The sequence below is a fragment of the Tamandua tetradactyla genome, chromosome 7 (genome assembly GCF_023851605.1).
Source record: "Tamandua tetradactyla isolate mTamTet1 chromosome 7, mTamTet1.pri, whole genome shotgun sequence".
NCBI lineage: Eukaryota > Metazoa > Chordata > Mammalia > Pilosa > Myrmecophagidae > Tamandua > Tamandua tetradactyla.
This window is the reverse complement of record NC_135333.1, coordinates 121205168-121312603: the sequence shown is the minus strand read 5'-3', so window position 1 is coordinate 121312603 and position 107436 is coordinate 121205168. Positions and strand designations below refer to the sequence as shown.

Genomic DNA, 107436 nt, shown 5'->3' with positions numbered 1-107436 from the left:
AGCACTGAGACTGCCACACTTTTATTTCAAGTGACCATTTCCTGTGCATTAGACTTAATGCCCAGATGGAATCTTCTAAATCATCACAGGAGATAATCACTAGCATGAGGGTGACAAGAAGTACCACTAAGGCTAATTCAAAACAAAATATTTCTGTAGTCTGGTCTCTGTGTGAGAGAGCTGAAGGACAGGGCCAAAGTCACATACAAGGTGATCAATGATATTCTCATTACAGAAATCCATGACAACTCTGGAAAGACTTCCAGAAATGGAGACAACCAAGAAAGAAAGACCAACATGGAGCAGACTCTGCTGTTCATGATGGTTGTATAACGCAGGGGTTTCCAGGTGATGTCATAGTGATCATAGGACATGGCTGATAATAAGAAAAACTGCTGCTCCAAATAAAATGTACAGAAATAATTGAACTTCAAAACCATTATAGGTAATTGTATTGTCCTTTGTTGTGATGGTGATGAGGAATTTATGAATACAAGTTGATGTCATTGAAATTTCTAAAAGGGAAAAACTCCTTAGAAAAAAAGTACATGGTTGTTTTAAGGTGGGAATCAGAGAGAGTGAGTGTGAAGATCATCAAGTTTCCTATGATGCTAGAAATATAGGCTGTAAATAGAAAAATAAACAGCGCAACTTGCCAGTCTGGATTACCTGTACACTGTTGGCCTTGCATAGTTTTCCATGGCTTCTACTTTTGTAAGATCTAGAAACAAAAGAATAAGAAAAGTCACCCTAAATCAGAAGTTTTACTGGACTATTTTAAAAGTGTATTTGAAAGACCATATGAGCAAGTAAAAACTGCTTTACAATAGGCCCTAAATGCAACACCTAACATTCTTTTCTTATAGATTCAATCTATAAATAGCCTCACATTAATTCTCAAATACTGTCATGTGAATACATACGGCTAAACAGTGAAAAAGATATGCCATGATACATCTGGTTTCAATCTGCATGTTCATTTCCTATATTCTTAAAACTATAATTTTCCGCAGTTAGCATATAAAGAGTTGCATTCTTCTTGAATATCTATGTAGCCCACATTTTCCAAGCATCTCATTTTCAAATATTCTGAGCAGTTGCCTCACACTATGCATTGGATTGATGAAACCACTGTTTTCAGAAAAATGTGGTATTGCTTATTCTTGGTCTCAATATTCTATGGTTGCTCTTATCAAACAGAACACCTGGGGTTTGGGATATACCTTCACTTAATTCAGACATAGTTGTGCAAGAGGTTTAAGCATGAAAACAACTTGAAAACATATATATAGGTCATACACCATTTGTTTTAAGCCAATATTAAACTCTATTAAAGAAAAACATACCATATATTTTATGTAAAATATGTAAACTAGTTTTTAATAAGCTTATTTATTTTCATGTTCTTATTCTGTAAATGAGAAAATTATTATTTAGAGTTAATACATATCGCAGCTTTCTTTGGTACTCAATGCAGATAACATATAATATTTTAAATTGAAAATGACTTTCAAGTGACTAACTTTAATTTTATGTGCTATATTTCATCTCAAAATTGTCTAGCTCATGGAAAACAATGAATACATGGTGTGGATTCTCAATTAATTTTGACTTTTGTGATATAAGCAGGTTTTCTAGTTATAAGAATTATATGTATTCACATGACAGTATTTGAGAATTAATGTGAGGCTATTTATAGACTGAATCTATAAGAAAAGAATGTTAGGTGTTGCATTTTCGATTCTGCTGCAGTATTAAACAAATATCAAATGAATTATCAAAATTATTGCAGGATTTAATTGCCACAATTCTGTAATAATTTTTTGTTCTTGAATTTGAAAAATATAACTAAAATTTTAAGTCACTTCGACAAATGATGGAGAAATCTATTGTTTTTATTGTTTAATTGTTTCTTATTTAGAAAGGCAGATTCATTAACATGGTGAATGATAAACATACAGTGACATTGTAAAAAGCCTTACTTATATTTAAAACCCATTTTACTCAGGCAACTACAATGAAAAGAAGAATAACAACTGAGGTAGGCTGACATGGCAGAGCTTCTTTGTGGTGCTAATTGAGACCCCTGCCTCTCTGGGAAAGCAAGTCTGCTTGTCTTCACCAGATAGGCAGTGGCCAGGGATACTTTAGAGGGAGGGAGTCTTGGGGAAGTGTGTCCCCTTTATTTCATACTCGCTGCCTCTGTTGCATTCTGCGGACCTGTGCTTGTGCGTTTTTATATTGCCTCCATAACATAGCTAAAAAAAAAAACAAAAAACCCAAGACCCTTTCCCCGCCATTCCACAATGGAGAACATGGATGCCAGCTTTAAAATCCTTTAAAGCCATCCCCTGTGGGGTGGGATTCACATGATCCCTAGCCTCTGGAGCAGACAACTGCAACTATAGGAAACCACAAGCTTGTGGAGAGCCACATTCCTTTTATTCAGCTTCCTCAGGGTACCAGGTCCACTCATCACTTATCCTTCCGACTCTGCCAAATGTCAGGTCCAGGACAAGGAGGGGTCATTCAGTCCAGTAGCGAACTGAAAGAAAGCACTTGGAACAGCTGGTAGAGTGGTCCTCTTTAATCATTCCCTGTGCTCGGCTCTGACGTTTACAGAGCAGTAGTCCCTTATATACTAAATTATACAACAGTGGAATTTTTTCAACAAATGACTTCACTCATGGGTTACATGATTAGATACATGCATATTACATCATTGGTTACAACAGCTATGCTATATCATGTTCCCCTGGAACGTTTGAAGGCCATCTTAGCAGGCTGTTCATAGTAATGTTTCCAGACCCCACAGTAAGAAACTCTAAACTGTCTGCCAAAATTTTTATGCCAGCTACTTTGCAACCAGGAATGGATGAGTTTCTGTTAGCTCCCTCTTCTCACCAGCATTTGGTATGGTTCTTGTTTGTGTTTTGCTTTGTTTTTTTCAACCATTCTAGTAAGTGTGTATTGTTGATTAACTTTGTTGTTTTAATTTGAAATTCTCTAAAAGCAAATTATGAAAGGTATCTTTTCACGTGTTATTTTTTTTTTTTTTGAGATTGTATATCAACTTTGTGAGATATCTGTATAGTATTTTGCTTCATTTTACAGTTAGGTTGCTTATTTTTTGGCTTCTGATTATCTAGGTTCTTTGTTTATTTTAAATTTAAGTAGTTTGACTGATAAATATTTTGGAAGTATCTTCATCTTTCCTTTCATTCACTTAGCTGTGTCTTTTGCAGAGATAACATTATTGATATTAATCAAGTATAACTGGCCAATAATTTTCTTTCATATTTCATGCTTCTGGTGTTGTATCAAAATCTCATTTATCAAATGCAAAGTTACATAGGTTTTCTCCTAAAGATTTCATAGTTTTTGTATCTTATATTTAGGTATATGATATATTTTGAGATAATTTTTTGAAAGATGTAAGGCCTGTATCCAGTTTTTCTTTTTCCACACAGATGATTAATCCTCTATTGGCTGAAAGGACTATTCTTTTCCCATTGAAATTCATTTACTTCATTGACAAAGATACTTTGATGACAACTGTTTGGGTTAATTACGTGTTTTTTATTCTAATGGGTATTTTTGACAACACCAGGCTTTCTTAAACTTAAGCTTTAAGTAAGTCTTAAAATCATTTAGTGTGAGTAGTCCTAGCTTTAAATTCTCCAGAATCGTATTCAACGTTCTAGGTATTTTCCTCTCCATATAAACTTTAGAATTGGTTTATCAATACCTTCAAAAGAGTTTGCTGAAATTTTACTTTCAATTGCCTTGATGTTATGGATCAAGTTAATGGTAACTAACATCTTAATACTACGGTATCTTCCAGTTCCTTTATATGGAATGTCTCCCCACTAATTTATATCTTATTTGATTTATAACATATGTGCAGTTTCTGAATATAGATTCTGTGCATATTTCATTACATTTATACCTAAGTATGCTGCTGTTAGAGATTTGTGTTCAGTGTTTACTTCGATAGCCTCTTAGAATCACTCTACTTTCACCTTTGAAGAAGCACACCTTAACTGGCATGATATATTAAATTATTTTATGTACCCTAACAAAGATATGTTATAAATCTTAATCTGGATTTCTGTAGAGGTGGACCATTGTAAATAGGATCTTTTGAAGATATTGTTTTAAATTAACTTATGAAGCATCTGAACCATAGTCCACAATCTATATTACTACATCACAGTATAAGTAGAAGAAATTCAGATATAATAAGTTAGAGAAGGCGATGCAGCAAGAAGCTGATGTCAGTGGAAACCGGAAGAGCATATACAAGAAGGGATTGTCATGTGAGTGGAGGCAGAGATAAAGGTCAATGAATCCCAAGGACTGTAAACCAGTAACCAAATATTACAGATTTAGGGAGAAAGCATAATCTTGCAGATGCTTTGATTTGTACATGAAAACATAAGCCAACAAATTCCCATTGCTTAAATCATCCATTGGGTGGTATTTGTCATAGCACGCTGACAAACTAAGACATCTTATTACTCATTTAGTTTCTAAACAGTCATAGACTGTTGTAGGTTACTGACAAAAGAACCACCCTTCTCAGTGCCATTACAGTGGCAATCTATGGCCCTACACTGGAAACAAAGGAATTCACATGTATAAAAACAGTTACCCTCTCTTTAGCTTCTTGGAAGCATAGTATAACATAGCCACTGATGTCTCCTTTCTATAGGATATAGACAAATCTCAGCTTTTTAGATTATCACAGATTATCACCTGTTAGAGGTGGTGCCCTGACCTAGTACTCAGTCACTTTCAAGATGCCATGGTGTTATAGGAAGTTACCTTAATTCCCATTTTGTAACCAAGTGAACACTTAGGAATCAACTGAATCAACAACAAAGATTTGGAAAGTTAATGAATGATACTGCCACTATGACATGTGTATTAGTTAGGGTTCTCTGGAGAAATAGAATCAGCAGGGAGCAATCACAAATAAAAAACTTATAAAAGTGTCTCACGTGACCATAGGAATACAGAGTCCCAAATCCACAAGGCAGGCTGTGAAGCCGACGACTCCGATGGAGGGTCTGGACGAACTCCACAGGAGAGTCTCACTAGCCAAAACAGGAAGAGCCTGTCTCTCCTGAATCCTCATTAAAAGGCTTCCAGTGATCAGATTAAGCATTACTCATTGCAGAAGACACTGCCCTTTGGCTGATTACAAATGGAATCAGCTGTGAATGTAGCTGACATGATTGTGATTTAATTCTATGAAATGTCCTCATCGCAACAGACAGGCCAGCACTTACCCAAACAAACAAACATGTACCACCACTTAGCCAAGTTGACACATGAAGCTGACCATGACAGTCCACCCCTTATCAACTTGGCAGCTATACATACCACCTTAAACCATACCTAATTTCTAAATAAAAACCAATAAAACATACATTTTTTCTTTCACCTAACAATACTCAGCTGTCCTGAATATAACTGTAAGCACATTAAATCTCCCCAGAATAGGGTGCAAATCCTTGAGTAATATTCATTCTGAAACTTGATATCTTACAACTTAACTAGTATAACATGAACAAAACAGCATTACAGTCCTCGTTTCTATAACTGATCATGTGGTCGAAGTTCATATTTATCACTACCTTCTTCCACCACCCATTCCATGTTCCCTTTACCCTCAGCACGCACTTCAGCTGGCTGTTGTCCTTTGCCTGGTGGGGTACCCAAATCTTCATTCCTGAAGCTTCAGAGCCATTGATAGTCCTGCCTGGATTGGGTTGTTGCAGTTTTCTATTGATTTTAATCACAGAGCATGGTAGTACTAAAAGATGCCCTCAGGGATCTATACTCCAAGAAAACTCTTCTTTACCTCCTTTATGTAGTTGCAGTTCTACTTCCCCCTGATAGTCAGGGTCAATCACCCCAGACAATAATGTAATCCCCTTCTTGGCCTGTTGATCCAGTGGCATAAGCAACCCAAAGAGACCAGGTGTCAATCTTATATTTCAGTTCAATGGAATCATTGTTGTTTCTCCTAGTGGAAACACTTCCCATTTTGGAACTAAAACCTGTAGACCAGCAGAGTTCAGGGTAACAAGGACAGGAAGAAAAAATTTTCCTAGCGGATCATTAGGGGTACTACTTAGTGGTATCACTCCCATTTCCATCCCTTGGTTCCTGGACCTATGGATTCTGGCTATAGGAATAATAGCACCATATAGTGGATGATGATTCAGAGAATATACAGCTTCCTGGAGAACATTACACCAAACTTTCAGGGTATTGCCACCTAGTTGGCACCGTAATTGAGTTTTCAAAAGGCTATTCCACTGCTCTATCGATCCAGCTGCTTCTGGATCATGGGGAACATGGTAAGACCAGAGAATTCCATGAGCATGTGCCCATTCCTGCTCTTCATTTGCTGTAAAGTGTGTTCCTTGATCAGAAGCAATGCTATGAGGAATACCATGATGATGGACACAGCATTCTGTAAAGCCCACGGATAATAGTTTTGGTAGAATCATTGCGTGCAGGGAAAGCAAACCCATATCCAGAGTATGTGTCTATTCCAGTTAGAACAAAGCACTGTCCAATGTAATGAAGGGAGTGGTCCAATGTAATCAACCTGCCACCATGTAGCTGCCTGGTTATCTCAGGGAATGGTGCCATATCAGGGGCTGAGTGTAGGTCTCTGCTGCTGGCAGATTGGGCACTCAGCAGTGGCTGTAGCCAAGTCAGCCTTGGTGAGTGGAAGTCCATGTTGCTGAGCCCATGTATAACCTCCATCCCTACCTCCATGACCACTTTGTTCATGAGCCCATTGGGCAATGAAAGGAGTTGATGGGGAAAGATGCTGACTGGTATCCACAGAACGATCATCTTATTCACTTGATTATTAAAACCTTCCTCTGCTGAAGTTACCCTTGGTGTGCATTCATGTGGGACACAAATATGTTTATGTTTGTAGCCCACTCAGAAAGGTCTATCCACATACTTCTCCCCAGACCTGTTTGTCACCAATATTCCAATTATGGCCTTTCCAAGTCCCTGACCATCCAGCCAAACCATTAACAACAGCCCATGAGTCAGTAAACAAATGCACCTCTGGCCAGTTTTCCTTTCAAGCAGAATGAACAACCAGGTGCACTGCTCGATGTTCTGCCCACTGAGAGAATTTCCTCTCATCACTGGCTTTCAAGGACACTCTAGAAAGGGATTGTAATGCTGGAGCTGTCCATATTTGAGTGGTACCTGCATATCGTGCTGAAGCATCTGTAAACCAGGCCCGGGTTTTCTCTTCCTCAGTCAATTCACTGTGAGGAACTCCCCAAGAAGCCATAGCTCTGGTCTGAGAAAGAGAAGGCAATGTGGCAGGAGAGGAGACCATGGACATTTGGGCTACTTCTTCATATAACTTACTTGTGCCTTCAGGACCTGCTCTGGCCCTATCTTATATATACCATTTCCATTTTACAATAGAGTGCTGCTGTGCATGCCCAACTTTATGGCTTGGTGGGTCAGACAACACCCAGCTCATGATAGACAACTCAAGTCTCATGGTAACTTGGTGTCCCATGGTTAAGCATTCAGTCTCTACTAAGGCCCAGTAGCATGCCAAAAGCTGTTTCTCAAAAGGAGAGTAGTCATCTGCAGCATATGGTAAGACTTTACTCCAAAATCCTAAGGGTCTGTGTGATGATTCTCCTATAGGGGCCTGCCAAAGGCTCCAGACAGCATCTCTATTTGCCACTGACACTTCCAGCACCATTGGATTTGCTGGATCATATGGCCCAAGTGGCAGAGCAGCTTGTACAGCAGCCTGGACCTGTCACAGAGCCTCCTCTTGTTCAGGTCCTTACTCAAAATTAGCAGCTTTTCTCATCACTCAATAAATGGGCCAGAGTAGCACACCTAAATGAGGAATATGTTGTCACCAAAATCCAAAAAGACCAATAAGGTGTTGTGCCTCTTTTTTGGTCATAGGAAGGGCCATATGCAGCAACTTATCCTTCACCTTAGAAGGGATATCTCGACATGCCCCACACCACTGGACACCTAGACATTTCACTAAGATGGAAGGCCTCTGTATTTTTGTTGGATTTATCTCCCATCCTCTGATATGCAAATACCTTATCAATAAGTCCAGAGTGGTTGCTACCTCTTGCTTACTAGGCCCAGTCAAAATGATATCATCAGTATATGGACCAGTATGATGTCTCGTGGGATGAAGAAATGATCAAGGTCCCTGCAGAGAAGATTATGACATAGTGCTGAAAAGTTGATATAGCCCTGAGGTAGGACAGTGGAAGTACACTACTGACCCTGCCAGCTGAAAGCAAACTGCTTTTGGTGGTCCTTACTAATAGCTATCAAGAAAAAAGCCTTTGCCAGATCAATAGCTGCATACCAGGTACCAAGGGATGTATTGATTTGCTCAAGCAATGATACCACATCTGGAACAGCAGCTTCAATTGGAGTTTCCACCTGGTTGAGCTTATGATAATCCACTGTCATCCTCCAAGACCTGTCTGTTTTCTGCACAGGCCAAATGGAGAGTTGAATGCGGATGTGGTGGGAATGACCATCCCTGCATCCTTCAAGTCCTAAGAGTGGCAGTAATCTCTGCAATCTCTCCAGGAATCTGGGATTGCTTCTGATACTATTTTGCTCTGTAGGGGCAGTTCTAGTGGCTTCCACTTGGCCTTTCCCGCCATAATAGCCCTCACTTCATGAGTCAGAGAGCCAATGTGGGGATTCTGCCAGTTGCTCAGTATGTCTATTTCAATTACACATTCTGGAACTGGGGAAATAACTACAGAATGGGTCTGGGGGCCCACTGGACCCACTGTGAGATGGCTCTGAGCTAAGACTCCATAGACCACCTGGTCTCCATAAGCCCCCACTCTGACTGGTGGACCAGAGTGACGTTTTGGGTTCTCTGGAATTAATGTCACTTCTGAACCAGTGTCTAATAATCCCCAAAATATCTGATCATTTCCTTTTCCCCAATGCACAGTTACCCTGTAAAAGGCCGTCGGTCTCCTTGGGGAAGGCTTGGAGGGAGATTAACAGCATAAATTTGTGGCAGTGTAACAGGGTTCTCCACCAAAGGGACATGGCCTCCCCTTCATTCAAGGGGCTTTGTGTCTGTAAACTGTTTCAAGTCTGGAAATTGATTAAGGGGCTGTTACTCTGTGTTTTTGTAATTCAGGTTAGACTTCTGTTCATTTGACCTAGAACTCTTTTGTTTATACAGCTCGAACAGGAATTTAGTACACTGCCTTTCTATTGTATTTCTAGGTATCCCATGATTGACTAGCTAATGCCACAAATCTCTGCAAGTCATATAATTTTGACACCTGCTTTGAGTTTGCTATCTATAATAATAGCCACGTCTACCCATTCTTTGGTGATTAAGTGCTGCCACTTGGCTTCTGCCAACTCGGGATCCTGTCATCCCCTGTGTTTAAGAATTCTAGCTCAGTGACAGCAGTTCCTACAGTACTATCTGACCTACAGAGAATTGCAATCACAGAACTCTTCAGGGATGATGATGCTAGTCTCACAAATTTATTTCTCATTGTTCTGGTGAAACGTGCATCCTCCGGACATTTGTGGGGTGTAAGAGCAGGATTTTCATGATAAATCCACTCTAACATTCCAAACTCTCTAAGCCTCTGGATCCCCTCATCTACATTATACCAGGGCAGTTCTGGCATTTCAACCTCAGGTGATGTCAGCCATCTTTTGACCCATGTTTCAACCAACCATCCAAATAAACTCTTAATACCTTTTCTAACCCCTCGAGCTATAACACTGAATGTGGAATCTCTGTTTAGTGGGCCTATATCAATAAATTCATCCAGATCCACCCTTATATTCCTCCCACCATTATCCCACACCCTTAAAATCCATTGCCACACATATTCCCCTGATTTCTGTCTATATAAATTGGAAAACTCACACAGCTCTTTTGGAGTATGACGTACCTCCTCATGTGTGATACTTTGTACCTCACCTCTAGGGGCCTGTTGGGACTTTAGTCTAGTTATAGGTCTGGAAGAAATGAGGGGTGGTGGGGGTGGGTCATGAAAAGAATTAGAAATATTTTCCATGCCATTTGCCTCAGAGTCTTCATTTGCAGTTTCATTGTTGAAACAGGATTAATCACTCTAGGGCTAATCCTTCAGGAGGAGGTTGGGTGACCAACTCCTCAAGGCAGGGTAGAGGTGGGGCAGTTATGTCCTCAGGGCAAACTATTTTACATGGTTATCTATAGAAGACTCAGTATGACCTAGGGTTTCGACCTCACCCCCGACATCATTATCAATCCATATGTCACCATCCCATTTTTCAGGGTCCCACTCCTTTCCAATCAATGCCCTCACTTTAATGGCAGACACCATGCAAGATTCAGACTTCAGTTTACATTGTAAAGCTGCTACTCTAACAATAAGATTCTGAGTCTAATCTTCAAAGATGTCAAGTCTACAGCTACAAGAAATAAGATTTTCCTTCAGGATACTCATAGAAACGTCTACATTTGTCAGATAGCACTTAAGCTTCTCATTTGAAGCCTTAAGCCCATCCTTTCACTCCTTAATGTAGCCACTGTATTTAACAGCAACCAAGCAACATCACTATACCTCTCATTTCTACAAAACTCTGTAAAGGTGTCAAAGACATTATCTCCCAGAGCCTGGCTTCGTACAAGTGATGCTTTAGGAGAATCAAATGGTGATATTTTGACATCTCTTTTGCCAACTCATTCCATGGAGTGGGAATGTCATTCTGACTATGGGAATCAGAGTCCTTAGTGCCTTTTAGTCCAGTCAGAGTAGAAAACCATTCATAAAAAAAAATTTTAAGATTCTCTTTCTTAAGAACTACTCCTCATACCAAGATGTATTAGTTGCTGTTCTCTAGAGAAACAGAATCAAGAGGGAACACTTGCAAATATAATATTTATAAAAGTGTCTCATGTGATCATGGGAATGCAGGGTCCAAAATTTGCAGGGCAGGCTGTGAAGCTGTTGATTCCAAAAGAGGGTTGGATGAACTCCACAGGAGAGGCTCACCAGCCAACATAGGAACAGCCTTTCTCTTCTGAATCCTCCTTAAAAGGCTTCCAGTGATCAGATTAAGCATTGCTCATTGCAGAAGACACTCCCCTCTGGCTGATTACAAATGGAATCAGCTGTGGGTGTAGCTGACATGATCATGATTTAATTCTATGAAATGTCTGCATTGCAACAGACAGGCCAGCACTTACCCAAACAGACAAACAGGTACCACCACTTGGCCAAGTTGACACATGAACCCAACCAAGACAACATATCATAGAGCCCAGTGGATAGTTACTGCTCTTCATCCTTTAGACAGGATGTCCCTGATAAAAGATAGGACACAAAGGTCAGATTAATTTATTGAACTTCAGAAAGTTAAAAAACAGTGCCTTGGACAAAACTTGGCCCTGTCTGCACATTTTTATAGACTCTTGGACCATTGCCAATGGTTTGGCCATCTCGTCTGGTCAATGGCACCAGTGACAATTCCTTCATGAGTATAAAGAAGTCTTGGAATCACGTGCTTCACAGACACCCAAAATATATATCAAAATCATACATATATCTACACTTACACTATTCACTATACACTACTGTTTAGTGAAACAATATTCACTAAAAGGGGAGGGGAAAATGGGTGCTGATCTAATAAATTTGGGCAATCCCCAAGCCGAGGCCCTGTGCACACACCTAACCAAATCCCACCCTCCCCAGAACCATGCATATGAGCACTGGCACCCTGTACCACTATGGCCCTTGCCCTGCCCCTTCATACACTGTGCACCTGTGCCATGCTAAACCTTGCCCCTGCATACCAGTATCCAGATCTCACAAATGCGTACTCTCCCCACCCCATGCAACCACACTCTGCCCTGTGATTCCTGCACTTCCTTCCTCCAAACCCTGCATCCCACACACCCATGAACCCCTACTTTGCACAATGCAACACATACCCTGCCCCTCAGGCTCCACACACCCATACCTGCACCCACTGAACTTGTGTCATGCACAGGGGTACACTCATACCCTATTGCCCCCCTGCAACCATGTCTTGTTTACCCAATACCTTATGCATCATGCCCCACCCCCACCCCCTATGATGCATGCAAGCATGTAGTCACACCAACCCACATAACCCCTCACCCACACACCTATGCCATACCCTCCCTTTCACTATATTCTGGCCCACCATGTCCTGCTTACCCCACCACTCCCACAATCTGGCTCCTGCAACGCCCTCCCTCTGCACCCACCGTGCTTTTCCCTAGTCTCATGAACCACACTCACACCCCTGGTCCGCTATGCAGCACCGTGTGCCCCATCACCACATTTCCACGACTGACCATGTGCCCAGAATCCTGCTGTACCTATCCTGCATGCCACCACACACCCCCAACCTATCCCCATGCCCTACACCTCATCCTGTGCCCCATCTTACAACTCCCTTGCCTCAAACCCTGCACCCCCACACCCTGTGACCTGTGCCACATTCTGTGTAACAACCCATGCCCCTGCACCCTGATCTGCACACTACATAACTCTTAACTTTCCTCCATACCATATCTATCTGGCAGGTCTTTCCAGATTGGCTGTGGATAGGAGAACCTGATATAACTGGTCCCACAGTCCTCAGTCATTCCAAGTGGGAACCTGGGGGCCACAAGCTTTACTAGGCCCACAAACAGAAACTCTGCTGAGGGGACCACTGCCCATCCCCTGCTCCATGGTTGGTGGCTTTCAGTATTCAACAGGACCAGCGGACCTGGCTAGAATTTCATGGGGTCTCCATATAGCTTATCTGGCTGCCATGGTTGGGAGAGTCACCCTAAGTGGAAGAGGTAGTTCAACAGTGCTATTTGCTGGGAATCAACAGAAAGGGCAATCTCTAAACGGTCTATCTGCCTAGCTTTAAAAAGATCCTCAAGTAGAGTTATATTCCCTGCATGAAGCTTGGGCCTCAGTATGACAGGGAATTACTGACAAACTAATTACAAAAGGATACATTCAATGCAAGTACAAGAAAATACAGAACCTTAGATAACTGAGAGAAACCAACTCAAAGGAACAAGTAAACCTCTCAAGATAAGTAAATGCGTTGAAGTCAACAGAAGTTCACAAAGCATATGAAGATGCAGGCAGGTAAACCCCAACCAAATGACCAAATTAAAACCCCAAAGCGAGACTCTGATTTTGGAACAATTAATCAAAGATTTTCATACAATTCTCCTAATGAATTCATTGGGTTGGCTAATGACATAAAAAAAAATCAAGAAAACACTAGAAAAGCTTAATGAAGAATTTGAAAGAATAAGTAGAAAAATAGCAGATATCCCAGAAATGAAAGATACTGTTAAAAACATTAAAAATGTCTGTGTGACACCTAAGGCTCAGCGTAGGAATTCTTCCAGTCTGAAAGTCAACATTGACACATGCAATATCTGTTAAATAAAAAAAAAGAGATCTGATTTCAGTTACAGGTAAGAATGTAACTGATTATGTAGAGACTAAGTTAAATCAATATGGGGTAAGGAAGACATTGTCTCCATTTCAGAACTTCACCTACTGTATGAGACTGAGAGAAGAGAGGTGTGTTTTATCCAAACCCTATCTCCACTTGTCCGGATAGATCACTTAAACAACCAGACACCTGGGACACAGAATAGGAATGAGAACTTCTAATTCTGTATAGCTTAATATAATGCCCAGAAACATCCTAGAATATGTTGAGCAGATAATTAAAAAGTATTGACAAAATCCTTGAGGGGTTAGAGAAAAAGAATATGGAACTATTAAGATTTAGACCAGGGAAAGCCCTAGCAATACTTCAAAGATTAGGAATTCCCAAGTCAAGAGCCCAAGCCCTTGATTTTGAGGCTTGCTCATATAAAGCTTATTTATGCAGCAGAAAGCTAAATCTATCGATAGTTAGGTCTCAGATTTACTTCCTGAGGACCTATTTTGTTTCTCAGGTGTGGCCTCACTCTCTCTCTACCCCCAACTATGCAAGGAAAATCATTACCCTTCCCCTCTACATGGGACAATTTATCCAGGGGTGAAAGTTTCCCTGGCAATGTGGGATACGAATCCCAGGGAAGAGGCTGGCCCTTGCACTGTGGGACTAACAACGCCTTCCTGAACAAAGAGGGAAAAGGAAATATAACAAAATAAGATAGCAATAGCTGAGAAAATTCAAATTGAGTACTAGGCTATTCTGGAGGCTTTTTTTGCAAGCTTCAGCTAGATATTGCTATTTACCACGGTTTGCCAAACCTAAGCAAAACCATTCCTGTCAACCCTAAAGAACACCCAGGAGTCTTTTTGAGATTGTACAAAAGGTTTATGTACTGTTGTTACTTTCTAGAAACCTACAGCCTCCACATGGCTTCCTAGGCCAGATAAAACCTGAAATGCAGAGGGGCCAGCGTCTCCAAGAACATCATCTAGTTCCATACCTCTATCCCATATTATTGACAACCCATTCCAACCTGGAAAATTTAGAACGGGCATAGCCCAAATACCTCTAAAGATGAGGAGAGGGATCAAAGAAGATGGAACTCTAATAGAGGAGATAGAATTTAACAAATGAGGATGACTGCTAAATCATTATATTGATGTTTCTTTTAGTCTCTAGTGTCTTGGAACAACTAGAAGGAAAAACCTAAATGTTGGAACTATAACCCATACCAAACAAAATCTGTTCTATCACAATGTACTTTAAAATTTATTGTTTTTGTTCTACATATGCTATACTATTTCACAATAAAAAATGTTTAAAAATTGTTTAAAGTAAGGAAAATGATTGTCAACTCATAATCATTATGTTATTGTGGCAGTGTAAATGCAGAATATATTTTCTTTACAGAATAAAAACATGCAAAGAAATGGGTTTATAAACTAATATGTTAACAGCATATATGGTAGGGTTTTTAAGAGTACTTAACATTGATATACAACAAATTATATATATGACCAATGAATATGTTTTCACAAATAAAGCTTAATTAAGTGAAGGTGTTTTTTTTTCCCTCCAGGTTTGTGGTTTGATAAAAGCAACCATAGAATATTGAGCACCAAAAATAAGCAAAATTACGATTTTTCTGAATGAACAGTAGTTTTCATCCACCCAGTAAAAACATTATGAGACACTTGCTCAGAATATTTGAAAATGAGATGCTTGGAAAATCTGGGAAACATAGATATCCAAGAATAGGGCAACTCTTTGTATGATAACTACAGAGAATTATAGTAACAAAGAGTAGTATAAAACAGTAACTGAACATGTGATTTGAAATCAAATAGGAAAGATGTATAATGAAATCTATTGCACTGTTAAGCCTGTGCATATTATTTTCAAAGCAATTTTGTACTTTATGTACAAAATGAATGAATTTTGATTCATTTGGCCTTTCAGATACACTTTCAAAATAGTCTGTTAAAAACTTCCTGAAAGAGAGGAGAGAAATGAGACGAATAAAGAGTCAGTGGCTGAGAGATTTCAAACACTCCTGAGGTTATCCTGGAGGTTATTCTTACACATTATATAGATATCACCATTTTAGTTTAAGGTGTATTAAAGAGGCTAGAGGGAAGTGCCTGAAACTGTAGAGCTGTGTTCCAGTCACCATGTTTCTTGAAGATGAATGTATAATCATATAGCTTTCACAATGTGACTATATGATTGTGAAAACCTTGTGTCTGATGCTCCTTTTATCTATAGTACGGATTATATGGATTAAAAATAAATAAATAGTAGGGGGAACAAATGGTAAAACTAATTGAGTAGTTTGAAATACTGGTAACCAATGAAAGGGAGTCATAATATGGTTATAGAAAAAAATAGGGGGAACAAAGTTTAAAATATATTGGGTAAATGGAAATACTAGTAGTCAATGAGAGGGAGGGTAAGGAGTATGATATGTATGACATTTTTCCTTTTTCTTTTTCTGGAGTGATGCAAATGTTCTAAGAAATGATCATGGTGATGAATATACTATGTGATTGATATTGTAAGCCATTGATTGTACACCATCTTTGCAATGCTTGCATGTTAAGAATGTTTGTGTGTGTATTTTTTTTGATTTGTCAATTAAAAAAATAAATTAAAAATAAAATAAAATAAAAAACTTATGGCTTGGGATGACTTTTGATTTTCTTTCTAGATCTTATAAACTTACGGATACATCCATGATAAAATATACAAAGCAAAACAGCGTACATTCTGCTGGTTGGGGTTGACAAATAATTCAAACTGATAATTTCTGTTCTTACTTTTTAAATTTATGACCCATGCATTTACTATCTTAGGAAACCTATCACCCTCACTTCCCTCGATTCCCAACTTAACTACCCATGTATTTTTCTCTGAAAACATTTCCCTTTGAGATATCTCAGTGATATCAACTTGTATTCCTAATTTCACCAGGACAGTACCTTTACCTAAAATGGTTTTGAAGTTCAATTATTTCCATACATTTTATTTGGGCAGCATAGTTTTTCTTATTAACAGCCATGCCCTATGACTACTATTGTATCCATCTGCAAACCCCTGCATTATACAACCATGATAAGCAGCAGAGTCTGCACCAAGTTGGACTTTCTTCCTTGATTGGCTCCAGTTCTGGAAGTTCTTCCAGGTGTCATCATAGATTTCTGTAATGACAACATCAGTGATCATTTTGTGTGTGACTATGGCCCTGTCCTTTGGTTCTCTCACACAGGTTCCAGGCACAGAGAAATATGCGGCTGTAGTTTAGCCTCAGTGATACTTCTGCAATCCTCTACTGTTTCATGTCTTTCTAACTTAAGAAAGTAAATTTAAGTGTCCAGAGTTGCTTCTTATACATCACTTAACTTCAGTAAATAGAATGTTTGGCCTATTCTTAATTATTATAATTGACTGTACTCTATTTGCCATTTCACCACATAGTGTCTAATTTATTCTTTATAAATTTTCCATGAGGTAGATATTTTAATCTCTGTATTTTATGCATGAAACAACTGATGTGGAGAAGAATTAAGGAATGTGTCCAATGTCAAAGATATACTAAGGCAAAGTATGTATTCAAATAAATATAATCTGAATACAAAGCACATGTGTTTAATTACTCTGCCTTCGGCTAATAGATGCAATTTACTGACCACTGTATGACACATTTACATTTTCATAGTAATGTACTACCTTAGAAATTTTTCAGTATCAATATATAGCTTTTTTTTTATGTCATCTGATTTATCTTGACAATAAGCCTGCGTTTAAATGCAAAATGATACTCATAGCATTCTCAGGGAATGAAGAGAATATATTCTATATTTGAAATTCACTAAAGAACTTATTGTAGGTCTACAGTATCTTATAATTCCATTTATGTGCTTTCTCTCATCAAATTGGGAAAGGAGAGAAAGAGGCTATGAAACTCCATGATGCCATTCATGACATATTTCTCTGTATAAACCAGGGTCTTTTTTCACTTCACAATTATCTGGTTGAGTGCTTCTTTTCAAAAGTTTTAGATAACTATGGCAATGGTTTATTGGTGATTAGTGACTTGCTAGAAAAATATCACCAATGTTATTTGGCCTTTGAAAAGGACATCAAGGAACAAATAGACCTCTATGGGTAAGGGATAGGTCCTTTTTTCCTACCTACAGATAAAATAAGGTGTATACTAAGAAAGATGATAATAATTCTGAGATATTGTGCACTTTGTTTTGAACTTACCAGGTCTTCAGATGTAGAGGGACATCAATTATACATAGTCCACGCAGTTGATAAAGGAGAGCACAACTGCAGATCAGTAAGCTCTCCGCTTTCAAATGGGCAATATTCTTCTGTAAACCATGGCTATTTATAAGTTTTAGTTGGAACCTGATGTATAGTCTTGAAAAATCTCCCTCAGGAACAATATAGTTGAAGTTAATTGCTCTTATGGGATGAATGCTTTGTGCCATTTTCTTACAGTTCCAAAAATGTTACTTCCGAAGTCCAGGAAACAAAAAATAATTGCCGTGACCAGTGCAGCCAATGCAGCTCAGTGTCTGGACTGAAGGGAGGTTACGGGAAATTGAGAAAGAAAGGCAAGAGACAAAGATATAGTTAAAGCTGGGACCATGTGAGACTCTGAGCCCAGATGGAGACTAAAAACCCCAAGTGGTTCAGCAGGGTTTATATTATAGGGCTAGGAGGTAAAGAAAGTTAAAAATGTAACTTGGAATGGGGGAGGAGGAATAATGAGCCAAACCATCTGCTTCCTTGGGAATGGATGAGTCAAAAAGTTACACATTTCTCAAGGCCAGACTCAAGCAGCTTTGTAACACTTTAGACTTTTCAGGACATCAAGTGCCTTTTCCCACAGAGACAGCTTTGCTATGTCTCTGCAGTGAACATGTGACCTTTGTCTCATCCGCGCCCAAAAAATAGTATTTTAGACTTCACCAATATACTCTTGGAATTCACTAAAAATTTTGCCCACCAAATTTGAAATTCACAACCAACCGCAAAGGTAAATATTAACATTTATATGTTACATACGTTTAAATTGATACTCCAAAAGCAACTGGCTCATGATGTCATAGTTTGCAAAAAAAATATGGAACCTCAGATTTTAAAAGCCATGAATCCAAACAGTAGACAAGTGTGAAGTGGTAAAATTCTACAGCAAATTCCTAAATAATGTCTTCATTTTGATAATAAGCCCACCAATATGTATCTTCTTCCCATCATATTCCTAGTTATTGTTATAATTCGAATTTTATTTTGCCTCATTTTCCCCACACTTACAACCATCTTCCTTATATATATTTCAAGAATGACACTTTTCTAATGTGAAATACTATGTTTCTTCAAATAACGTGGTCAACCTGGACTGTCATTGAAATCATCTGCCACACTTTTCAAATTCTGGATTTGAACCAGTTCATTTTCTTCCCAAAACTTTTGTTAACTCAGTCTTGTGAACCCATCTTCTAGATCGGCCTGTCTATTGCTCCAAAGTATTTCCAGTAGCACAGATTCTTGAAGACAATTGTGTAAAGATGTAATGTTTACAATTTGACTGTGTGATTGTGAAAAACTTGTGTCTGATGCTCCTAATATCCAAGGTATGAACAGATGAGCAAAAATATGTATAATAAATAAATAAATAATGGGAGAATAAAGTGTGAATTGGGTAGATGGAAATACGGGTGGTCAATGAGAGATAATAAGATACTCATTATTCTTTCTTTTTATTTATTTTTTCTAGAGTGATGCAAATGTATTAAAAAATGATCATGGCAGGCAGTGCAACAGTGGCTCAGTGGCAGAATTCTCTTCTGCCATGATGGAGACCCGGGTTCGATATTCCGGTGCCTGACCATGCTAAAAAAAAAAAGAAAGAAAGAAAGAAAGAAAAGATCATTGTGATAAATAAAATATATAACTATGTGCTGATACTTTGAGCCATTGATTGTACACCATGTATAGAATGTATATGTATGAAGATTTCTTAATAAAAATATATAAAAAGGAAAGTAACAGCAGAAAAACTATTTGTTGAAGGCCATAAAATTTTTCACTGACCAAAAATAAACAATGTATTCAAATCCAAACAATGGATTTCCATTTATAATAAAGGCTTATGTGCAACGCATAACCTGCAAAATATATTTGTTGACATTTACCATTTGCCATGTAGCATAGTGATATCACTGATAAAATCTCATCAAAAATCATCATGTCTGTCCCCAAAAGGTAATGTTTATTGTATTAAAATCTATGCGTATTTCAATTAAAGATAATTAGAATTGAAGTATCATTCCATTTCCCCTGAGTTTACCACATCTCTGAGCAGCTATAAAAAGTACATTTTCAATGAAATGACTATGTTCCACAGAGAAGAGTGAATACCAGGCATCATCAGTCAAGTTATAATCTATAAAATGAGTCTGCATAGGCATTATACTTTTATTAAATTTTAAATTATAAGATCATTAATTTTTTCAGTCCATGCTAAAACTTGCATATAAATTTCCTCAATAAAATTTACTGGTTTACAATCACCTAAAATGGTGGCAATCCATATATCTCTCAATAGAGGAATAAATTGCTAACAAACAAAAAATAAATCTGTGGAGCAACAATGGAATACTATATAGTAATTAAAAATTTAAGCTCTCAGGTGGGCCACAGTGGTTCAGCAGGCAGAGTTCTCACCTGCCGTATTGGAGACCCAGTTTGATTTCCAGTGCTTACCCATGCAAAATAAATAAATAAATAAAATAAGCTCTCATCCAACCATACTGTAGAGTAATCCTGCATGCATATTTCTAGATAAAAGAAGGCCTGGAGTCCTACTTACACTAACATCCTGGGAAATGCAAAATTATAAAGACATTAAAAAGACCAGCAGTTGTCAGTGGTTTGGGAATGAGGAGTAACTGAATTGATGAAAAATGTTGTGTGTGATGCTGTATTTGTGAATACATGAACTATGTATCGGTCAAGATTCATAGAACTTTACCATACAAACGACAACCTTTAATACAAACAAACTTTAAATGTCATTTAAATGATTGGGAGGTCAAAGTGGAATGCAGACTGTTAAAAAAATCCTATGAATGTATTACTATACTGTAGTACAACCCATATGAAAAGGATAGGGCAAAAAGTGGCTGACATAAATAATATTGGAAATGATTGTGGATTGTAAGAGCAAGGACAAAAAGAACATTACTGGAATACTGTATTCTAAGTGGTAAAGTTGATTCCCACAGAGCTATAGGATAGCATTTCTAAAACCAGTCATGGTTAGGTTCATGTGACAACTTTGCCACTGGTAGTACCTGTTTGGTTGGGCAAGTGCTGGCCTGTCTGTTACGATGAGGACATTTCATAGAATTAAATCATGATCATGTCAGCTATATCTACAGCTGATTATACTTGTAATCAGACAAAGGGGCATGTCTTCTGTAATGAGTAATGCTTAATTTCATCACTGGAAGCCTTTTAAGGAGGATTCAGAAGAGACAGGCTCTTCCTGTCTTGGCTGGTGAGCCTCTCCTATGGAGTTCATCCAGACCCTCCATCGGAATCGTCAGCTTCACAACCTGCCCTGGGGATTTTGGACTCTGCATTCACGTGGTCACGTGAGACCCTTTTATAAATTTTATATTTGTGAGTGTTCCCTGTTGATTTTGTTTCTCTAGAGAATCCTAACTAATACAACCACTATCCATGCGTGCTACAATAAAAAGAAAAAGAAAAGATGCTGGTGTGGAAGTCAGGTTCCTCACTCCTGGATTTGGAGGTTAGTGAACAAAATGTGGAGAAAGCTTAAAATGAACTAGGTGGAATGGAATGAGAGTTGGAGACATCTTTTGATCTGGCTTCAAGCTCCCTGTTTCTTCCTTGGCAGTAGTTAGTCTGCTAACATGCCCTGTGCAAATGTTAGTAGACTAAGTATACTGTTTCTTAATCACTGTTCCTATGAAATTTTTGCTTATTTCTAGCATTTCCATTTTAGTCTTTCTTTACAGTTTTCAGCTCTCTGCTGAAATTATAATTATAAACTGTGCATACTATCTACCTCCTCTACTAGTCTTTTACATATTAATCAAGGTTTTTTTTCAATTTAAATTTCCCTGCCTGATACGTTCAAAATGTTTTGTCATACCAGATTCCAGTTCTGATGATTGCTTGGTTTATTTGGACTGGTATGTCTCTACTTTAATTATGTCTTATTAGTTCTTGTTGAAAGAATTTCAAATTCTTTCAACAGTGAGCTAATTTTATTTTATTATGCTCAAGTTTGAAAATGCCTTTCCTTCTGGTAGAACTTTAGTGTGGATTTTTTTTTTTTTTTAAGGGGGGGGGGGGCCTGAGGTGCACACTGGCCGGCAGGGTGGCCCTGGGCTTTTCGTGTGGATTTTTGCTTTAACCTCACCAGGTATTGTGTTGTGCTTCAATTTTGTTGTGAAAGGAGCCAAAATCCCTGTCTCTAGACCCCTAGAAGTTTCACACTCTCCTGATTGCCCACATTCACCATTTATCAATTCATTAAAATCTCTGACTGAATTCTGAATCTTTTTACAGATTTATAAAGTATTGAAGGTGCTTTTTTTGCTACAGATAAGCAACAATGTGATTTCTGTGTCTCCCTGCTGGCACCTGTTTTCTTCTCAATTTAACTGTTAGTCATCGTCAATGCAATCTTAATTGCAGTATGCTTTTAAGAAAAGCCGTTAATGTGCAGTCTGTCCAGTTTTTTAAATTCTTGTATGAGAAAGGGAGTGATATGTCTCCCAGCTCTCTATTCCATAGACTCAGAGTCCCTTGAGGTTTTGGTTGCTGTTCTTAGTCATCTCAGTATTCTCCCAAGGCTATCTAATTAACAATATTTCATTTTAAGTGTGATGTTCATTCCTTAGTGTTTTCTAGCTTTGGGGATTTTGTTTTCCTGTTCTTACCCTGGGAGAAAAATCCCCATACTTCTTCATTCACATGAAATACATGTGCTTGAACTATTCAATAAAGCTTCGTCCCAGACAAATAAAACAATAATTCAAAAGTATATTCTATGTATAACCTCCTGCTTATTACAACAGTAATATATAGAGAACCAAGCTAGTAAATTGTTTATTAAATCTCACTATATACCTGATTCCATTTCTTGATTGATATATTTATTTTCACCTATCAGTTATAAATTATCAGATCACTCCCTTTCGTTTGGTTATGTAGATATATATATACGATATATGTTATACACATGTCTGAGCAAATTCATTACATTGCATCCTGAAAATGGGGATGTTTTGCTTTAATTTGTATCTCATTTCAAACTATGACTATACTTAGAAATGGGAAAGAGGCATTTCAATCATTTCATAAGTGGTTTGGTCCATAACAAATATAGTAAGAACATGATATCTTATATTTTTTCTTTTAGAAGTCATACAGTATTTTCTTTACATTTATGTTCAACACTACATTCTCAGATCCTAACACGCTAGCCTATACTAATAGTAAACATTTTTTCAATGAATAAATACATCACTCAGTTCTATGCTGAAGCTAAGTTAGAAGACTGTCCCTGGATAAATACTGTGTTAGTGGAGGTTCACCTGTGGAGAGTGTGGATTTAGGATTTGTTTTCATTAATATCAAATTGGGGTTAATCCTCTCATGCAATATTACATATGATGCTACCTACCAGATTTACTGTCATTTTGTTTAGTATGTTTGTTTACATTTTATTAGGTGCCAAAGATTTCTGTTAGCATAAGTGATAGTAAGAAATTAGTTAATTTTAAATCAGGTAAGAAATTGAGGGATTTAAGTGTTTTGATTATTTTAATTATTTTTTAAATAACTGGGATTGTAAAACAATCCAACTTATTAATCCATTTTGCAGTACACATATGTTTAAACTTTGTAGGTTCATATTGTTTCTGCTTATCTTTAAATTTCTCTCCAGTGATTAATTACTATTTTCCTTGTAAAATAGGAAGTATAAGATTTCCATAGCTGTGATTTCCTTTCTTGAGCATGGCCTTTACAATCTCTTGCATGCAAGAGAAATGTAGACTTGGGCATTTAGAGGGTTCATGGTTACAATAAAAATGTATAGAAATATAATCTCACAACTTTAATATGCTGCTTTCTTGAGCAGGGCCTTTACAATCTCTTGCATGCAAGAGAAATATAGACTTGGGCATTTAGAGGGTTCATGGCTACAATAAAAATGTATAGAAATATAATCACAACTTTAATATGCTGCTTTCTTTTAGATTCCTTCATAAGAGGGGGCAGTGTCTGTAGAAATGGCAATTCAAGAAATTTTAGTTAAATTTGAAATTTATATATAACTGAGTAATTATTCACCTAAACATACATAGTAAAGTGTTTGTAAATGATGGGAAGTTTATACAAATTGAAGAAGAGAATAAAAATAGGGCCATCACTGAAAAGAATTTCAGAATAACTTTTGAAGAATGGAAAAATGAAGCTGTGGATTCTGATCTACCTAGGTAGATGGAGCTGGAATATTTGGATTTAAAAAGGAACTTGAGTGAAAATATCCTCTGAAGTCTCTAGCTCTAGAGTTATAAAATACTTCTGGAAAGAGTCTACAATGAAAAATTTCACCATCATGAAACTTGGGAAGAAGCAACACAGGGTTTCTAAAGGGCCTCCACTAATAAAGGAAAGTGGATTTTATTTAGAAAATAATTATTTAAAAGGAAGAAAATGAAAACAATTATCATCAGCACCAAGTGTATAAAGTAACTACTCAAGAAATTGAGTATATCTGAAAATGGGAGAAAACAGGTTGAATCTTCACCATTCTCAGACCACAGATTCAGAGCCTAGGGTACTGTTTTATTTTGCTTTGCTCTTAAGAAAATAGAGAGCTATATCTTTATCCTCATGACTTTTAATTTGTGAAATAGTCTTGTGATGTTTTCATACATAATCATTTATGTATGATATAGATACATAGTGCCAACACACACATATACCAGCCTTTTAGGAAATCTTTTATTTCTAATTTTTTATTGAGTCCTTTAATTCAGAGAATTGGATAATTTGTCAACTTTATACTGGAGTATGTCACAGAAAAAGTAATAACAGGAGCAGTATAGCACTGTGTACCATATAAGTGCATAACATTAAAGACAATCCATTGTAACAAAGAGGAAAGGATGAAAAACAGAAGGAAAGAATATGCAAAAGGAAATATATAAAAAAATTAGAATACAGCACCCAACTCACTAAATAAAATAGGAAGAGAAAAGAGAACAAGAAAAGAAAAGAAAAAGAAGAAAAATCTATTTATGGAAAGTGCCAGAGACAGAAATAGGTTTCAGAGCTGGCTTGGTAAGTTCAATAATGTAAAAAAAGAGATGAGGTTTTATTAAAAGGGAGATATAAAGCCAGTGAAAAGTACAAGCTGATAATGCCAATAATGAGAAGTAATAGGAAACAAGATTATAAGAAATGGCATAAAAGGACACTCAATATAATAAACATTTGCAAAAAAAAAGAGAAGGTAGTATAGAATTACAAGTGAGATCTTCAAGAGTCTCCTAAATTTGATGTTGTCGCAAATTATATCAGTGGTAAGAGGACTAATATGAAAAGCTCTCTGAAAATTCAGGAAATGCCAGAAGAAAATTTAAAGGTGTGGAAACAATGGAGAGTCCAAAATATGGAAGATAACTATTACCCCCAGGGGAAAAAATCATGATAGAAAAGAAGGGCAAACACAGATAGTGAACTGGAAGAAAGAAAGGATTTTTAAAAGATATAATTGCAGACATTGATATGAAGTTGATAAATACATGGATACAGAGATAGATATATTATGTATAGAAATATCTCAGGTGAAACTATGAAAAACAATATACATAAATTATTAAACACAGCAATTAAATGAAATATTATCAGATTGAGTTGAAAAGTTAAGTAAAATGAAAAATCTGTAACCTCATTTAAACACAAATAGCATTATCCTTGCAAATAAAACATGTGCCTTTTGTTTACTATAAACAAACATGGGGTATTCAGAACAACTTCTGACAAAGTATATTTAAAAGGGGCGATAAAACCAACTAATGCTAAAACAAATTACAAAGATATAATTGTAGGGTTGGAATTTATTATTGTCTATAATTGAGCAGTACTATGTACCAGACAGAGCACTAGGCTTTGTGAATAGAGGGGTGAACAAATTAAAGCCCCTATTTTCACAGACCTATATTCTAATATTTGAAACAGATAATTAATCCTAGAAAAATTATTATCATTGTGTGCTATGAAGAAATGTTAATCATGGTAAAGGGAAATAGAATAAAGGAGTTACTATAGAATGAAAGGGCACATGCAAAGAAATACACGTGAAAGAAAATATGGCAACATATTACAAGATGAATAATAACAACTCTGCATATATTGAAATGCATATTTCAAAAATCTCAGGCATAGGTATTATTTGTGTCCCCTAGAATTATACAGATATAATTTGGATTTGAAATATTTTAGGATAGTTGTTATTCATTCCCTCGTTTTTCAGATCAGGTACTCCCATTGATATAAATAACAGCCGTTATTGCACAGTTATTACCTGCATAGGATTTAAATTTTTAAATCTAGAAATTAATTTAAGATTCAGCATTACTTAATGTCTGACTTCGGCATAGTCTATCTATATATTTTTAAATAGCTTCTGGTTTAAATGGAAAGGGCTTTCATTTGATTTACAGCTGAATAGTAAGTTTGGAAAATTTTTAAGTCAAAACATGAATACCTTTATTGAAGGTCAATAATATATCCCTGGAAATATCATATATGTTGCTAAAATATATACCTATTTCTAGAGATTAAAAAATAGAGAATTCAAACATTGTCTATTTCAGACACATCTATATACAAAACACATGAAGATACTGTATTTCCAAAATGAATTCCTAGCTGAATATTTTGAGGTTGGACAAGATCGAAGAATTAAGTTTAAGAATTAAGTGATTCTAGCAATGGATAAAGAAATATAATACAAGAAATAAGACTAAAAGACTGCTTCTGATAGACTTTAATCAAAATCAACATGTAAAATTAAAGTAAATGTAGTAGTTGACATATGTGGCACTTTTCAATAAGCTTTAGTGATATGCTTTTATAAAAGCCAAAACTATTATTTTAAGGTAATAAAAACCTGATTTCTTACTATATTGTTCATGGCTTGTTTCACTTGTTTATTTCTTAGAGTATATACTAATGGATTTAAGACAGGTACAATTGAGGTGCTAAGTACTGCCACCCCCTTGTTTAAAGATACCCTTTCCTCTGCAGAATGTTTAAAAATGCAGCTGCCATAAGAGATAGAAACAACAATCATGTGGGAGAAACAGGTACGCAAATCCTTCTTCCTCTGGACAGAAGGGATCTTCAGAACTGTTCTTATGATATTTGCATAGAAGAATATCACCAGAGCCAATGTAAGCAAGAGTGTGACAATGGCTAAAATAAAACTTAACAGTTCTATCACATGTGTATCTGTGCAGGAGAGCTTCAGGTCAGGAGAATAGTCACAGATAAAGTGGTCAATAATATTGGCATCACAGAATTCCAACTCCAGGCCCATGATAAGGCCAGGAGAGATGGTTAACAGCCCACTCAACCAAGAGCTGAGGACCAGCTGGGTGCAGACTCTGCTGCTCATAAAGGTGGCATAATGAAGGGGTTTGCAGATGGCCACATAGCGGTCATAGGACATGGCAGCCAACAGGAAAAACTCCGATGCACTCAAGAAGATGAAAAAAAACAATTGCGTTACACAAGCATCATAGGAAATTGTTTTATCCATAGTCACAATGCCAACCAGGAATTTAGGGATGCAGGTAGATGTCCATGAGATTTCTAATATTGAGAAATTCCAAAGGAAGAAATACATGGGTGTTTTGAGGTGGGAATCCACCAGGGTGAGCAGGATGATTGTCAGATTTCCAGTGATACTCAGTAAATATGTTAGAAATAGAAAAAGGAAAATTGCAATTTGCCAATTGGGGTCATCTGTCATCCTAGTAGAATGAATGTTGTCACCAGTGTATGGTTCTTCATGGCTAAATTCCTTCTGAACTCAGCAGATCAGGGAAAAATAGATAATTATTTTTAAATTTAAAAGTCTTCACTGCATATAGATTTGAGAGTAGCCTGAAAGAGCCAAGTAACACAATTTTGAAACATTTTTCTGTAAATTTGTTTGTCTATGTTTTTTGTTTTTCCATTTATAAGACGTGGGAATATTCAGAAATATATGGGGGTCCAGTGCTCATCCTTCATCATCAGTGACACCTTTTTCAGACCTTTGTGCTCCTCTGTTTTTAGCCTTTTCACATAGGTGTCAGAATCACAGGCTTAATCCTCTTAATCTCATCTCCTTCCCTTTCTACTCATTTTCTGACTTTTCTTTTCATTTCTCATTTACTTTGCAACAGAATGAATTTAATATCTTCTTTTGTAAGTATCTTGAAGTTTCTCTGATATAAGTTTTGTTTAAAATTATGAGAGGTAATTAATGCAATTTTACTGAATCCACAAGAAGTTATGCTATTTTTTTATGTTGGTTTGATTTATTCCTTTATTGTTAAAATAATCTCTTGCTCAATTTCTTTCAGCAAAGTATACATATACTGTTAAATGGTAGACTTAAGGCAGCTAATCATGCCTGAATTTTTTTTTGTTAATTTTTAGAAATTTGGCCACATTCTGAGGATACTATTTCTGGATAGTCTTTGTGTTCCATATTGTCAATTTGAAATTTTTTCAGTGGAAAGAGCTTTTATGAATTTTAGCACAATATGAATCAGAAGGCATGAAATTTGCATTTATTTTTCTCAAATGCCCAATTTCTTTCAACTTTATTATATCAATATAAGAAATACAATTTTATATCCAGTAACAAGCAAGCCTTCCCTAAATATAATGGGATATTCACTAGTCACTATTTTTAATATAAATTATTGGGGAATGCTTTTCATGGTGTTAATTTAAGAGAGAAATTCATAAATCAGTCTTTTCAATATGCATATTAAATGTTCATCTTGGATTATACATATATATTAATTAATTCTAATTCTGGATTTAATTATCTTAATCTCATGATCACATTTAAGGAATAGAAAGGATTACATTGCAACTACTTTGTTCCAAAACAACAAAATGCTGAAAATACTAACTTTTCATGATCTGCACAGTGGGAACTTTTCCTTTGTATTATTAAACAAAATGTAAAAGGAATGATATTTCCAATAAAATATTTATTTCTTTCTAACCTACGATTATTCTTTACTTCCAACTCTCAACTCCTCATTCACATTAAAATCCAGGAATGTTTAATAAAAATTCAAACCCTAATGAATTTCCATCTCTAATTAGCATACATGGCATTTTCAAAACTGTTTTTCTGATTTCCCTACATATAAAACTGAATAGCTTCTGCATACACTATACTTAAAATCTAAAAATTTAATTTCTTGATCTATACTCAAAAAAATAGGTTGCTTTTTAAAGAAATCTGCCACTCAACTGAGCATTTAACAGGTTTTTTTATGATGCAAAGTGTTTTTATTCTCTATAGCATGATAGATTTATTTTTGCTTGTTATTACAAACAGGATATTTATTGAGATCTGGTGTGTAGGACCTTGGGACTTCTTGCAGAAAAGATACTAATTGGATATCATCATCATTAACTATTAAAAGAAAAATTAAACCTCTCACTACAGCATCTATAGGGAAATATGAAATGTTGCCGTCTATAGGGAAATATAAAGTGTTGCCATTAAGATCGAATCTAATTCTTAGAGTGGAGAGCTAAAACTTGTTATAAACAATGTTACATTTATCAAGGTATGACAACGTAGAAAAATATATGTTTTCTTAAATAGAGAAAACTGGAGCTCTCATTTTTTATTCCAAACAGAAAATCAGAATAGAATGTTGACAATCAGAATAGAATGTTGACAAATGACAACATTGTTTATAGCCTTCAATTTACTGACTATTTACCAGGTCTTAAAATATGTTTCCTTGGGTTCAAACATACTTTCATTCACCCTCTTCATACAACCTCTTAGTGTCAAATATCCATTATATACCAAAAGGGCAACCAGGAAAACAATATCGTACTTGAGTTTTTAGACAGTATGTAAAAATAGAAATTTAATTGACTTAAAGCTATTTACAGAAAAAAGCATTTGGAGAACTATATACATATCCCCTAAATCATGGAGATGATCTGTTCTTTCATTTAACATAGTGCAAAATTAGAGGAAATGGAAGAAGAATAAATATTTTATGTTTACTGTTTATTGCACAAAACATAATTGAAATGTGTAAAGGGTGATGAAAAATATTGTGAATTGGTACCAAAAAAAGTTAGAGATTTGCTGTAGAGATCGATGCCCATGTCTGATTAAAATATATCTATAGGCAAGCAGTTATCTTTGGGGAAGATTACACATGTTTTAGAAAATATGTACTAAGCTAATGAGAAAATATGTACTAATAGTACATATGTACTTAGTACATACTTAATATGTACTAACCTAATATGTACTTAGCTAATGAGAAAACTGTTTTACTTTTATGCATTAATATATGCTCTTATATGGGTTTTGAAATCAACAGAGAAGGATGGCATGTATGTTACAGTTTGATAAGAGAAACAAAACCACTATGAATGATATAGAATAAAATAATTTTTAAAGAAATAAAAGTATCAAGTCATAGATAGCCTTAAAAAATCCAAAGGCTTTTGGTCTGATCACTGGGCAGTGCTTTGATCAGCTACTTCAGATCATCAGAACCAGCTCTGAGGGAGGCAATGTTCCAGTTCCCCTCAGACAAATACAGGATAAAGGAACCATAAGGGTGACTATAAATATAAGAGATGTTTATTATATATATATTTTTGGTATGCTATTGCACTTCTTATTTCTTGTAGGTCTAAAATGCAAATCTGTAAAAAATGATAATAAATCTATGGTTTTGGAAATAAAATGTATAATGAGAAAATCTGTAGCAAAGACAACAAAAGGTAGATGGACAAAGAGGTGTAAGTATAGTATATGCTACTGAAGTTAAGGTATCAAACAAATATGATTGTGATATATTTAGGATGTTAAATTTTAATCTAATAAGCATTACAAAGAAAATATGCAAAAATGTGTACAAAAAGAAATGAGAAGGGCCACAAAATGGTAAAATACAAAAACCAAAATAAAATAAATATGAAGTAGGCATGGACAGAAGAATTGAGGGACAAAACAAATATAAAACAAGAACATGCAGCAATGGCCGAAGAAAGCACTGCATTTTCAGTAGTTGTTTTAAATTTAAAAGGGTTAAACTCTCCAAAGGTTAAAGATAAAACACATGACCCAAACTTATGTTTCTTACAGAATATACCTCCAATTCAAAGACAGGTAGGCTGAAATATTAATATGAAATAAAATGGACTTTGTGACAAAAAATTAAATAAAGTTAATAAAAAAGAATATACTGAAAAGAGGGCCCAATCAACAAACAGAATTTACTACATATATATATTCAGCTAATGACAGAGCCACAAAATATATGAAGCATCTATCGACAGATATTTAGGGAAAAGTAGATGATTCTTCCTCTACTTTTTAAGCAGTTAAAATTTAAATATACCAATTTCAATAATGGATGGACAGAGCATCTAGAGAAATGATTAGAAAGGAAATAGAAAACTTAGAACTATAAACCAACTAGATCTAACACTTCACCCAATAGCAGCAGGTGCTATTCTACTCTAGTGCACATGGATCACTCTCTAGGATAGACCACGCAATTATCTAATATAAAGGTGTCAATACATTTTAAAATATTGGAATCATACACTATATTTTTTTCTGACAACAATGGAATGAAGCTAGAAATCGATAATAGAGGAAAATGGAAAATTCACAAATGCATGGAAATTAAATAATGCACTATTAAACAACCAATGGGTCAAAGAAGAAATCAAAGGGAAATTAGTAGCTATGTTGATGGAAATTAAAATGAAAACACAACACACCCAAATGTATGGAATGAAACTTATGTGTTGAAAGGGAAACTTATAGCTTTAATGATTACATTAAAAAGCAAAACAATGTCAAATCAGATACCTAACCTCATAACTAGATAATCTAGAAAGCATTGAGCAAGCTATAAACAAAGCAAGCAAAATGAAGGAAATAAGAAAGATTAGAGCAGATACATGAATTAGAAAATAACTAATATAGAGAATCAATGAAACTAAAAAAATTCATTCTTCAAGAAAATCAACAAACCCTTAGCAAGCTTGACAAAGTAAAGAGGAAGGATACAAAGGATAAATAAAAGCAGAGATATTACTACTTATGCAAAGAAATAAAAAGAATGATAAGGTGATTCTACGAGCAGCTACATGCTAAAAAATTAGATAACATAGATGAAATGGAAAAAATTCTGAGAAATTATCTCCACTGACTCAAGAAGAATTAGAAGTTCTCAGCAGACCTATAAGAAAGAAAGAATCAGTAATGAAAAAATGTCAGGAAAAATCCCAGGACCACCTGCTTTCACTGGTGATTTTACTAAACATTTCATGGTGGATTAACACCAACACTAACGCTTCCAAAATACTGAAGAGGAAGGAATATTCCCAAACTCATTTATAAGGCCAGCATCACCCTCATACCAAAGACACAAAAATGTTGAACTAGAAAAGAAACTTCCAGACTATATCCCTTATGAATATAGATGTAAACCTTCTTAATGAAATATTAATAAACTGAATCCAACAGTATTTAAAATAAACATACACCACAGTCAAGTGGGACTCATCCCACTTATGCAAGAATAGTTCAGCATAGGAAAATCAATTAACATAATGCACCTCATTAAATGAGTAAAGGAAAAAAACACAAGATTATCTCAATTGAAGCAGAAAAGTTGCCCTTGCTTGATAAAAACAGTTAGAAAAAATAGAAAAAGAAGGAAACTTCCTTAAAATGATAAAGAACATGTATGAAATACCCACTGCTAGTATCATACTTAATAGCGATAAGCTGAAAAATTTCCCTCTAAAAGCAGGGAGAAGAAATGGATACCCACTGTCACCACTGCTATTCAAAATTCTATTGGCAGTTCCAGTCATAGCATTAGGTAATATAAAAAGTTATAAAATCATCTGAAATGGAAGAAGCAAAACTTTTGTTCCTTGCAGATAACATGAATCCTATATGAAGAAAAATCTGGAAAGATCTACAACAAAGCTATTATAGTTCATAAATTAATTTAGCAAAGTGGTGGTCTAAAATATTAACAAGCAAAAACCATTACTGTTTCTGTGCACTACTAATGAATAATCTGAAGAGGAAATCATGAAAGAAATTTTATATACAACAGCCGCTAACACAATGAAATATCTAGGGACACATGTAACCAAGGATGTAAAGGATGTTGTGGTTTGGAGCTATGTACTCCAGAAAAACATGTTCTTGAACTCAAACCCCTTCTTTAGATGTGACTCCATTGAAAGTAGGACATTTTGAAGATGTTTTCAGTGAAAGTGTGGCCCACCTCAATTAGGATCGTGTGGGGCCGAGAAATGGTTTATTGTAAACAGCCTGCTAAGATGGCCACCTTAACTGCTTCCAGGCCTGAAATTCCAGAGAAGCATGACACAGCATAGCTGTAGCCCTAACATAGCACCTGTTATGTAAACCAATAATGTAACATATATCCAATCATGTGTCCATGAATGATGTCATCTGTGGAGAGTCGCCTCCCGGGTCTGGCCTAGTGGACACGCTGCGGCCTGCTCTAGAGTTCCCCCCCGCCCATCGAGTGAGTCAAGATGGCGCCCGCATCCTGTTTCCGCGTATGACGCACGCGCCCACCAACCCTATCTTCCAATCACCTCTGTATACGTGGCACTAACCTATTGGGTTTGGGCACAGTATATAAGAGGTTACCCGGACAGGGTGGGGGAAGACGACCCATAGGGAGCCGTACCTGACGGCCGCATAGAGGTTGTTCCCCCGCGGGGTATTCTGTCCCGCGCGGGATTTGTAACAGAGCTTGCAAGCTTAGCTCCAGTAAAGGTCTGTGCTCACAACTGCAGCGTGTCTCGAACCCGTGTCTGTCACTTGAGTCGGTTTGTCTGCGTCTGTCTCTCTCTCCCTCCTGTTCCCTCCGCCGGCCGGGGATCAGAAGCTGAGCGAGACGGCGCCGGACAAGTGGTGGCCCGTACGGGGACCCTCCTCTCTCGACACCTCTTCTGCAAGGAGAGCCGTACTGTCTCTTCTTGAACTGAGAAGGACGTGCATCCTGAGCTCGCAGCGGACTTCCCGCGCCTGATCACCGCGAGAAGGTGAGTACTTCTTATTACGTGAGAGTTAAGGCCCGCGGGCTTTCAGGTAGCCCCGGGGACTCGGAAGAGCTCTCCGAGTGATTAAAGTACAGTGCCGACTGCAAACATGGGGCAGTCCGGAAGTTCACCTTTGTTAGCTCCCTTAAAGACCCTTTTGAAGCAGCGGGGCATCTCAGTTAAGAAGAGTTCCCTCCTGCGGTTCCTTGACGATGTTGCTACCTTTGCCCCTTGGTTCGCCCATTCCGGTAGCCTCAGCTTGCCTTCTTGGATAAAACTTGGTAACGACATAAATCGGGCGCGCCGGACGGGCCTATGCATGGACCCGATCCTAGTCCCCATCTGGGAGACCGTCCGTGCCTGTCTTGAGACAGAAGCTACGGGCCTTAGTCCATCCCCTGCCCTGCTACAGGCGCGGCACGCGCTTCAAGAGACTCGGTCGGCTTCGTCAGCGGACGGCTCCTGTGAAAGTGAGCCGCCCACTTGTAAGCCGCCAGAGTCTGGCGCTAGTTCAGACGACTCTGACTCAGAGTCAGATGGTGACGAGGCCGAGAGTGCAGGCACACCTCTGCTGATCGATCTGGGGGGGCTCCCGGTCTCGCCCCCGCTGCCCTCCGCCCCGCCCGCGCCTACCGCTGCGCCCCTAGAGACGCGGCGCCTTCCGGTGGATGGTAGGCAAGGGCTCCCTCGAGTGGCAGCATCAGGTAATTCCGTCTGCCCTCCATTGCGAGATGCGGAGCCCCCTGCAGGCTGGTCATGGGAAGGGCAGTTACAGCCGTACCCCCCGCCTGCGTACGCGAGCCCTCGAGACCTTATGTCACCAAGTGATGGAGGGAGACATTTCTGGAAATGGAACCCCTTTTCAGCCTTTAGACCTTTCGGTATGATGGGTGGTTACCAGCCGCTTAAGCCAGAACCAGTCTCAGAGACGTACCCGGTTATTATCAATCCCCAAGGTAATAACCAGTATGAGCCATATGATTACAAAGTTTTAAGGGAATTGAGGCAAGCTGTCCATCAGTATGGCCCCAATGCTCCTTTTACCTTGAATATGGTTGAAAACCTTTCCACCCTGAATCATACGCCCGCAGATATATATCAGCTGGCCCGTGCTTGCTTGCCCCAGGGCCGATACATAGATTGGAAAGCATGGTTCGAAGAGTTAGCGGAGGAGCAAGCTGCGAAAAACGCAGCGGGGAGACATGGCGGATGGAATGCAGATATGCTATTGGGGAAAGGTGCCCACTCTCAGAATCAAACAGGGCTCCCTCAAGAAGTCTACGCCCAGATTTTCCGTTGTTTCGTAGGAGCCTGGAAAAAGCTGACAGGTGAGGGAGAGGCTCAAGCCTCACTCAGCAACATACATCAGGGCCCCACAGAACCCTTCGTGGATTTTGTAGCCAAAATGCAAACTGCGGCTGAGAGAATTTTCTCAGATCCAGGAGTGGCAGAGACTGTAGTTAAACAAATGATATTTGAGCAGTGCAACAAGGAATGTAAAGTTATCCTAGCACAAAACAGAGGAAAAAACCTGATGGAATGGGTTCGGCTCTGCAGAGATGCTGGTAGCCCGTTAACTAATGCAGGTCTAGCTGCCATGCTAGCCAGCTCCTTACAAGTAGCTGCAAAGAAATCCAAAGACCTAGGAACAAAGCCAAGAGGATGTTATCATTGTGGCCAGTTGGGACACATTAAGAGAAACTGTCCCAATAAAGGCCAACCACCTGCCACTCAACAGTTTGGTAGACCATATGCCGCAACCAGGCTATGTGGCCGTTGCCACAAGGGACCCCATCGTGCAGAAGACTGTAGGTCAGCCTTCAATGCGCAGGGTGTGCGCCTTTCTGGCCGTCCTGAACAGGACCCAAAAAACAGGCAGAGGGGGTCCACCCTTTCGGTGGACCCCCCTGCATGCCATCCGGCGACACAACACCCGTCCAAATTCGCGCATCCCCTGGATCAGCAGGACTGGACCTCTGTGCCACCTCCAGACTCGTACTGACCCCCTCCATGGGTGTCCAGTTGATAGGGACCTCCTTTAAAGGGCCCTTACCAACGAAGACTGTTGGGCTCATAATAGGGAGGGCATCCACAGCCCTGAAAGGACTAACAGTCATACCAGGCGTTGTAGATTCAGATTTCACAGGTTACGCCCAAATTATGGTACAATCTCAGCAAGGTACTCTGGTCATTGCAAAAGGTGATAAGCTGGCACAGCTCTTGCTCTTACCCAGCTTACATACATTCTTTCCAAGTAGACCCAGACAGAGAAGAGATAAGGGATTTGGGTCTTCTGGAGAAGTTTTTGAGGGCCTCCATATGTCTCTGGAGTCTCGACCCATGCTGACTATTAAGGTACAAGGCAGATCCTTCCTGGGCCTGCTAGATACCGGGGCCGATCGATCAATTATAAGACAACAAGACTGGCCCTCCACCTGGCCGACGTGCAAGGCGGAGGACACCATTAGAGGAATAGGCCAGGTCTCAGCACCCATGCTGAGTGCCACTGCCCTCCACTGGGCAGATGAGGAAGGACATCAAGGTAGTTTTCAGCCTTATGTATTAGCCCTGCCCGTTTCCCTGTGGGGAAGAGACATTCTAACCCAGATGGACGTTACCTTGACCAGTGGCTGCTCTCCAACTTCTAAGCGCTTGTTAAAAGGAATGGGATATGTCCCCGGCAAAGGCTTAGGAGCCTCATTGCACGGGCGCGCAAGGCCTATACAAGCTGTCTCCAATTCTGACAGACGAGGCCTGGGTTTTTCCTAGGGGCCACTGAGGAGAGATTCCCACCCACACCTATAAAACTAAGGTGGAAAACTAAGACTCCAGTCTGGGTGCCTCAGTGGCCCTTATCACAGGAAAAACTCTCAGCATTACACACTCTAGTGTCATATCAGCTAAAAAAGGGCCACATCATTCCCTCCACATCACCTTGGAACACCCCTATTTTTGTCATAAAGAAAAAATCAGGCAGATGGAGATTGTTACATGATTTAAGAGCCATTAATAATTGCATGGAGTCCTTAGGACCTGTTCAGATGGGGTTGCCCCTTCTCTCAGCTCTGCCAGAGCATTGGCCTATTTTCATCTTAGACATCAAAGACTGCTTCTTTTCTATCCCACTTCACCCTGAGGATACCCCAAAATTTGCTTTTACTGTGCCCTCTCTAAATCAAGAGGAGCCCTGTCACCGTTTTGAGTGGACAGTCCTGCCCCAGGGCATGACTAATAGCCCTACCATGTGCCAACTGTATGTTGCTACAAAGCTGGCCGATACTCGGCGACAGTTCCCCCAAGCAAAAATCCTTCATTATATGGATGACATCCTGCTGACTCATGAAGATACAGATCTCCTTGAGACAGTTCTGTCACACCTAGTCCTTACACTTAGAAAAGCCCACTTAGAAGTAGCCCCTAAAAAGATCCAAATGACAGAGATCGCCACCTTCCTGGGGACCAAACTTATGCCTACTCATGTCTCCCCCCAAAAGGTGTCTCTCAGGCTAGATAACATACACACCCTCAATGACTTGCAAAAACTCATGGGGGATATAAATTGGATTCGCCCGTATCTAAAATTACCCAATGCCGAATTAATGCCTTTATTTAACTTACTAAAAGGAGATTCGAACATAACTTCGCCCCGGCACTTCACCCCCGAGGCGAGGCAAGCACTATACCGAGTAGAACAGGCACTCAGCAGCGCCGCTTTAAAGAGAATAAATCCCGACGAGTCTTTTGAAGCCTGCCTGCTGCCAACAGAGTCACAGCCCACGGCGGTGCTGTGGCAACAGGGACCATTACTCTGGATCCATCCCGGAGTTTCTCCAAAAAAGATTTTAGAGCATTACCCTACCGCAGTTGCAGAACTAGCCCTAGAAGCCATCAAGAAGGCCATACAACATTTTGGCCAACCACCCAAAAACCTCAGGGTGCCTTACTCTCTCCAGCAAATTGAAGTACTTACCGGGTGCATAGATCAATGGGCCGTTCTCCGGTGCACCTTTTTGGGATGTATTGACAGTCAATACCCTAAAGACCCCCTCTTACAATTTGTTACCCGACATCCAGTGATCTTTCCCAAAGTGACTTCGCCTAAGCCACTAGCGAGCGCCCTCACCGTGTACACGGATGGCTCCAGCTCCGGTACAGGGGCGTATTGTGTGGAAGGGGACACTCCCAAAACAGTATTTTTTCAACCACAAAAACCTCAGTGGGTTGAATTGCAAGTCATTATTACAGTCCTGAAAGAGTTTCCTGGCCCCCTGAATATTATCTCTGATTCCATTTATGTCGTAAATTCTCTACAAATTTTAGAAACTGTGGGCATTATAAAATGTTCCTCCACAGTGAGCACATTCTTTCTCGAGCTTCAAGAGACAATACGTGCTAGACAACATCCCTTTTACACAACTCATATTAGGGCCCATACAGGCCTGCCTGGTCCCATGACACAAGGAAATCACATAGTAGATGTGGCCACTCGACAGCCACACGTCTTCCCCGCGCTGACACCATATCAGCAAGCCCGAGAGTTCCATGCCAAATTTCATATCAATGCAGGTACCCTAGCTAAGCGGTTTAGTATTCCGCGTGCAGCGGCTAGAGATATAGTCCGAGCCTGCAGGGATTGTGCAGAACAAAGAGCAGTCCCTTCGGTTGGAGTTAACCCTAAGGGCCTCATCCCAGGAGACATTTGGCAAATGGATGTCACTCATCATTCAGAGTATGGTAAAATTAAATACCTGCATGTGTCAGTAGACACATGTTCTCAGATATTATTTGCCTCTGCTGAGACAGGAGAAAAAGTCCACCAAGTCATTGCACACTGCCTTGCCGCTTGGGCAGCGTGGGGTAAGCCAAAAATATTAAAGACAGATAATGGACCTGCTTACACCAGTAGGACCTTCCAAAAATTTTGTGATAATATGGAAGTACAATTAAAACATGGCATCCCTTACAACCCTCAAGGACAAGGAGTCATTGAGAGAGCTCACAGGTCTCTCAAAGACTTACTAAAGAAACAGAAAGGGGGAATAGGTCACGGCCTGTCCCCAAAGGCTCAACTGTCTATAGCCTTGTTTACGTACAATTTTTTAAATGAAAATTCACAGGGAATGACACCTGCCCTTCAACACACCACTCCGAGTCCTCCACATAGAGGTCTAGTCCGATGGAAGGATGTCCTGTCGGGACAGTGGCAAGGCCCTGACCCCGTGCTCAGCTGGGCCAGAGGCTCTGTTTGTGTTTTTCCCCAGGAGCCAGGACGTCAACCAGTGTGGGTTCCGGAAAGACTGGTGAGAACCGTGACATCGCCCGAGGAGGCCACGGAGCTGTTGCCCAAAAAACCAACAAGCCTTCAACCTGAACCATCAGATCAGGCCTCCAACTCTGCTGATGACGGCGGCGACTGACGAGATGGCAACAAAAACGCCGGTCACCCTTCGACTGTTTAGAAGGGGGGACCAGTTTTAATACCCCCCGCTCTCCCAACAGGTGGAATCAGACCTTAAAGTGCTTGGGAAGATCAAGTTAACCCCCGTTGCCTTCGACCTTTCCAAACTGGGCGAGACTGTACAAAGTCTGTGGAACCGAGTCACCTCTTGGTTCTCTTGGCCCAATTTGACTACTTGGATTCTCATAGCGGTGGGACTATTAGTGGGATTAGTCACTGTTAAATGCTTGTTAGAACGCTTGTTCCAGACACAGCAGCAATTGCGTGTTACTACCATGTTGGCTATGTCACTCGCCCCTGGTGCTCCTGACAACGACCGCCCTGCTGCCCAGTCCCCCATTTCACCGTATGACCCATCCCGGCCACTCAGGGCGGGACGCTCGAAAGCAAGACCCGCTGCAAGGCCCATGGCTGTGTCCCGGGTATAAAAGGCGGCACCAGCAGTCATAATTTTGGTCGTAGGCTGATCTCTTAGGCGAAGTCGCAGTCCTGGCCAGACTAGACTCCAGCCATTGCACAGAGACACCTAGCGACACTCTCGATTCTGGTTGCCGCTCTCCTGCCCCCCCCCTCATAACCCAGTTGCGAGGCGAAGCACTGCAGGGAGAGTCACGTGGTTTCCAGCTCACGGGCTCTCCGGTCTCTATATGAGGTGGCATTCTGGTTGGTGCCTAGCAAGCCTAGTCCAGACTCCCCAAAGCACCAAAACATGTAGTGGGCCACTCAGGCCCACGGGAGCACACTCATCAATGGAGACACTGGGTCAAAATAAATAAAAAAAGGGGAGATGTGGAGAGTCGCCTCCCGGGTCTGGCCTAGTGGACACGCTGCGGCCTGCTCTAGAGTTCCCCCCCGCCCATCGAGTGAGTCAAGATGGCGCCCGCATCCTGTTTCCGCGTATGACGCACGCGCCCACCAACCCTATCTTCCAATCACCTCTGTATACGTGGCACTAACCTATTGGGTTTGGGCACAGTATATAAGAGGTTACCCGGACAGGGTGGGGGAAGACGACCCATAGGGAGCCGTACCTGACGGCCGCATAGAGGTTGTTCCCCCGCGGGGTATTCTGTCCCGCGCGGGATTTGTAACAGAGCTTGCAAGCTTAGCTCCAGTAAAGGTCTGTGCTCACAACTGCAGCGTGTCTCGAACCCGTGTCTGTCACTTGAGTCGGTTTGTCTGCATCTGTCTCTCTCTCCCTCCTGTTCCCTCCGCCGGCCGGGGATCAGAAGCTGAGCGAGACGGCGCCGGACAGTCATCTGTTGGTAAAGTGTCACTTTTATGTAATTTAACATATAAATTACTATTTATATGCTAAATAGTAATACCTCAGGGGAAAAAGAGACGGGGGGGGGCGGGGAGAGCAAAAAGCAGAGCAGAAGGAATGATTAAAGATAACCACTGTACCAGAGGCTTCTTTGCTTTCTTTCAGTTTGTGACCAGACCAGAGCAACCGAACCTTGAGATACGAATGTGACCCTTGGTGTAATCAGCAGGATGAGTGGTGAATGGCCCCTCCACCAAGGAAGCCAGACTGGGTGGGATGTGGCCTTCCACAAGCCTGTGGCATCCCATAGCAGCTGTTTGCTGTGGTGGTCTGCTCCGGAAATTTAAAATCATGTGAATTCCACCCAGCCAAGGCTTTAAAGGACTTGAAAGCTGGCATCCAGTTTCCCCATCATGGTATAGTGGGTAAAGTTAACCATGGTGTGAGAACAGCAGTGAAAGCACAAATCTGGAGACTCCAAAAGAATCAAGATGAACTGAAAGCCCAAATCCGAGCCCTGGATGAAGTGGCAGCGCTGGAGCTGCCTGAAATGGAGGGAATCAGGAGCAAGTTGGCACCTTCCCAAGTCTAGCACCCCTCACTTTCTCCATGCCTGCCCCAAGGTGGAGTGTGAGCAGCCCTTGGCTCCAGGGGGTGGACCAGTGGACTCCCCACCACACACAGGTCTGCCGACAGATAATACAGATGACATACACACCAGAAGGGATTCTGACTTCTCATCAAGCAGGTATGGCAGAACCCTGGAGAAAAGACTCCTGGTATGGCTGTTGCATCTGTGAGAGAGTAGTTCTGATAGCCTAGAACTCTCAGAAAATGAAAATCACAATTAGAAATGTAAATGTGGAAGAACAGGATAAGGAATGTATCCAGTAAAGCAAGGGGTGGAGCTGCCATCAGAATGAAAGCAGCCCTGTGAGTGGAGAGGGGCTGGCGAAGCCCCATCAAAATATCACAGTTACAAACGAGAGAAACTTTATAGCTGCAGGGGTGAATCCAGAGACAATTGATTAACAGCCCAATGAAGTTTTATTGGCCTTGTAAAAAGAATTGTCCATGGAGCAGTGGTTACCTAAAGTAAAAGAATAAAAAGCAGGTTAGCAGGTTAAGTCAGGCTCCTTGCTCACGTGACATTTTACACCAGTGCAGCTCAGATAACCTAACTTAATTGACTGCTACTGCAGGCAGGCCTGGTGGGCTGGAGAGATGGGGAAGTGAAGGAACTTTCAAAATAGTTGTCTCCCTGCAATATACAGCATGGGTGGCCTGTAGACACATAGGCAAAATGCACTTTTATGTATGGAAAGCCAGACTGATTTGATGGCCTCTGACTCACTTTGATGGATATGGAGAGCACACGGTCCATATGAAACAAGCCAGGATAATGCCTGGCAGTGGTTGCTTGCTGCCCTGAGCCCTGAAGACATGTTAAGGTGAGGCAATAGTGGTTGCCTAGAAGCCATGAGAAAATTGGGCAAATGATCTTACCATTGGGAAAGGCAGAGATCCTGAAGATGACTCATAGTCCTTGTAACTCCCTGGTTTGGCCTATCCAAAAATGGATAGGAAAATGATGGGTGATTACCATGATATTGTATGTTATAGTATGTACATAGGACAAATCAATAAAGATATAAGGCATTGCCTCACTTCTTAGTCACAAAATAAATTACTTTCTCAAAATCAGTTTAATGGAGGTCATTTAAACAGGGCATAAAGCAAATAGTAACACAACTGGTGCTGCTGACAGAAGCATTATGGCAAGCAAAGCAAATCTATACTTAGAATAAGTATATTCTTATACTTACATGGTATACCATTGAGTACAAATAAATATTCCTTCTATGAAGGATGGTTTGTAAGAATTAATAATTTGAGGTGAGGAAGCTAGTTGCTCTCCTTAATACTCAGATCTTTTTCAAAAGTTCAGCATTGTTCTCTGTTATTGGCAGGTTTGATATTGAGGGGCTATAGTAGCCAGATAACCCCTAGTATACTTGTGAGTAGAGTCAATCCTTGCCATCAATGCCATTCTATTTTTGAAACTATTAAACCAATATTGAAGGGAATTGTTAAGGAAAACTGCATGGCTTTCTCAGAGTGGGTCACCTTATCACCTAGATTATTATGTCTCTTGTCTGCAGGGATATATTGTTGAAAATTCATGGCACACAAATGTCTAAATATTCGGGTTCCATTGCAAACATTTCATTCATAAATTACCATTTATGTTTCTGAAACTGAAAATATACAATCCTCACTTTGATATACAGCTATTCCTGAGTGGAATATAATAATTCTGTCATTTACTTGTAGCTAATTATGAATATTAGGAAATTGTGTTGATGTGCATTCCAGTTTCTGATAATGAATTCCTAATACATGCCCTCATTTCAATAAATCCAGCTCAATGAAAAGTTGTATTTCTTTTCTGGACTAGTGTCTTTGGAATGCACATCAACACAATTTCCTATATTTCTTTTAATTAGAAAAATTTTGTAACACTTTTCACAGATAAGACTCTTTCTTCTGATTGTGATTTGGTTTATGTGCTCCATCTTCCAGATAATACAGACTCTGATCTGAAGACCGTCCGGGAGTGGCAAGTTTGAAGATATAAGGAAAATTTTAAAGGTAACTCTTCAAATGAGGAAATTATAGGATTTCTAAAAACTCATGACTGCCTTATAAGGAAGAGGGGTGCTACTGTTTGCAAGGGAGGCTGTGTGGTACTTTTGGATTTAGATACTTGGAATCATCTATATCTACTCACAACTTGTGTTTAGGTTATTGTTTTCTAAGTCAGCATTCACTTGGTTGCTGTTTACTGTTGACTGTTTTCCAGATTTTTCAAATAACTGGTTCTTATAGTTTCTGAAAAAAAATGTTTTCAATGCTTCTTTGGGGAGACATGCATTTGGAAATTCTCTTCCATCTTGTGATGTCATCTCAGTGTTTAATGTTTGAGGAATTGAATTGTCAGACTGTTTTCAAAAGTGTTTGCATAAATTTATATTCTTGCAGCAATGTCTGAGGATTCTGATTTTTCCACATACTGATCAATAGCTATTATTTGTATTTTGAAAGATCAACATCATACAAGATACAAAGTTGTATTTCATTGGAATTTTGTTTGAAATTCTCTAAAGGTTAAAGATACTGAGCACTTTCTAATGTTCTCTGCAATTCTTTTATATTATCTCTCTCCACCACAGGTTTTGCAATTTCCTGATTGTTTCTGCATTTCTCCAACTATATTTTAATTTTCAAAGCTATATACCCTTTCCTCTCTATTATTTTTCTCAGTATCTTATAATTTACAATTATTCTATATTATTTCTACTACATTTTTATTTTGCAGTGTTTCAGGAAATACAAGATTGCTTACCCAGTTAATGCTTCTCCTAAATAATAATAGGAGCAGTCTTATTTTATACTTTCTTGTGTATCATCATGCTTTAAAATTGCAGTGTCTTATGATGAAACCAGAGATGACCAATAGGCCAAACTAACCCACCAAATTTGCTCCACAATCTTGCCAAATGGCCGGTTTTTCATTTCTTCATTTATAACTTTTAAGAGCTTAATTCATAACACAGTAGAAGTTTTTTATATAAGGTAAAACATCCATATTTTATCTTGCACATAACTTATGCTATCATATCTTAAATAACAAATTTATAACATTTACACATAATTTATTCTATTTTTACAAATTTATGCTGGTCATCATCCTTTGCAAACTGTACTTTACTTAATAAAGAGTAATGATGAAATATTTATATTCTTATATTTCCTATAATTTTACATTATATTCAATGAAATTAATCATCTCCATGGTTTAGAGGATTTGCAGACAGAAATCTAAATGGTTTTCCTTTTAGATGGCTTTTAGCTAATTATATTTCTATAATTAGGTATTTTCTAAAAAGATGAATATGCCGTTGTATTCCTGGCTGCAATTTTAGTGTATAATAAACATTTCACACTAAGAGGTTGTGTGAAGAAGGTAAGATTTAAGTAAGTTTGAAATCAAAAAGTCCATATTATGAGCCACCTGGTGAATATTCATTGAATCACAGTTTATAGAAAATGTTGTGCTCAATCAGAGGTTAAAATTCTATTCTGATTCTCCTTTTGGAATAAAAATGAAATCTCCAGTTTTCTTTTTTTTTAAGGAAAGAGATATTTTATCTAGGTTAACATAATTAGCAAAACCTAAGGTTGTTGTTTTGTTTTGCTAATGTTGTCAGAATGCAATATACCAGAAATGAATTGGCTTTTATAAAAGGGATTTATTAGGCTACAAATGTACAATTCTAAGGATGTGAAAATGTACAAACTAAGGCATCCAGAGCGAGATACCTTGACTCTGAAGAAAAGGCAGATGTTGTCCACGGTTTCTCTGTCACATGGGAAGGTACATGGTGACATCTGCTCTTCTTCTCTTCCAACCTCTGGTTTCGAAGGGCAAACTCATTCCAGTGGCTTTCTCTCTAAGTGTGTGTGTGTCCTCACTTGGCTTCTCTGGGTCAACTCTGGGTTTTTTCTCTCATCCTAGCATCTCCAAACATCTGTAACCAGTTCCATCTCTCTGGTCTCTGTATCAGCTCTCCAAGCCTCTCCTAACATCTGCGTCTAGGGGTCTGCTCTCTGTCTAAGCACTCAGCTCTTTCTATCTCTATGTGCTCTTTAAAGGATTCCAGTAAACTAATTAAGACCCACTCTGTATGGGTCAAGATCAATAAATTAAATTTCTAGATTTAGATAGACTGAACTCAGCCATTACTCAATCTTATGTGTAGGAAATCAGGAAAAACGTGTTTGAAAGTATGAATGCATGCTGATTAGAGAGAGACATCCATTGGGTTTTGCATATTTTATTAAACATTACTGAATTTTAATGTGAGGAAGTAGTTGAGAGATAGGAAGCAAAGAAATCATGGGTGAGAAATAAATATATATTTTACTGGAAAAATCATTCCTATGTCAGTTTTGTTCAATAATGCAAAGGAAAATTTTCACAATTTGGAAATCATGGAAAGTAAGCATTTTCAGCATTTTGTGTTTTTGTACAAAGTAATTACAATGGAATCCTTTCTATTCCTTATGTGATTATGAGATTAGACAATTAAATTTGGAAATAGAAACAAATATCTGTGTAATTCATGATTAACCTTTAATATGCATATTTAGAAGAACAATGAATTTCTCTATTGATAAAGCACCATGAAAAATACATCAATACATTTATTTAAAAAATAACTGATGGGTACATGTACTTTATATTTAGGGAAAGCTTGTATATTTAAATATTACTGAATATAAGATAGCATTTCCTACATTGATATAATAAGGTTGAAACTGATTGAAAAATTGAGTAAAATTATTCCTAATTTCATGCAAAATTTCAATTTGTGTATTATTTCTGAGTCACATTTTGCTAAAATTGATAAAAGCCCTTTCCACTCAAAAAGTTCTAATTGACAGTTACATGGAACACAAAATCCAACCAAAATTATTATCCCCAGAATAATACAGAAAACACCTAAATTAAAAAATACAGAAAAAAGCCTGAATAAAAAAATACTGACAAAACCTAAATAAAAACAAAAACTCAGGCCCGATTATCTGCTTAAAGTGTGCAAGTACTTAGGAAAAGTATACCATGCTGAAAGAAGCTGAACAGAAGATTATTTTAAGGATAAAGGAATAAAAGAATAAATCAAATCAACCTAAAAAAAAACATGTTTTCTTGTATTCTCAGTAATACTGCAAGAATTATTTATTGGTATCTTAAACAAGGCTTAAATCAGAGAAACTTACATATTTGTGTAAAAGGAAATATTAAAGCCATTCTGTTGCAAAGTAAAGAAGATCCAAGAAGATAATTTAGAAAAAGAGTAGCAAGAGAAGGGGATAAAATTAACAAGCTTCAGCTTGTGATTCTGACTGCTACTTAAAAAGGTTAAAGGCAGAGGAGCAAAAAAGTCTGAGATGGATGGTTAATGGGTACAACTGATGACTGAGGATGAGTAATTGATTCCTAAATATTTCTTGCATCTCCCCACTTCTTAGAGGTGGACAAAGAAACACCATAGATAATCAATTAATATCATAATAAACAGGAACATTTCCACTGAGTTAATTGGCTCTTTCATATCACTTTCAAATCTTTACTCAGTGAAGACTTTCCTACTGAAAAGTAAGTATCTGTTCTTTTCCCTAGATCTCATGTAATTCAGAAGGTATTACCTTGAAAAACATACAATGGTGACAACATTCATTCTATGTGGACTGACAGATGACCCCAATTGGCAAATTGTAATTTTCCTTCTTGTATTTCTAACATATTTATTGAGTATCACTGGAAATCTGACAATCATCCTGCTCACCCTGGTGGATTCCCACCTCAAAACACCCATGTATTTCTTCCTTTGGAATTTCTCCTTAGAAATTTCATTGACATCTGCCTGCATCCCTAGATTCCCGGTCAGTGCTCTGACTATGGATAAAACCATTTCCTACAATGCCTGTGTAAGCCAATTACTTTTTCTCATCTTGAGTCTATCAGAGTTCTTTCTGTTGGCTGCCATGTCCCTATGCCTGCTATGTCGCCATCTGCAAACCCCTTCATTATGCAACCATTATGAACAGCTGAGTCTGCAACCAAGTGCTTGTGAGCTCTTGGCTGGGTGGACTGTAACAGTCTCTTCTTGTCTGATCATGGGCCTGGGGTTGGAATTCTATGGTGCCGATATTACTGACCACTTTATCTGTGACTTCTCTCCTGTCCTGAAGCTCTCCTGCACAGATACACATCATAGAACTGTTAAGTTTTATTTTAGCCATTTTCACACTCCTGCTTACATTGGCTCTGGTGATACTTTCCTATGCAAATATCATAAGAACAATTCTGAAGATGCCTTCTGCCCAGCAGAGGAAAAAGGCTTTTGCTACCTGTTCCTCCCACATGATTGTCTTTTCTTTCTTGTAGTGCAGCTGCATTTTTATGTATTTAAATCTTCTGCAGAAGAGGGGATATTTTTAAACAAGGAGGTGGCATATATTCAGCACTTCAATTGCACCTGTCTTAAATATGCTCAAAGAAATAAGCAAATGAAATAAGGCTTGAAGAATATAATAAAAAATCAAGTCTTCATTAAAATAATAGCTTCAGCTTTTTAAAAACATGTACCTCTAAAACTTATTGAAAAAGCCACATATATCATCTACCCCTCTAATAAATTCTTCGATTTTATTTTTATATGATGATAATAATTAAGTCAAACATTCTTTTAGTCTTATTTTCTGTATTAATATTTCTTTATTCATTGCTGTAATCACTTAATATTTTTAACTTAATTCTTTGATTTTCTTTAACCTCAAGATATTCCACTGGGAACTCATTTAGAAAATTCAATACCTCTATATTTTCAGTGCATAGATGTGCCCAGAATATAGACCATGCTTGCACTCTGTAACTTTTTTTATAAACTCTAGAAATAGGTTTCTTTATGTTACAGAGTGTATATATTTTAGCAACATATATGATGTTTCCAGAAACATAATACTAAACTCCAACAGAGGTATTCATATTCATGTTCAAGCTTAAAAATTTATACAAATTTCTATTCATCTCTAAATCAAAGTAACTTTTTATTTAGATAAGAGTGCCTTACAACAGAAGCTAATTTAAAGAATATATGTAGAATCTACCACAGTCAGACATTAAGTAAATGCTGGATCTTAAATCTGTATCTAGGTTTTAAAAGGCAAACCATATGGAAGTAAAAACTGTGCAATATTGTCTTTTATGTATGACAATGGGAGCATTTGATCTGGAAAAATGAGGGAATGAACAACAACTACTCTAAAATATATCAAAATCCAAATTAGATCTGTACAACTTTAGGGGCCACAAATAAAATTTATATTTGAGATTTTTGAGATATGCATTTTAACTCATGCAGAACTGCTACTTATTTTGCAATTTTTTGCCATATTTTCTCTCATGTGTGTTTCTTTATATGTGCCTTTTTCCTCTGGTTTTCCTTTATTTTTATTCCAAATATCATGCCCTGAATAATGATTAATGTGCTTCTAGTTTCTCTTGAGAGACCCATCACTCTCTATTTTATGCTATAGTTTTTATTCAACATGTATCTTAACACCATCATCCAAAAGGCATATCTATTTAATTAGATATTTAAAAGAGTAAACTATGGTATTTTATTGTTTCAAATTTAATTTCTTATATAGCAACTCCATTATTTTCTTTCATTTTACCTTGATTAATGTTTCTTCACAGCACATAGTAAAAGCAACTATTCTAGGATTAATTATCTGTTTTGAATATTGGAAGATCAGGTCTGTGAAAGTAGGGGCTTTAATTGGTTCACCCTCTGTTCAAAAAGTCTAGAACATTATCTAGTATATAGTGCTGCTCATTAATATTTAATTAATGAATGGGAACTCTAGAATTACAATATTTTTGCAATTTGTTTTATATTTATTTATTTTGTTATCCCTTTTAAATATTGTCAGAAGTTTTTGTTCATACCATCATGTTTGGTTAAGGTAAACAAAAGGCGCCTGTTCTATTTACAAGGGCAATGCTGTTTATGTTTTAAATGAGATTACAGATATTCAATTTTAGCTAACTTTTCAACTCAATCTGACATTATTTCATATAAATGCCATGTTTAATAATTATTGCATATTGTTTTTCATAGTTTAACATGCTATTTCTATCTCTGTCTATATATTGCTCTGTCAACTTTCTATCTATATCTACAATATATTTTTTCATTAATAAATCCAACTTCTAGTAGGTATCTGTGATCTTTCTTTCTTTCTATCATTAGTTTTTCACCCAGAGCAATACTAATCATCAACATTTTGGATGCTCCATTATTTATACCTGTTAAATTCTCTTTTGTCATTTAGAAAGCCGTTTTTCTGGATTTTGAGAAAAGTTTTTATGTTTTTTCTCCTAATCATGACTTTCTATTGCTACAGCATCAAAATTATGGATTTCAAGTATCTAGCTTGTAATTCTATTTTAGCTTTTTTCTCTGCAAAGCTGTATTATATAAAGTTTATATCTTTTCACTGTTTGTTTAAATCATGCATCCTTTTCTCTTATTTTTGCTATAATCAGCTCGTACTTTTGTGCAGCTTTTTCTTTCCTTCTTAATAAGACCATTTAATTTTTTACAGTATTGAACATGCCAAGTCAAACTTAGTTCCATATCTGGCACTTTTCAGAATGACTATCTTTTACTTTATTTTTTCCTTTTTCTTTTTATATTTTCTTTTGCATCATCTTCTATGTCCATACTAAGTTTTTCTTTGTGTTTTTCCTTCCTTCCCCAGGGCAGTCAATTGTTCTTCAAGCTTATATACTTGTAGGCCAGACAGCGGCATGTAACTCCCATCATTACTATTTATCTGTGACATATTCCAGTATTTCTTTGTCTGGTTATCTGATCCTGGGAACTAAAGGAATGTATGAAAACATTAGAATTATCAAGATTTTGCTTAAAAGACTTGTATATATGTGTGTGATATCAAAATCCATAAAATTAACCTTTTGGATGTGGCCTTATATCTATTAGAGATACTTGATCATGTATGAAAACATCACATAGACAATTTCATAAATTAAACCTTATGAAGATACAGATATAATTCTCCATTTTCTTCAAACATAAATAAAATACTTCAAAAAACTAGTGTTGGAATCTGTGGTCAGAGAATGATGATGATTCAAAGCTTCTTGCTAGCATTTTCAGGTGTACTTATTTTCTTTAGGTGATTCTTTTATAGGGTTGGTGCTGATGATAATTATTTTCATTTTCTTCCTACTTAATAATTATTTTCTAAATACAAATCCACTTTCCCGCTATTAGTGAGGACCCTTTAGAAATCCTTGGGTTAGATTCTTTACAATTTTCACGTTTCCACGATGGTGGGAGTTTTCATTGAGTCCCACCTTTCCAGGAGTATTTTATTATTATGGAGATAGAGAGTTCAGAGAACAATTTTAGGCATGTTCCTTATTAAATTCAAAAGACTCCAGCTTCATCTACCTAGCTATATCAGTTTCCAATTCACTATCTTTCCATACTCCAAAAGATACCGATTACTATTCTCTTCATTAATTTGTATACACTTTCTACCATTTACAGCAACTTTACTATGGGATCTCAGATGAAGAAATAATCTACAATGTATAAATTATTATCCTTCACTTGAGGCTCCTGGACTAGAATTTCTGCAGACAATCCCCCCACCCCCCCGACTATTTAAATTGGAATCTAAACTCAAGCTGTATATGTAAAGTTATAAGATGTGATTTCTTCACATTTTTCTTGGATATTCTAAATGCTCGAATCAATCTCTTATATGCATTAGATTGCAAAGGTCCTGTTCATAATGGAAACAAAAATTATGGAAATAATATACGGCCTATTTTACAAGAAAGAGTGTATTAGTAATTATACACTACAGAAGAATTTAAAGACAAGCAGAAACAGTATTGGAAGACTTATTTCAATTTTCCTAGTTTAAACCTATGAAGTGTAGATATGATATTGTGCTTTGACAACGAAGGACCAAGGTAATATATCTGATACCCAAAAAAATCAATTCTGATTTTTTCTAGTGTATTACAATCTAAGTAATTTTTAAAAATCTCTAAATTACAGTACTCTTCTAAGTCACAGGATCTTTTACCTCATCTGAAATTAATTCATTCACTGAAACCTATGCAAATATAAATTTTTGACACGACAAAATGTAAGCAAATATATTGAACAAAATGACTGTAAAATCAGTAGGCAGCATCATTTGTAATATTGCATGCGATTATCAAGCTCAGCTTAATATTAATGAAAACAACAACAAATTATTCCTAAATCTGCACTCTCCATATACTCTCCATAGGAGAACCTCCTCTAACACAGTATTTATCCAGGGAAAATCATGTAACTTTCCAACAGCATAGAATTAAATAATGTATTTATACATTGAACAAATGTTTATTAAACACTATAAGCCAGTGTTTTAGGATGTGAAAATATAGAGCTGAACTTACATGCAAACAAACGCTGTATAAATTATAAAAGAAAACCATGTCTACTTCATAGCATATTTGTTATATCCAGGCACCTAATGATATGAATGAAATACCACTCCTCATTTCTAAATATTATAATTGATTGAAGTGAGATACAAATTATACAGAATAAAATATATTCATTTTAAGGATATAGTGTAATGAATTTGGTCAAACTTGTATATATCTTGTAACTATAAGAAGGTAGGTGATCTGATCATTTATAACTGGTAGATGATAAATGAGTATGCCAAATAATTACAAAAACAAGGTAAGGTACACAATGAAATTTAATAACACTTTACCATATTAATTCTGTATATATTTTTGCAATGAATAGAAGTTATATGCAATATATACTTTTTCATTATTTCTCTGATTTTTCTGGGAAGGAGTTTAAATGAATTGTTCAAACACAGATATTTTATTTAAATAAAAAACTATGGAGATTTTTCCTGGGGTAAACAAAGGAAAAAATAGTCCTTGAGATGGATGTACACCACACTTAAACTGAAACATTTTTAATTAGGTAGCCTTGGGATATTTACTGAAATGGCTAAGAAAAATCACAAAAAATCAAGAGACTGCATTTGTGCTCATAGAATAGAGAGGCGTCAGACACATCACTCCCATAGTTACATCAAGATCTAAAGCTGAACAAACTGCAAATTAATGGCTTTTCCTAAAAGCATCTACAATTCAGGTTGGAGTGCAAACCACTACCTTCTAAATTTGGAGGGAGACAGGTGCCAGCAGGGAGAAACAGGAAACAAATTGTTGCTTTTCTCTGGCAGAAACTACCTGTGCTGGTTTGAAAGGATGTATGGACCCTAGAAAAGCCATGTTTTAATCAAAATCTCATTTCATAAAGGCAGAATGATCTCTATTCCATACTGTATGTTTGAAACTGTAATCAGATCATCTCCCTGGAGATGTGATTTAGTCAAGAGTGGTTATCAAGCTGGATTAGATGATAACATGTCTCCACTCATTGGGGTGGGTCTTGATAAGTTTCTTGAGTCCTATAAAAGAGGAAACATTTTGGAGAATAACAGATTCAGAGAGAGCAGAGCAGAACGACACAGCCACGAGAAGCAGAGTCTGCCAGTCAGCGACCATTGATGACGAAGAAGGAAAACGCCTCCCGGGGAGCTTCATGAAACAGGAAGTCAGGAGAAGAAGCTAGCAGATGATGCCGTGTTCGCCATATGCCCTTCCAGATGAGAGAGGAACCCTGATCGTGTTCACCATGTGCTTTTTCAGATGAAAGAGAAACTCTGACTGTGTTTACCATGTGCTTTCTCATTCGAGAGAGAAACCCTGAACTTCATTGGCCTTCTTGAACCAAGGTATCTTTCCCTGGATGTCTTAGATTGGACATTTCTATAGACTTGTTTTAATTAGGACATTTTCTCAGCCTTAGAACTGTAAACAAGCAACTTATTAAATTCCCTTTTTTAAAAGCCATTCTGTTTCTGGTATATTGCATTCTGGCAGATGGCAAACTAGAACACCACCCTTAATACTATGTAAGGCTGTAAAGAGATTCAGAATTTAGACACACATTTCAATGAATTGCTAAATACTGAATGTGGGCTATTAGGAGAGTGGGAAACTGCTAGGGGACCAGAGAGGGGAATTTGGGCTCCTTTCACCTTGTCCCCCAGGAAGCCCACCAGGTTCCCACAGATACAACCAGGGAGAATCCCGAGCAAGCATCCCCCATGGTGCTGGCTGGGGGAGATGAACAGCAGCCACTATGACTTTCTGCTCAAAACCTTTCTCTGATCATTTCTAAGGAACAAAACTAAATCTTCAAAGAGGACCATAAAAAATGTAGTAGAGGGTGGCTGCTGAGGGAAAGGATTGGCAACTCTCTATGAGACTATTTCCAGACCCATCCCCCATATCTCTGTTATGCAACAAAGCCTCATACTAAAGGGAGAAGAACCATGAAATTTAAGCCTAAGGTTCCTGGTGGAAATCCCTGCATGTGGGAGAGGAAAAGGGGTGAAAAACTTTACCCCTGAGCATGGAGGGAAAGTCTGGTGGAGGCACAAACCAGAGACCCAAGTTCATATTATCTGCCTAAGACCAGCTTCCTTAGAAAATCAGAAAACAACTTCTGCCTTTGCTCACCCGCCACCTCACCCTCTTCCTCAGTACCATCTACTAGTGTGGTGTAAGCATATTAGTGGAATACAGTCTGCAGAGCTCCAAAAGATAGATTCTCTCTGGGACCAGCGTGAAGACATGGAGCAAAGACAAGAAGGAAGACCTGAGCTGAAAGGGGTTAGATATTCACAAACCCCCTGTTCTAGCTTCCTAGCTGCCTGAATGCAACACACCAGAGATGGATTGGCTGTCAATAAAAGGGGATTTATTTAGTTAACATATAGTTCTTCAGAGGAAAGGCAGCTAACTTTCAACTGAGGTTCTTCCTTATGTGGGAAGGCAGAGCAATCTCTACTGGCCTTCTCTCCAGGCCTCTGGGTTCCAACAACTTTCCCCAGAGTGATTCCTTTCTGCATTTCCAAAGGCCTGGGCTGGGCTGCAAGTGCTGAGATAAGGTATACTGAGCTGCTTGGGCTGTGTTATGTTGAGCTCTCTCATTTAAGCACCAGCCAATTGAATCAAACATCATTCATTGCAGCAGGCACGCCTCCTAGCTAACTGCAGATGTAATCAGCAACAGATGAGGTTCACACGCCATTGGCTCATGTCCACAGCAATAGAACTGGGCACCTTCACCTGGCCAAGTTGACACCTGAATCTAACTACCACATGTCCACGCCTTGTCAACTTGGCAGCTACATGCATCACCTTAAACAATATTAAAGTGCAAAAAATTCTCTTCTGATTGTGGACTTATGAATCTCAAAACAAGTTATCTAATGCCAATATGCAAAGGAGGACATTCATAGGATATAGGTTTTCATTTCCATAGGGAGAAATTGGAAGGAACACAGGAGTCACATGACCCAAACAGTTCTGAAAACTGACAGAGCAAGCACCGTTGAATTTCAAAGTCTGAAAGTCATATATCCTTCAGCTTTAGAAAGTAGCAGTCCCACCATTTCCAAGGGCCTATGCAGTGGCCCACCTCTTTCTGAATCAACCTCGGAGGATACTGAGTAGACCACCTTTTTCTCGGCTCCACCCTCTCCAGGCATTGGGGCCACATCTGGGCTCTCTGCTGTTTCCAGGGCACACACTCAACCCCTCCATGTGGTGGCAACCCGGCTCTCCCCAGTCCCCAAGAAGCATGCTGTATCTTTTCCAAGGCCTGAGGCAGCACAACTCTTCCACTACAACAAGGTGGGAGACTCATCCTTTCCATGTATATGGGTGGGTCCACTCCTGGTTGAGGTTTCTTGGCTTCAGACCGGAGGTTTCTTGGCTTCAGACCTGAGCTTCCATAGTTCTCACTCTGCAAACTTCAATTTGTCCCTTCTGTGTCTCCCTTTGTCCAGATTGACAGTGGTTTCATTTAGACCAACAGTCTCTTCAAGCATTCTAGGACTTCTCTATCACTCTCTTCACAGTTCCTCCAAAATCTTCCCCTTATCCATCCAAAAATCTGGTTCAACATGTCTGGTGTTTACAAACTGCAGCAGCATCCCACTCCTGGTACCAAGTTGTATTAGTTAGGGTTCTCTAGAGAAACAGAATCAATAGGAAATATTTGTAAACATAAAATTTATAAGTGTCTCACATAACCATGGAAATGTAGAGTTCAAAATCTGTAGGGCAGCCTCTAAAGCTGATGATTCCGATGGAGGGTCTGGATGAACTCCACAGGAGAGGCTCAGGGGCTGAAGCAGGAAGAGAGCCTGTCTTCTGAATCTTCCTTAAAAGGTTTCCAGGGATTAGATTAAGCACGACTCACTGCAGAAGACACTCCCCTTGTCTGATTACAAATGGAATCAACTGTGGATGCAGCCGATGTGATCATGCTTTAATTCCATGAAATGCCTCTTAGCAACAGACAAGCCAGGACTTGCCCAACCAGACAAACAAGTACCACCACTTGGCCAAGTTGACACATGAACATGACCATGACACTTCCCCGGCTAATTAGCCCACAAATTAAAAAACCTGGATCACTAAAGAAATCTGAAATCCTTGATGATGAGGGTAACCATAGAAGAAACGAATTTAAAACATAGTCTAACACCTGGCTAGATTAATGCAAATATCCACTCTAAAGATGTACCAGAAAGAAAGACATGTTCAACCTAGAGCATAATAAAAATGAAAAACATTTCTCAGTGTCAATTGTCTTAAACCATTTGAAATTCTTTCAATAGAAAGTAAGGAGACATACTAAAAGTGGAGCTATATCAATCCACATAAACCAAGCAATCATCAGAATTGGAATCTGCTATGACAGAGATTTTTAAAGTATCAGACAATGAAAGTAAAATTGCAATAAACTTGATTAATCTATTAAAAAAAAGTAGTGGGTGCAGTGCGACGGTGGCTCAACAGCAGAGTTCTCACCTGCCATGCCAGAGACCCAGGTTCAGTTCCTGATGCCTGCCTATGCTTAAAAAAAAAAAAAAGTAGTGGAAGAGGTAGATAGCATGCATAGTTTTATGATTATAATTTCAGCAAAACAATGGAAGTGTAAGAAAGACTAAATGGAAATGCTAGCAATAAAAAGCCAAAAATCTTAAGAAGAGTGCTTTCTACATGTTTATTTTTTCAATTCCAGTGTGGAGGTAAAGTGCTTTTAGAATTACTAGTCTATAATCCCATGGGAATCAAGTTTACCATCTAGAGTACAGTACTAAGGTAATGTTCTTCTTTCTTATTCCTAGAATCGGTATTAATTTTCAGTTTACTTAGGTCAGCAACATTTTATCCCATCCTTTTCAGTTAGCTTATACCTTTTTATGGATTATTTTGCAAGTCTGAATTTGATTCTGACATCCCCTATCTTATAAGTGATTTTTAAAATTTGCATACTAAAGTTTATTCTTTGAATTGCAACATCCTATGAATTTTGTCCAATTCATAATGTCATGTATCCACCACTACAGCATCACACAGAATAGTTTCACCACCCCTAAATCCATGTTCTCACCTATTAAGTTATTCTTTCTCCCAAATTTCTGGCAGCCACTGATTTGTTTAATGTCTTTATAATTTTGCATATTTAAAGATGTCAGTGTATGTAGGTTTTCAGTATGTCTTCTTTTATTTACAAACATGCATGTAAAATTCCTCAATGTTTTGAGGGGATTGAGAGCTTATGTTTTTAATCACTGTATAGTATTCCATTGTTGCTCCACATATTTTTGTTTGTTTGTAATCCATTCATCTATTGAAGGACATATAGGTTGCCTCTAGTTTTGGGTGATTGTAAATAAAGCTGCTATTAAAAGAGTACGCGCAGGTTTTAGTATGGATAAAGAAAGTTATCTTTTTATAATTTAAATTTTTAGTAAAATTATCTATATTGCCTATACAGAATCACTTTATGGATTACAAACTTTGATATTGTACATACAAAATCTGATATTGTAGATACTTGGTATTCACTCTTCTGTGGAACATAGCATTTTTTATTGAAAATATACCCTGTATAGTTGCTGAGGTACCTAGGAAGTTCAGGAGAAACTGGAAGATAATTCAATTCTAATTATTTTCTATTGAAATATGTATATATTTTATTAGGTCAAATATTAATTTTAGAGAAAGATGTGATGTCCTTGATAAGCTTTTATCAGTAAAAATCCAATTCCATGGTCTTGGATTTAATTAAATACGTAGTTTATTTTTGTTCATTGCAAAATTTTAAATTCTTAAAATATTTTATATCAAATAGTTATTGTCTAGTTAAATTTTATTATTTTTCTAAATTTAGATGCAGCTAAATTTCAAGAGTTTTATATTTATTCTATTATCATACATATCAATTTATATCATTAAACCAAGCTGGTCATCAAAAGTGTCTTCTTCACTAATTTTCTTTTGATGCATCCAATGACTTTGATATTGAGCTGATCTCACTTGCACATTTGAAAAGCCATTCTTCTGCTAATGGAGACAATATATTAATGATTATTGTTCCACAAATGCTTTCATGCATACACAGAGCAGCTTGAAAGTGAAAACAAAAAATTTTGAGACATATAAATATTTGACCTAAATGAAAAGTCATTTTACAGAGTGATGTGAATACATATTCAGCAAACTTTCATAATTATTAAACTTTAGGGAGATTCCTTGAAAATGACCAGTAATTTTGGAGAAGTCTCTATTGATTATTCAGCATCTTTGTATCTTAAAATTTTCATGTTTTATCATCATGTCAACAAAAATTGGACAACTTAAACATTACATTACATTTTTGTGCAAAATGCAGATTCATTGTTGATTAGTAGTTAAACATGAAGTTTCTTTTACTCACTGCTACTCAAAAGCTTACTTCAAAATAAAAACTATTAAAATATCTAAAAACAGATGATGATATTGAGGATTAAATCATGTCCCCCTCAAAAGAATTCTCCAGATCCCAAACCCTAGTCCTGTGAGTCTGAACCCAATTGAAATAGGCCCTTAGAAGATGTTGTTAATTTAGGTGTGACCAAACTGAATGTGAGGGTGGGGGGCTTAATCTAATATGACTAAAGGCCTTATAGAAATGTAAATTGGGCAGTAAAAGAGGAAGACACAAGGAGCAACCAGAAGATGGAGTCCACAGAACCCTAAAGGAAACAGAGATGATGCTACCATTTGCATTGCTATGTGACAAGAAAACAAACAAAAAAATCTAGCAACCCCAACAATTTCTGGCCAGCCAGAAGACACACCATGCATACATGCAATATATGGCAAAATGAATAAAACCATATACCAAGACTATCATGTGACTAGTGGGTACCTTATTGACTGATACTTATCCTACTACCAACCCCCAACTTCCAAGTTGCAAGAGGTTAGCTCGATTTAGCCACTGCTGTCCCAGTCCAATTGCATTTCAAAAGAATCAAGAGAAGAGTATAAAGTTGTTTTTTTATTGTCATTTAGATTTAAACAGGTTTTTAATTGAAAATTACCAGCATTACATCAAACATACCTCTGGACAATATCAACACAGAGAAATGCAGAAACAATCAAGGAATTTCGAAACTGTGGTTGGGAGAGATAATGTAAAAACAAAAACTACAGAGAACATTAGAAGATGCACAAGAACACATTGAAAGCAGAGATGAGATAGGCAGAAGTCCTATATAAATATCAAGTTTAAGCCCCAAATATGCTGCTTATGAGAATTTCTTCATCTCCCATTTAAAAATTCTTCCCTGCATTTTTGACAGTGGTTTTTTGCAGTGCATGGCAACGCTTTGCTTCAAAATCCTAAGGGTCTGCTTTGTAATTTTTCCTATAGGGGCCTGCCAAAGGCTCTAGACAACATCCCTATTTGCCACTGACATTTCCAGCAACATTTGATCTGCCTGATTATATGGCTCAAGTAGCAGAGCAGCTTGCACAGCAGCCTGAACATGTAACAGAGCCTTCTCTTGTACCGAGCTCCACATAAATCTAATAGCTTTACTGGTCACTCTGTAAATGGGCCAGAGTAGCACACCCAAATGATGAATATGTTGTCTCCAAAATTCAAAGATGCTAAATAAGCATTCTGCCTCTTTTTTGGTTTTAGGAGGTGCCAGATGCAACATCTTATCCTTCACCTCAAAAGGGATATTTCAACATGCCCTACACCACCAGACACCTAGAAATTTCACTGAGTAGAAGGCCCCTATATTTTTGTTGGATTTATCTCCCATCACCTGACATGTAAATGCCTTATCTAGAGTTGAATGCAAACTGTTTCTGGAGGTCCTTACTTACAGCTCTTGAGAAAAAAGCATTTGCCAGATCAATAGCTCCATACCAGGTACCAGGCCATGTGTTGATTTGCTCAAGCAATGATACCACATCTGAAACAGCAGCTGCAATTGGAGTCACCACCTGCTTAAGTCTGCATTAATACACTGTCATTCTTGAAGACCCATCTGTTTTCTGTGCAAGTCAAATAGGAGAGTTCAGTGGGGATGTGGTGGGAATCACCACCCCTGCATCCTCCAAGTCCTTACGAGTGACTCTAACCTCTCAATCCCTCCAGGAATATGGTATTGCTTCTGATACATTGTTTTGCTAGGTAGGGACAGTTCTAATGGCCTTTCTACCATAATAGCCCTAACTCCATGAGTCAGAGAACCAATGTGGAAATTCTGCCAGTTTTTGAGTATGTCAATTTCAAGAATGCATTCTAGAGCCAGAGAAATGATCACAGAATGGGTCTGGGGACTCCCTGGACCCACTGTGAGACGGACATGAGCTAAAACTCCATCACCTGACCTGCATACACCTGCCTGCATACACCCTTATTCTGATTAGTTGACCAAAGTGACATTTTGGTTCCCTGTAATTAATGTCACTTCTGAGCCAGTGTCTAATAATCCCTGAAATATCTCATCATTACCTTTTCCCTGCACAGTCACCCTGTTAAATGCGCAGTTACCCTGTTAAAGTCTATAGGTCTCCTTGGGGAAGGTTGTGAGGAAAGTTAACAGTGTAAATTTGGGGCAGTGTAAAATGGTCCTTTCCCAAGGGTATCTGGCCCTCCCCTCATTCAAGGAGCTCTGGGTCTGTAAACTATCTCAAACCTGGGAATTGATTAAGGAACTGTGACTTTCTTTCTCCAATTCAAGTTAGACTTCTGTTCACTTGACCTGGAATTCTCCTTATACAGTTCAAACAAAATTTAATAGACTGCCCATCTATTTTACTTTAGGAGCCCTATGATCTACTAGCCAACACCATGATTCTCTGCGACTCAGATTATTTTGACTGCTGCTTTGAATCCGCTGTTCATTATGGTGGCCATGCCCACCTTGTCCATGGTGATTAACTATCACCAAAGGGCCTCTGCCAACTCAGAATCTAATCATCCCCATTCTGTTTAAGGATTCTAGCTCAGTGACAGCAGCTCACAGAGTAATATCTGACCTACAGAGAATGGCATCTACAGAGCTCTTCAGGGATGAAGGAGCTAGTCTCACAAATTTCTCAAGGTTCTGGTGAAAGATGTGGCCCCTGGACATTCCTGGGGTGTGTGAGCAGGTCTTCCATGATAAATCCACTCTAATATTCCAATCTCTCTAAACCTCTAGGTCTCCTCATTAACATAATACCAGGGCAGTTTCGGCATTTCATTCTCAGGTAATGTTAGCCACCTTTTGAACCATGTTTCAGCCAACCATCCAAACAAACTGATAGTGCCCTTTCTAACTCCTTGAGCTACAACATTGAATGAAGAATCTCTGCTTAATAGATCCACATCAATAAATTCAGCTTGTTCCAACTTTATATTCCTTTCACCATTATCCCACACACTTAATATGCATTCCCACACATATTCCCCTGATCTTTGTCTATATAGATTTGAAAATTCATGCAGTTCTTCTGCATGAATTTCCCCAGGGGGGGTGGTAGCAGGATTAGCAGGCAAATGAAGGGTTAATCTCATCAGGTGGAGCTTGAATAACAAACTCCTATGGAGAAACTGGAGGCTGGATAGCTGTTTCCTCAATGTAGGCAGGAGGTTGGGAAACTTTCCTCAGAGCAGTTCATAACTGGTCTATCTAGTAAAGACTCAGCAGATCCACAGATCCAGTTTCCCCATGGCCATCATTATCAAGCCATATTTCACCATCCCACATTTCAGGATCCCATTAGTTTTCAATTAAAGCTCTTACTTTAACAGCACACATCTGCAAGGTTGAAATTTTAGTTTACATTATAAATCTGCTACTCGCACAATGAGATTGTGTCTGGTTTTCAGAGATCTCAACTCTGAGACCATGGGAAATAACATTTCCTTTCAGGGCACAAATTGAAACTTTTACATCATTCATACAATGCTTAAGGTTCAAATTTAAAGCCTTCAACTCATCCCTTTCCCTCATCACTGTATCCAGCATGTCTGACAATAACCAGCCAGCATGATTATAACTCTTAATTCCACAAAACTCCATAACAGTGTCGAAAACATTCTCAGCCAGAGCCTTGCCTCATATAAGTGTACAATTAGTAGAGTCTAATGGTTATATTTTGAGTATTTCTTTAGCCAATTCACCTCATGAACTGTCAGTGCCATCTCGATTACAGGAAACACAGTTATTAGTGCCTCTGAGTCTAGTCAGATTAGAAAACCAATTGTAAAAATCCATTTTTAAGGTTTTGCTTCTCAAGAAACACCCTACTCTCAGTATCAAGCTGTGTTAGTCAGGCTTCTCTAGAAGAACAGAAGCAACAAGAGAGATCTGCAAATATTCTCACTCAACCTTGGAAATGTAAGAGTCCAAAATCTGTAGGGCAGGCTGTGAGCTGGCACCTCTGATGAAGGGGTTTGGACAAACTCCACAAGAGAGGCTCACTGGCTAAAGAAGCAGTGAAAGAGTCTCCCTACTCCTTTAAAAGCCTTCAGCTGATTGGATTATTTTACTGTGGGAGACACTCAGTTGATTGCAGATGCAATTGGCCAAAGATGCAATCAGCTGATTGATGATTTAATACCAGCCTTCTGGCTTATCAACCAGCCATGAAATATTCTAGCAGCAATGGTCAGGCCAGTGCTTGCCTGACAGACAACTAAGCATAATCACATGGCCAAGGTGACACCAGAAACTAACCATCACATATGCCAACCTGAATCTCAAAAAGTGTCCCACCTCCCTTGGATTCCATCATAATTTATCTCCTTTACTTCTTAGATCAAGGAGATAGATTTATACCTGTGTCCTATATCCTTGCTAGTCTATCTCACAACTAAACTCTTTTTTCAAATAATGTAATGGTATTACCTTCTGTGCACATTCGGCAGTGAGCCCATTGTTTGGTAACATCATTAGGGAGATGCAAACAAAACTCTAATCAAAAACAACTCTTTGCCAGGGAAGATGTTGTTAATTACAAATAAAAATTCTAAGTTGGTGAGACTGTGGAAAGAATATAAAATTGTGTAGCCATTTTGGAAAACAGTCTGAAAATTCCTCAAAACATTAAACACCAAGTTGACATCAGCAAGATTGAAGAGTAAGAAGTTCCAAATGCATGTTACCCAAAAGAAGCATGGAAAAACATTCAGTAAGAACCAACTATCTGAGATCTCTGGAAACATTTGACAGTATATAGCAAACAATTGGATGTGGATTCAGGAAAAAAAGACAATGAAAAAATAGTAGGGAAGTTGCATGGCCTTTTAATTGCTCTGGCCCCACCCCTTCCCAGTGAGCTCCACCGTAAGTGGGATGGCAGCCTATGTTCTCAGCATGCAATCTGTGTCATACGATTGCTGAAGCCTCTGTTATCTAGTTATAGAGTGAGCAAAGCACAAAAGCCCATTATTGTGTGGTTGCTCCTTGAAAGATTGACTCAGAGCACTAGTATTTTTCACTAAACCTGGAACTTACCTAGAATATAGAAATAGTGTGGAAAAGTGGTATTGAACTGAAGAAAGTCACGCACTGGAGGTGAAAGATCTCAGTCAACACATATAATAGAGCATTTGTGGCTCTGGAACAAAAATATAGGGAGAGAGTTTTTTCTGGAAATTAGGAACTGAGTAATATTTGTGTAACGTGGGGAAGTTTGCATTCCCTGTGCATACCTAGGAAAAGTTTCATGCTCAGAAAGATCTCAGAAGAACCTAAGCATTCAACATGGGCAGATCTAGAGACTCATATCAGCTGGACTTGAAAGAGAGTCTGCACATGGAGTCAACTCAAAAGACTCGGACAGATTAGGTTTGCTGATTGGATTATGTTGTTGTTGCTGCTTCTGAGTTCCTGGATACAAGGTGATCTCAGTTGAAATACCAGCTGAACACAAGCTAAAGGAACAGCGACTTCAACAATTATATGACACAGATTACAGAGTTGGCAAAGATAGCTTGGTAAAATTACCAAATACACAACTACAGCTTTAAACAATTGTAAAAAAAAAAATTAAGGCATTTCTGGAGGAGAAGAAACTGATTACAAGATTTAGCACATTAAAATATTATAATGCCCATAATTCAGAAGAAAAAAATGTCATAAGGCATAGAAAGAAAGGGCCCTTTTGAAGTAGCAAAATAACCTAAAGATCCGTGACTGAACGTTCATACACTGGAATTGCTCATCAAAGGTGTTAACTTGACTCCCTACAGGAAGACATTGGTAAAGAACTAAAGAAAATCAGAAAAATGATACATGAACCTAAGGTGAAATTCAATAAAGATGTCTAAATTTCTAAGAGGAACCAAAGAGAAATTTGGGGGCTTAAAGTATAACTGAAATTTTAAAACACACTACAGCTGCACAATAGTAGATTTGAACACTCAGAAAAAAAAGAATCAGAGAGCATGAATATACGAAAATTAAAATTTTTCAGTCTTAGGAGCAGGAATCAAAAATGACTTTCAAAAATATTAATAAAGTTTATGGACATGTAGGATCATAAAACACACTAACATATATGTATAGAAGTCCTAGAAGGAAAAGAGAAACCAGAGGCAGAAAGAATATTTTAAGAACTAATGCCAAAGTCTTCCCAAATTTGATGGAAAGATGTCCTACAAAATGGAAGAAATAGTTGCAAGTCATATATATGTTGAGGGTTAAATTTCCAAAATATGTAAAGAACATCTACAACTCAATAACAAAAAGACAAGCCAATTAAAAAGCAGTCAAATGGGCAATGAGAGCAGCCAGAGAAGGAAAACTAAATAAATAAAAAGTAGTATCACGCGACTTGAATAGCTATTTCTTCAAAGAATATTTACATAAGGCCAATTTGCCCATTAAAATATGGTCAACATCATTAATCATTAGGTAAATGCAAATCAAATCCACAAAAAGATACAACTTCATATCAACTGGGATTGTTATTATTAAAAAAATAAATAAAGGCAAATAATGTGTTGACAAGAAAGTGAAGAAATTGGAACCCTTGCACATTGCTGGTGGAAATATAAAATGATGCAGCCACTAAGTAAGCTGCTTGGCAGTGCCTCAAAAACTTAAACATAGAACTGAAAAAATGACGTGGCAACCCCACTCCTAGGTATGTGTCCCAAATAATTGAAAACAGGGATTAAAACAGATGCTTGTACATAAATATTTATGGCAACATTTTTAACAATAGATCAAAGGTAAAAGCAACCAAAATGTCCATTTACAGATGAAAAGATAAACAAAATGGGCTATACATAAAATGGAATATTATTCAGCTGTAGAAAGGAATGACATTCTGGCACATGCCACAACATGGATAAATCTGGTAATCATTATGTTGAGTGAGGTAGGCTAGACACAAAAACATGTCTTCTCTATGACTGCAGTTTTTTGAATATACATAATAAGCAAATTTGTTGAGATAGAAAGTAGATTACAGATTATTAGGGGCAGTGTGAGGGGGAATGGGGAATTATTGTTTAATTGATACAGATTTTCTACTTGAGGTGATGAAAAAGTTTTGACAAATGATGGTGGTAATAATAACAGAGCATTTTGAATATAATTACTGCCGCTGATTTTTACATAATTAAAATGGGAACAAGTGCATTATGTATTTGTTACCACAACAATAACTATAAAAAAAAAACTTTACAGAGTTAGAACGTGACCCATGAAAAAAGAAAATGCCTAGAGAGGAAGCCACTGGAATCAGAAGCTAGAAACAACACAACTGGGAAGAAAGATTATAGATGACAGCTATGTGCCTTCCCAGCTGACAGAGAAATCCTGGACACCATTTGACCCTTCTTGGAATCAAGGTATTGTTGTCTGGATGCCTTAGTTTGGACATTTTTATGGCCTTAGAACTGTAAACTTGTAACTTATTAAGCCCCCTTTTATAAAAGCATTCTATTCCCCATGTATTGCATTCTGGCAGCTTTTGCAAACTGAAGCAGTAATTAAAATGATTGCAGTTCTGATGAACTTTGAAAAAATGCTAAGTAAAAGAAGCTAGTCTGAAAAATACAACATATTATAGATTATGTTTACATGAAATGCTCAAAATAAACAAACCTCTAGAGACAGAATTCCAACACCCCCAAGATTTCCTTCACAAGAACCATTTGTCGTCAGATACGCTCTCCACTGTGAACCCAAGACAACCACTGATCTATTTCTGTCCCTTACATTTTTTTTTAAGCCTGCCATATTAAGCTATCATACAGTTTATAATATGTTGAAACTGGTTTCTTTCATTTCACATTATGCCTTTGAGATTCATCCAACTTTTTCTTTTCTTTTTTTTTTTTTTTAACAGTGTAAGCAAGATTCATGTTAATTCTTTGAATGTTTGGTAAAAATCACCAGTGAAGCCCTCTGGTCATGACCTTTTCTTTGTTGGTGCACTAAAACTTTTAGAATGCCCTGTATATTACATTAAGCAATACCCTTGTTGGCTCTCCATTTATCTTGACCCTAGAAATACTGTGTTCTATTCCACTTTTTCATGAAGCAGGAGTGGATGGTTCAGTCTTATATAGTACATTTAACTTTGCAAGAATCTTCCACATTGTTCTCCAGAGTAGACACATGTGCAAGAATTCTTGGCCATTTATAATATACTTTATAATGTATACAAAATACTTTATATTTTATATAGTTTATATTAATAGAGCATATGGATATACTTTATATCAAAGCCTGGGATCAAGTATACTACTGAGCAAACTCAGATTTCACCGTAAAAATACACAATATAGGATCATGCATTTTATCTACTTTCTCTAAATCTAAGGATGCCAATTATGAAGAAAGCTGTAATATTTTGCTATAACACTTCACTAAAAATTCATGACTTTCAAAAAAAGAATCTATAATACTAGTCAAGAAATTACTCATTCAACTTTGTTGCACCATAAAATTACCCAAGTTTGATTTTTACTAGGCTTAGATTAAATTCTGACCTCTTAGTTCAGATTTTTTCATTGAAATTGAATTAAATTGAATCAAATAGTCACTGTCAATTTAAAATCAAAATGAGAGGGGTAATTTACAAGTAAGTGGTCATTATTTCATCAGTCTTTCTCTTTGCCTCATAGAATGTCTAGCATTATAAGGAATTCTGTATTCCTCCAACATCCCATTAATGACTCTCAAGGGAAACCAATTAAAAAGTGTTGCTAAAATTAATTGTATTATAGATCATTAGTTTTTCCATCTCCAGAGACACTTAGTTAAGTACTCATAAAGAAAGAAAAACACCACCACTCCTCTAGCATATTCAAAAACACATAAAATGTGTCTCTTTGGCTAAAATATTTTTTGAAATCCTAAATCACTCAACAGATTAGAAAAGTCATGGAATGCATGTCAGTTGAGTCCCAGAAAAATATTTTTGAAAGAATACAGATTGTATTTTCCCATTCTGTGGATCCAGGCTTTGAATTGAGAAAAGGATGAATGTTGACCAGGAATAATCAAATATGAACTACACAAAGCTACAAAATATGACAAAGGAAATATATAGCAATCTGGCCTTTCTTCCTTCTCCTTTCTTTGTTTCCTTTTCTTTCATTATTTCTTTCAATTGCCATATGTCTGTACTTATGAGAATACTGGATTCCAGTATCTGAAATTCCACAGTCGTGGAAAATCTATAAATCAGTTCCTTAGGGCTGGGTAAGTGTTTTCTCCGTATCTTCAACTTGCAATTTCTTGCAGTGCCACATTCGGACTTAGTCCTCAAGAGGCAGAACCATCACTTTCTCTAAGTCTTCTGCATAGATCCTACCTGTTTCTTAGAGAATGCACCTTGAAATGCATGGTTTTATTAACATTATTAGTTTGAATATTTTTTTGTGTGTCAGATTCCTCATTTGTACATTAGATGTAATAATACTTTTTAAAGAGTCAAAATTTTCATACTACAGGTTGGACAAAAAATGTAATTCTTTGTTTTCTGAATTCAATTTCATCTTCCTCTGTATCCTCCAACCCTAGTGCTGCCAGAAAAAAAACGGAACAAATAAATTACTATTTACCAGGCTATAAGTTTATTGGGCATTAATTCATTTTCCTTTGGGTAAATAATCAATTCAAACTCTCTGAAGTATCTGTTCCTTCTCTCGAGTTTTTCTTCTCTGTCCTTCTTTCCAAGGTGGCCTGTAACTTGGCATGAGCCACCTGCGATTCCTGTGGCATTGGTTGGGGGTGAACAATCTGCACGTTGTTCCTCTCTGCTGGCACCTACTGGTCTCTTGCTGTGTCACGGCAATGCCTCTGGGCATTGTTCTTTGTCCTCACTGCCTTTGTGGACGAAGTGTCCTCTGCATAGTGGGGTTTTACTCCTCTACCAACATTGATATTTCCAATCATAGAACTCTAACCATTGCTTTTTTATTTTTTGCTTTCTTTGCACTGCAACCTGAGGGCATTTCAACAATACTGGCATTATTTTCTCTGCCTATGTCTTCCAAAGTTTGTGAGAGCTGAGCTCAGAAATTGAGGAGGGAGTCAGGTAGACTTTTCTAGCCAAATATCACCTGGTAAAATAGTACCACACTTGTTCCAGAAACAGGATGCATATCCACTACCATCCTCATCTGCACACTGCCTAATATCTTACACTTTGACTCTGTTAAACAGACTACCCTTGTGGTTCACTGAAGGATCGCCAAGTCCATTTCTCTCTTCCTAGAACTGGTTGCAATAGACCATACAGGGCTTCCCTGGTAAATATTTTTCAGGATTTTAAGCATCTGTCTCGCTATGCTTCTAGGATGTGTGTTTCCCTGACTTCTCATTTTGTTGGCAGACCCTAGTGTTAATATCTATAGCAGCAGGATTGACTAACTCAGTATAATTGGTAGATATATATAGAAGCCAAGTTCATACATCTAAACCAGACCCCTGAATCTTCAGGACCATTCTACTATGGGTTGGCTATAATTTGTTCACTCGTTCACTTTGTAATCCATTTATAAGATGAAATTGAGCTTGAGTCTATGCTATGCACTAGAAATGGCACAGTAGAACCAGACACAGATGCTATAGTACCTGCTATACCTACATACTGTAGATAGCTACACTATCTTCCTATGTGAACTTGAGCATGATATATATGTATCATGTATCTCTGCATTTTAATTTCCTCACCTGCAGAATGCATCTCTTAATAGGTCATACCTAGACTATTGTTGGATAAGGCATATATAGATATTTTACTATATTAATAATAATAATTTAAATTATATGATCATGTCATAATTATTGTTGCTATTATTATTATCTTAATTCTAATATATGAGTTTTCTCTTATATAATATATATGATATATTATATTCCAAGGACTCTAATATATGAGTCCTTGGAAACCACTGTTCAAAACAGTAACTATTAGGTGGGCCATGGTGGCTCAGTAGTAAGCGTTCTCGCCTGCCATGCCGGAGACTCAGGTTCGATTCCCGGTGCCTGCTCATGTAAAAAACAAACTATGATTATGGCTTTTGAAAGTAGGCCTTGAGAAAAAAGCTGATATAAAACTTGCTGATACAATATATTCATTCTTAACGGACTTCATCTGAAATCATCATTTTTTAGAAATCCATTTGCAACTTTATCAGTGTGGCTTTGTTGATTAACAACGGCTTGCATATTATGTCATACTTGGAATAGGAGTTAATAGGGGCATTGTTGCATAAAGACAAGAAACGGTGGGTTTCAATTACTTTTCCATAAATAATGTATATTTTTACTATGAACAAGAAACAAGTATCATTAAGGAAAAATTGTCTTGTGACTCACAACTAAGTTTTCCAATGAAAAAATTTCCATTTAGGAGTTTATGATCATTATAGTTAACAAAATGCGATGTATTTCAATAACTTGTTTAATGTTTCTCAAAGCTCAATGAAGTAAATCAAGTATTTATCATTATTACCCATTTTAATAACTGTAAAAAGGAACATTCTATGAGTGAAAAATTAAAAATACATACTAGGGGATTAACAAAGCTGAGAATAAAAATCTACATTTAATATAATAAAAGTATTATTCTTTTCACTACCAAACAGATTGTGAAAAGGGTTTGTAATTGTGAGAGATAGCTATTTTGCCATTTGTGGTTAAATATATATTTTCTTATATGTTTTGGAGAATGTAAGCACTTTAAAGTTATTCAATCATGTAATAAACTGACATCTTATTTTTATCTACAGATATTGGAATTCAAACCTTAGCATGTCAAATAGGACATCAATTACAGAATTCATTCTTCTGGGACTAACAGATGACCCAGATTTACAAATTGTAATATTCTTCTTTATGTTATCCATGTACTTATTGAGTGTAAGTGGAAACTTGATCATCATCACATTAACACTGTCAAATACTTCTTTGAAAACGCCTATGTATTTCTTCCTCAGAAATTTCTCTCTCTTAGAAATTTCATTCACAACAGTCTGTATTCCTAGATTTCTGATCAGCATTGCTACAGGAGATGCAACCATTTCCTATAGTGCTTGCATGACTCAAGTATTTTTTTTAATCCTTCTGGGAGCCACAGAATTTTTTCTTCTGACTGTTATGTCCTATGATCGTTACGTGGCTATCTGCAAACCTCTGCATTACACAAGTATAATGAGCAACAAAGTTTGCCACATGCTTGTAATCAGTGCGTGGTTGGCTGGATTCCTCATTATCTTTCCCCCTGTGATCATGGGTCTCCAACTGGATTTCTGCAACTCCAACATTATTGATCACTTCACCTGTGACTCTTCTCCTCTGCTGCTGATCTCCTGCACAGACACAGCATTCCTAGAGCTCATGGCATTCTTCTTAGCGATATTCACACTCGTGATAACTTTGACGTTGGTGGTTATTTCCTACACCCTCATCCTTAGAACTATTCTAAAGCTTCCCTCTGGTCAGCAACAGAAAAAGGCCTTTTCCACTTGTTCCTCCCACATGATTGTGGTTTCCATTTCATATGGGAGCTGCATTTTCATGTACGTCAAACCTTCAGCAAAAGACGGGGTGACTTTGAGTAAAGGTGTAGCAATACTTAATAGCTCCCTTGCTCCCCTGCTGAATCCCTTCATTTACACCTTAAGAAACCAGCAGGTAAAGCAAGCCCTTAAGGATGCAATCAAAAGAGTGTTATTATCAAAGAAAAAATAATTGTTATTAAATGTGTACCCCAAACCACAAATAAACCCAAACTGTTATTCCAAGTGGTAGATATATGTAGGGAATAAAGCACATGAATGTTCTTGCCATCGTAGAGCTCACTTTTAAAAGCAAGCATGAGACAATATTATCATGCCTCATCATATGGACTAGCTGTAATATAAAAACTTGGTGAACTAAAATCAAGAACATGGGGTATCAGGTTGGGGCCCACTGTAAAAGGTCCTAGATTGTAAGCTGCTGCAGCAGTCACATATATGCAGGAGGTGTAACTGTTATTTCTAAATTCTGAGATAATGAGCTGTTTGTTTATAACCTGATTGTTCACAGAAACTTTGGATATTTATGTGATAGCTGAGACTCAGAGTTAGAGCTCTGAAGCTATGAAAGTCAGCAATATTCCATATAGGAATGGTTTAAAAAGTTGAAAAGGAATCAGACTTAGACTAGAGGTATGAATGAAGTTGATCTGGAAGGACTAATTTAGATCAGAATACAGGGTAAAGCCTGATATCATCCAAATTTTAAAACTTCAACTTATGTGTGAGACTAAAGGGAGAGATGTTTATTTGGTGCAAAATTTATGTTTTGAACACTGCATTTCCTAATTTAACTTGGATGGTCAGTTTAATTGAACACGATAGTACGTTGAATTTTGAATAAGGTTGAGATTTTATTGGTTTGTCCAGATTAGTGTGATTTCCTGATATATCCCAGGAATATATATTTGCAAAGTCCCCTTGGGGGAATCAGGAGAAAAGAAGAAATAGTCAACTTCCCCATTTGGAAAATATCCGATATTCTCACAAGCAGTACGGACAACCAAATCAATAGGTTGAACCCTGGAACTTGGAGTTTGCCCTTATGAAATTTATTCCTGCAAAGGATAGGCTAAGCCTACTTACAGTCAGGTCTAGTACTTGTAAGTTTTCTGTTGTTTTTTTTTGTTGTTAATGCATGAGATGATATCTCACTGTGCTTTGATTTACATTTCCCTAATAGCCAGTAACGTTCAGCATCTTTTCATATGTTTTGAGCCATTTGTATCTCCTCCTAGGAAAAGTGTCTATCTTTTTTTCTTGGCCAATTTTTAATTAGATAATTTTTCTTTTTGTTGTTGAGTTACAATATCTCCTTTTATATTCTGGATATTAAACTCTTGTCTGACTTGTGATTTCCAAACATTGTCTCTCATTGCATAGGCTACCTTCTTAATTTCCTGAAAAACTCCTTCGATGTGTAAAAGTATGCAATTTTGAGGTGATTCCATTCATGTATTTCTTCTCTCATTGCTTGTGTTTTGGGTATAAGATCCTGGAAACCACCACCTATCACAAGATCCTCAAGATATTTTCCTATGTTTTCTTCTAAAGGTTTTATATTCTTAGCTCTAATGTTTAGGTCTTGATAAATTTTGAGTTAATTTTTGTATACAGTATGACATATGGGTCCTCTTTCATTCTTTTGGATATAGATGTTGATTTCTGCAAGCACCATTTGTTGAAGAGGCTGCTCTGTCCTAGTTGAGATAACTTGATTCCTTTATCAAAGATCAATTGGTTGTAGGTGTGAGGGTCCACTTTTAAATATTCAATTCAATTCCACTGGAAAGTACACCTATACTAATGCTAGTACTATGCTGTTTTGACCACCATAGCTTTGTAGTATTCTTTAAAGTCAGGTAGTGTGAGATCTCCCAATTTGTTTATCTTTCTCAAGATATTTTTAGCTATTCAGGGCACTGTGTGCTTCCAAATAAATGTGATTATTGTTTTTCTATCTGTGTAAAGTAAGTTGTTTGGATTTGGATTTAACTGGTATTGCTTTGAATCTATAAATCAATTTGGGTACAATTGACATCTTACCTACATTTAGTCATCCAATCCACGAACAAGGTTCTCCCATTTATTTAGGTCTTCCTTGATTTCTTTTACAAAATTTTGTAGCTTTCTATGTATAGCTCTTTTATGTCCTTGGTTAAATTTATTCCTAAGTAGTTGATTCTTTTGGTGGCTATTGTAAATGGATTTTTTTTTTCTTTATTTCCTCCTCAGATTACTCACTGCTGCTGTATAGAGACAAGGGATTTGTGCACGTTGATGTTATATTCTGCCACTTTGTGGAACTCATTTTTAGCTCTATTAGCTTTAGTGTAAATTTTTCCATATTTTATACATGCAGGATAATGTCATGTGCAAACAGTGAAAGCTTTACTTCATCCTGTCCAGTTTGTATACCTTCTATTTCTCCTGCCAGATTACTCTAATTAGAACTTCCAGCACAATGCTGAATACCAACGGTGGCAGTGGGTATCCTTGTCTTATTCCTGATCTTAGAGGGGAAGGAGAGGGAAAGTCTTTCCCTGTTGAGTATATTAGCTGTGGGTTTTTCATATATTCCCGTACTGGTTTGAAACTCATTGTGTACCCCAGAAAAACCTTGTTCTTTAATCCTGATTTAATATGTAAGGTTTGATTCAATTGTTTCCATGGAGATTGACTCACTCAATTGTGGGTGTGACTTTTTCATTTGATTACTTCCATGGAGATGTGATGCTCCCATTTGTGGGTGTGACATTTTGATTAGTCAGAGATGTGACTCCAGCCATTCAGGGGGGGCCTTGATTAGTTTACTGGAGTCCTTTAAGAAAGGAGACATTTTTGAAAAGCTCAGTTGATTCAGCAGCCATATAGATGCAGAAATTTGGAGATGCATGATCTGCAAAAGGATATGCCTGGTGTACCAACAGAGAGGACAGATGCCTAGACACAGATGTTTACAGATGCAGAGCCCAGAAAATATCACCATATGCCTTCCCATGAGATGCTAAGCAAGGCAGAGCCCAAAGTTTTCCCTGAGAAGTTAAGTGAATGCCCACTGATTCTTAGGAAGGAAGCCACTGGAATTAGAAGCTGGGAGCAATACTACTGGGAAGAAGGACCAGCAGTTGCTGGCCATGTGCCTTCCTATGTGACAGTAGAAACTCAGACACCATCCACGCCTATCTTTGGAATCAAGGTATCTTTCTCTGGGTGCCTTAGTTTGGACACTTTTAAGCCTAGAATTGTAAAGCTGTAACTTAATAAATCCTTTATGAAAGCCAATCCATTTCTGGTTCAGGACTTTCCTTTGTTTGAGAGTTTTTAATGACTGATTCAATCTTGTTACCTGTGATAGGTTCTTTGAGATCTATTTCTTCTCAGGTCAATGTTGGTTATTCATGCTTTTCAAAGTAGTTGTCCATTTCATATAAGTTGACTTTGTTTAGCAGGTAGGTGTTCATTGTACCCTCTCATTATCTACCTTATTTCTTCAGGTCAGTAGTTATGTCCCCCTCCCACTTTCTGAAATTATCTATTGCATCCTCTCTCTTTTAATTTGGCAGCCTAGCTAAGGGTCCATCTATTTTATTGACATTCTCCAAGAATCACCTGGTTTTATTGATTCTTTTGTTTTCCTGTACTCAATTTCATTTATTTCTGCTCTAATCTTTGTTATTTCTTTCCTTCTGCTTGCTTTGGGATTAGTTTTCTGTTCCTTTTCTAGTTCTTCCAGTTGAGCTGTTAATTCCTCAAAATTTGCTCTTTCTTTTTTTTCAATGTTGTCATTTAGGGCAATAAATTTCTCTCTCAGCAGTGCCTTTGCTATATCCCATGAGTTTTGATATATCCTGTTCTCCTTTTCATTTGTCTTGAGATATTTATTGATTTCTCTTATAATTTCTTCCATGACCCACTAGTTGTTTGAGAGTGTGTTCTTTAGCTCCCATAAATTTGTGGATTTTACAGCTTCTGCCTGTTATTGACTTCCAACTTCATTCCATTATTGTCTGAGAAACTGCTTTGCATAATTTCCATCATTTTAAATTTATTCAGACCTACTTTGTGCCCCAATGTGTGGTCCATCCTGGAGAATGATGCATGAGCATTTGGGAAAAATGTGTGTTCTCTGTTATTGTGTGCAATGCTCTGTAAATGTCTGTTAAGTCTTATTCATTTATAGTATTACTCAAGATCTCTGTCCTTACTGATCCTTTGTCTAGATGCTCTATCTATTAGTGAGCGTGGTATATAGAAATCTCCAAATACTATTGTAGAATTGTCTACTTCTCTCTTCAGTGTTGACAGAGATTGCTTAATGAATGTTGGGGCAATCTGGCTCAGTGCATAGATATTTATGATTGTTATGCTTTCCTGAAGAATTGTCCCTTGTATTTTGTTTTTTTACTGTTTCTATATTGTCCTTCTATTTCTCCTTTAATAGTTTTGCATTTTAAGCATAATTTATCTGATATTAATATAGGTACCCCCACATGCTGCTTGAGTGAAATATCTTTTTCCAAACTTTCACTTTCAATCTGTTTTAATCCTTGGGTTTTAAGTCTCTTTTACACAGTGTATAGATGGATCCTGTTTTTATCTACTCTGCAAATCTATGTCTTTTGATTGGGGATTTAATCCATAAATATTTAATGTTATTACCATAAAGTCTGTACTTTCTTTAACCATTTTTTTTAGATTTTATCTGTCACATCTTCTTTTTCTCTCTTTGAGTCTCATTAGTTACTCTTCCTGCTAATCTTCATTTCTGCACTCTTCTGCAAACTTCTCTCTCCTATATTTTCTTATCCATCTCTAGTACTTTCTTTAGTATTTCTTGTAGAACAGGTCTCTTGTTCATGAACTCTCTCCGTGTCTGATTATCAGTAAATAGTTTTTAAACTCTCCCTCAATTTTTGAAGGACAGTTTTTCCAGATACAGAAATCTTGGTAGGCAGTCTCTTTCCATATCTTAAATATAACTCAGTGCCTTCTCCTCTCCATAGTTTCTCCTGAGAGATCAACACTTTCTCTTACCAGGGTTCCTTTGCATGTGATGAATCACTTTTCTCTTGCTGCTTTCAGAATTCTCTCTTTGTCTTTGTCATTTGACAATCTGATTAGCAAGCATCTTGGTATAGGTCTATTTGGATCTATTCTGTTTGGGGTATGCTGCACTTCTTGCCTGTAGTTTTATATCTTTCCTAAGAGCTGAGAAATTTTCATTGATCATTTTCTCCATTATTCTTTCTTCTCCTTTTCCCTTCTCTTCTTCTTCTGGGACACACATAACATATATATTCATGCACTTCATATTGTCATTCATTTCCAGAGAACTTACTTTAATTTTTCCATTTCTTTCTCTATCTGATTTTGTGTGTGTGTAGAATATCAGATGTCCCATCTTCTAGATCACTAATCCTTTCTTCTGCCTCTTTAAATCTGTTCATGTATGTCTCCATTTTGTTTTTCATCTCTTCTAATCTATGCTTTTCATTCCCATAAATTCTGCCATTTGTTTAGGTTATTTTCATAGAGATGTGACACACCCATTGTGGGTGTGAAATTTTGATTAGATGGGAATGTGACTATTGATTCTTGATTAGTTTACTGAAGTCCTTAAAAGACCTAACACAGGGACATATTTTAGAGGAAGCTGAGACACAGAGGTTTGAAAATGCAGAAGACCCAGGAGATGCCAAGAGCTGAGAGAGCCAACAGAAGTTAGACAGGAACCAGAGTCCAGCAGACATTACCATGTGCCTTCACAGGAGATGCTAAGAAAGTGAGAACCCAGAGTTTTGTCTCAGAGCAGGTAATTCAGAACCCACAGATGTTTAGAAAGGAAGCCACTGGAATTAGGAGCTGGAAGCAATAGAATTTGGAGCATGGACCAGCAGACAAAAACCATGTGCCTTCCCATGTGACAGACATTGACTTTTCTTGAGTCAAAGTACTATCCTCTGGATGCCTTAGTTTGGACATTTTTAAATCCTTAGAACTATAAACTTGTAACTTAATTAATCCCCTTTAAAGAACTTGATCCATTGCTGGCATATTGCATTCTGGCAGCGTTAGCAAATTTAAACACCATACAAAGTATACAACCTATAGCTCATAGTATCATCATATAGTTGTGCATTCTTCACCACAATCATTTTAGAACATTTTCATTACTCGAAAAGAAAAATTAACTAAGTAAAAAAGAACACCCCAAACATACCATTATCCTATCCCTCATATTATTTATTTTTTGTCTTTATTTTATTACTTATCTTCCCATACAGTGGATAAAGGGAGGGTCAGTCACAAAGTTTTCACCATCACTCAGTCACATGATAAAAGCAGTATAGTTATACAATCATCATCAAGAAACAAGTCCACTGGATTACAGTTCAATAATTTCCTTCTACTATTCTAATACACTAGAAACTAAAAAAGAATATGTACATTATGAATAAAAATAATCTCCAAAATGACCTCTTTACTCTTAGTCACTGAAATTTTACTTCGTTCCATTTATTTTTCCCCTTTTGGTCAATAAGGCATTCTGAATCCCACAATGCCAGGGCCAAGCTCATCACCAGGAGTCATGTCCCACATTACCAGGGATCCTTGTACTCCTGGAGTCATGTCCCATGTAGTACCTGAGGGTATTGAATTTATTTACAAAGTTGGCTTAGACAGAGAGGCCACATATGAGCTACAAAAGAGGTTCTCTGGAGGTGAGTCTAAGCCATAATTATAAGTAGGCTTAGCTTATCTTTTATAAGAAAAAATTTCATAAAGGCAAATCCCAAGATTGAGGGCTTGCCTTAGTAAATTGGGAGTCCCTAGTGCTTGAAAGAATATCAGTAATTTCTGAGGTGGGGTTGCTTAATATTTGCACATTGTTCCCCAGTCCCTCAAGAGGATTTTACAAATACTCTTAGAGTGGTGGTGTGCTGCACGAAGGGAGAATTCTCTGGTGTTTCTATTAAGGCTCAATTTCAGATATTCATGGTGAATCTTAGTCCTGCAGATGTGACTTCCTAATTGCAATTGCCACCCTTTATATCTAGTGCTAGGCTTATATTATGTTCCAGTCCATCCCCAGGGAACTAGCTTTTTCTTGTCCCCCTTCCACAAATTAATATATTTCCACAAATGTCTTCAAGCTAGAAGTTTTGTTGACCTTCTCCTTAAAACTAATCCTTTTGTTTCATATAGGAGGCACAGGGTCTGAGAAGAATTTGGGCAGTAGCTACTCTTTCATTCTCCTTGACTGTATCACATAGGAAGCTTAACTCAGGTTTCTTCCTGTGCCTTTTTGAAACTGTTGTTTACCCCAGGAAAGCCATGATCTTTAATCCTCATTCAATATTGCTGGGTGGGATCTTTTTGATTATTTACATAGAAATGTGAACCACTCAGTTGTGGGTAGTACCTTTTGATTAGGTGGTTACCAAGGAAATATGTCTTCACCCATTCAAGGTGGGTTTGCTTACTGGAGCCCTTTAAGAGGGAACCATTTTGGAAAAATCTTCAGCCCTGACAGAGCCCACACAACCAGAGATCTTTGAAGATTTAAGAAAATGCCCCTGGCAAAGGCATTGAAGAAGCCAGGAGAGAAAGCTAGCAAAGGTCACCACATGTCTTCCCAATTGACAGAAATGTCCAGAATTCACTTGCCTTCCTAGCTAAGAGAGGTGTTCCAGACAGCATCAGTTTTTCTTGAGTGAAGGGTAGCTTTTGTTTTAGTGTCTTAATTTGGATTTCTTCATGGCCTTAGACTGTAAACTTGCAACTTAAAAACTCCCCTTTTTAAAAGCCATTTCATTTCTGGTTATATTGCATTGCAGTAGTTCAACAAACTAAACTACTTCTCTAACTTCCTTAGGAGCTGCTGATGGAGTTCCTTGGGGAAAAGCTGGGAAGTGGATTTGAAATTCCTCATGTATATGGTGTCCAGGATTTCACATTCTTATGACTTACAGCAAAGCTTTAAAATTTTCTAGCAATATCATTTTATTGATTTATGTTATCTTTGGTTGTATCAGCTCCAGATCAGCAAATGTTCAGTTCTTGTTTCTCCCTGTAGCAACTGTGTGAGTCTGCTTTGTCATCAGTTCTTAGCTGATTCCCCTTCGTCATCAGTTCTTAGATGCTTCCAAGAAAATTATCATTGTGCAGTTTGTCCATAATTTTTTTGTCTTCTTGATCTTATTGTGAGAGTAGTGCTCTTTCCCTCACTCTTTATCTCTGAACAGATATTGTAAGTTGTGTATTGTAATTGAATATACTTCAATTATATGTATTTATGTGGTAAAAATTGCCACTTTACAATGTGAGTATTAACGTGTTAACATTGTCACCCTATTTGTTCAGATTTACTTACACGTATTTCAAATGTGCATTAATTTTTTCTTAAATAAGCTTTGCATGAATATTATTTTATTTACCTGTAAATATCTTATTTTTGTGTTATGATGTGTCTAAACAGCTGTTCTTAGAGGATATTGGGTTGGTCATGTCCATTGTGACAATGGAGTGTTTAATGAATACTATCTTGATCTGCTCAAGCTCTCACATTATCCAGAGAACAGCCAAGCTGATTGGGAATCTGTCAGAGCCAACTGAGAACCGAGCAGTTGTTGGTCCAGCTTGATATATAGGTGACGCTTTGCATTGTCCACCAAGGGAGCCCAGAACACTTCTGCAGCTATAGCAACCATAATCCAATGCAAATAGTTTACCCTGCTCCACACAAAGAAAAAGGTCCATTAGTGAACATCCTGCTTCTGTACTAGCTGAACTAGTCAAGTCCAAGGGCATTCTACTCTGCTGTGGAATCTGAGCTGACCAACTGTGTCTGAGGACATTCCTCCCTACACCACCCCTAACAATGCCCACCCCTCTCCCAAATCAGCCCAAGTCCCAGATAGCCCATATAAACTGCTCCCTAAATCCTAACCTTTGAGTAGATGCTGGTTCTTAGCTCTGTTCCACATGTATTTTGCTCTTGCTCAATGAAACTTAAATTATTATTTTAGCAGCAAGCCCTCTGTCATTTTTTTTTCCTTTGGAGAAGTGGAACTTCAGTTATTAAGTCTTTGGCTGTCTCAAGTTTAACACTGTCTGCTAATTTATGTCATTATCCTTAATATTCCTGCACTTTTTCATATTATATAATTACGATATTCTCAGAGTGTAAATGAAAGTGTTTAAGAAGGGGGACAATTCAGTGAGAGTGAGCTGAAGAGGCGGTTCTGAGATGTCTTGCAGACTGCCTCCTGATCGGTTGGCAACAATATACGGGCATCCCATTAGACCCGTCTGGGTTACATTGCTCTTGCCAGACAGTGCCACAGGCTCACAATGGGAGTGCAGACGAACTCTTCCTCACATCATGGAGGAATGGGGTGGGGGCCCTCAAGCTTGGAAGGAGATTGTCTTATGGTGTTTGAAGCTACGTTTTCTTGATTAGGTCCTTGCCCACTTACTGCAGCTTTGTAACTGTCTTTTATTTGTTGTTGTTGTTATTGTTTTGAGAAAGGGTATCCTTTTGAGATTTCTCATCTGCATTTGTCTGATGGGGGTTGAAACAATGGCCACCCTCAGAGATGGCCCCCCTGTTCTGAAGTAGTAGAATAAATCAGTGATCAACAATCAGACCATAAACCCCCAAATTTTTTAGGTCTAGGCCTTTATATCCAGCCAGTTGCACCAGGCTGTGGGGTTGTGGACCTCATTGCTGCTGGCATGAGACTGGAAGTTGATGGATGATAGCTGCTGCAGGGAGGGAGAAATTCACTGGTATTAACCAAAATATACCAGCCTAAGCCCCCAGCTTTTTCTTCTATCCTTTACAGCATTCCACTAGACTGTAGAATTTCATAAGAGTTGTTTCAGACAATTCCTGCCAGTTCAATATTTGTTTTAGAGGAGGGTTTGTTTCTTGGAGACTCCCACTCCTTCAACTTTCCACAAACCTCTTTTACAGGAATTTGTATATATTTTTTGTAAATCCTTATATACTTCTGAGAAGCTATCATTTTTTGTGATATATAAGTAGAGGTGATGCTAATTGTTCTAGTTTGCTAACTGCCAGAATGCAATATACCAGAAACGAAAAGGCTTTTTAAAAAGGGAATTTAATAAGTTGCTAGCTTACAATTCTAAGGCTGAGGATATGTCTCTACTAAAAAAGTCTACACTTTTTTTAATTAAATTAAAGCATGCCTATAAAAATATCCAAATTTAGGCACCAACAAGAGTTTACCTTCACTTAAGAGAGGCCGATGAAGTTCAGGATTTCTCTCTCTGCTGGAAGGGCACGTGGTGAAGTCTCTCAGCTTTTTCTCCTGGCTTCTTATTTTAAAAAACTCCTCAGTAGACATTTCCTTCTTCATCTCCAAAAGTCACTGGCTGGTGGACTCTCTGCTCCATGGTTCTGCGACGTTCTGCTGTGGCTTTCAACTCTCTCCAAAATGTGTCCTCTTTTAAAGGATTAATGGGTTGAGTCACAACTCCTTGGAAACTGTCTGATCAAAAGTTACCATCCACAATTGGGTGGGTCGCATCTCCATAGGAACAATCAAAATGCTCCTAGCCAGAAATATTGAATGAGGATTAAAGAACATGGTTTTTCTAGGGTACATAAACCTTTTCAAACCAGCACACTAATCACCTAATTTCAAACCTGAATTGTGTTGAATTGAAGCCAGATTGAATTTAGCTAGAATCAACTTAACACTCATTCATTCTTATATTCAATGTGTGGCTGTCCAAAGACTCTAACTAATACACTGTGATGTTGGTGATTGGATTTATGCTTTCTTGGTACTGAGATTATGTAGATATTTCTGTAGTCTTTTCAGAAATGGAAAGGTTAGTTCTTCAGATTCCTGCTCAATTCAGCTATAAAGTTAGGCAAATATCTTTAAGAAACAACTAACTCTACATTTGAGAACTTCTTCACCTATAGTTTTAATACTTGACATTTATATGCAACTGTCAAAATCTCAACTGGTTTCTTTCTCCTACCAAGAAGGCATTCTAACATGGTTGAAGTTCGTCTTGCAAATATGGAAGTATATCCAGACTTTGGCGATCATTAGTTTCAAGTCAATTCACCCTATGGTGATTTTAGTAAGTTGCAGTCTGTGTTTTCAGAGAAGGACCCTTCTACTGTTAGTTTTTTGTTTCAAAAATACTCACAGATAGATCTGCCTAAATCTTTAGCCTCTAATCTCATCCAGCTTTAGAATTTGACAATGATCTTTTGCAATAAAATAGGCCATTTATTTAAATCCATAATTTTACATTTTGCATTACAACCATGTTGTTTGGCTAGGAGTTTTCTTAAATTCTCTGACCCACAGGAACAACCATCCACTGGAGCCATGCCCAGATTCTCATCTTTGGACAAAGATGAGATAGAGTAAATAATCCCAGTGAAAACACCTGTACTAATGGTATCACCTCTGAACTGTTCTCGTCTTTCTGTAATTTTAATTGCTCTAGTCATCACTGCTACTTCAGTTATCTTTAAATGTAAGATTTCCCCTTGATTCACATCATTCTTCTTCCAAAGTGCCTGATCTGCTTCCTACAGCAACTGCAGGATCACCAGCAGAAACAGCAGCAACAGTCTTGGATATATGTCCTCATCATTTCCATAGTTGATTTATATTCTTTAAAAATTTATCTTATTCCATACCACTCAGTAGTTTTACTTCTCTGGTCAACTATAACATTCGCTGATATCCTTCTCTATCATTTTTTAAACCCATGCCAAGAAGATATAATAATACAAAAAAGTAAAACCGTTTTCTTATTACTGAAGTATTTAAATTTTACATATTTTCTAAAATACGTGTAATATTCCCTGAACAACTGCTTAGCTACAGATTATTTTAATCAATTACTGGCATCCTTCTTTACAGCAAATCTCTAGCTGCTATTGATACCAATTTAAGTTGTTGTTTCATCATTTTTTATAACTTACAAGTATACTTTCCCTGATAAAGAGTAAAATATTTTTTCCATTTTCTGAAATTTTGCATTATGTTTGATGAACAAATAAGTAATCTCCTTGATTTAGAAGATATGCAGACAGAACTCTAGAGGATTTTTTTTTCTTTAAATGGCTTTAGTTAATTGCATTTTGGTAATTTTAATGCAATAATTTTAACATACTAATTATTATTTTGTTATAATTTTAATACATTATTTATTATAATAATTTTACTATAATAAAATTTAGGTAATATTTTTAAAGTCAGGTGTGCCATTGTTTTTCTGGTGCCATTTTAGTGTACAATAAATATTTCACACTAAGAGTTTGTGTGGAGAGGGTAAGATCTATAAATGTTTGAACTGAAAAACTACATATTATGAGCCAGCTGGTAAATATTCAGTGAACCAGAGTCTATAGACAATTGTGGTGTTAGAATTTTAAATGTAACTCTGAAACTGTAAGCAAGTTACGTACTTAAGTTTTAGTCTCACAAATAAGCAATATGTAGGACATGCACCCAGTCATATATAGATATTAATTAAGCTAAATATTAATCAGGAGTGTTTGTGTTCTTTCATCTAGTGCCCCAGACTTGGAGGCACCATTCCCTATGTACCTTAAAGAGTGTAATCCTAAAGGACGTAGTAAATAACTGAGATAAGAAATTAAGGAAGTTCTCCAGACCCCTGCTAAATGTTTCATGTTTCCCAATGTTACCCAAGATGATTAACCTGTAAGAGCCACAAGGAAAATCTCTACAGTGAGGCAGGTTTGGGAATTCTCCTCTGTCCTCTGCTGGTATAAATAAAACCTTATCCACTAAAGACACATTCAGTGTATCTGTGCATTAAGCTGCTACAAGTGAAGAACCCAGATTTGGGGGAGTCTCATCTTCAATTGGTGCTCACCATGGGGAGGGAGGTGATATCTGTTGACACCTTGCTTTGTGGATTCTGGATCCCCCATTTAAGACATTTGCAAATTCCAGCTCTGCAACTGCCAGAGAAGTTTTACTCTGAGAGCTGGGTGAGAGAATTTTTTGCCCCGGGTGTCTAAGATTTCAAGGACACCAGGCTGCTGAGGATAAAAATGGGTCTGGTGTGTGCCTGTGAATGAATGTACATGTGTATGGGCCCTATTAGGTATTCAGTGGCACGTTATTTCCTGCCAAAGTTGTAAGTGGGATATTGTACACAGAAAATTGTTTGTTTGGGGTTAGGGAGCAGACCCTGACATAAGGAAGTGTCACTGAAACTTAGGCTTTGATTTTGGTTATTGGTTTGGTTTTGGTGTATGTCTTGTCTCAAAGAGTTGTTTAAAGAGTATTAAAAATGGGAAACAATGTAAGTGAGAAATCTCAACAAAATAAGGATGATCCTTTACATTGTATTCTTAAACACTGAGAGCCATTTGGGTATAAGCACATGACGAAGTAAGAATGACAACATTATGTGAACTAATTTGGCCTCAATATGAATTGGAAGATGGCCAAAAGTGACCAAGTTGAGGATCAATAAAATATAATGCTATTTTGCAATTAGATTTATTTTGTAAAAGAATGAGCAAGTGGCATATAAATTCATATGTTCAGAATAAGAAGGTGCAGAGACAATGCTCATGTTTTATCCATAATCCAGGCCCCTGGGCTCAACTTGAGAGCTCCAGAGTCTTTAACTTGAGAGGAGATAAAGGAGGTCCCCAGTACTCAAGTTAAAAAAGTGCTGACTGAAGATTCTGAATTCCAGGCAGAGAAAATAGTGCCTGAAATTGTGAGTCCTATGTTGGGGACTGCCTGGAGCTCCTGACCAGAAAATGGTAAATGAAGCCACCTAAATCCCAGGATAAGGACAATGACATTAAAAACTTGGTACTGGATATAGCTAAATAAACTGTACAACAGTTAGGCTATCAACAAAGAAATAATTAAGGCAGTGAATATTGTCAGAAATGCCTCACTTATTCTAATCTGCAGATGAAGTTATGGATGCTATTATCACCTCTAGAATTGAGATGGAGGTGCCTATTCTTCCTGTGCAATGGCTGGGGCTCTTGTATACCCTTTCTCCCCTTAGACAATTCGTACAGTTTCTACATCTCCTCACCTCTTTCCACCAGAGTCTATAGACTTTTCACTCTTTCCTGTTCCTCCTCCTCTAATCTTTATTGGAGAAGGAAGGATGAGCCCGAGAATGTCTTTAGTCTCCCCAAAATGGCCCCTTCAACTCATACGCTGAGTAGTATGACTTTTAGGCAGGGTGCCTCTGCTTCTGGAGGGCAAAGTTAGGGGCAATTCCCTGTCTGACAGTTGCCATCTAGAATAGATGACCAAGGTCATCCAAGAGAATATCTTATGTACATACATCATTCTTCAAGAAAATGAAGAATCTTTTAAAATCAATATTTGGCATGCTCAATTCAAACTTGGCTAATATTCAAACTTTATTGAATATTTTGTTAGATTTTGAGAAAAAATGGTTAGTTTTGGAGAAAACACAGTATCATTCTGACTTTCTGCCTAATAGCAATCCTAACAATACCATTCATGTTTCTGGAAGTCTAGCTGTGCTAGTAGCTGATCCAAATTGGGACTCCAATGAACAGGGGGTCAGAATGAGGTGTGACCACTATAAAGCATGCACAATTGTGGGACTTAGAAACAGAATGACAAGTAAAATTCAGGAAGTTGTCCGAAAACCCATCAATGGTCTTAGAAGGACAATTTGAGGTGTTACCTGACAAAGGAAGTAGATTTTTTTCTTTCACCTGATGCTCTCCAATGCTCTCCAATTCCTGAGACTCTGGAGTTTCAAAGAGAGAAAAAGATTATTGCTAGGTGTGATGCAGGAGATCAGAGGGCCTTTCGGCCTAAAATCCTTCTTCCCAAACTGCAGAAATCTAATAGTTTTATAGCCTTAAAAGAAGGGCAGTGGGCTGGCAACAGTGGTTCTGTGGCAGAGTTCTCACCTGCCACACTGGAGATCCAGGTTCATTTCTCAGTGCCCGCCCATGTGGAAAAAAAAAAAAAAAGAAGGGTAGGGGTTTTGGTTTGTGTTCTAGTTTGCTAGCTGCCTGAATGCAACACATCAGAGTGGATTGGCTTTTAATAAAAGGGGATTTATTTCATTAGTTCTTCAGAGGAAAGACAGCTAACTTTCAACTGAGGTTTTTTCTTACTTGGAAGGCACAGGGTGATCTCTAGGGACCTTCTCTCCAGGCCTCTGGGTTCCAACAACTTTCCCTGGGGTGATTTCTTTCTGCTTGTCTGAAGGCCTGGGCTGAGCTGCAAGTGCTGAGGTAAGGTATGCTGAGCTGCTTGGGCTGTACTACATTGCATTCTCTCATTTAAGCACCAGCCAATTAAATCAAACATCATTCATTGCAGCAGGCATGCCTCCTAGCTAACTGCAGATGTAATCAGCAACATATGAGGTTCACATGTCATTGGCTCATGTACACGCAATAGATCTAGGCACCTTCACCTGACCAAGTTGACAACTGACTCTAACTACCACGGTTTGTTAAAGCTTCCAGAAAGCAATTTGCCAGAAATAGAATGGCTTTTGAAAAGGAAATTTATTAAGTTGCAAGTTTACAGTTCTAAGGTCATGAAAATGTTCAAATTTATTACTACAAATTGAGTGGGATCCTGTGCTCCTGAGATTTGGGAAGTCCCAATATACAGACAAAGATTAGCAAAAACAAAGTGATGGGAATTTACTACATTTAAAAACCAACATTGACTTAGGAGGGGAGAAGACTTGGAGGACTTTCATAAGCTACTTGATCCAGAGAACACAGTGACAAGTACTATAGCCTATGTTCATCAGATAAGTCACTAGGGATGAGAAACTGTCTTCCAATGCATCAGTCTCTTCTTAGTGGCCCCAATTTCATCGAACTGTACAAAATACAATAAATAAATGAGTAACCTGTGCAAGGGTCAATTCCCACCCCTGCCTCAAAGTACCTCTGTTACCCAAAGGAGTTTAAAATAGAGGCTTATGTGGTGGGGAGGACTGGCAGATAGATTCTATAGTAATGACAAAAGTACCCAGAACTTTAAAGCATTTTCTGATACATGTAGACACTTTTAACGGGTCTTTAGGGAAATGTCAGATTGAAAAGGCAAAAGAGATTATAAAATATTTACTTATAGAAATTATTCTGATATTTGGGTTCCTGTTTCTACTTAAAGCAACAACAGACCAGCTTTCATGGAAAAGATTGTTAAAGATGTTTCAACACTGTTGGTATCAAATGGTACCTACATTCCACTTACAGGCCACAGTCTAAAGAAACAACAGAATGATGAATCAAAACGTCAAAGAGAATGTAGCTAAAATCTGCTTGAAAACTCATTTAAAATGTGATAAAGCTTTGTCTGTTTCTCTTTTGAGGATAAGAGTAGCACCTTAAAATGGGGATGTTTCCAGTCCTTATGAAATAACATTTGGTAGGCCATTTCTGAAGGTTGACCAAACAGGTAAAATGCATCCTACCTCAGAATTAGCTACAATCAATGTGTAAAGTCTTTAGATGCTATTTTGACTGAAATTAATAATTATATCTCTCATCATCTTAAGTTCCACTTCTGTGAGCCAGTCTAATTTCTGGATTTGCAGCCAGCTGCCTATCTAGTTTGCCATGATGGATAGTTCCCTTTTAGGGGGCAAACTGGATGGCTGTTGATTCATTAATAATTCCAAGGCAGAAGGAACCCAGTGTGTTAAATGCCAATGACATCACCAGAGCTGACTCTAGTCACTCGTCAGTAAACTTAACCAGGAAATCCTCTTGATTTTTTTCTGACTAAGCTACTAATGAGGCAGTGCTATGTTGTTCCTATCAGTAGATAGAAAAGGAGAAAAGTTAACTGAAAGAGTAAAAGATAGACATATTCAACTCTGGGATGGAATAGTTTGGATTACCCCAGGACATGGGAGACTGAGCCAGAGGCTCCATTTTGTTGGAAGAGAAAAAAACATTCCTGGTTACACATCCCTTTTTCAATATATAAAATGGGGTATTAACCTCTGAAAATTGTAAATGCGTGATCAGTTTATTAGTTAGTGATTGGTATGGAACTGCCTGGAATCTGAGACCTGGAAAATATTGAGTCTCCCTTAATGGAACCCAATGAATCTGCAAATCTAATTTATGGCCCTGCTTTCACTTGGGTGGATAGGATGATATACTGTAGGTTACCTTTGGGCTCAAGGTATAATTCATACTATACTTTATCATATGTGATAATTTAATCCTGTTACAAGCTCGATGGACTCACTCTCTTTTCCATTGGTACAATCATCTAGCTGAAGTTTTGTCCTATCTATAGGAGTTAAATGTCTAATTGCCAAGATAGATGAATTAAACTCCTTTGTTGCCAGGATGGTAAATGACAGCTGTCATAATATAACCCTTGTAAATGTGGAAATGGATTTAATGTCCAATGCAGTATTATAATACGGAATGGCTCTAGATACACTCACTGCCTCACAAGGGGGAACTTGTGCTATAGTTAAAATATATATAGTTAATCATATATTTGATGAACCTGGTATTATCTCTTCTCTCCTAGATCACCTAAATGATCAAGTTAAGGCTATGGTTACTCCAGCTAAAATTTTAATCTCTTTGATTTATTCAATTGGCTACCTTCAGGAATTGGTTCATGGTTACAGACTCTTCTTCAAGCCAGACTTAGAATTTTGCTTGTTATATCTATTTTTGTTCTTGTTAAATGTCTTTTATCTCTATTGTACTTGGATTATAACTAAAATAGATGTAAAAACCCTTTTCATCTTCCACAGCCCCTAGCAAACATGACTGATTTTCCCCCAAAGTAAATGAATATCTGCAAGTTATGAATCAGAAAATTCACTAGACAACCCTTAACTATGTCATAGCAGTTCAGCAGGAAGAAGCCAGAACAAACAATGACCTGATTCCCAATATTGGAAATAGATATTAATTTAAGGGAGTAATTGCAGTTTTAGAGTTTTCAGTGTAACTCTGAAACAATAAAATACTTTCTGTCTCCACATGTGATCATCAAATGAAGACAAATTCAGATTTAGAAACATAGAATATAGTTGTGAAATTCATGATTAATATTTAATGTGCATATTTAAAAGTTTTATGCATTTCTCTATTAAAATAGCACCATAAGCAACACATCAGTATTTTCTATTAAAAATGAATGATACATATTCCTTTATATTTAGGGAAGGCTTGGGTACTTACATATTACTGGATATAAAGCAGTATTTCTTACAACATAAAAAAGTTGAAACTAATTGAACAATTGTGTAAATATCATTCTAAATTGCATGTAAAATTTCAACTAATATATTGATTCATAGTCTTGTGCTAAAATTCACAAAAGTTCTTTCCAGTGAAAAAGTTCTCTTTGATGATAACGTTGAACACAAAGATCAACCATAAATAATATCCTCAGAATATAACTAACTTAAAAATATGAAATTAAAAAATAACCAGGCCTACTTCGCTACTTAAAGTGTGCAAATACACAGGGAAGGTATACCTTGCTGAAAGAGACTAAACAGAACATTATTTTAACAATAAATGAATAAGCCATAACATAAAACATAAAAAACTATATTTTCTTGTCGACTAAAATTCCAGGAATTCTTAGTATTTAAGACAAAATTTAAGTCAGGGAAACTTACAGATACTTATAAGAAGAAATATTAAATCCATCCTGTTGGAAAGTAAAGAAGATCTGAAAAGAGAATTTAGAATCTGAGTAGCCAGAGAAGGAAATGAAATTAACAAGATTAAACCTGTGCATCTGAGTGCTGTGTGAAAAGGTTCAAAGCAGAAGAGCATAAAAGATCTGAAATGAATATTGAAATGGGTACAGCGGATGATTCGGGGCAAGCACTTGATCCCCACATTGCTCTTCATATTCCCAGTTCTTAGAGAAGGAGAAAGGAACATCATAGATAACCAAGTGATGTTAGAAAAAAGATAAGCATTTCCATTGAGTTAATTGACTTTGCACTTCACTTTCAACCTATCCTAAGTGAAGACTTTTAAACATAAAAATATTTTTTCCCAGCTCTGATATAATTCAGAATGTATTTAATCATTTATTATGACATTTATTATGTCACCATACAATGGTGACAAGTCATTCTACTAGGACTGACAGATGACCCCGATCGGCAAATTGCCATTTTCCTTTTTCTATTTCTAAAATATTTACTGAGTATCATCCTGCTCACTCTGGTGGATTCCCACCTCAAAACACCCATGTATTTCTTCCTTCGGAATTTTTCCTTCTTAGAAATTTCATTGATATCTACTTTCCAGCATCATGACTATGGATAAAACAATTTCCTATTATGCTTGTGTAACCCAATTATTTTTTCTCCATCTTCTTGAGGAGCATTGAAGTTTTTCCTGTTGGCTGACATGTCCTATGACCACCCTGTAGCTATCTGCAACCCCCTTCATTATGCAACAATTATAAGCAGCAGAGTTATATAAGAGTTAGCTCTTGGTTGAGTGGACTGTTAAAAGTCTCTCTGGGCCTTATCATGGTTCAAGGGTTGGAATTCTGTGATGCCAATATTATCGACCACTTTTCCTGCAACTATTCCCCTGTCCTGAAGTTCTCCTGCACAGACACACATGTCATAGATATGTTAAGTTTTATTTTGGCTATTGCCACATTCTGTTTACATTGGCCCTGGTGATATTCTCCTACATAGATATCAATAAGAACAATTCTGAAGATCACTTCTGCCCAGTAGAAGGAAAAAAGGCTTTTCCTACCTGTTCTTCCCACATATTATTGTTTCTATTTCTTACAGCAGCTACATTTTTATGTATATTAAACCTGCTACTGAGGAAAGAATATATTTAAACAAGAAGGTGGCAGTACTCAGCACTTCAATTGCACCTGTCTCAAATCCATTTTTAAATACTCTAAAAAATAAACAAGTGAAACAAGCCCTAAAGAATATAATGAAAAATCAGGTCTTCATTACCTTAAAATAATAGCTTTGGCTTTTATAAAAGCATACGTCTATGGGATAATGAGAATTGCACCATACGTTAATCACTCTTTTAATGTATTCATTTTTTTTTAGGTTTATGTGTTGATAAAGACTAACAATTTCAAACAAAAGCATCTTTTAGTGCTATTTTCTTCATTCATGATATTCCTTTTCCCATTGCTGGAATCACTTAACTCCTTTAACTTAATTAATTTTGTTCAACCTCAGGATATTCTACTAGGATTTCATTTTGGAAATCCAGTATTTCCATGTTTTTTGTGCATAGATGTGCCCAAATAGTGAACTCCGTAAGTATTTTTTTTCATTCTCTAGGAATAGGTTTCTTCCTTATATCAGGCAGTCTACATATTTTAGAAAAATATATACTTCCAAAAAGATAGTAACGAATTTTAATAGAAGTTTTCATGTCCAGGCACAATGATGATATCTAATATGTTATCTAAATCTCTCTCCATCTGTAAAACAAATATGCCTGTTTCCTTTAGGTAAGAGTGCTTTTATCAGAAGCTACTTTAAAGAATATAGGTAGATTATGTGAAGGTCACATGTTAGGTAACTGCTTGATCTTAAATTTAAAGCTATGTTTTAAAATTTATACCATAAGCAAATAATATCTGTGCCATATTGCCTTTCATGTGAGTGTAATGTCATTATTTGATCTGAAAAACATGGGATGAATGACAACTTTCCTAAAATATTTACACATTCATCTTAGGAGGAAAAAAAAGATTAAGTCTGTATAAATCTAGAAGTCACAAATAAAACTTATATAGGAGATTTTGAGATATGCATAGTATTTCATACAGAATTGTTATTCATCTTGCAATGTTTTGCCATATCTTCTATCATGGGTCTGTCTTTACACATGCCTTTTCATTCTCTCCTATTCCTTTCTTTTATTCCAAATATCATGCTCTGAATAATCATTAATATTCTTCTAGTGTCTCTTGTGAGATCACACTTTCCGTTATGTTATACTTTTTATTTAACATATATCCCAAAGCCATCATCCAAAAGAATATTTTTAAATTATAAATTAAAAAAAGGTGAAAATGGCATTTCATTTTTTCTCATTTGATTTATTATGTAGTAACCCCACTGTTCTTTTTCTCTTTACCTTGATTAATGGTTCTTCATAGCACATACTAATAACCATCATTCAAGTGCTAATTATCTGTTTCAAATATTGGAATGTTAGCTCCATGAATGTAGGGGCTTTAATTTGCTCACCCCTCTTTTCACAAAGCCTAGTATGCTGTCTGATACATAGCATTGCTCAATTATATTTAAATATTAAATGCAAACTCTAGAATGGCAATATCTTTATGATTTTTTTAGTATTTTCTTGTTTTGTCACTGTCTTAAATATTCATCAGGTTTCCTGCATATATTCATGTTTATTTATTTATTTTTCTTTATTGGGGAAGTTGTGGATTTATAGAATAATCACCCATAAAATACTGGATTCCCATGCAGCACCCCACCACCAACACTTGCACTGGTGTGGAAAATTTGTTACAGTTGATGCCAACTTTTTTTTGTAATTCTACTATTTTTTGACAGTAATTACATTTGTTACAATTGCTGAAAGATTATTAAAGTAGTACCATAACAATTGTACATAGTTTATGTAGGGGCAGTTTTTCCCCATGTTCTCCACCTTTTTTTATGCATGACTTTATTTTATTACTTATCTACCCACAAACTGGATAAAGGGAGTGCCAGCCACAAGGTTTTTATAATCACATGGTCAAACATAAAAGCCATATAGTTAAATCAAAGATCAAGATTATTGGATTACAGTTCAACAATTTCAAGTATTTTCTTCTGGCTATTCAAATACACAAGAAACTAAGAAGAAATATTTATATAATGAGTCAGTGGTCATAATCATTTGTTAAATCTTAATTTCTTAGTTTTCTACCTCCTCCTTCTCACTTGCCCATTCTCTCAATTTTCAGGGATATCTAGGCAATGACCATTTTAACTTATTCATGCTGGAAAGAGGTGTTGATATTATGGATAGAGGAATGAAACTGGTTGATGTTCTGGGAGAGACTGTCACCTATGGAATTCAGTGGTTATCTGGCATAGGGACAATCTGGATCTCTTAAGTTTCTGAATAACTAAATTTACTAAATGAAGTATTTATAGAGTCTTGGATAGAGTCCAGGGTATTCTTTATGATTTTCAGAAATACTGGTGGTTGGTCTCAGAATTTTCTCATTCTAGTTAGTTTAAATTAGTGGGACCATACAATATTTGTCCTTTCATTCTAGGCTTATTTCACTCAACAAAATGTCCTCAACATTCATTCACCTATTGCATGCCCCATGAGTTAATTCCTTCCTGCAGCTGCTTGATATTCCATCATATGTAAACATACGATGTATATCTCTGCTCACCCATCTGTTCATCATTTGATGTACCCTTAGGCCACCTACATCCACTGGTAAACATGAATAATGCCACCGTAAACACCAGTGTGCAAATTTCTACTCATGCCCCTGCTTTCAGTTTTTCCAAATATATGTCTAATAATGGTATTGTAGGATCATATGGTAACCCTATACTTTGTACCTGTCAAACCAACACTCTGTTCTATAGAGGGGCGGCACTATTCTACTTCCCTACTAACAGTGAATAGGTATATTTCTCTCCTCCCATCTTCTCTAGCACTTGTATATTTCTGTTTATTTTTAAAACATTTTTATTCACCCACCATACAATCCATCCTAAGTATACAATGATTTGCTCCTGATATAATCACATAGTTATGCCTTCACCACAACAATCTGCATGATAAATGTACATTTCTTCTACAAAGAGAGAAAAAAGGAAATATAAAGTAGAAATTAATGAAAATTTGCATTAATTGTATTTTTTCCATACACCATCCCATTTTTAACACCTAGCAATAATGACATTCATTTGTTCTCGTTCTTGTAAAAACGTTTTGTTTGTACATTTAATCATGATAATTGTCTACTCTAGAGTTTCACTAAGTGACACAGTACCAGTTTTTATTCCCTACCTTGCCTTCTGGTGTCACTCAACTTTGTTCATTGTCATTATTGTGCTGCTATCCAAAGTATTATGCTATCCATTTATAAATGTTTATAATCAATCCTGTCGAACATTCTGTAATCCTACAGCATCAAATGCCCAAACTCTATAATTTGTCTATCTCCTGATAATTGTGCTTTCAACTTTAACTCAGAATTTGCTCATTATAGTTAGTTCATGTTAGTGAGACCTGATACAGTATTTGTCCTTTTGTTTCTGGCTAATTTCATTCAACATAATATCCTGAAAGTTCATATACATTGTTGCATGCATCATGCCTTTATACTGTTTTACAGCCATGCAATATTCCATCTTATGTATATACCACATTATGTTTAACCACTCTTCCATTGATGGATATTTAGGTTGTTTGCATCTATTTGCAGTCAGGAATAGTGTTGATATAAACATTGGTGTGCAAATATCTGTTCATGTCCCGGATTTATAACTAGTAATGGATTTCTGGATCATGTGGTAATTTTATACTTAGCTTCCTGAGTAACCACCAAACTACCTTCCAAAGTGGCTGCACCATTCTACATTCCCACCAACAGTGAATAAGTGTACCCATTTCTCCAAATCCTTACCAGAACATCTAGTTATCTGATTGTTGTTGTTTTTCTTTTAAAATGGCCATTCTAGTAGTGTGACATGGTATTTTATTATGGCTTTTCCTAATAGGCAGTGAAGTGGAATATCTTTTCATATGCTTTTGAGTTACCTGTGTTGCAATCTTTCAGCAACCCTGCGAAATGAGCACACAGACACACAAGATGAACAAGAAGACTGCAGCCCTGAAGAGCTTCAGCTGCTTTATTTTATATCCTTTCTCACAGCTCTTTTGCTGACTAAGCCTGCTTTCAGTATATTACTCCCTACATACAAGAGATAGCTAAAAAGACCTTGGGGCTTAAAAAAAACAAACATTCTGTCCCTCTCAGACTGTCCTCCAAGTAAGCAGATAACAGTCTCCACAGTTTACTGCCAAGGCCACTCTGAAGCCAGTCACTCCCAATAAATTCCACAGGTTTTCTATTAACCCTTGGGCTCCTACATTTCCCCCTTTTTTATTTTATAAGTCGAGGTGACTGTGCCTGTCTTAAGTTGCCCTTAAGCTCTGAAGGAAGGGTCTTACCCATCACTGGCTACCAGTCAAGTGCTCTGACTTTGATTCTGGAGGGGAGCCAAGAGTTTTGCAAGATTCATACTGTTAGCATGGCTTTGCTCAGTGACTGTGCCTGTCTTAGGTTGCCCTTAAGCTTTGAAGGAAGGGTCTACCCATCATTGGCCACCAGTCAAGAGCTATAGTTTATTTAGGGGAGGAGGTCAAAACTTTAAAAATAATACTTTGGGAGCTTGTGTTTGTTTATGATTAGAAGATATGACAGATAGCAAACGGTGCTTCAGGACACTAAAGAGGAAAAGAAAGAGTAAGAAAAGTAAAATTCCTATTCCGAATGTTGTTACAAAATGAGAAGTTTTCCACCAATCTACAGGATTAAGATTTTTTAGCTTTTGGGTAATTGATTGTATAACATCACCTCCATAGGGTACATGTAAATTTTCTGAAATAATTCTAATACCCGTTTTTGCATTTCTAAGATACCAAGATTTAAACTATCTAAAAGCCCCAAAAGATGCCTCTTTTATCTTTTCCCATTCTATTTCAGAACAATTATATCTTAAAGGGGTAATACAAAAAATTGCTCTTATTTTAGTTACGTTTTAAACTTCGTAAGAAATTTAAATTATACATTTGATCTCCAATATGAAACAATGCTGTCTCTATTATTAATTTGCTCCTCAATGTGAGATAGACTATGCCACAGTTCACTGGCATTTTTATGCCACTCTATAACATAATACTGTGTCTGTATAGTTTGATGCAACACAGTTCCAGCAAGTGCAGCCACTGTGATAATTCCAATGATTCCAAAGACAGCTGCAATAATGAGTCCAATTAGTCTCTTAGTCCTTTTCAGATATTCTTTTGCCAAATGGATCAAGACTTGTGTTTCTGGAGAGGATTACCCGGATCTTGACATCTGCACCAGCAGCATACCTCTTCTTTTCCTTGCTGCTAAAATAGTCTCATTTTCCTGCAACATAAATGCTTGGAGACAAGTGACTAGAAAACAGTTCTCACAATTAAAAGTTTGATTTCTTATATGCATGTGACTTTTAACAAATACATATGAATCTTTAGTACATATGTGCATATAATGTTTATGGCTGCTATTTAAAAGGAAGTTATAGTTACCAGAATTTTGCTATAAAAATTGATCCCAGTCCTAGGAAAATTTTCCATAAATTTCTCTGATTAATGTTATATTTATCATCCCATGGATTTGGCACAAATTGTCCTTTATGTATTAAACTTTGATTTAGCTTGCCTGTCCATATAGTCTCAGTTATCTTCGGCCCCACAGGGGCCACATCTCTTACAATTTCTTAGGAATTATTAATTATGATAACTGTTAGATCCATATGACATAACTGCCATCCATTTCAACTTTCTTTCTCATCTAACAGTCAAGTATTATTTGATTCCATAGAGTTATGCATATGGATCTTTCTAAAAATGGAAGAGTTAAATTTGATACCATTTTTCTTCTTCTTTAAGTAGTTTTGGAAGTCTTGAATCTACTGGACCTGGGAATCTTAAACTAGTATTCAGATATTTTGGTAAAGTTGGATTGGCCCATGTTAGGGCTAGCAGCAAAGGTGTTAGGAATATAAACCCAATAAATATAATTATGTTCCTGTCCTTCAGCAATTAAAGTTATATGTCCTATAATCTACATTATCCATTTAGTTATTATTTTCATCCGGGTTGACATGTCTGGGTTTTATTCTCTTTGAGTGAATCCAAATCAAGGTTCCATCACCTTTAATGATAAGAGCAAATCCCCTACCCACACCTTTATCATGCCTGGTTTCCATAAATCATCCTTAACATCTTTCCAATAGATCAGCTACAGCTGCAGTTCTGTTTGAGTTATATCACTTTTCTTTTCCAAATTACTAAAATGTTGTTCTGCAGGAGTCTGTGATGAATTATCATAAATGTTTAAAGAATTTAAAGTAAACAGTGCTTTTGCTAATTGATCTTTTGGTGTACTTATTTTCATAACATCATCCTCCTGATCTTCCCTTTTGTTTTATGAGCATAGATTTTAGGGTCCAGTTTGTTCATTTAATAATTCATTGCCCAGAGGGATTATGTGGAATTCCTGTGATATGAGTAATATGAAAAGTAGCATAAAATTTACAAAATTGCTTTCCTGTATAAGCAGGACCATTGTCCATTTTAACAGATTGAGGGCATCCCATAACAGCAAAAAGCGTTAAGTAGATGTGATCGAAAATGGCAGAAATGTTCTTCAGATTATGTGGTAGCCCAGATGAAATGAGAACAAGTGTTTATGATAACATGTATATACTGCATTTTATCAAAATGTGAAATATGAGTAACATCTATTTGCCATAATTTATTTGCTTTTTGATTTCGAGGATTAACCCCTGATGCAAATGTGAGTGTATTTAAAGGTCCACAGGTTTGATAAATCCTAATAATGACCTGACCTGAGCTTGCTGTTTAAAGATGGAAATTTTTTTCAAAGCTTTTTGCTATTGATATGAGTTAATTTTTGAAATGCTGTGGGATCCTGAATTACCCTCATAAGAATATCTACTTGCTGATTTTGTAATGACAAAGACCTTTAAGATTAGTATGAGTTTTTATATGCATGACAAAAAGGGGAGTAATTCAACTTCTGACTAATGTTTGTAAATGTAAAAACATTTGGGACAGTTCATCTCCTTCAAACAAAGAAGCTGTCTTAATGTGAGTAACTGTTTGGCAGACATATTCAGAATTAGAAACAATATTTAGAGATTATGGAAAATTTTGCAATATTTGAATTACAGCTGCTAAGTTAGTACGTTGGGCTGAGGTATAAGGTGTTTTCTAACTTTTGTTTTTCCCTGGGGTGACATATGCAGCCTGCCCATTATTATTATTATTAGTAAAGATGGTAATGGTTTTTTCTAGTGGGGAAGCCTGATTTATTTTAGGCAAAATCCATTATGTTTTTTTTAGAAATTATAAAAGTTTATTTATTTATTTATTTTAAAAAAATTTAACAAATGAACAAAAACATTTTTAACATATTACTATTCCATTCTATATATATAATCAGTAATTCCTAATATTATCACATAGTTGCATATTCATCATAATGATTAAGAAATTGCAAAAGTTTTGATATAGGCAAATGATTACTAATATGTCCTTTAAAATTATTTAATGCTATTTGCCAAGAGGTATTGAAAATAAATAGACTTTGAACCCCTCCCTTTGTGAGATCACACACTATGCACTTAGCATTGTGACCTCTTAATTGATAACATTTTTGGCGATCTTTGGCTATTAAAGAAATGATTTTTGCAAATATGTATTTAAACATTTTTGTCAATTATTTGGTGAAAAAAATTTATTTTAAAATACCATCTTGCCAAAGTAGGCCTGTGGGAGATTGCAAGGTAAAGAAAATAATAAAATTAACAGGTTTTTCTAAATTTATCTGAGCAAGTTGTCCTTTTTGAATGCGTTGTTTAATTAATTTTAATTTTTGTTAAGCTATAGCTGTTAACTGCCTTTTGCTTAATAAATCAGAATCTCTTTGTAAAATATTAAACAAGTTTTGCAACATATAATTAGGAATTTTTAAAGTGACAAGTAGCAAAATTGAAAGCAGAGTGTTAATAATGATGTGTACCCATAATAAATGACCAGTTTTTATAAAATGAATTCATTGGATTGATTGAAAAGGAATGCAGGGATGAGGATTCTTTATAATTGGTTGTGTGTTTTTGCTAATTTTAAATTTATTGCATGCAGTTTGTATGATATTTTTTTATAATAGTGGTCAAATTCCAATTTGCTTACATGACCGGGCCCAGTTGGGTCCTCTGGGAACTGCCTAGGGACCAAGAGGAGCTTCCTGAGACCTAGATATCTTTATTAAAGTACACCTCTTTCTGGGAGGATAGCCAGTCCTCCCAGCTAGAGTACACATTTTAATTGTTTCTTTTCAAGGTCATGTGATAGCAACATCAGCTGCATGTAATGGCAACATCAGGTGAATAGAACAGATGCCACAAGTATATATGTTTTTTGCATTCAGCCCTCAAATTTGATCTGCTCCGAACTTAAGTCATGGTTATTTTGGGATAAATTTAGTTTATACCTATGTAGTTTATACAAACACTGGATAAAGCACTAAAATATTTTGGCTTAAAGGAATTAAGGTATTTATATGATGTGAATATTATTTAGTGAGTAATAGATTTATTTATAGCAATATTATTTAGATTAATAGATTAAGTCACCTGGTCTGGGGCAAGAAAAGAAACAGTTTTTTGCCAGTATAATGATACCCAGAAGAAAATCAGTATTTTTTATACAAATAATGACATGATAAAAGCTAATGTAAGGTAGTTTGATAAAACACAGACTCTTTGCCTTTTATACTGATTATTTAGAAAAAAAATTTTATATTTTTTCATTAAGGGTCTAAGAAAACATTGTTATTTTAGACTCATTAACTCTTTTTTGATTTTGACCATAATTTCCATTTTTATAAACTCTCAGCAATTACTATATTAGTTCAGGCTTTGTTATACATTTTTTTCATTTTGTAACAGTAATTCATTTTATCTTAAAATAAAATTATTTTTTTCTATTAATAAAAATATGTCATATTTTTTATGCTTAAGTCATTATTTTAAACAAATATTTTACCACACATAATTACCATCAAAATTATATTTGTTAGAATAATGTTAAATACTTAAAATCCTTTAGTTAATGCATATTTGAAGCATCAGTATATAGTTCTTAACAAGAATTTTCAGTTTCAAAGTTCTGATAATATATTTCCTTTTCAAATAATAGGAGCTAAACTCATGGCCAGTTTCCAAATTGCTATTTGTCAAGAATCTAAGTTAACAAAAGGAGATGGGGCTGCCATTCCCATTCATTGTCACAAGATTTTATTTGTAGCATTGGTATAAATTTCAGTAGAATAATTATTTAGATTAAACCAAGGTAACTTAACAGAACACTTTGAGTCAGAACTACAATCCTGAATTGCACACCCCTTAGGGGACCAATTTGTTACAATTCCATAGGAATGAGTACTGACTCTTGTTCTGCATTGATCCTATTGAATATTTTCTGACTCAGATGTATGAATTTTTATATAAAGGCAGCTCATTAAGAACAAGCTCAGAAATTAATAATTTTTTTCTTGCTCTGCTAAAGGTATGGTAAAGAAGCAATCTTTTAAAACTATCATAATAATAGGAAACAGTACAGTCTTTATGCTGAAACCAATAACAATACTTCTGTACTAAAGAAAAGAGCTCTAGTGACTCTGAAGTTTTTATTGAGACCCCTGTGGTTTTTAACAATGTTTTCAACACACAAATATATTCATCTATTCACCCTCTATGATTTCCCATTACCCTGATGCTATAAGGAAATTAAAACTATTTTAAACTTTAAAAGACTTACAACAATGACCTAGGTCTGTTCCTGTTGTGAATCCTTAGCATCCGGAGACACTCAATTAATTACCTTGGATAGTTTAACACAAAAGCAGAGTAGTCACTTCTTAGAGTCCCTTCGCTGATGATGCTCACATAATGTTTTTACAACTTCCTTCCAATCTCTAAGATTAAGCTGCACTTTATGTTGACAGTGGAACCAATAGCATTTTTGAGAAACATGTTTGAAAAGTTTTGAAAGTAAAGCATCAGAAGCCTCCACTCCTATGGAGTGTAATAATCCCTTGAGTAAATATAAATATTCCCGTTCCATTGATGGTGAATTGCCCATTGTGACATATAAAACACAAATCCAAAAGTCCCTCAACTAATTCAAGGAGGCACTTACCCTTTTGGTTTCACAGTGAAGAATGCTTTGAAAACTTCAGGTCCCTGTTTGGGCGCCACTTGTTGCAATCTTTCAGCAACGGTGCGAAATGAACACACAGACACACAAGACGAACAGGAGGACTGTAGCCCTGAAGAGCTTCAGCTGCTTTATTTTATATCCTTTCTCACAGCTCTTTTGCTGACTAAGCCTGCTTTTCAGTATATTACTCCCTACATACAAAAGATAGCTAAAAAGACCTTGGGGCTTAAAAAACAAACAAACATTCAATCCCTCTCAGACCCTCCAAGTAAGCAGATAACAGTCTCCACAATTTACTGCCAAGGCCACTCTGAAGCCAGTCACTCCCAATAAATTCTGCAGGTTTTCTATTAACCCTTGGCTCCTACAACCTGCATTTCCTCCTAGGAAAAGTGTCTAACCATGTCTTTTGCCTATGTTTTAGTTGTGTTATTTGTCTTTTTGTTATTGAGTTGGAGGGTCTCATTTTATGTTTTGAATATTAAACCCTTAGCTGGTATGTGATTTCCAAATATTTTAATCCATTGAGTAGGATGTTTTTTAACTTTCCTGATAAAGTCTGTTGATGCGCAAAAGTATTCACTTTTGAGGAATTCTTATTTAACTTACTTCTTTCATTGCTTGTGCTTTGTGCGTAAAGTCCATGAAACCACTTCTTACTGCAAGATCCTTAAGATATTCCCCTACACTTTTTGCTAAAAGTTTATGGTCTTAGCTCAAATGTTTAGATCTTTGATCCATTATGAGTTAATTTTTCTATATGGTATGAGAGTGGGACCCTCTTTCGTTATTAGGGGTATGGATATCCAGTTCTCCAAGCACCATTTGTTGAAGACCCAAAGGAGTTTACTTGAGTGCATATCAAAAATCACTCATCCATAGATAGAGGGACTGCTTCAGAACACACAATTTTATTCCATTGGTCAATATATTAATCTTTATGTTAGTCCTGTGCTGTTTTGACCCATGTTGTTTTGTTCTGTGCTTTAAAGCAAGGTAGCATGAGGCTTCCCACTCCATTTTTCTTTTGCAAAATATTTTTTGCTATTAAGGGCAAAATATTTTTGTGTTCTGACTTTGTAATCTGCCACTTTAATGTACTCATTTTTCAGGTCTAGCAGATTTGATGTAGTTTTTCTGGGGTTTGTACATATAGGGTCATGTCATCTGCAAATAGTGAAAGTTTTATTTCTTCCTTTCTGTTTTGGATGTCTTGCTTTTTTTCTTTTACTTGCCCAATGTCTCTCTAGATCTTCCGGAATAATCTTGAATGACAACGGTGACAGTGGGCATCCTTGTCTTGTTTGTGATCTTAGAGGGAAAGCGTTCAATCTTTCCCCAATGAGTATGGTGTTAGCTGTGGGTTTTTCATCTATTCTATTTATCCTTTGAGGAAGTATCCTTCTGTTACTATTCTTTGAAGAGTTTTCATCAAGAAAGGATGCTGAATTTGGTCAAATGCCATATTTGCATCAATCAAGATCTTCATGTATTTTTTCCTCTTTAATTTATTGATGGGATATATTATAATTGATTTTCTTCTGTTGAATCCTGCTTGCATACCTGGAATAAAATCCACTTGGTCATGATGTATAACTCTTTTAATGTGCTGTTGGATTTGATTTGCAAGTGTTTTGTGGAGAATTTTTATTTCTAGGTTAATTACAGAGATTGGCCTGCTGTTTCCTTGTAGCATCTTTGTCTGGCTTTGGTATTAGGGTGATTCTGGCTTCAGCGAATGAATTAGGTAGCTGTCCCTTCTCTCCAATTTTTCTGAAGAGTTTGAGCAGTATTGATATTCATTCTTTTTTGAATGCTTGGTAGAATTCTCATGTGAAGCCATCTGGTCCTGGATATTTCTTTTTTGTGAAGTTTATGATGATTGATTAAAATCTTTACTTATATTTGGGTTGTTGAGGTCTTCTCTTTCTTCTCTAGTCAATGCTTATATTTCATGCTTTTCTAGGAAATTGTACACTTTGTCTAAGTTATCTAATTTGTTAGCTTATAGTTTCTCACAGTAGCCTCTCATCATCTCCTTTATTTTTGCAGGGTTACTAGTTATGCCTCCTGTCCCATTTTTGTTTATGTATTTGACTCTCTCTGTTTTGCTTTGACAGCATAGCTAAGAATCCATCTATATATTGATTTTTCTCAAAGAGTCACCTTCTTGATTAGTTGATTATCTCTTTTTTATTCATATTCTCACATTCATTTATTTATGTTTTGATCTTTGTTATCTCTTTCCTTCTGTTTGCTTTGAAGTTAGTATGCTATGCTTTCTGCACTTCCTTCAGGTGATTAGGTAATTCCTCATCTTTTATTCTTTTTCTTTCTTAATATAGGTATATAGGATAATAAACTTCCTTCTCAGCAATGTCTTTGCTGCATCTATTAGTTTGCTATATTGTGTTCTTATTTTCATTTGCCTTGATATTTACTGATTTGTCTTGTAATTTCTTCTTGACCTATTGGTTGTTTTGTGTTGTTTAACCTCCATATATTTGTCAAAATTCCAGACTTTTGCTTACTAGTGATATCCAACCTCATTCTATTATGATCTGAAAAACTGTTTCATATAATTTCTATGTTTTCAAATTTATGGAGACCTGATATATGGAGACCTGATTTATGGCCCAAAATGTGGTCCATCCTGTAGAATGATCCATGAGCAATTGCGAAAAATTTATATCCTGTTGCTGTAAGGTACAATGTTCTGTAAGTGTCTAAGTCCAGTTCATTTATTGTATTATTCAAAATCTCTGTTTCTTTACTGATCCACTGTCTAAATGCTCTATACGCTAATAAGAGTGGTATATTGAAGTCTCCAACTACTATTGCAGAGATGTCTACTTCTCTCTTGAGTGTTTGCCTCTTATATTGTAGGGGCTCTCTGACTTGGTGTATAAATATAATTGTTCTGTCTTCTTTATGGATTGTTCCTATTATTAATACATATTGTTCTTCTTTGTCTCTTTTAATTGTTTTATATTTGAAGTCTAATTTCTCTGATATTATTATAGCTACCTGCTATTTATGACTTGTTTGCATGAAATATCTTTTTCTATCCTTTCATTTTTAATCTATTTTTGCCTTGGATCTAAAGTGAGCCTCATAGAGACAGTATACAGATGGAATCCATTTTATAATCTATTTTTCCTGTTTGTGTCTTTTGACTGGGAAGTTTAATCCATTAAATATTAATGGTATTACTGTAAAGGCAGTACTTTCAGTCAATTCATTTTTTTTTCAACATGGGCAGGCACCAGGAATTGAACCCGAGTCTCTAGAATGACAGGTGAGAACTTGTCCTACTGAGCCACCATGGCTTGCTCCAGTCAATTCATTTTTGACTATGGCTCCAAGACCATTCACTGGGGAAAATATTTGCAAATAATGTCTTTGATAAAGGACTTGTATTTAGAATATTCAAAGAACTCATACCTTAAAAAAGAAAAAGACGAATAATCCAATTTAAGAAATGGGGAAAGGACAAATAAGAAAAAAGTAGATACAATGGGAAAAGGATCTACAGACATTTCAGTGATTTCATACAAATGGCCAATAAGTACATGAAAAGATGAACATGAAAGATATAGAAATCAGTACTGTAAGATATCATTTCACACCCACTATGGTGGTTATAATAAAAAAGTTAGATAACAAATATTGTTAAGTTTATATAGGAATTGGGACCTTTTCACTGATGGTGGGAAAGTAAAATGATCTGGCCACTTTGGAATAAGTCTGGCAATTTCTCAAATTATTAAGCATAGATTTAACAAATGACCTGGCAATTCCTCTCCTGGGAGTGCACTCATGAGAAATAAAGCATATGTCTATGCAAAACTTTTATGTGAATATTTATCGGTACATTATTTATAACATCCAAAAGATGGAAACAACCCAAATGTCCATCAATTGATGAATGGACAACAAAATGTGGCATAGCCGTGTAATTGACTATTATATAGAAATAAAATGGAAATTAATATTGATGCATGATAAAACATGGATACAGTTTGCAATTACACCAACAGAAAGAAGCCAGTCACATCACACCACCTATTAGCTGATCCCGCTCATATAATAGTACTAAATAGGGAAATCTATGGAGAAAAAAATACATTAGTGATTACTCAGATTATGGGAGTGTTCACATAAGAATCGGAGGTAATAGGTGAAAGATACTAGGTTTTGTTACTGAAGTGATAAAAATGTTCTAAAATTTACCATGGCAATGGTTTCATAGATCTGTGATTATACTTAAAGCCATTGAATTTATTCATAAATGTCTGAATTGTATGGCATTTAAGTTATATCTCAATAATACATTTAAAAATGAAAACTCTTCCAGCTAATTAATGAAGAATGATCGATTAAAAATATAACCATTTGAGGTGCATAATGAATTAATGAATACAGTCATTGATAATCAATGAAAGCTAGGATCAAAACTGTTTATTAAAATGTCCCTCCTGCTGTAGGTATAACATTTCAATTCTGGAGTAGTCTTAAAAAAATCAAGTAACTAAACCAAAACTTTGATTAATCTTCTAAGTTTAATTAGCAATTACGGACAGAGAAATATGTTGAGTGAAACAATGAGGATGCAATCAAGGAAATCCAAACTATGGATAAATCTCTCATGAGAAATGGAAGGTTTTACTGGCAAAAGAAAATGGCAGTGACTAAAGACAACAGATGAAAAGAAATTATGAATCAAACCCATTTATTTAGCAACCATGATGTATGGGCCTTATTGGAATATTAAATCAAGTCAATTCAAAAACACTTTGATATTTATGAAGCAGTTGGGGATTTACTGCCTACAGGACAATAGAGAGAGATAATATAAAATAGTTATTCGTACATTTAAGTTAAATAATGATATTCATGTTATTTTTAAATATTTATTTTTTATAAATAGTTGCTGAAATATTTACAGATGGAACCATATAATCTCTTGTATTGACTATAAAATAATGCAGCTGTGATGGACTGATTGTGCATATAGTTGAAGAAATATTGTCAGACGTTGGTAACATGGCTCATAATACCATTGCATTTCACATTATTTATTCTTGACATTCCATAATTAAAGTTTAATATAAATTATTTAATTGAAAAAGTTTATTAGGTACCAACATCAGTAAAAAAAAAAAAATGAGAGAAAAATAAGTGAAAACATTCTAAGCATTTAAAATACTATATTCTTATTATAAAATTAAGATTCTGTATTTGTATGGTTTTGGAAATATAGAAAATTATTATTGAGAAAATAATCATTCTGAACTTCACAGACTAAGAGACAGGATGAGGTAACATTTAAAAAAATATTTATATGTAGATTTTTTGAAATGTATTTACTTTCTGCCCTATTACAAATATGCAATATACCCCAAAGTATATGCACAACTAATTTTTTATTTATAAGGCATAATAATAAAAAAATCAGTGCTATTATCACATACCTTGTTAAAAGTTACTTTTTTCCAATAACTGCAAAGAATGACAGTAGAATAAATTTATAAAAGTGGTCATTGAAAAACTTCAATGTAGAGCGTTCCAAAACACCATAGAAAAACTATAAAGAACATTTAAATGAGAAAGAGTTATCAGTTTTGGGTATTGGGATATTCAGAATGACATTGTGAGATACTGTATATAATCTTTAATTTTAATGCACCCTAGTCAAATTTCATGTTAAGAAATTTGGAGCCCTCTCTTTTGGAATCCACCTGAAGTGCTAGAAGTCCAAGCTATTCTCTGGAGAGAGGATCATGCAGCAAAGTTCTGAAAAATTAGAAACTTCATGGGAAGAGAGGCCAAGTGGTAAAGAACCAAGGCACCACCCACTTGTATTCAAATGAATGTGGCTGCAAAAGGGAACACAGTTGAATTCAGCCCATGCAGAATTAGAAAAGATCTAAATTATTTTTTTTAATCATTAAGTTTTGGCGTGGTTTATTATCAAACCTAAAAATAAAAGCACTGGCTTTGTAAATAAGCAGAAAACAGTGGTCGAAAGGGCAGCAGGGAGATTGTTAGTGAAGGAGATTAGCTGCTAAAAGCTGGAGGAAGAAAGTTCTGTTTTATGTATTAGGCAAAAACATGATGAGATTGTCACCTGTGGAAACATGGAAGATAGTAGAAAATATGCTTAACAAACCTGTGAATCTGGCAAAGAAAATTTGAGCCAGAACTCTGAAAGTGACAATTGTCTTCTTTTAACAGCATATAGTAAAGTGAAAATGATTAATAATGATGAAAATCATGAGCTGAGGAATACACTGTCCAATTTGTAAGAAGACTTTAGCGGATTTATTTTTAACAGTACTGTTGCCCTTACTGAATTGGAAAATAAAAAATTTTATCAATTCCAATTTCACTAGACAACAAAACAAAATCTTCTCAATATAAGAAGTGGTCTCAGGGGAAAGATCAAATCTTGGGCAGCTGGTAAAATGCAGCCTCGTGGTAAAGAGGA

At 36.8% G+C, this 107436-nt stretch overlaps 2 protein-coding genes and 1 long non-coding RNA gene across 3 annotated transcripts; 1 reads left to right on the top strand and 2 right to left on the bottom strand.

Annotated features, from left to right (window-relative positions):
- Positions 1 to 669: 669 nt before the first annotated feature.
- Positions 670 to 101199, bottom strand: LOC143690089 (uncharacterized). The gene is made up of 3 exons (XR_013178993.1): positions 100926 to 101199; positions 85586 to 85651; positions 670 to 721 (listed from the first exon to the last, which is right to left on the bottom strand). It is a non-coding gene; the product is annotated as an uncharacterized LOC143690089 (long non-coding RNA).
- LOC143690088 (olfactory receptor 6C75-like) lies at positions 26735 to 27660 on the bottom strand. The gene is given in 2 exon segments (XM_077168081.1): positions 26735 to 27618; positions 27621 to 27660. Coding segments are annotated over 2 exon segments (924 nt in total).
- LOC143690087 (olfactory receptor 6C65-like) lies at positions 70086 to 71125 on the top strand. Its single transcript, XM_077168080.1, has one exon. It carries the CDS (start codon positions 70086 to 70088, stop codon positions 71022 to 71024), a length of 939 nt encoding a protein of 312 aa, XP_077024195.1. The 3' UTR covers positions 71025 to 71125.
- Positions 101200 to 107436: the final 6237 nt, after the last annotated feature.

Coding starts and splice junctions, on each gene's coding strand:
- LOC143690087 (XM_077168080.1), top strand. CDS start 70,086: ATGTCAAATAGGACATCAATTACAGAATTCATTCTTCTGGGACTAACA.